The 144,179-nt window shown below is 35.9% G+C and overlaps 2 protein-coding genes, 1 long non-coding RNA gene and 1 pseudogene across 23 annotated transcripts; 2 read left to right on the forward strand and 2 right to left on the reverse strand.

Annotated features, from left to right (window-relative positions):
• The first annotated feature begins 19,301 nt into the window (after positions 1–19,301).
• Positions 19,302–28,536, forward strand: LOC114274605 (UDP-N-acetylmuramoyl-L-alanyl-D-glutamate-2, 6-diaminopimelate ligase). 2 transcript variants are annotated; one of them, XM_028216565.2, is made up of 5 exons: positions 19,302–19,573; positions 22,771–22,823; positions 27,701–27,877; positions 27,966–28,055; positions 28,154–28,536. In XM_028216565.2, the coding sequence occupies exons 1-5, from the start codon at positions 19,514–19,516 to the stop codon at positions 28,320–28,322; spliced, it is 549 nt and encodes a 182-aa protein (XP_028072366.2). In that variant the 5' UTR covers positions 19,302–19,513; the 3' UTR covers positions 28,323–28,536. The 2 variants fall into 2 exon arrangements, with proteins under 2 accessions (XP_028072366.2, XP_082723347.1); XM_082867221.1 differs by lacking the exon at positions 19,302–19,573 and adding an exon at positions 22,413–22,650.
• Positions 28,537–45,893: 17,357 nt separating this feature from the next.
• LOC114274607 (vacuolar protein sorting-associated protein, putative (DUF1162)) lies at positions 45,894–117,060 on the reverse strand. 19 transcript variants are annotated; one of them, XR_014328143.1, is made up of 36 exons: positions 116,509–117,060; positions 116,342–116,438; positions 111,320–113,556; positions 94,092–94,206; positions 88,773–89,642; positions 88,311–88,581; positions 87,760–88,238; positions 87,345–87,471; positions 87,121–87,245; positions 82,039–82,676; positions 81,780–81,897; positions 81,571–81,687; positions 78,218–78,312; positions 74,619–74,770; positions 69,059–69,114; positions 68,745–68,955; positions 56,702–57,097; positions 56,346–56,623; positions 56,085–56,170; positions 55,909–55,995; positions 55,537–55,798; positions 55,023–55,445; positions 54,796–54,892; positions 51,923–52,245; positions 51,095–51,211; positions 50,783–50,950; positions 50,522–50,644; positions 50,338–50,427; positions 50,049–50,155; positions 49,818–49,966; positions 48,767–48,849; positions 48,598–48,693; positions 48,356–48,478; positions 47,687–47,818; positions 47,083–47,223; positions 45,894–46,374 (listed from the first exon to the last, which is right to left on the reverse strand). XR_014328143.1 is itself a non-coding variant. In XM_028216570.2 (36 exons), exons 1-36 carry the CDS (start codon positions 116,790–116,792, stop codon positions 46,033–46,035), a joined length of 9,567 nt encoding a protein of 3,188 aa, XP_028072371.2. In that variant the 5' UTR covers positions 116,793–117,060; the 3' UTR covers positions 45,894–46,032. The 19 variants fall into 19 exon arrangements, 3 of the variants coding, with proteins under 3 accessions (XP_028072371.2, XP_028072369.2, XP_082723348.1); XR_014328142.1 differs by having other exon boundaries at positions 47,687–47,821; XR_014328147.1 differs by having other exon boundaries at positions 47,687–47,770; positions 48,598–48,709.
• Positions 70,666–72,355, forward strand: LOC145789799 (vesicle-associated membrane protein 721 pseudogene; annotated as a pseudogene). Its single transcript, XR_014328156.1, has one exon. The product of XR_014328156.1 is annotated as a vesicle-associated membrane protein 721 pseudogene (transcript).
• A 22,698-nt stretch (positions 117,061–139,758) lies between the features above and the next one.
• Positions 139,759–140,954, reverse strand: LOC145823522 (uncharacterized). The gene is made up of 2 exons (XR_014365803.1): positions 140,494–140,954; positions 139,759–140,073 (listed from the first exon to the last, which is right to left on the reverse strand). It is a non-coding gene; the product is annotated as an uncharacterized LOC145823522 (long non-coding RNA).
• Between the last annotated feature and the right edge of the window lie 3,225 nt (positions 140,955–144,179).

Raw genomic sequence — 144,179 nt, forward strand, 5'->3', positions numbered from 1 at the left:
TTGGCAGTTTCAAGACCTTGAGCCTATCTTTAATTTCAGCATTCAATCCTGATTTGAATTTTCTTTCTTTTTCGAGTTTCGGTGGGGATGACGTATGTTGTAAACCAAGTGAGTTGTGTGAACTTACTCTCGTATTCAGCCACCGTCATGGTTCTGTAGCGGCCCTAATTTTCTTTAGTCATTATTTATTACTATTATGGTTATTATTATCTTATTTTATTTTTGACTTTATTTATTGTGTGGTCACATGAGAGTTAATGTGATATTTAATGGATTTAATGTTGTAATTATTAATTGGGTGGTTACATGAGATTTAATGTGATATTTAATGGATTTAATGTTGTAATTATTAATTGGGTGGTTACATAAGGTTTAATGTGATATCTAAGGCATTTAATGTTGTAATTAATAAATTTACTGCATATTATAGTTTATTAAGCTATTATATATTGAGATTTAGGTTTATAGTATAATATTATTAGGTTATACTAGCTCTTAGGTTATTACATATATAATAACATAGAAGTATTTCAACTAGGTTTAGGTGATCAAAAGGAAAAGAGAGAGACCAAGTTGTAAGAGAGAGAGAGAGAGAGAGAGAGAGAGAGAAATCAAAGAAGACAAAGAAAGGGGCGGCAGCAAGGAAAAAAGAGGAGATGGAAGAAAAGGAAAGATTAGGGTTTTGTTTTGGTGACTCTAGTAGTTTTTTTTAAATATTCTTGATCTTCAATAAAGTATTGTGAGTACAAAACCCACTTCCCTTGATTTATGTTAAATTCTTGTTTTTATCTATTTGTTTGATATTAGTTCGATTTTGTGTTTTCATAAAGATGAGAGATTAATTTTAATTATTTTGATTAGTTGTTATGTCAGATTTAGGGTTTTTATATGGATTTATTTTATGGTTGTAATCACTTTCATGGTTATATGAAACTAAAATTAATATGGTTATATGAAATTAAAATTAATTAAGAACCTATAAATAAATTCCTTATATTCCACCATGACTTCATGGATTGTTGTTTTATTTGAGCGATGGTGAGAAAGAGTGTATAAAAAAAGTGAGGATTATGAGATTTATTTGAATGCCTTAGGCTCGGCATTGTTATGTTTATTCTCATGTGTGAGATGTTGTGTATATATATATTGTTGCCTCGTTCTCATGAATAGACGAGTGCTTTGATTTGCGCGCGTACGTATATGCTAACCATCCGGGGAGTGTGAGTCAAACTCGGGACGATATCCCCGTGCAAGTTTGGCTTCGGAGCGGTGTTAGGTATACGGGAGGCACATGAGATATATGTGTAGGCCGGAAGGGGAGGGCCGAAGTGGTGGAGTTAAGGTACAAAAATTTAATTATGAGTTTATTGATTTGTACATCTTGAAAAATAGTAATCGACCTCAATAAATTATGAAATTTGAGCAAGGGTATGTATACGAGATTTTGGACAACTTTTGTGTTGTAGCTTTTTATTAAAAAGATCGATTAGAACTTATAATCGGATGACTTTGGTTATTGTCGGTTTGATTCATTTTGGTAATGCAGATTTTATAGACTGTTTTAACCCACGAAACGAGCTCATTTTTATTGGTGTCCCGTAAACTAAAGTAAAACATTATTCTGCACACCTTTCATGTTTTGAACTTTTTCGAAAAAAATCATCTTAAGACAGGTTTTGTTCGTTTTCAGCTTCAGATTTTTCGATTGAATTCCGTCTAGATTTTTAGATCAAGTTTTTCTCTTAACTTGTTCAGTTTCTGTTAAATTCGTTCACGTTGTCTTTTAGGAAATTTGATTCTGTACAACTTTCGTTCTTTGAGTTTTGATCAATTCGAATTATTTAAGTATGAAACGGTGTAATTTTATATTTTTTTCAACAAGTTACTTATGATTAAAATATACTAACGTTATTTGTTTTGCAGGATGGTGGGTCGTACTAACTTTTTATGCAGGGCTGACCCACCATATTTTTATTTCTATTTTGTCTATTTTATAATCAATTTATATTGCATTGTGTATGGACAAGAAACTAAATGCCGCCGTATCTCGGGAAACTACCCATTCGTCTCAGTGCGGTTGGAACTACTTGTCTTGTGCCGTAGTAAGAATTTAATGTATTTTGGTTTGCGTCTGGTAGACACATGGGTGTTACATCTTGTACTCATACCAGTATACCTGTATACTGACCCGTTTTGTCTCTTGGCAACTCGGGTGCGTTCTGTTTGAGCGCAGCTGAGCTTCCTTTGCAGGATTAGTTGGGGCTACGATGGTGACGTGGATTTACGATAGTGTTGGACCTATCGTTTGGACTTCTTTTGTTTTATTGAGCTTAGGATTGATATTAGTCTATGTATTTATTATTCTCTTTATGACTTTAGTATTGGAATAATTTAGAATGGTTTGTAACCGTACTTTATTTAAGTTGTTTTGACTAGTTGTTGACACTTAATGTTGAGGTATTTGTTAGTAATGAGATTATGGTGAATGGTTTAGTTGGCGTTTTAGTTTTTTTGTTTCACCCCTAGGATTTGGATAATGGAATATTGATTGGGGTTTAGTCCTAATTTACTATTTAATTGTCCAAATTTTGGGGCGTGACAGGTTCCTTGCTTTAGATGTATGAATTCTGATGCCTTCTGTTTCCGCAATGAATCTGGGAAGTATTTTTCGTAAAATACTTCCAAGAATCTTGCCCAAGTCACAATTTCTTCTTTCTCCAAAGTGAGAAGCCATCATTCTTGTGCATTGTCTTTGAAAGTGAAAGTGGCAAAAATTACCTTCTGTCTTTTGGTGCAGTATAGGGCGCAAAAAATATTTCCATGTCTTTAACCCAAGCGTCTGCTATCATTGGGTTTGGGCCGCCGGTAAATGTGGTAGGTTTCAGATCCTGGAACTATTTTATGATAACCGGCTCTTCTCGTCGTTCTGGCATCCCATTGTTGATGTTAGTCTGCAAGGCTTGCAAAAAGCTAGTAACTGCTCTTTCCATCATTCTTTCCATTGATTCTGCGCCACTGACTGATGACTCACTTTCGTTACCATTATTGGCCATTCTACAAAGTAATAAACGAGGTATTACATCCGTAACGTAGCATATATAAGCATATGTAGCGCAATCTATATCTATATAAAATGCCAACTTTACATTTTTTTACAATTAACATTACATCTTTGTTTCAGAAGTCAGAATATGTTAGTGTCTCATCCCTGTGGTAAACAAAAACAAAAATACAACAAAAAGGGATCAGAACACATCATGGTCAGCATACAAAAAGGTTTTCTTCTACCAAATCTAGAGTGGTGGGTCAAATGGGCCAAACAAGCAAACAAGCATAGGAAATAGTGTTGCATAAAAAGCTCAAATTCCCATCCTAACTGGACTACACCAAAACACATCCACGCTGCTTGGACTATGAAAATGGGCATGGACTGTATGTATCCCAAAAATGCTCGATCGACAATCCAGCCGGGTGTCTCGACATATGATAAGTCATTATTAAAGTCAACATTTTGAATATTAATTATCTCTAGCGGGTTAGGGGCAGTGGTGAAAATATAATCCTTAGGGTACATGCTCCCCCTTCTGGCCACAAAATCTGGGGGTAGAGGGCCTATGATATAGTGCGGACGGCCATGTCCCGGGGTAACGCCAAGAACACGAGTGGGTCCAAGAAAACGTCCGTGTATATAGGCATGGCTTTGCCTCCATAGTAAATATGGGACATCGGTAGGATCAGCCTGTATATAGATTGGCCGACCCATCAATTGGGCAAGGCCTGGATACAGTCCTCTGATTATGTCCTCTGAATCTCCCCAACCCTCAGGTGAGGTGGGGGCGGGGTGGTCGGCTAAAATCTCATCTAAATTAATGTCCCCGAGCTCATCCCAAAACGCATCATCAAAGTTAATCTCTGACATTCCTACATCACCAGGATAAACATGAGATTTTACACAAAAGGACTAACGTTGTAGGTAAATATTTACTTTTATTATTAGTTTTTATTTTTTATTTTATTTTATTATGTTTATTTAGCTATATAGTTTTATTTATAGATTTATTTATAACTTTTTGAACTTCTTAATCAATTAAAATATCATTTTTTTGAACCATTGCTCTGATACCACCTTTGTCACGACCCAACCTCAGGGGCTCAGGGTTGGAATCGCAACTTACTAATTTATTCTATTCGTAGGAAATTAAACTGTGCAAGCAGAAATAAAAATAATGAAACAGGAAATTACTCCATTTTATTATTTTAATAATAGAAAATACATCAATAGGGCTTTTATTATTTTATTATTCAATGACTGGCCCCGAGTAGAAACAACAGGGAGTAGAAATATAAAAAATTAAAAAAAAAAAGAAAAAAAAAAAGAGAGAAAGACAAAATAGTGGTTCAACACCAATCTTCGTGCGGGTTCCATTACGTGATATTATAGGTTTCCCCTACATCTTGTCACCTGAAAGGGTAACAGCTATAAGCACAAAGTAGAGTGAGAATTATTATGCCAAGAGTATAGGGAATATAAAATAACCATGGATAGTTAGTTAGGCCAAAATATTTACATAACTCAATTTGGTAAATAAATCAATTAAGTGGCAGAAACTGAAATACATAAATTATGTAAATAAATAACCATAACCATGGTACAGAACAGAACAGAGCAGAATAGAGGTCACAAAAGTGACAATCAGAATAGAGGTCACAGAAGTGACAATCAGAACAGAGGTCAATGGATCTATGACCAACAAAGGACCACAAAGTGGCTAAACAGAGGTCAATGGTTATTTAAGTCCCCCAAGGCATGGGATTCCCGTGGTGGTACTTACAAAACATAATTATTTATAAGATCATAGTCAAATATTCTTTAAAATTTAACCAAACACATCCATGAATTTCATTTTAAACAAATAGACTTCAGAAATTAATCCACGTAATTGAAATATTTTATAAAACATAACTTGTATTAATATAATAAAATATAACTTGTATAAAATAAATTATGATAAGTCAAAACTTACGTAAAATATATTATGGTAACTCAAGGTATAATATAATTCACCTTAATATTGACCCTTAGCCTTACTCCACTATCACAATCTTCCTACTATAAGTTCCTACATCCTACAACTTACATGCCTCTTCCTCTCTCTCTTTTTTTTTTTTTTTTTTTTACTTCTTTGTTTTTCCGTTCACTTTACAGCACCCCTTCTCCCTATTTATACACGTAACTTTAGGTGGCGACTCAGCTTATGTGATGATAAAGTAGCCTGATGACTCATCTCCCCCTACCCGTTAGACAGTACACATGGCTTATTTACCACACTGTTAGAAAATCTACAAATCTTCCTCCTTAATTGCTATTATTGGTTGTGGTATTAATTAAATATTTAGGGTGTCACACGTACCTGGAAAATAAATGAATTTAAGGACACTGTGAAAGATGACTGTGTTGTAGAAGTATCCAAAATGAAATGTTACAGAGCTAGGAAATAAGCATTTGTGCAACTTGAGGAAACAAATGCTGAACAATATACAAAACTATGGGATTATGCTATTGAGTTGATAAGGACCAATCTAGGTTCAAGAGTTGACATCAATGTATGGAGGCCTCAACTTCAAATTAAGCCTAGGTTCCAGAGAATGTTTGTGTGCCTTGATGGAATCAGAAGAGAGTTTTTATTTGGTGTGAGGCCATTGATTGGCTTAGATGCTTGTCATTTGAAAGGACCTTGTCAAGGACAATTGTTTGCTACTGTGGGATGAGATGGAAACAACATGATGTATCTAATTGCTTATGCAGTGGCTGAAAGTGAGAATAAAGAAAGTTGGACTTGGTTTGTAGAGAATTTGTTTAAACGTATTGGCACAAGTGCAGAGCATAGATAGACCATCATCACTGATCAACAAAAGGTTTATTTATGTTTAATGGTTTTTTCATTATTCTGTTATGTTCCTTAATGTTTTTCATTATTCATGATTTTAACATTTATGTTTTGCAGGGACTAGTTCCAACTCTTGAAGATTGGGCCCTGAAAGCCATTATAGGCTTTGTGTCAGACATCTTTATGCAAATTTCAAAAAGGAGTTTAGAGGGAAGGAGCTAAGAGTTGTGTATGGAAAGCTGCAAAGGCATATGCAAGGGTTGATTGGGAGAAGCATATGACTAAGTTGCATAGTATAGACAGTAGAGATATGATTAGATGATGAGACTTAATCCAACTCAGTGGTGTAGGCATGCATTCAATCCCAGAACAAAGTGTAATAGGTTGTTGAACAATATTTCAGAGTCTTTTAACAATTAAGTCTTACCAACTAGAAATAGATCCATCATTACCATGTTAGAGTGGATCGGGACGGCTTTGATGGTGAGACTACATGAATGTAGGGACAAAATGATGAAGTACCAAGCGCCAATATGTACAAATATAAAACTAAGATTGAGAGGTCAAAGATAAAATCTAGAGTATAGATACCTACTTGGTCAGAGGATGCTCTATTTGAAGTTAGATATGGAGTAAGCGGTTATGTTGTCAACTTAGAGAATAGGACATGCACTTGTTTCAAGTGGGATCTAACTAGAATCTCTTGTCCTCATGTTGTGACTGCTATTTTCTTTCAAAAAGAAAGAGTTGAGGATTATGTGCATTTGGCTTTCAAAAAAGAGACCTACTTGAAAACTTATGAGGCACTGATAAATCCACTTAATGCCCAAGATTAGTGGCCTAAGACAGGTTGTGAGCCTTTACTTCCTCCTAAGTTGAAAAGGCCAACTGGTAGGCCTCAAAAACAAAGAATTAGAGACCCAGATGAGCCTCAGAACCTATTCAAGTTGCAGAAGAAGTGTACCAGCGAGAAATGCTCCAAGTGTGGTGTATATGGTAATAATCAAAGAACATGCAAGGGGCCTGTTAAGGGTAAAAAGGATGGAGCTGCAAGTTCATCAAAGAATGTAAGTAATGTATTGCTATGCTCTCCTTGTAATTGATCTCCATATATGCTCAAACTGTGGTTTAATAATTTTTTGTTAACAGGTGAGGACTCGACAAAATTTCATGGGATTCAGATCAGATGCAATATCTGGGGAAGCATCAACTGGTGGACAACATGGACAACAACAGCAGCCACCACAAAGGGCATTAACAATGAAGACATCACCACCAGCAGCAACCATGAGAAAGGATGAAGTTGAACAGGTCTTAGGTAGTCTGGCTAGTGTGAATAGAGACATAGTGAATTGAATGTTGTAATTATGAATTGGTTTTTTTTTTTTTTTTTGTAATGGTCATGTGACCTGAAGACAGATTATGGATAGTGAACTGTTTCTTTTTGTAATGATGAAAGATGTATATTGGTTTGGAGCAATATATGGATGGTTATTATACATGCTTATTATACATGGTTGACATCAATGATGTACCCAATTGGATGGTTATTATATATGATTGGAATGTGCTGTATATTGGTTTGGAGCAAGTTGAACAATGCTTACTATTCTGTTTTTGACATGCTTGGTTTTTTACATGCTTGGAACAATGTTGTCTATTGGTTTGAAACAAGTTCAACAATGGCTTTTAATCTGTTTTTACAAGGTTGTAATATGTTTTCCCTTCACTTGGACATTTTGTCCAACACATTCAGAGCATCATTTATCAAACAAACATTACCACAATCAAACAAACATTACAAACAAAACAAGGATTTATCATTTCATTCCAAATTATACATTAAGTTCACATTGGCAAGTGCATAGTTGCATTACATTTCCTAAACCAGAAATGCTAACTACTTAGCTAACTAACTAACCTATATTCCCTAATTGCTCACTGTTAACATTCCAATTACAAATCATTGCAACAATCAATCCACCTACAGTCCATTTCTGTCTACGATGATAAGTTTGAACATCCTCCTTCAATCTTGCAATCTTAGTTACCATTTCCTCTAAGCTTGCAACCTTGTCTACCAACTTCGGCAACACTTGTCTACCATGAGAACAATTGGGTGGATCATACCAATAGAAAAAGCCAAAAGCCCCGTTTTTCTAGAAAAAAAAAATTAAATTAAATTAAATAAATAAAGTACGTAAATTAAAATTTTCATATTATTCACGGGACTAGGAAAACTTACTCCATAATTTGGGCAACCAAGAAACCTCCTAGCTGGATTCGCATGGGTCCATGAAGTTCAAATTCTTGCTCTTATTCCACAATTGCAACGAGTTGATTCACCCCAATTGTTTCCACTCCAGCTGTTTCCTTCACTCATATTTCGTAATGGCTGAAATGGAGATTCGTTCAGCAGTGGATTCGTCATTCGTATTGCCCTAAATCGATGAAATCAAAAAATTTGGGACAAATTATAACCCTAATTGGTGAACTTCAGGATTTGGGGGTTTTTATATGGGTCAAATAAGGAACGACGTCGTTTTGGGTTGGTTTAGGTGCCAAAAATGGCTTTCTCTGTTACTTCATAAAACAGAGATGGAAAAGAGGCTTACATTGTGACACGAAATGAATTACGAGGTTCATTCAAAATTAAAAACTTGGGGTTTAATTTGAAAAACACGCTAAACCTTAGGGTTTTATTTGTAATTTGCCCTTAACTGATTTTAAACTCATTTTAAAGGAGTGCATGTCATTTATTTCACTTTCTATTTTATTTTCTATCTCATATTTTTTATATATTGTCATACCATCAAAATCAATAATTAAAAAAATATAAAGCAAATACTGATGCAAAAAGTTAACTAGATAATCTCACCTTGTTTTAAATGGTGGTCGATATTAAGCCATCCATTCTTAGTCTTCATTTTGGATGTGGGTTAGCTTTTTAGCTTTTTGAATTTTTGGCTATTTTAATTTTGGGCTAAAAAGTCTCATTTGGATTGAGCTTTTTTGACTTTTGTAAGAAAAACAAACCAAATGATTATGGTTTGAATGTGATATGTCATCCTGTTAGTTTTTTAGCTTATTTGATCTTTTTGTGACGAAAATAGCCTAAAAAACTCATACCAAACACAGCCTTAAGACTCACAAAGAAAATATAAGAGCCTTATAATACAAGAATCAACTCCGAAGTTTGTAATATAAAAGCCTTATTTTGATAACTAGCCAAAAATCAACTCTGAAAGTCTAGAAGAATCTGTGCAGAGTGACTTTTCTAGTGGGATTGTATCAAATCTAAATTTTATTTCTTCAAATTTCATGGGTTGGGCTTTTCTTAACCAAACCAAATCTCAAGTCTCAGCAAATAGAATCAGTTACATGAATTTTTTTTCTCCACGCAACTCGATCAAAGGCTATTTAATTAGTCAAATTAAGGATATTTATTTCTCTATTTACTACACTAGCTCACGTCAATCTAGGTATGCATCTTCCTCTAACACTTCCATCTACTATCATTATATCACATTTCTTCACTACTGCCTTTGTTAGTCTTCATTGTATATAACCAAGCTATCTCAATTTATTTTCTCTCAACTTATCTTCTATCAGTGCTACTCTTACTCATTTACGATATACTAATTCCTAATTCTGTCATTTCTAGTCTTGTCTCACATGCACTTAGTATTTTCATCTCAGTAACACTTATCTCATCTTATATATATATATATATATATATATATATGGGTTGGGTTTTTCTTACTTGATTAAGACTATTTAGATTCTTTTAGGCCTTCAAAGTTGAGTTGGAACTTGGTTTCAGGTTTCAAATATGAAATTAAGTCCAATTTCTACTCATAAACTTGAGTGATATGCACATACACAAACATATTAAAATCATCAAGTAATAATGACTTTTCAAGGTAGGGGAGGTGCTATAAAGGATTGACCAAGGTAGGAAAAGTGCTACAAGGATGAGAAAAACTGGCGTGAGAATGGTAGATGTACTATACAATAGTGAATTAGGGGTAGAGGTATGTGAAGGGGTTGTTGGGTCACAATGTTGGAGGCATGTTGGGTTGGTGGCGACATCGATGACCAGGGTTTGTAGGCATGTTGGGGTGGTGGCGACATCCATGACCAGGGTTTGTAGTGCCAAAAACTAATAGTGGTGTGGTTTGAAGAGGTGTATGGTTATCGTCAATGGTAATTTGTTTGAGGAACATTAATGGGAATTATATTGTAGTGGAGGCAATAAAAAATAATTAAAAATTCTTATAAAAGTTTATAATTATAATTATTAATATTTATAATATTTTTAAAATTTTTAATTTTTTTTTTAATCCCACTGTCAGATAATTTTCCCAACATTAATCATAATTAAAAAAAAATTAGATAGTGTAAATTGCGTTAATGTAGGATTAGTATCTCAGAAAAGTAATAACTTGTTTAGTTTTGAAATTTATAAATTATTTTGGAATTTTTTATATTGTATTTTAATTATTTTTTAGATGCATATAATTTAATTACATTTGAAAAATAAAATATTTATAAAAAAAAATCTAAGTAGGGATATTATAAAAAACAAAAATATCTGACTTTCAAAACTAACCTAAGACTAAATAAGAAACAAAAACAAAAGCTAATTAAATAACTTGACCTACAAGACGACCCATGGGCACAACCCAAATTTGAAAATTCTACAAATTACCAAAATACCCTTAACCTTAAAAATCCTAGGAAGCTTAAAACTAATAATAAAGTTAGACTCTAATAATACTAAAAATATGATTATATGTGGTTATTATCGATTTCTCTTTATAATCATGTCAAGTTTCAAATAATACTGCTACTTTGAATTTATTCTTTCTTGAGCTTCTTATACTCTGCATCAATTTCTTTCTCACTTTCTTTTCCCCTGTTTTTTCCATTATGACCAAACAAAAAGTGGGATTGCATTTCATTTTCCCTTTCTATTTCTCACATCAAATCCTCAAACCAAACCTAACCTAAAGGTTTACAACTTATATCCATATTATGAGAATTCAATAGAACAGAAACTTAATTGCCTTGGCTAAAACATTGATCATGGATACCCAGTAGCGTCAAAAGCTAGAATATAAGCGGGATGTAAACAAGATTACCATACGAAAAAAAACCAAAAAAAAAAAAAGTAGGAAAGGGATTTAATTGGGGTTAAGAAAAAAAAAATTAATGTCAGTTGAAAACTTGTATTCATTAAAGAAATAGAATAGGATAAATTACATTGACCACCTGAGGTTTAGGAAAATATACAATAAACCCCATAAGTTAAAACAAAAAACAAAAAACAAAAAAAACAAAAAAACAAAAAAACAAACAACAAACAACAAGAAGCAGGGTGATGCAAGGCCGGTGCGGCCAAGAAGAACGTCAATGGAGCTAGTTCAACAACTTTTTATAAATTTTTGGCAAATGATTTTTACGTGTTGCAATCTCTTTGATCGAAGCTCAAAACGCCCAAAAAATTGATCGATTAAAGAATGTCTGACTAAATTATATATTGACTTTAATTGCGGAGCTTTTGCTTACACTATAAACATGAAGGTTATGTAGGGGGGATTGGATTGACAATTTTTTGTGTTAAAATGTTGTAGGATTATTAGTCTAATTGGATTATCTATCGCCCTCAAGGGTAGGATTAGCATATCCATTGGAGAGTTTGAATTGTTAATTCAATCCCTTTGGATTGAAAATAAAAGACAATTTTTAATATTATTATGTTTTAAATAATTTATTGATGAAAGAAATATTTTTTTAATAAATACTAAAAAATATGAATTTGTTTTATATTTAGTGAATTTTTAAGCAAAATTTATATTTTTTAGAACAAAAAAATAATTATTATAATATTAAAAATGTCAAAAATTAAAAAATACTAACTTTATATATTAATACTATTTATAGCATTATTAATCTCGTAATATACAAACAAATACTATTTATCATATTTTTCTAATCTAATACTACCATACTAATAATCTCATTTCTTAATCTCACTACACTCTTATTCTCCTCACATTCTTAATCTCCTCTATCCTATGGAACCAAACAAATATGACTGTAGAGACAACTGGTTTATGGCTTGTGTAGGATTCTTTGATTTGCTAATTGAAAATAAAATTAAATTAATTATATACATTATTTATTTATTTATTTTCAACGAGTAAGTAAATTAAAAATGAATTTTTGACAAAAATATAGTATCCATTGTCTATACAACAAAAACTATCTAGGGTATGAGGCAAATAGATTTACGTTATATTTAGATTATGAATTTAGATAAAAATAAAATAAAATAAAAAATTAAAATATTTACATTTATATTTCATTTATATACTTTTTTATTTTATTTTTTAAACACAACTTTAAAAACAAATATTTGAACCATTGTCGAACATCATGATCTCTTTAACTCCTAGCTTGTTGAGGCCACTGCTATATTCCTACTTTATAAAATAGTAATGTTATACGTATCAATTGATATATTAATTAATATATTAACATTTATTATGATATCATCACTTTAAAATTATGGACTTCACTTATTATACAAATTATAAAGATCAAAAACTTTTAAAATAATGCCACATCATTAGATTGGTACGTATATCTTTATCAATCCCGTTAGGTAGCTCGAATAACTTGTGGCTTGAATGGCTCAAGGTGCCAAAACGACGTCAGTTTGGTATCATTTTTTTTTTCTTTTCTTCTTACTTCATGGCTTTTCTATTTGTCTTCTCTTTGAAACAGAAAGAAAAAGGAGAGAAAGAAGAAGAGAGAAGGATAAAAGAGGGAGAAAGAGAGAAGAAAGAAGGAACACAGAAAGAGAAGAGGGAGGAACAAAGAGAGAGAGGGGCGAAACTCCCATCTACCAGTGCCGCTATCACCGTCGCAAACCCTCCACCCACTGTCGCCCATTACCATCACCGTTGCCCATTGCCATCATCGTTGCAAACACCTCCATCCACTAGCGCCCATCGCCTCTATGTGTATACACAGATTTGTGTAAACACACATAGATCTGTATATATCTTTCTCTCTCTGTTCCCCCTCTCTTCCTCCCTTTTCTCTCTGTTCCCCCTCTCTTTCTTCTCTTGGCTCTTTGTTTCAAAGAGAAAAGAGAAGGGAAAGAAAAATTGGCCAAAACAACCTCGTTTTGGCATTCGAGCCACTTGAGCCTCCAAAATTTCAAGCTACAAAGCAATTTTCTATCTTTATTCATAAAATAATCTCAATTTTTTTAAGTGACTTATCACTTGTTTGGCATAAGGCTATGGGGCTAAAATAATCACAAAATAGATTAAAAAGCCAGTAAGATAAAATATTATATCCAAACTATACTCATTTTATTTTTTATTTTACAAAAGTTAAAAAAGTCAAAAAAATCCATCTCAAACGAATTTTTTAGCCCCAAGCTAAAATAGTCAAAAAAATCAAAAAGTCAACTCACATCCCAAATGAACTCTTAATGGTTTGCCATTGGAGTTGCTATAGTTATAATTTAGTAGCTAAGAAGAAAAGTGGTGCTCCAATGGTCACATATAGCAGCTGCCAAAACCAACCTCTCTTGCTCCCTCTTTTAGCAAAATAGATAATTTTTTTCAAAATCGTCATTTTTGCATAACCAAACACAAGTTTTTGCAAATTTTTGTGTTTGATTCTGTCAAAATAGGGTTTCACTATTAGAACAACATTGTTATAATTCTACCATTTTATATTATGTATTGTCAAATTATAACAATGATAATACTATTTATAGTATTTACGATTAGAGGTGCTCTTACCAAACTCAAAAAACAATTTTTTTTATTTTTTATTTATTTGTTGTCTCAGTTTGGTCTATGGCGTACATAAAACTTGGAATTTCTCTCAAACAGCTCCATTCAATTTCCTTGCAAATTTTGTTGACTTGCTTACACCAAAAACTTGGTATTTTTATGTTGTGTTTAGATTATAAATTTAAGTAAAAATTTATTTTATAGAGAGTAATGACAATAGAATATAAGTTTTTTTTTTTCTTTTCTAATTTTTTATTTGAATTCATAATGTAAATATAATTTTAAGATAAAGGCAAATCTTTTCCAAAACGATGATATGACATGTCTCTCATGCTTCTGTTTTTTCCGAAATATTTTGCATGATTGTTGTAACAAACTAGGAAAATTTTGAACAAGAATACTTTATAGTTGACCATTCCAAGAGAGAAAGTAAGGGATTAATAGAAGTAGCCCACAAATGTTGTGGTGTGGAGTTAAAAAGAAAAGTGCTTAAAATTTGATGGGTAAATTGTACTTTTAATTTCTATAGTTTAATTCTAGTTACAATTTAAATTTTTCATTCTACGGTTTTGGTTTACTTATTAGTCTCTTGAGGTATGCACGTTAAAAAAACAACAAAAATATTAAATTAAAATTAAATTTAAAGTGTAAAGACTATATTGTTGAAATTGAAATAATATGGATTAAAGTGTAATTTAAGTCAAACTATACAAGAAAAAAATATAATTTATAGATATAAATTTTGTATTTTTGTGAGTCACATGGAGAATAAACTTATTTCAAAACTCTAAACATCTTTTTATGTTTTTGTTTTTAAAATTTAAAATCGACAATCTCTAAATAAACTTTTTTTTTTGGTTAAAAAAGCATAAAGTAAAAAACTATTTGGTTTGGCTTAAAAAAACAAGGGTAAATTATACTGACACTTCTGATGTTTTTGTTTAATATAGATTTTGCTATCACGTTCGAAAAATTACATTTACTCATCTATTAGATTAAAATGACATATTTGCCCTAATCTTTATACATATAAATAATAAAATAATGTTGATATTTTATTCATGTTATTTCAAGAGAAATAGCAACCATCTTCTTTGATTTAACTCACACAAAAAATTAAATTTTTTTATTTTTCGTGTTTTTTTTTATTTTTACTGATTTCAAAATATTTTCAGCAATTTTTTATTTTATTTTTTAGATACACCTAATCTAGATATATTTAAGAAATATAATATTTTGTAATTTTTTTTAAATTCACCAAATACAAAAAATAAAAAAATCAATAATACTGTAATAAATGTAAATGACGATTTTTTTGGTAATACTATAATAAATGTAGGTGAATAGACGAGAAAGAAAAATGGTGGTGGAAATAAAAATGAAAAATTCTATTTACATATAAAAATTTCATGAAAATATTGTGACAATGATATTGTTGTAAATATAAATCATGTTTATGAGTGTTTTGTTTTAAAGTGAAAAGTCATCATTAAGTTATATCATTGTGTTTGAAAATTTTGTATAAAATTTAAGGTGAATTTCACTAACAGTCCCTATAGTTTGGAACTCGTGTCACTTTGGTCTCTAACTTTTCAATTGTGACATATTTGGCCTTGAATTTTGAATCTTGTTCCAAATAAAAAAAATTGAAGATATCTTTACTCAAATTTAAGGGCAAAGTCCTCAATTAGATAAAATATAAACTAATTTGACAAAAATAAATATCAAAAAAATATTTTTGAATTTTTAAAAATTATTTCTACTCACTAAAGACAAAATTATGTAAAATTGATAAATCTTTTAGATACTTATTTATTTTACTAAATTAATTTTTATTATATGTTTGGATGATGATCATGCAATGGGTGCACCGTAATTGGACCGTGAAAAAGCCTTATAACCATCCATTACATGATCATTATCCAAACATATAATAAAAATTAATTTGGTAAAATAAATAAATAAATGTCCAAAAGATTTATCAATTTTACATAATTTTATTTTTGGTGGGTAAAAATTTGAAAATAACTTTTTAACATTTATTTTTGTCAAATTAGTTTATATTATATCAAATTGACGATTTTGCCCTTGAAATTGAGCAATGGTATCTTCAATTGTCCTTATTTGAAACAAGATTTAAAACTCATGGTCAAATGTATCATAATTGAAAAGCCAGGGACCAAAAACTATAAAGACAATAAGTGTAATTCGCCCTAAAATTTATTTTTGTATATCATCACTCAATAAGAATATGTTCAGGTAGATTTTAATGATGAAAAGTTATAGAATATAGCCATGATAATAGGAAGAAAAAATGGAAGGAAAAAGGACAAAATAGTCATTTAAAAAATTTTCCCGTATGACATCAGCAATCCAAAGGACAATTATGTTAATATGCCTTCGTTTGGGATGTGGGTTTACTTTTTGGCTTTTTGATTTTTTAGCTATTTTAGTCTGGGACTAAAAATCCACATTTGAGATAGGCTTTTTAGTTTTTTTGACTTTTGTGAGAAAAGAAATAAAATGATTATAGATTAAATGTGACATTTTATTCTAGGGGTATTTTTTTGAAGGTCCCTGATATTATGATTTTATAGTAGAAAGGACATCAAATATTTTCATGATGTCTAAGGTCCCTCAACATCAATCCAGAAAAAATTGGTCCAGAAAAAATTCAAGTCAAAGAAATTTTAACTTCCTTAAACTTCCCACTGTAAATTTCTCTGCCCCTTTTTTTTTTTGAACATAAGAATTCCCCTACCTCAACTCACTTCCTTGCTTCTCAAAGGTGAGGAAGAAAGGCAACATTACAATATTATATACATACTTTCCATTATCAGAAGAATTCCCATTGAAGATGGAACTTCATCACTGTGAACAGCTGAATCTAGACCAGGTATCTCACTTCCTAGATTCCCAACATCGGGGACTTCAGGTGGAAGAGCTGAAAAACCATCCTCCATTGAAGATGGAACTTCATCAGGAGAAGAAACTGGTAGAGATACCAATCCTTGTTCAAGCTGGTACATGCATATGTATATATTTTTCAAATCCGACACTGCAGAGAGAGAGAGAGTTGATCAGAAGCTTGCTGCCATGGTTGCGTGTGGTGTTGAGGTTGGTGTTGAACTGAATTTTCTCTGGGTTGAAACTAGAGAAATTCTCTGGATCAACCCAGAGAAATTCCTGGGGGGACTCTTTTCTTGAATCACCGACCAACAACATAACTAGACCAGTACCATGGACGGTGAGATCGCCGAGATGGAACAAAAGAACCAGTAACACCGGAACACACAGTACAACACCAACTACATGCCGGAGAGCAGAGAGGGAGAGACCGGTTTGAAATTTCTCTGGCTAGAAATTTCTCTGGTTTGAAATTTCTTTGGATTCCCAAAATTTCTCTGGAGGAAGAAGATTCAGCAAACAAAAATTGATATGCTTTATGTATTTTTTGAACTGATATGCATTACAGACGAAAGAATTAGCTCAACAAATGAAACAAGGAGTGTATTTTTTGCTTGTATAGATGAAAGTACAGTTTGCTGCCTAGCAAATCTTGGCCAGGGTTGTTAGGACATAGAACATGTGCGCAAAGGGTTTTGTTGTATGTATTCATACTTTTTATTAACTTTGTTGGTAGGAATGCAAGAAAGATGATGAAAATAAAAGAAAAGAAAATGTTTATGGAAGGTTCTATTTAGCAGTGGTAACTGTCTGAAAAAGTGTGGGGATTGTTGTTGTTTGAAGAAATTTCTCTATCATTAGAGTTCGCATCTTCTCTCTTCTTCACAACAAAATTCAAACACACCATCATCAGAAACAAAGACCGCCAAGCTCGAATGCCTCGCCGAAGTCTCAGCGAGTGTTTCTAGGGTTCCGGTGTACCTCCTGTTGGCAGCAGCGGCAGAGTTGATAATCAGCTCCTTTGCTTGAAACAAGCAATTGCATGGCTTCGAAAGAGCGAGAATTGCGAACGAAGCATGTGGCTCGTAAACCCTAGACGAAAGACAACAATGCAGGTGGGTGGGTTTATAGATCCATGAAATCAGGTTGAGAGATCTAGAAAGTACAGAGAAAAAACAAAAAACAAAAAAAGGAAGAGAAAGAGATTGGGAGGTTCTGCTAGAGAGAGAAGAATCGGGCAATGAGGTTTTGAGGAAGAGGATCAAACCCAGTCAAATTTCTCTGATATATGTTTAGGGACCTTAGACATCAAAAAATAATTTTGTGGATCTCTTCCATTACGAAAAGTGGGAGAGGGACCTTAGACCAATTTTTCCTTCATTCTATTTGACTAAAATAATCTATTTTATCCTATATGACTATTTTACCCCAAAGTTACTTTCCAACCATAGAGTTTTATGAGAAACTTTTGGAATTATTTAAAATCTTGAAAGGCGAAAGTAATTTACCAAAAAATAATAAAAATTAAAATGATAAATTAAACTAACCTCCAAATTTAAAAAATATATACACATTAAATAATTCTCACAATTTAATATAATTACAAATTCTCTTAAAATTATAATTTACACAATAGTTTTCATCAATAATTCTTTAGTTATATGTATGAAAAAAAATGATATTTTATATCTTTTATACTTAAATATATGGAAAATTTTAATATACACGCGCACACCCTTAAGGGTGTACCATATGCAGCATTAGTTATGTAATTTTTTTCTTTATAATTATGACCAATTTTCTTTTTTAATTATGACATTATTTTAGTTATGACTCATGAATTTTTTAGTTATGTCTCATATTGTGTTTTGTTACGACATTTTTTTTAGTAATGACTCAAAAAGTATGAAATTATGAATTTTTTTTGTTATAATTATAAAGTGTATATAGAGTGTGTGCCATAATGTTTTTCCTAAATATATATCAGTATGTTTGGTTTTAGTTTTCTGAATTCAGTTTTCTGAAAATTGAGTTTTTTATTTTTCGTATTTTTTTGTTTTTAGTAAGTATTTTTAAAATTTTAAGTAATTTTTTTTAAATGCACCTTAGTTAAATGTATCTAAATAGTAAAATATTTGTGAAAAAATAATAAATGCAAAAAAAATATAAAAAATGTACTGAATTTTTATTTTTTTAATTTTTTTTGGTATTTAGTGTATTTTTTAAAAATTTATTTTACAAATATTATATTTTTTAAGTATATTTATGTTAGGTGTGTCTAAAAATTAAAAAACAATTGCTTAAAATATTAAAAAAATTCATTGAAAACATTAAAATACGACAAAATAAATAAGTAGAATTTTCTAAAAATCAGAACCAAACAAAGTGTATACTTTTATATTTATCTCATGCATTTATACTATTTGTATTAGTTTCAATTCATTTAACCTTATTAAAAGAAATGTTAGTATAATTATGTTAAAACTATAAGAAACACTATGGTATACACCTTACAATTAAAAAAAATGACATAATTTTAATTTTTTGAGTAATAACTAAAATAAAAAAAGAAAACATGTCATAACTAAACACAACATGAGACATAATTAAGAAACTCAAAAGCCATAACTAAAATATTATCATAATTAAAGAAAATATTGATCAAAACTAAAGAACAAAATAATATAATTATGATGTATATAATACACTATTTTCAAAGGGTACTAGAATTTTCCTAAAAACTATAGACTACTTGTATTTTTTTTAGATATCAGGACGTGAGCACAAGTTTGCTTGGAGCTTCCCATTGTATTCTCGCTGCGAAACCCTAACCCTAAACCCCTGAAAAGTGTGATTTTTTTTTTTCCCCCAGTTCCCAGAGGGAGATTGAAATCAAAGATGTCGGAAAGAGAAGAAGATATTGAATCGGACGCTCCCGAGGAATTCACGTCTGAACAGGTTTTTTTTCACTCTCTACTGCCCCAATTTTTTCTATATTACATTTCCCCCCCTTTTTCATCCAATTATGATCAATTCAAACATCCAAAAACAATTTTTTAGCAATTTTTTATTTTATTTTTTAGATACACCTAATCTAGATATATTTAAGAAATATAATATTTTGTAATTTTTTTTAAATTCACCAAATACAAAAAATAAAAAAAATAAAAAAATCAATAATACTGTAATAAATGTAAATGACGATTTTTTTGGTAATACTATAATAAATGTAGGTGAATAGACGAGAAAGAAAAATGGTGGTGGAAATAAAAATGAAAAATTCTATTTACATATAAAAATTTCATGAAAATATTGTGACAATGATATTGTTGTAAATATAAATCATGTTTATGAGTGTTTTGTTTTAAAGTGAAAAGTCATCATTAAGTTATATCATTGTGTTTGAAAATTTTGTATAAAATTTAAGGTGAATTTCACTAACAGTCCCTATAGTTTGGAACTCGTGTCACTTTGGTCTCTAACTTTTCAATTGTGACATATTTGGCCTTGAATTTTGAATCTTGTTCCAAATAAAAAAAATTGAAGATATCTTTACTCAAATTTAAGGGCAAAGTCCTCAATTAGATAAAATATAAACTAATTTGACAAAAATAAATATCAAAAAAATATTTTTGAATTTTTAAAAATTATTTCTACTCACTAAAGATAAAATTATGTAAAATTGATAAATCTTTTAGATATTTATTTATTTTACTAAATTAATTTTTATTATATGTTTGGATGATGATCATGCAATGGGTGCACCGTAATTGGACCGTGAAAAAGCCTTATAACCATCCATTACATGATCATTATCCAAACATATAATAAAAATTAATTTGGTAAAATAAATAAATAAATGTCTAAAAGATTTATCAATTTTACATAATTTTATTTTTGGTGGGTAAAAATTCGAAAATAACTTTTTAACATATATTTTTGTCAAATTAGTTTATATTATATCAACTTGACGATTTTGCCCTTGAAATTGAGTAATGGTATCTTTAATTGTCCTTATTTGAAACAAGATTTAAAACTCATGGTCAAATATATCATAATTGAAAAGCCATGGACCAAAAACTATAAAGACAATAAGTGTAATTCGCCCTAAAATTTATTTTTGTATATCATCACTCAATAAGAATATGTTCAGGTAAAATTTAATGATGAAAAGTTATAGAATATAGCCATGATAATAGGAAGAAAAAATGGAAGGAAAAAGGACAAAATAGTCATTTAAAAAAAATTTCCGTATGACATCAGCAATCCAAAGGACAATTATGTTAATATGCCTTTGTTTGGGGTGTGGGTTTACCTTTTGGCTTTTTGATTTTTTAGTTATTTTAGTCTGGGACTAAAAATCCACATTTGAGATAGGTTTTTTAGTTTTTTTGACTTTTGTGAGAAAAAAAAAAATTATAGATTAAATGTGACATTTTATTCTATTTGACTAAAATAATTTATTTTATCCTATATGACTATTTTACCCCAAAGTTACTTTCCAACCATAGAGTTTTATAAGAAACTTCTGGAATTATTTAAAATCTTGAAAGGCGAAAGTAATTTACCAAAAAATAATAAAAATTAAAATGATAAATTAAACTAACCTCCAAATTTAAAAAATATATACACATTAAATAATTACACAATTTAATATAATTATAAATTCTCTTAAAATTATAATTTACACAATAATTTTCATCAATAATTCTTTAGTTATATGTATGAAAAAAAATGATATTTTATATATTTTATACTTAAATATATGGAAACTTCTAATATACACATGCACACCCTTTAGGGTGTACCATATGCAGCATTAGTTATGTAATTTTCTTCTTTATAATTATGACTAATTTTCTTTTTTAATTATGACATTATTTTAGTTATGACTCATGAATTTTTTAGTTATGTCTCATATTGTGTTTTGTTACGACATTTTTTTTAGTAATGACTCAAAAAGTATGAAATTATGAATTTTTTTTATTATAATTATAAGGTGTATATAGAGTGTGTGCCATAATGTTTTTCCTAAATATATATTAGTATGTTTGGTTTTAGTTTTCTGAATTCAGTTTTTTGAAAATTGAGTTTTTTATTTTTCGTATTTTTTTGTTTTTAGTAAGTATTTTTAAAATTTTAAGTAATTTTTTTTAAATGCACCTTACTTAGATGTATCTAAATAGTAAAATATTTGTGAAAAAATAAAAAATGCAAAAAAAATATGAAAAATGTACTGAATTTTTATTTTTTTTGGTATTTAGTGTATTTTTTAAAAATTTATTTTACAAATATTATATTTTTTAAGTATATTTATGTTAGGTGTGTCTAAAAATTAAAAAACAATTGCTTAAAATATTAAAAAAATTCATTGAAAACATTAAAATACGACAAAATAAATAAGTAAAATTTTCTAAAAATCATAACCAAACAAAGTGTATACTTTTATATTTATCTCATGCATTTATACTATTTGTATTAGTTTCAGTTCATTTAACCTTATTAAAAGAAATATTAGTATAATTATGTTAAAACTATAAGAAACACTATGGTATACACCTTACAATTAAAAAAAATGACATAATTTTAATTTTTTGAGTAATAACTAAAATAAAAAAAGAAAAAATGTCATAACTAAACACAACATGAGACATAACTAAGAAACTCAAAAGTCATAACTAAAATAATATCATAATTAAAAAAAATATTGAGCAAAACTAAAGAACAAAATAATATAATTATGATGTATATAATACACTATTTTCAAAGGGTACTAGAATTTTCCTAAAAACTATAGACTATCACACTATTTTCAAAGGGTACTAGAATTTTCCTAAAAACTATAGACTATCAGGACGTGAGCACAAGTTTGCTTGGAGCTTCCCAGTGTATTCTCGCTGCGAAACCCTAACCCTAAACCCCTGAAAAGTGTGATTTTTTTTTTCCCAGTTCCCAGAGGGAGATTGAAATCAAAGATGTCGGAAAGAGAAGAAGATATTGAATCGGACGCTCCCGAGGAATTCACGTCTGAACAGGTTTTTTTTCACTCTCTACTGCCCCAATTTTTTCTATATTACATTTCCCCCCCTTTTTCATCCAATTATGATCAATTCAAACATCCAAAAACAAAAAAATTTAATTGTTTTTTGTTGCAGGGATTACATCAAGACGTGGAGATAAGAAAAGTTCAGAGTGAAAGCAAGGCTAGGTATGCTTTCCATCTCTTTGTGTTTGCATTCAATTGATGTATGTACTGCTGATTTGATTCCAAATAAAAATGGTGAAAGAAATCATCTCAACCCCCCATTCGAATCTAATGCCCAAGAATTCTATTTGGTAGTTCAATTCTTTATCCTTTTCTTGCTTTCATTTTTGGGAGATATCACATCTTTTGTATTCCAAATTATCTTAGGAGGACTAAGAAAATGATATTGCTTGAGATTTCCAATCCTAGAACTTTTGTTGAGTTGACTATTTTTTCCTTTTTTTTTTGGTGGGTTTCATACTATTTACAACTTGCCTCTGCTGGGGCTTGAACCCTGCACCTGATCTTTTATGGGTGGAAGGAGATGCCACTTAAAGCTAAAAGCTGGTGGTTACATTGAGTAGTTTGCGGTGCAGTTGTAATTATCATGATCATTGAGAGGACCAAGTCAGAAGATTCAATAGAATTATATAGCAGATTGGGATTCAATTAAAAAATTTAGGTAGCAGGATTGTATAACAGATTAGGATTCTCTCGCGCTGTCTCTCTCTCTGTGGTAGCTAGCTACTAATATCTTGTTATGTCACATAGACAAGGTTTGTCACGCCCCAATTTTTATTTACTTGGAAACATTCCCAAAGCTTGTAATTTAGGTCTATTTTTTTTTTTTTTATTAACAAACATCCATTACTCTTGAGTAATAGAAATATAATGATACATGTTCTCTCTCTCTCTCGATGAATACAATAATAACAATAATAAATGCCGAGCTTTCACTACGGAGCTACAAATAAATAATTACAAACATCCATGTACAATATTTATTTATTTCACATCTACAATGAAATTACATATAAAAGACACATGGATTTCTTAACTTTTCAATCAAAAAATCCAAACTTTCTTCCTGCAAGAGGATAAAACAACAAGGGGTGAGCACTAATGCCCAGTAAGAATCTCATAGTTCTCAATCAATAACTAGCACACAGATAGAAATGATCATGCATGCAGAGTGATACCATATAATAGGATGACATTTTGTAATATCAAAATATCATAAATAAAGTACTTTTTTCTCAAAAACTATTTAAACACTTTTAATTTACCTTTATTGCCGCAACTACTTCATTAAGTTTACCATCACCGATCCATAGTCCCCTTACCCATTTTCCTCTTTAAACCAAATTACACATCAATATGCAATTTTACAAATTCATCACAAGTCACAAATAACATCATCAACTCAACACACTTTTCAACACACATCTCGACACAATCCACCTTTTGCCGACTTACCACGGCGGGATAGCGGGCATCCGATTTATAACACTTTCCACCTTTCGCCAGTTACTATATGGTAGGAAGTAAACTCCCAAAAAATCATTTTCTCAAAAGTCATTTTTTTCCAAAACCCATATTTCTCTAAAAATCATTTTTCAACTTTTTAAAAACTATCCCCCACATTTGCCTGCTACTATACGGCAGGATGTAGGATGTGGGCACCCAAAACATTTTCGAAAACCATCCGTTTTTTCACTTTTGCTAGCTACAATATGACAGGACTGTGTGGACACCCAAAAATTATTTTTCCACTTTCGCCGGCTACTATACGGCAGGACTGTGTGGACACCCAAAAACATTTTCCCACATTCATCCAACGATAAGCCTAGACAGGGCAATTGGGCACCTTTAATTCAAACTACCCCCACATTTGCCGGCTACTATACGGCGGGACGTGGGCCCCCAAAAACTTTTTTTTTCAATTTTTAAAACCATCCCCCACATTTACCAGTTATTATACGGACGGTCGTGGGTACCGAAAAATCATTTTTCAACTCCCCGCGCGGGTACCAACACAATACCACCCAACACAACTCAACACAACCCAACACAACTCAACCCAAACTCAACATAACCCAACCCAACTCAACCCAAACTCAACACACCCAACACAACTCAACTCAACTCAACTCAAACTCAACATACCCAACACAACTCAACTCAACACAATTCAACATGATTCAACACAATTCATCATAGTTCAACATTATGCAACACAACTTAATTCAACATAAGTCAACACAACTTAATTCAACAACACTATTTGCAATTCAACATAGTTCAAGATAAATTCTTGAATCCCATTTCAACATTCCATAACCAAGTTTATGTCATCCATATCATTAACATATTTTTTCTCCCAAATTTCATTTCATATTATAGCATTATTTACAATGCCCATAACAAAGGTTCAATCGCTAATTTTTAACATAATTTTCAAACACTTCCAAAATCTAATTAAATTTGTATATATATAATTCAACCTCTCAATTTCATGATTGTACTTTCAATTTGAGCAAAATCATTATTTATCATCATGAATCAGCATAGGATTTTCAAGAAAAAATCAAGACTTTCAAGAAAAATTAAAACTTTTCATACCACTACTTCTTATTCCCATTTTTCCATTGATTATACACCCAAGGTTCACAATCCATAATCTTAACCCAACAATTGAACCCCAACACTTTAAACCCTAAACCCCCAAATTCCATGATATAACACTACATGCTCAAAAATATAGATTTTGCATTTATATAATCAAAATACCACAAATCTATCTATTAATGCAAATATTAAAGAAGAACTAAGATCCCTACCTCAAGAATCAAGCAAAAGAGCAAGCTTTGATGAGATTCCTTCACAAATCTGAATTCCAATCGGTAGAAAATGTTGAATTTCAAGCCTTCTTCACTTTCTTGTAAGGGATCTTGGCCAAATCTTTGAGGAATGGAAGATATTTGGGTCAAAAGTCTAGGGTTTTCGGACTAAGGGTAAGAGAGATGAAGAGAGAAGATGAAAGTGTGAAGAATGATCTAGAAAAGTGCCTTTAAACTTGCTGAATTTGCGCAGTCCGCTCGAGCGTCGCTTTCCACGCTCGAGTGTATCTGCTTCCAGCACAGATATAAAAACATCAAACGGGTCGGACTCCGTTCTAGGTTGTTCTTGTGTCCAAATCGAAGCTAGAAAATAAGCTTTCCAATGGTTCTAGCCTCACACCCAAATTCAAAGTGTGGAAAAAGAAAAGGGCAAAAGAGTGACGGCTGTTCGTAGGAAAAATTATCCGAATTAAATTCTTGGTTTACTCTTACTTTACCATTATGTTGCCACTTCAATCAATATCCCAAAATAAAATAAGAGGTTCCAAATATACTAATAAAAATGTTAAGGGCAATCTCACTTTCCACGCTCGAGCGTCGCTTTGCGTGCACAGACCAACAAAGCCGTCCGCTCGAGCGACCACTCCTACACTCGAGCGGGAATTCACAACTCTCAGAATTTCAGACAAACTGCAAAAATGCTGGGAGCCTCTCAAGTCCGCTCGAGCGTCAACTTCCCCGCTCAAGCGAAGGGAAAAATTCCGGATCGTTACAAGGTTTAAAATAAATCCCAGAACACATAAATCGGTCATGAACCTGGGCACATAATGTTTATGGATGGATAAATTTTTTCAAAAGTAAGCCCCACCAACTAACAAACTTTATAAAATCTTGTCCATTTGTATGCATGTTGAGTTTGATTTTGTGATCTGTTTGTGTGTTTGTAGCAGAACTGCCAAGTTTAGTGGCAATAATTGTCTGTCAACTAGAGTGAACAAAGGATGTTTTTTTTTTTTTTTTGGATAAATAGAGTGAACAAAGGATGTTATGTAACAATAATGTATAGGCCAGGCCAGTATGAGTGACTGGATTTCCTTTGTTGTTCCTTCAAATTACATTTTATAGATTTATTCCACATTTTTTTTGGGTGCACAAACACATGGGTATCATAATGCTTGATTGCAGGTCATGTATACATTTGCTTATTTGTTTCTTTTGAATTGTAATAACATATTAAAGTAAGATGTTATTAGAAACATCTCTGTTGTGATTGAATCAAGATTGTTCAGAATGTGATTGAATGTTAATTATCAACGTGAGCTCATGAGCTAGTTTTGGTTGTTTATACAGTTGAGAAAAAGAAAAAATAATAATAATAATAATAGAAAAGAAATATGAATTGAATTTGAGATTTCAAGGGTTTCAATTTTTAGAATTGGAGTAGTTTGTCATTTTATATGATTAAAATGAATCAGTTGGTTGTATGTGTGATGAGGGTACAGAGTTGGTCAATCATCTCCTAATGCGTTGTAAGATGTTCTTTGATACGTGGGCTCTTCTTTCGACTCCCAAGGGGGGTGACAGATCTTATACACTGTTGGAATGGCGCCAGAGTTAACAGAAATAGAAGGAAATCTTGGGAAGTTGCCCCGCTGTGTTTGATGTGGACCATTTGGGGTGAAAAGAATCAAAGATGTATTGAAGGATTGGAGAAACCCCTTTTAGTATTGAAATCTTTTTTTATGAGTTTTTTGTATAAGTGAATTTCCGGTGTCAGACACTTCAGTTGAGCGCTTTTGGATTTTATAGAAATGTAGAATGCTTGTTGCTTGAATAGCCTTTCTTTTTCTTGACTTTTTATTATTTAGTTTTTGTATGTGAGTTGCATACCCTTGATGTTTTTTAACGGTTATGTATGTGCTATGATTGTCAAGCTGTGATGCTAACCTCTTATAGTCCTATAACTAACATGGAAATCAACCTTGGCAACATAGACAGTGGATTCATTTAAACCACAATAATTGAACATATAATATGCATGAAACACAAAGGTTGTATAATTGTATTAGAACGTTTGTGATAATGTTCAACTATTAAATCTTGTATTATGCTTTTGACAGGTTCATTTGTTTTTATGCCTTTAAAGTCCCACTTTATGTGTTATTCTTGGTAAATATTGTTGTTTACAGATGACATGAAATATCTTCGTCCTCTTTGTAGGGTTGTTCGTGAAGGAAAAGAACGTCGTAGGCAATGGGCTCAAAAGAAAACACCAAGACGACCACGAACTAAAGAAAGCATCCAAGATGTTGTAGAAACTGAGACGATTGAGGATTCCCATGATAATAAAGGAATGCTACCAACTGACATAGTCCAACTGCTTGCAGCTCGGGAAAAGTATGTTATACATCTCTCTCTCACTCTCTCTGTCCCCATATATTTATATATGCAAAATCCTAATTAAGAAAACATATTGAATCTGCAGGCAAGTTTTTGTATCAGACTCCGAGGAAGAGAAGGAAGAGAAAACCATGAAAAAATCGACCTCAAAAAAGAAAAGGTCCAAAAGCACTGGGTGAGGGACTTCTTCCTTTCATGGTGACGAGAGAATAAAATGTCTTGCATAAATAGCTTCTCAATTAAACTCTCTCTCTCTTAATTATGCTTTCACAGGCTCGAACCTGTTATTTTGAAGGACATTCCACCTGCTCAATGCTTTCAGAACTCCTTGGAGTTTTTGAAGAAAAGGAAAATGCAGGTTTCAAGGTCATCTTCTGTTTTGAACAACTCCAATAAAGCTCTACGCATGCTCTCTACCTCTGGTTTGTTAAGTATGAAATGATGAATGACCAAATATGTCGACTCATTCTGGATCTGTCATTGATGTCTTGTTTTTCTTTTTCTTTTTCTTTTTCTTTTCGTTTCTCTTTCTTTTTGCTGTTATTAGTGGTGCACATTAGCATAAGTTTGTGCATGATCGACATGGAAAAGCCAGTATGTGCTAATTGTTAAATCATATGAATTAACTATTTGGGTCAATCTTCCCATTTCTACTATATCTTCTTTTGAGATTCTTTATTAGCCTGGAATGCTTTTTTGAGTCCTTAAATATGTCACTTGTTATACATTCATGGATGATACGATCATGATCTGTACCAGGTTTCACCAATAATTGGCTGATTGTGCAGTTTCTCTTCAGCCTAAGGCTGTTCAATCATTTGCGGTTGGGGTATACTATATTAACTTTAATTAATCTGTTTAGTTAATTATTAGCTGATCTCTCTCCACTCATCCACCATCTTGTTCTCAATTTTGCTTTAAGCTTTTCACAGTAGTTCCACCAAACAAAGGATAAATATTATATACAATGGGGATTCAATTGACACAAGCCTTGATGGTCATGGTGTTTTGAGAAGTTCATCCCTTGTGGGTTTTGCTTTATCATTGATTTCTAAAGATGGACCAAGTCAGTCACTATAAATAAATGGAGGGACTATATAATTGATATAAACATGAAGGCTGTTAGTCTGTGCTTGTATGACTGACCAAAGCCATGCCATTGCTTTTATGGCATTTTTACTTTAATTTTGTATGCTTCTATTTGGTAGGTAGGTTTTTTTTTTTTTTTTTTTTTTTTCTTTTTCACAGGGAGGAGTACGAAAAACCAACATGAAACCTGTGGAACAATTGATGTTGATGCTAACTTGGAAAGATTTTAGCCATCAAGATAGGATATGCTATTGAAAGCAGAAACAAGCCAAATAGAAGAGAATAATCAGTGTATATCCATCTCATAATTCATACATAGCATCAGACCCTGCTGGCTGGTGGTAAAGTCTCATGTTCATCACCAGCAGAGCAGCCAGTTCAACATTTTTTTACTTTTATTTATTTACAATCGGTAGGAGAGAAATAGGAAAATGGGAAACTACATAACGCAGCGGTAATGCTCCAACCCAGAAATCATGCTTGGTAGTGGAGTAACTCATCCACGAGACCAACCCTTGATCTTAGCCAATTACAGCAGTACTTTTAAGTTAAGGAGCAGAGAAAGCATCATCCTGTTCCAGCCACCTCTGCTGGTGGGCTGCAACCATATCAGCCTGTCCGGAGCAGGAAAAAGAGCTGCTGAGGAGAGCTTGGAAAGGGCTTCGGATCTTGTTTAAGCACTTGTGGTGTCGAATTCGCCGGAGGACTACATCTTTGTCCAGAGGCTCTGAGGTACTATGAGCTGATGATGATTTCAAGTAGAGGTAGCTTGTAACAGAGTTTGTGTCTCTACCATCTGAGACTGATGAGAGGTTCTTCACTTCCTGGCTCTTATTAGATGATATCACGAAAGCCATTTCTTGATCTTGGATGTGGAATTTTAGTAGTATATATGGAAGGAAATGGGAGAGATTGCGAGTGTTATATATAATGCAATTTGGGGCTCTGCATATAATATGTATACACACATGTTATGATATGTAGTTTATAAATGAGTTTTTCCTGTGGGTTGGTTTGGTCACTGGTTTTGTCTGTTACTTCATATGGGATGTTTTTTTATTTTGGGTTTCTTCCTCATGTTGCATGTCTCTAGTGTGGTGGGCTATGGGTCTGAGTGCACTGCCTAGATGAGTGTATGACAACAGGTGGTTTCACCCAAGTTGAATCACCATCCTTGTATGGTGGATAAGGCTTGTGTAATGTTAGAAACACACAAAATTTTCATTAAGTATGATATAGAAGTGAGACGAAAAAAAAATGTAAGAATTAAATAGAATCATGACACTACGGCTATGTTTGTTTGGGCGAATTGGATTAGCATTCCCATGACTAATAGTCTTAGGACTACGAATCCGTTGGATCATTGCCCCGTTTGGTGTAGCTGTTAAAATAACTTATAGATTATAGCTTAACAGATTATAGATTATGACTTTAATCAGAAGTTATTAATCTGTTTGGTGTAGCTGTTGGATTATAGATTTAAGTTGCTGAGTAGTGTTTGTTAAATAAGCTGTGAAATAGCTTTTTCAATTAATTTTTATTTTTTGTTTGTCTACATTTCTCATAAAAAATAATAATAATAATTTATAGTCCATTTGAGTCTTTTTCTATTTTTAAAAAAATAAAAAATAAAAAAATTTAAGAGTATAACCATAAATTAACATGTCCACAGCAGAAGCTGATAATCAGAAGTAAGGGGTGAGCAGCTTCTCAGAATCAGTTTTTTTGAGTTAAAATAAGCTGTTAGAATCAGAAGCTGTTTGAAATAAGTTTAACCAAACAGTCCAAAATAACTTTTTCAAAATTAAAAGCCATAAGTTAGCTTTGAAAAGCTGAAACAAACACCCCCCATGTATCCTATCTTAACTAATAGTCAAGTTTAAAATAATTAGTCCGTACTTTAATTGTTTAACCAAATATCGGATTAATAATTTTATTGGACTATTAGTCCAATCCCAAGCTCATGTCCACCCAAACAAACATGGCCTACAAGACAATAAATGTAGGAATAAATTATTACAATTTAAAAATAAAGAAGAAAAAAAAGAAGAAGAAATTTAAGACAAAATGAGGGTGCAAAAATATATACAAATCAATTGCTTAATACGTTCGTTAGTCAGCTAACAAACTAATTCATAAATTCCATTTCTCTTAAAAGATGAAATGGTAAAAGAAAAAAAGGAAAAAAAATGCAAGTATGAGACATGGAAAAGGTTTATGCCTTTTGTTTGCCTAACAATTAATTTGTTTCTCTGTGTCTAAAATAAATAAATAAATAAATAAGAAAAAAAGAAAAAGAAAGAGGATGTATGGGGGGCAGTAATATTAGCTTGATAGCAAAAACAGATGAACAGTTTCCAGAGAGTAAAAAAACAAGGGGAAATATCACATCAGGTTATTTGAAAAAGTATTTATAAATCAGTGGAAAATTATATAAATATTAGTAATTAAATTTATAATATTTGGGAGAATTACATGCAGGTGGGAGATGGGAAAATTTTTTGCCAACAAGTGACATTTGCATTGCATCTCATAGCCTTTTATTTGTACCCATCACAGATACACTTGTAGTTGTATTCCATGTGTTTATAAAAAAAAATTTCCTTTTTTCTCACCGGCACATAATTTCCCTAATATTTTTCATGAATTTGAAGGAAAAAAAAAATCGGAAAATGAGTGAGAGCACTAATTAGCCTCTGTTTGGCAAGATGGTTTTCAGGCTTTTTTGGCTATTTTAGCCACAAAAAACAAAATAGGCTATTTTAGCCATAACAAACAAAACATCACATCCAACCTATAATCATTACATTCTTCTCTCACAAAAAAAGTCAAAAAAGCCAAAAAGCCAAAAAGCCCTTCCCAAACCAAGCTTTTTAGCCCAGGCTAAAATAGCCAAAAAAGCCAAAAAGCCAAAAAGCCAACCTACTTCCCAAACTAAGCCTTAGTGCTATCACTAATGATGTGGCAGTGGGCCCCACCAGAAATGATTTGATATTTTGGCGTTGGTGTTGTATTTTTTTTCTTTTTTTATTAAGTGCCATATTATTAGTGGTCTTTTTAGAACTCCAAAATTAGTGGTCTCTATCATTGTTGAAAAAAATCTGCCTCCCAAGTGTGATTACCCCAAAAAACAATGGGCATCATCCGTTGGTTTTGGGTCAAAACAGAGTGCTGCTTATTTTATTTTTTTTTGTAAACTCTGTTTCACTTCCCATGTCATATACATGCATATACACACAAACAGAGAGAGAGAGAGAGAAGTGATATTGAAGCCAACCTTGATCTGCTCTGATTGATTAATGTTGGGGGGGGGGGGGGGGGGGGGCTCATGGTTTGTATTCTCATCTTGTCCCAAACGATCATTAGACAGTTTGATTAATGGGGGGGCTCGTGGTTTGTACTCTCATCATGTCCCAAAAGATCATTAGACAGAGAGGGTGGTGGTTTTGTTATTTTGTCAAATCGGTGTATGCTTTACACGTGACCATGTCTTTTGATTTTTTCTTTTTTTTTTTTTGGGGAGATTTGATCAAAAGGAACGGATTGGAGGGTGCTGTTGAGTTTGTAGGAGTCCATCATGAGTTTTCTTTTGATAATCTGAATCGTTAAATATGTAGAATTTGTCGAGTATTATATGTCTGAAAAAAATTACGTTGATCGGATATCAATAGCTATTTCATCAGATCAAATTTATGGCAACCGTTTATTTTTTCACCATCTATTTTTTTATATAAAACTGACTTGATCACATAGCTATCAATATTCAATCAATGTGATTTTTAACATGTATATAGTACTCGACGATTTTTACACATTCAACGATTCAGATTATCGAAACGAAACACATGATGGACCTCCACGGACCCAACAATACAGTGCCAAACCCTTGATCAAAACCTTCTCATAATAAAACTTTAATACATTAAGGAGAAGTACAAAAAAATTTCTTTAAAAAATTCAACATGTACTATTTTTATAAAAAAATATTAAATTTTAAAATAATATAATTTTTAATATGATGTCGATTTTAAAAAAAATTAATGTTTTTAAAATTTTGTCATCAAGATCTATCAAACAAGATCCATGTTGACTTTAAAATTCTTAAAAAAAAATTATGATCATCGAAATTGATGTAAACAGTAGCATGTTACTTTGACAATATTATTCAAGAAAGAAAAAAAAAAGATATTTTATTTTATCGTTACTCAATTATGTGTTTTGTTCTTAGGGAGTTTATGGAGTAAAATAAATTGCTCTGTTATTTTCACTAAGCAATGAGATTTTAACTAAATTTTCTTTTGTTTTTTTGTACTTCAAAAAATGAAAGTTTATTGTACTGCTACTACTACATTAAAATATCGGCGGAACTGGTAAATTCATCCAAACTAATCCAAGCACGTAGTTTGGATAAATTTTTTTTAATGCCAAAATATTAATTGTATTTTTTGAGTGTCAGAGAGAGATAGTTAATGAAACCCTAACATTAGGAGCTTTTTTTCATATTAAGCCTCTTTTGCATCTTATTTCTCAAACTAGGCCTAACTTGGATGGATTGCCCAAACTAGGCTAAAGCGCTATTACAAATCGCGCTTTCACTGTTTGGAGTCTAAAATTTGATGAATAGTGAAAACGCTATTTAAAAATGCGCTTTTGATTAAGAAAGCGCTGTTACAAATCACGCCTTCAACATAAAAAAAATTTCTGAAGAAAACGCTATTTGAAATAGCGCTTTCACTGTGCATATGACGAAATCGCGGTTTCAAACCACGCTTTCACTGTGCGTATCTGTTTTCTTAAAAAAATGTTTATAATATATTAAAATGTGATCAATATAAAACATAAGTGCTTTGTAGCACAAATGGTAGTGCACTTGTTTTGCCAAAACTGTGGTGTGGGTTCAATCCGCGGGAGTTGCTATCTTTTAATTAAGTTCAATTCTTTTTTTCTTTTTCTGTCCTTCCACTCACTCTATACTTTATATATTTATTATATAATTTTTTTATCAAAAAAAAGTAAAATATTTGTTTGGTTAACTAAAAATCAACTCTATAAAATACAATTTTTTTCAAAATGTCAACATAATTGTTTAAAAAGCATTCAGTGTATTTGGTTTGAATTTTTTCGATTTAGTTATTTGAAAATTGAGTTTTTTTATTTTCTTATTTTTTTGTTTTTAGTGAATATTTTTAAAATTTTAAACATTTTTTTTTTTACTTTTTTAGATGCACCTTAGTTAGATGTATCTAAAAAGTAAAAAAATTGTGAAAAAATATTTTAAAAAATTAATAAATACATAAAAATACAAAAAATGTACTGAAAAATATTTTTGTATTTTTAGTATCTTTTCAGCAAATTATCATTTTTTTTCAGCAAAATGTACTCAAAAAAATATGCACAGTGAAAGCGTACTCAAAAAATATTTTTTCAGCAAAATGTACGCTTTTAAAATGTACTAAAACCAATATTCTGAAAACAAAATCCAAGAGCTCTGAGTGAAACAAAAGGCGGAAGCAGCACATACGAATAAAGGAGATGGATTACGAAATCAAAAGGATAATTATTTGAACAAATCTGGAATAAATATTTCATTAAAACAAAAGAAAGAAAACATTTAATTAAAACTTTTAACTAACTTACAATTACAATAGCAGCAACTGCAAGGATCCTAAGTAGGTTACAGCACACAGTGTTGGTTTTCACTCAGAGCTCTTGGATTTTGTTTTCAGAATATTGGTTCCCAAAAATTTCCAAGTCTGCCGAATGAGTTTAACTTGATTACATTATATACAAAAACAAAGAAAAGAAAAGCAACATTTGACTGATGAAAGCAGCTTGCAGCGCATGGGGTAAAGTAGATGCTGTCGATTGCTTTTGGCTGATTGATTGAAAAGTTGAGCATCTTTAAACAAAAGTTGACTAGGTGAATAGTGACGGTGAACAGTAAAAGTGAACAGTAATTTTTACTATTCATTACTTTCGGTGGAACATGTGAATAATGGAATCAATATAAATACAAATTGGCAGCTTTTCTCAAAAGAGTATTGACTGAAGCTAATTTGTATCTATATGGAATCCAATGCTGATTATGCAAACGGATCCTGGGCATCTTGAAACTCGGGTCCTGAATATTGATTAGTTGATTCTTCAGAGGAGTGGGCATGTTCTGAACCTTCTTCTGAACTGTCTGAATCGGTGGATTGGGTTTTAGCTTGATTCAATAGTTGGTGAGCTAACTGGATCATATTTTCTTTGGATGACTTGGATTTAGTCTTGGACTTGACTTTGGGCTGAGCAGGAGGTGAAATGGGCTCTGCCTTTACTTTGGACTCTGATTTGGGCTTTGATTGGGCTGGCTGGGCAGCAACAGCTTTAGACTTTGATTTGAATGATTTGGGCTTGGAACCACTGGATGAGGGGCTTCCAAGGTTGACTGGAGGAAGACTGGGTTGACTTCCTTGAGTAATTGCAGCAGTTGGGTTCTGCTGGGCTTTAGCAAGAGCAGGAGTTAGAGCACACTGATTAGGCGGGAATTCTTCCTGAACAATTTCAAGAATTCTGGGCACATTGAACTTGACCCATCATTTGACTGTGTGTTGGCGAATGATGATGTTATCATCAAGCCCATATTGCCATTTAAATATCCATGAAATTTTGTATTTGGATATAAAAATTAGCAATAATGGAAATTGTCTTTGGTGAGTAGTAAATGGATAAACAGAGGCAAAATAATTAACTATTCCATGGAGATCATCAGGGAGGATATCTGAAATGGCGCCATAGTGAGTCCACCATCTCAGAAACCAGGTAGGTATTTCAGATTTGAATTTTTGATCAAATGATATGAACCAAGAATGACTGAAAGTTTCATTTTGGTACAAGAAAATCTTGAACCAAGTATCAACGTAATCATGGTAATTATATTGAATGGGATAACCAAGTAAATCATGAGGCTGGTTAGGATTACCCCATTCAGCCATGGAAACAATATTGTGAATATAAATTGAATGATATAGGATCTTGTAAGCATAGGTTCGATCCTGGATTGGTTTGATCAAAATTGAATGGTGATGGAGTAGAATGTCTTTGTAATAGGAAAGGGTTTTCTCTGGATGTGAAAGGATGAAATGGCATCCAGAGCCAAAATGGAATTTAGCAATTTCATTGATGGTTTGATTTTTTGGGTGACTGGGTTCTTTGTAGAACAGGTTAGTAACATGTGAATTGGTGTACTTAGATCGGGATGGTTTAAAGGGGTTAACTGGGAATGGAGTAACTGAAACTGAGTGGCTAGATGCAAAAGGATCTGAAGCCAACGCAGATGAGTAATCAGGACGATAGGTGTTACCAAGAGTTTGGTAACGGTTGACCATTTCAAGTGAATGAGATTGGGTGACTGACTCCAAAGGAGGAGGGACAATAAGTTGATTAGGTTTACTGGAAGATGGGACCAAAGCCTTGGAAGGAGGCCTTGGGCGAGATATCTGTTTAAACAAGAAACAATGATTAGCAACCAGAAAGGAGATCTAAATAATCTTGATGACGATGTAAACAGTTGTAGTTGTGAGCAAGTAAATTGCGACGGGCTTGAATTTGATGGTAATTGATATATTGGGCTCTTTTGGTGGTTGGTCGGGCTAATTTGAGGCGGTGAATACGATGGGTAAGTTGTTTAATTTGGGTTTTGAAATAGGTAATGCAGGTTTTATGGTAAGAAATAAATGGTGCAATCATCCCTTAACCCCCTGTAAAAATTCCCGGGTAAGAAAATCAGGCAGGGAATTTTGACTACCAGGTATATAGGCAATATCAAAATCAAAAATGCTTAAAATAGATTGCCAACGGGCAAAAATTTGTTTACTAGTAAGGTTTTGAACATCTTTTTCCAAAACATATTTAGCAGATTTGCAATCAACACGAAGTAAAAATTTTTGATTTAAAATGTCATCTTGAAATTTTTGAATACATAAGACAGTAGATAAAATTTCTTTTTTAATAGTACTATAATTTAATTGTGCTTTATTTCAGACACCAGAATGATAACGAACAATTTGTTCAGATGATTGAGGAGTAACTTTCTGAAGAAGAATGCCACCATAACCAATGTCGGAGGCATCAGTTTGAATGATTTTGAATGAATTTTCAGTAGGAATACCAAGACAAGGGAGAGACTTAACATATTGTTTGACTTGTTGAACAATGGAAGTATGAACAGAAGACCAAGGTGGAGGATTATCCTTTAATCTATCAAACAGAGGTTGACAAGTTTTTCTAAGATCTTTGTAAAATTCAGCAATGTAGTTGAGGGAACCTAAAAACCTTTGTAATTGGGTTTTATCTAGGATTTCATCAGGGAATTTGGACGCAAATTCAATGGATCTACTAATGGGTAAAATAGTATTGTGATGAATATCATAGCCTAAGAATCTAACTTTAGTTTGAAATAATTTAATTTTAGGAGCAGATATGACAAGACCATGACTTTTAATTGTGTAAAAGAAAGCAGTTAAATGTTTCCAATGTTCACTAATTGATTTTGAAAAAATTAATATGTCATCAATGTAAACAATTGAAAAATGACTAAATGGGTTGAATATGTCATTCATGATATGTTGAAATTCACTAGGAGCATTTTTTAATCCAAATGGCATGACATTTCATTGATATTGGCCAAAAGGCGTGTTAAATGCAGTTTTATATCTATCTTTCGGATGAATTTAAATTTTCCAAAAACCACTTTTCAAATCAAATTTACTAAAAATAACAGCTTGACTAAGTCGTTTGATTAAATCTTTTTTATTAGGTATAGGATACCTAATCCATTCTAGGATAGCATTTAAGGGTTTATAATTAATAACTAAGCGAGGGACATCTCTTTCTAATTCAGCATTTTTGTTAATATAAAAAGCAGGGTAAGACCATGGTGACTTACTGGGACTAATGATACAATTGTTTAATAATTCATTAATTTCTTTTTTACACATTTCAAGTAACTCATGATTCATTTGAATTGGTCTGGATTTAGTAGGAATTTGTCGTTCGTCAAAATTCTTAATATAAGGTAAAGTAACTACATGCTTTTTCCTATGCCAAAATGCAGTAGGTAAGGTAGAACAAACAGTGGATTCAAGTTTTAATTTGAAATCATTGATTTGAGAAATAATAACTGGATCAGTTAATTGTTGGTCAATGCGTTTATAATTAATTTCTTCTTTAAGAAAATTTATATGCCGAGTTAAGCGACTAATTGTATGAGAGATAGAACAATCTTTTAATTGATTTAGAGCTAACATTTCAGGAGGAGATAAAAATTTAAATGTAACAGGTTGACCTAAAACATGGATAGTTATTCCTGTACTAGATGTAGTAAATGGATATAATAAATATATAAATGGGGATCCTAAAATAATTTTATCAGTCATATTTGTAACTAAAACAAAGGCGGTTTTAAAACATACATTATCTTGGCAAACATGAACTTTAGGTAATTTATATTTGATATGCATTTTACTACCATTAGCAGAAGTTAATTTCTCTTGACATTTTTCATAATATGTAGTAGGAAGTAAACCTTCTTGGATACAATTTAAATCAGCACCAGTATCAATTGAAACAATTAATTCTAATTCAAAATCATTGATAATTATTTTGATTTTAGAATACCATTTTTGAATATAAAGTTTATTAATTAGACTTAACCTTTTTTCTTCAGGATTGTTGGATTGAGATTGGTGTGATCGGTTATCAAATATCAATTTATCAGGATTAGTGGGATCAGAATCATGTTCAGATTCATTGGGAGATTCTTGATCATTATTTTGGAAATTATCTAGACTTTTATTAAGTTTTAAAGTAATAATTTCGTCTTCTAATTTTTTATCTTTATTTTGTAATTCTTTAATTGTTTGTTTAATGTGATTGATTTCTTGTTGTAAATCTTGTAGGGTAATTTCTTTTTGTTTATTTTTAAATCTATCTAAGGTTTTGGATAGACTAATTATTGGTTTATCAAACTTTGGTTTAGCATCGGAATGAATTAATAAAGATTTTAGTTTATCAATATATTTTTGTTTTAATTTTGGATCATCTAGTTTACTAATTAGGTCAATAAGAGCAGATTCTTCTTGAGTGTTTTTGGTAAGAACAGTAATTTGTTTAACTGGTTTACAACAAACATCATTGCATCCTATATTAATATTGTTACCAGAATCATCACTAGGTGATTGGTAATCGGATGAAGTATTGGGATGATCAGAAGAAGAGGAACTACTAGTAGATTGATTTAATTGAAAAATTTCATATAATTGATTTTTGGAATTGTCATCAATTTGAAGTTGATTAACTCGATCTTTTAATTTTGTTTTTCTTTACATTTATTTGAATAATGACCTTTTTGACCACAGTTATAATAGGTAACATCTTTGATATTTTTAGATTTTGGATGTGTTTTGGACTTATAATATTTCTTTTTTGGTTTAGTATAGAATTTATCATTTGATTTAGAAGGTGAATAATTCTTTTTATATTTATTAGAATATTTGTATGATGATTTATTTTTATGTTTGGAATATTTGTGTGATTTCCTACGAGAGGGTGCAACAGGAGGTAAACCATATTGTTCACAGAAATTGCCTAATTCATATTTAGTTTTGTGTTTATCTTTATTAGCTTTTTGAGTAAGTTTAAGATCAATACACATTTTTAAACCTTCTTTTTGAATAACACTAATTATATCACCATATGTTAAATTATCATATTCAATAATACCAGTAGGTTGACTAAGAACATCTCGAATTTTGTGAGCAAATAAGCTTGGTAATCCATTAATAAATTTTTCTTTCCAAAATGATTTAGTACAGTCTTCTCTTAACATAACTCGAGAGGTAAATACGTCCTTATACCATCTAAAATCACTTAAGATTGGACAGGTAAGATTACTAAGTTGATCATGTATGCGAGAATATATATTTGTAGGGGTACCAATAAAATGTCGGACTATTGTATAGATTAATTGATTGATTCCGTCAGGGTGACAACATCCAATAGTTTCATAAAAAATAGGTAGACCATTTTCATCAGTTTGATTAGCATAAATGATTGAGTCACGTTGTTCTTCATTAAGGTATTTTTCCCACCAAGATTTGAGCGTACCAGTAAAACCAGAGGTAATTAAGGAAACAATTTCGGGTTGAGAATATTGGGGATAATTACTGAGATAACTATTTGCAACCATAGATAAATGATTTAATTTTTGAAGGATTTGATCTTCACTGAGACCATCAATATTCCATTCGTATTATTTTTTAGCAGAAACAGAAAATTGATTATTAAGGTTAGTTTCTTCAAATTGGAGGTCAGGTGGAGTAGGTTGAGAATACCAGTTTTTGGTAGTTTGTGGATTAACTTTGGGATAATGAATTTTATTAAGATTAGAAGATTGAAATTGTTGGGCTAAATGATCTATGTCATTATCAGTAGTTTCGGTTTCAGATTGAAAAATAGTGTCGGTAATAGATTGTTGATTTAAAACAGTAAGTCCTTTATCTTTGGATATAGAAGTATCATTAGGAGTTAATTTAGCAAACAAATGTTCAATAGCCTTGACAGTAGATTGATCATTAGTAATTAGGCTAGTTCGTTTAGAACGATGACTAGGGAGATTAAGTAAAGGGTGATCTAAGGGTTTAGTAGTTTTTGCAGATTGGTCTTCTAAATTAGTTTCTAGTTTATCTAATTGTTTACCAATGGTTTTTAGAAATTGATTAGTATAATTATTTTGTTCAATAACTTTTTTAATTTCAGGGTCAGTGCCAGGCAATTTAAAAGGAGAGGCTGGAACTTCAGAACCTTGATGATCAATAATTATATTTTCTAATGGATGATGATTAGAGCTAACAGAAGTATTAGGAGAAGTTTTCCATTTATGTTTGGTGATTGTGTTGATCTTTTTGTAATAGTGATCCATATAGTCAAAGAACGATAATTCAAAACCATATTGAACCATAAAATCATACCATTTTCTAGTTATTCTGGATTGTTGAGCAGAATCATATTTAGCACGATAAGCATGTCTTTTAGTCCTATTGTCTTTGGATCTAAAGTCAATAAGTAATTTATCTAAATCAGGAGTAAAATCTTTTTTGATTGTCATTAGTTGGGGATTCACTAGTGGTATAAATTTTTCGAAATCAGTTTGAGTTGGAGAAGTATTAGAAGCAATGTCTTCTTCTGGTAAATGTGTGGGAGTAGTATAAACAGGTTTACTAATCTGGGAAGTGGTAGAATTATCAATGCCTTTTAATTTATTTTTGGAAGTTTGGTTAGTTTGACCAAGATGTATTTGACTATTTTTGCGAAATAAAGGAGTATTAAATATTTCATCTTCAGTTGTAATTTCAGTAGGGACACTAGAAGTACTATGCCTAGAGGATTGACTTCTATTAAATTTAATTCGGACAGAACCATCATTGTATTGTTGAATATCTTGAATTGAGGATTGTTGTTGATTGTGTTTGTAATTTTCATTAACAGTAACCCATTGATCAGGTAAATCTATATTCTTCCATTCAATCATTTGAGGAACATTAATATTGGATTCATTACTACTACTGCTTTGAATCAATAAAGTTTTATCTTTGGGGCTTTTGTGTAAAGCGTGAACATTTAAATTAGTTTGCATGCATTTATAATGAACACGGTAAATTAAAGCAATATTATGAACTTTTTCCAACATTTCAGTGAATGAACCATGTAATTGGATGTTTAATGTTAATGCTTCGAGAATATGTGGATCGCGTAAACTAAGTGTAAAATGAGGAAAACAATTAAAATGTACTGGACCTTTATGAAGACCAGTTTCCATCATACCCATTAAACTATCGTTGTAATTAAGAAAGCGAGCATCTCTTAAACATAATAAAACAGAAGTGTTTTTGCCTACCATTGTTAATGGATTTATACCAACTTGAATTAAGCCAATATGCATAAAATTATAACCATTATTTAAATGTCTTTTGATTAATTTTTTATCAAATAATTGGCAGGTTTCCCTAGGTTTTTCTAAAGCATAAACTTGTTCAATAGTTTTAACATGGAGAGCAACTTTAAAAACATTCTGTAAAAACGTAGTTTTATAAATTTCTTTAATTGGCAGTTTGGGTATATTCCATCCAGCATCGAATTTATCATTTTGTATTTCAACATCTTCTTCATTAATTACTAATCCTTGATTAGGTATTGAGGGCAAAGTGGTTGACCTAGAACTCACTGATGAGTTACTTCTAAATAATCGACTCATTGTTCTGTTTAGTTAATCAGTTTTACAGATATCTTAATACATACCCTATTCTTGTCAGTTTTATCACATACCTAGTATACCCTATTCGGAAGACCCCGAAGTCCAACACAGCCTAACACTAAGGACTTACTTAGGACAGGGACGAAAGTGAGTGACTTAAGCTAGGTGGATAGAACAGACGGATCGTGTGGGTGATTAAGATGAACTGAAAACAAGATTAATCAAATAAACAATAAAGAAGATTGAGTAGAAGTAGCAAAACAGTTAGAAACAGGATACAACATCACTTGGTTCTGATACCAAAAGGCGGAAGCAGCACATACGAATGAAGGAGATGGATTACGAAATCAAAAGGATAATTATTTGAACAAATCTGGAATAAACATTTCATTCAAAACAAAAGAAAGAAAACATTTAATTAAAACTTTTAACTAACTTACAATTACTATTTTAAAAGCGTACATTTTTTTTATTTTTTCATAAATATATAAAGTATAGAGTGAGTGAAAAAATACAAAAATACAAAAAATATACTGAAAAAATTAATACAAAATATTAATTTTAAATATTAATACATTTTTTAGTACATTTTGTTGAAAAAATTAATATTTTGTATTAATTTTTTCAGTATATTTTTTGTATTTTTGTATTTTTTCACTCACTCTATACTTTATATATTTATGAAAAAATAAAAAAATGTACGCTTTTAAAATATTTTAGTACATTTTAAAAGCGTACATTTTGCTGAAAAAATATTTTTTGAGTACGCTTTCACCGTGCATATTTTTTTGAGTACATTTTGCTGAAAAAAATGATAATTTGCTGAAAAGATACTAAAAATACAAAAATATTTTTTCAGTACATTGTTTGTATTTTTATGTATTTATTAATTTTTTAAAATATTTTTTCACAATTTTTTTACTTTTTAGATACATCTAACTAAAGTGCATCTAAAAAAGTAAAAAAAAAATGTTTAAAATTTTAAAAATATTCACTAAAAACAAAAAAAAATACGAAAATAAAAAAACTCAATTTTCAAATAACTAGATCGAAAAAATTCAAACCAAATACACTGAATACTTTTTAAACAATCATGTTGACATTTTTAAAAAAATTGTATTTTATAGAGTTGATTTTTAGTTAATCAAACAAACACTTTACTTTTTTTTGATAAAAAAATTACATAATAAATATATAAAGTATAGAGTGAGTGGAAGGAAAAAAAAAAAAAAGAGTTGAACTTAATTGAAAGATAGCAACTCCCGCACCCGCAGATTGAACCCACACCACTGTGGTGGCAAAACAAGTGCACTACCATTTGTGCTACAAAACACTTATGTTTTATGTTGATCACATTTTAATATATTATAAACATTTTCTTAAGAAAACAGATACGCACAGTGAAAGCGTGGTTTGGAACCGCAATTTCGTCATATGCACAGTGAAAGCGCTATTTCAAATAGCATTTTCTTCAGAAAATTTTTTCATGGTAAAAACGTGATTTGGAATAGCGCTTTCTTAATCAAAAGTGCGTTTTTAAATAGTGTTTTCACTATTCATCAAATTTTGGGCTCCAAACAGTGAAAGCGCGATTTGTAATAACGCTTTAGTCTAGTTTGGGAAATCCATCCAAACCAGGCCTAGTTTGGAAAATAAGATGCAAAAGAGGCTTAATATGGGAAAAGCCCCCTAACATTATGTTTGGGAAGTTAAGGGAGGAAAAAAAATATTACATAAGTTATAAGAGAAAAGAAAATGGAAAAAAAAAACATGTGATTTCTCTCATTGTTTGGATAAATGAAATAACAATAATAATAATAATAATAATAATAATAATGAAGATATTTTTCTATCTTGTCTAATTCAATTATATAAAATGATGAATAAATAAATTGTTTCATGTTATATTGTCAAAATATTATTTTATAGGTGTTATTTATTTACTTCATATCTAGAAGGGAAGTTTTAGTGTTATAAAATAAAAATAAAAAATTATTATTTTATTTAAGCGTTGTTGATAATATTCCATTTTTTTTTTTTTTGAATCTTCCATTTCTTTGGCCCCTACCCACCTAAATGGTTCCCCACTTCTTTTTCTTTTGACCTCAACCTTAATTCCAAATATGCCCTTCTTCTTTAGACTCCCCACCCCTGGTAACTCTTCTTTTAGTAGCTCATCAATCGCTAGTAGCCTCCCATCGCCGACAACCTTACCATCTTTGATGCTAACCATCTTCCTCCTTCCCTGCCTCTCACCTTCTCCAACGCCACCTTTCTACCTTTCAACTCACCTTCTTGGTATAAATTTATTGTTGGATTTAAGTATGGTTATTTTGAATTTTCTTCATTAATCTCGACCTCATGAACCTTTGTGCCGAACTTTTGATCTATGATCGGAACTATTTGGTTGAATAAACCTATTTGGTTAGACCATGCTGAATTGTTGCCTCTAATTCGATTGGAGTTTGCCACTTTTTGGATATATGTTCGAGAGTTCAATATTGAACAAATGTTGAATCTTTTTTTTTTTTTTTGTGTGTGCAAGAACTTACCACTACGAGATGAATCTCCTCCAAGCTGTGAACCTTCTCTAAGCTAACATTGTCATGCTCCATTTGTCTCACTATATTGGGATTGCTAGATTTAGATCTAGACCTAGATCTAGTCAGAAAAAACTTCACTTATGCAAATTGAGTTTAGTTGAAAAGGGAGTAAGGGTGTCGAGAGAGAAGGAGATGAGGGGTAGAGTGAAGTGTGAGAACTGGGATGGGGTTGTCTAGGTGGTGGCGGGGACGGTGCTGGAGTTGAGGGTTGTTGGTGGCCAGAGCTGGGACTTGTTAATGGAGAGGATTAGGATTAAGAGTTTTGAGAGGAAAGGGATGAGGACAAAATTAAAATTGTATGTTAAGATAAAATTGTAATATAAAAAATATTAAAATGCAAAGGAAAAAAATGGGATGCTATTAATATCCCCTTACTTTATTTATTTTCTCTACAAATTGTTCGACTTTTAAACAAATTCAAAATGAAATTACTTTCTTTCTCATTTCTCTCTATTTCTTTCCTCTTCACTTATCTAAACAAGCAAATGTAGACTAAGAAAAGTGCATTTCTTTTCTTTCTCCAAATTACCTAATCCAAACGAGTTATAAGAGTTGGCTTAGTGGTCAGTAACTTGACCCTCGATGTCTCCTGACGCATTAAGTGAAAAGTTTGACTCCCATTGAGTGCCATTAATCCCCTTTGAGCCACGCTCAACAGCATAGCCCAAGATTTACCAGTCTCATGTGAAGAGAGCCCTTTGCATTGGGTATTGGGTTTAGTCGGGGTTTACCCCATTATAGGGCAAAAAGAAAAAGAAAAAATAAAATATAGAGTTAATGCAAAAGCAATTCAGCACAAAGCCATTATATTTCTGTGGCTCCTCCGACAACAAAGCTTTGCCCACAACTTAGAAAGTCAGAAATCGAACTCTAATCCAGTTGAATGGTGATAAAATAGCATAACATGTTTCTTATTCTATATTTTTTCATCCTCTTCTTGTGTGTGTGTGTGTGTGTGTGTGTGTGAGAGAGAGAGAGAGAGAGAGAGAGAGAGAGAGAGAGAGAGAATTTCCACTTGAGCCTTCACTGCTGCAATTCACATTTTGTGAAAGCATAATGCTATACAAATAAAATTTATTTACAAAAATTCCATACTAATACATCTTAATACGACTGTGTCATACTTACAGTCCTAGAATCAGAGACCCAAAAACCTTAGTATACGTTCATTTATCGTCATTTTTATTTTCGTCAAGAAAACTTAACAAAAAACCACTCACAATCCTTCTTGCTACAGGATGAGGAATATTGCGGCATAATCGTCCATCAATGTAAGCAAGTATACCAGAAAACACAAACTTGCCAATTCCCCACTTCCAGGAAAGCTTCATCTTCTGTCCTAGTGATGTGGATGCCGGTACAATGGCTTTCTTATCATCGCCCACAACTTTTTTCTTCAACTTCATTCCTGCAATAAACTTACCCACTTGCTTTCTCAGTATTCGGATAGCAAAACTCACAAAGAGGTGTTCACACAAAGTCAGCACTGTCGGCCCAACTTTCCACTCCTGTAAGAAAATTATGCATATATTAGAAATACGTTCGGTTTATGGTTATAGGGTCAAATGGTATCTTAAGTATTTCCAATAAGGTGAGTAAATGTGTTAGAGAAAACACTCATACCTAGCAATTTACATATTGGTATGCACGTTCCAAAACACGTTATACTAACATTCTAAAACGGTGAATTTAGCAATCTAAAATGATTCCCATACTTCGTTACTATTTTTTTCCATAAAGTTTCCTAAGAACGAAAAAATCAACTGTAATAAACTAAAATAGACAATATTTTTATTGAATTTCTAATTGTTCAAAAAATTGGTCTAGAATATTAGTCCAACCGTCGTATCACATTTTAAAGCATGTGACATACTACATTCCCATTCCTGCTCCACATGGTGGAACAATCCTGGTTCTAGGTAACATAGAAACCTTAGTTCGGAATAAGTTTTTATTCAACTTTACTAACTAAGCAAGTTAGGAATAAGTTTCTATTCAACTTTACCAACCAAGCAAGTTGGTACCAAACTAACACGCATGAGAACAGAAAGCAAGATGATGCAACTACTACACTACATGTTATATATTCTATGTCAAAACTTTCAAATGTGATGAGAAACCACCACTGAGGCGGTGATCAAACTTGTACGGTAATCCTGCGAAGCAGATCTTTCTAAGTAAAGAAGAACTGCAAATGAAACAAAGCAATCACATACACTATCTCCACGACGGTGGCGTAAAGGCTGAGAAGTTGAAGAATCTCCTTTCAACAATGCCTTGCTTACAAGGAAGCGCTTCACACGGTCCATGATCTCCTCTATAAGGGAACTGTTTGGGGGCAGGCTTTTGAGCAAAACCTGTGGAGAATGGTTATGCATGAACACTCATAACTCGAACAACAAATTTAGCAAGGGTCTAACAAACGAGCATATATTAAATGAGTCTTTTTTCAAACTGATGATTGCCATCATCAAAGATTTCTGCTACTCCAAAAAAGATGATTTGCAAGTGAATTTCACATCAACCATAATACAAATATTTATTCGAATTTTGAGCGCAGAAACTTATTCTAGTGTCATAGTGGCAAACCTAGACACAACACAAACTGTGTCATACTTCAAGTCTTATGTGGCAAGATGGTGAATGTATCAAATAATTGATAGCTTTCACCGCACCCCCCAAAAAAAGAATTTAAACAAATATCAAACTTGCAAAATTATCTTCTATATGCGGTGTTGATTTTACTCGTGCTTTGTTTTCTCATAATAAAATGGTTGAGATAATACAATAACTGATCATTAAAGACAAAAAAGAAGTCACCTGGTTGTCAACAACTCTGACTCTCAGATATTCTTGTTTATATATTGTATCTAACATAGCTTGCAGGTACCCTTCAATATATAGCTGCATTTTCCCAATTAGAAAATTACTGCCTGATTTTATATTTTACACCTGCTATATAGAAAAATGTCACGGTAACATTACAACTAGCAAAAATAAAAGACGCAAATAAATGAACGTACATATAAACTGTGAACTTTTTTGGGCCAGTAACCTTTTTATTACCAAAAACGAAAGTTACACAACAATGCTCAAGACACATCAAAAGAGGCTAAGAAAGACTAGCTCCAAGTAGCTCCCAGGCCCTGGACATGTGACCAGCCTTTCAGCTCATAATATTTTGCAATTCTACCCCCAACATCAACATCACTCCAATCAACTCGATTAACAAATTAGTGCCCTTTTATCGTATATGACAACAGCCTTGTGAATTTATTAGCAATTTCAGAAGAAGAGGATCAACTGGACGACAAAAACAGTTTTTTGCTATACTTTACATTTGCAAGAAACTGAAGTATGCAGAAGAATAGAATGATTGAGGTGAGAACATTACAAGACATACACAAGAGAAAGGAAACAAATTACAAACTCAACTCACAAGAAAGACTAGACCCAAAAGTAAGTACATATATATGGGTATATATATACCTCATCAATCCCAGGACTTTGATCGAGTAAAATTTTTCGATCTGGGCCACCTTCCATAAAAGCAGCACCCAGTACTGATGGTTCCATAGCCAACTTCAATATTCCTTGGTGGAAACCAGTCACCTGAAGAAAATCATGGACATCCATTTTAAAATTGTCAAGCTGAAATTTTTTAAGTTGTTAAAATGTTTCCTTCACATTTATTAATTAGACTGTGGTATTCATATGATGGTGAATTTTACCATTCCATTAAAACCACTTGCTTCTGCACCCTTCAGCACCGAGTCTGATACTTCAGTGACTGCAGCAAACAGCATATTTGACCCAGCTGTTTTCATCTGCACAACCAGCAGGCTACAAAATTTATGGCAACTGTAGCAGACTTAAAATTGAAAAGTGTACAAAACTTACAGTTCTTCCCAAATCACCAAGATAGCGTTTTGTCCCAGAAAATCCTTTACCATCAATACATTTGCTGATGAGTTTGAATGTACCTATCCATGACAGTTCAGGCATCGGCAATGGATTACAATGCGAGGGCATTAGTAGTTTGCAACTAAAGCATCACAGGAAACAGGCATCAATGGAGTTTCACATCTGACATGAATACCTAAAGTGCTAGACATACTGATAAAGCAAAGAAGACTACATAACTGTCTTGTTATCATTTTTAGTATAATTAGCTATCTTAATTCATTTTAGCAGAAGACAATATACTTGCACATTCCCCAAGGAAAAAAAAGAAGAAGAAGAAGAAAAGAATATATTCTTGACTACTTTGATAAAGCTTTCCTTGTCTGCTACATCTGAAATTTCATGCATAGTTACTTTCACATGGACCAGTGCAAAAGGTTTTCTCACTATCATAAGAAAATAATGAAGGCAACATTTTTTACTTAAACTTGAGACGTCTGTAGAAGTTAGGCATCTACATTCTTTAATGCAGCATTGCAGCAGAACCATACCCAATTATCGAATGATATAGAATCCATAGCCGTCTAGGACGGGAATTATGTCCTCATGATATGACAAGGAAATCCATTACCACATTCTGAAAACATACTATAAAGCAAAAAAACTTCAGTATCAAATACAAATGGAAATATAAGTTGCCACAAGAAGCATTTATGATGATATCCATATTGCTAGTTACGAATGAAACAGCACCATGCTAAATCCAGCATTTAGCACCGCCAAAGCTACAACTGGCCTAGTCTATTACCTTTTCAGGCACCCTTTCAAGCCATGTCAAAGTGATATGGCTTTGCCAACCAATTTGCCATCATTATCAAGGCAAATGAATAAATAATATTAAGAATAGCACCAGTGAGAAGAATAGAATCAATGTCACGAAAATAGATATGACTAAAGAGCTTGTATAATTCTTTCATGCTAAATCCAAATCACCCCAAGAATAGAAACTTCAAAATGTTAGAGAGAGAGAGAGAGAGTGAGTAAATACCTATAGTGAGCCCTGGAATATTGATCAGGCCACTGGAAGGATCAAAAAAGACATCGAGAGAGGATGACGCCATGTCATCAAAAATAGAAGCAAAAGCTGGCGGAAGCAATGGGCTTCCTTTTGCAATATAGATGGCCCTCATGGCATACCTAGAAACCCAAACCACTTTTTATACATGAAAAAATTACATATGTACAGAAGTTAAAAAATAAAAATATAATTAACTCTTACCACGAATAATGTTGTGCACATTTGATAAACAATTCCCGTGTGGTAATCAAAGCATGAGTAACCAAGACCCCATTGAGCTCTACAGTCGTACTTTTTATGGCAGGGATCTAAAGAAGATGAAGTGAGATGGTTGGCACAAAAAAAATTTAAAAAGAAAGGAACAAAAGAAAATAAGGGGAAGAATGAATCAGGTAATGCCGGCGAGATATAATAACAACAAACACAAATTCCATGTGAGGGCATAGAGCTATGAAGCATTAAAATAAATTTCAAGTCCTGTTTGTCAGACCTTTATCACACTATGCAGCAAAGACCTCAATGTTTCCTGCGTTGAACTATAACTGGAATACGAATCCCCTGGAAGAAAGCTTGCTATGATCTTCAAACACACAGAAATACATGTAAGCCAACTACTGTGATGGAGGACACAATCATTAAGATATTAAAGACATTGACACAATTAAGGCGTAAACCTTTATTGGGTGAATCTCAAAATGATCAAAATAGTACTGTTGACTATTTGAATCACTGAGGGATGTTCTCCAAAATGGAACAAGCTTCATTAGCGTCTCCTCATCAAGATTCAAATCAAGTGGCTGTGGATGTGGTTGACAACTATCAGTAAATCATATCATCATGAAGTTTCTTAAACGCAGAAATTTGAGAATCAAACGCGGAAGAAAACAACAGCTCAGGAGAGCATATCGAAAAAGATACAGTTCTACTTCTCTTACCTGAAGAACAATTGAGGAGTATTTAATTTGTTTGACATTGGAACTGGATGAAAGTAGAACAACAACTACATGGAGTATATTATCAGTTGCATTGCTATAGTCTGGTTGATGTCTACGAAGCATTGCTGCGAAAGGAGCTCCAACCCACTTCTCATCCACACTGAGTGACTACATTTGGCAAATATGAAGGAAATCTGGTGAAAGAGACCCAACTCAAGAACATCCAGATTCTTTTATGCAAAGAAAATTGAAAGTCCGTACAAGAGATCCACAATTATTATAAAATGTACCAGCACATGAAAAAAAAATTACCTGCACCCTGATCTCGTTGTAATTCTGTTTATCAGTAAGCATACAATCTAGATTGATGTTTTGAAGCCTGGCAACTATGATTGGTGTGTAAACTGATGCCTCACTCATATCCACATCCTTCGGCAAATAATAAAATCACACAAACTGTTAGTTGAAAGAACTTGTTTTATCAAAAGGTACAACTCTGGAATTTCAATTTGCCAGTGGTAAAATTAGTTTAGAAAGCAAGATAACTAGCTATCCTGGCCTCCATTGTATGAATTCAAACAAAATGACAGTTGAACACTATAACATAAATTGGAAGAGATGGTACTTATCCATTACGCCTATTAATTTTCTTCATCAAACAAAAAACAAAGTCACAATTCAGGAACTACCTTTTAATTCATCAAGTTTTATCAATTTGTACGAGCAACTGCAAGTTTTAGAAGTTTTTTTTTTTCTTTTTCTTTTTCTTTTTTTTTGGATAAATAACTGCAAGTTTTAGAAGTTAAAAAATATTGGAACCGGGAAAGCAGAATACAGAATTGGGCAAGCAAAGACATTACATACATTATTGCCACCAGCTTCAATCATATGAAAATAGGTATACAAGTCACAGTTCATGATCAAACATTAACAAATATTATAATTCTAAGGCCATAATAGACAATTGATGGTTTAACAATTGGATAAACAAAGAGTGACTAATATATGTTTAATCAGTATGATGCCCAAAATCCTTTTTGTTGTATGGAGTAGAGAAGAAACTTAAAAGATACCAAACATAAGAAATGAAATGGCATGAAGTGGTCACAACAACATAAGCATTGACAAATTGAGACTGACCTGCTTGGCATGTTCAAGTAAGTTGAGTGCAAAAGAGGAGATTTTCAATCGTATCTTTTTACTTGAATGGAACAGTGTATCTTGTTTGTGACTATCACAAAACTCACAAAACCGCAACACTCGTGTGGGGCCATCTGCACAAACTTCATATCCCACATTCACCAACTGCAAGCCAATTGATTCACCAAAACTACTTTTTTTCTGGTCTCCTGGGTTTTTATCCGAAGGCAAACGAAACCCCAAACCCCTGTGTTGGCTGACTCTATAAAATGGTTTCCATGCTCGCACTTTATCCATGTTAATTTCACGTAACAGATTTATACCTACAAGAGGAAAGCTAGATGTAGTCATAAAAAATAGTTTTAATTTACCTCTAGAAAATATTTCACTGAACCATCAGCCGACTATTGGAATTAGAGCGCAACATAAACCAGAACATGACACAAATACATCAAACACAAAAGTAGGCAGTATAGTTAATAAATTGTTTTTAACCAAATGCATATAATTATAAATTTTCCATGAAAATTACACAACAGAAAAGTGCACAAAAATAAATAGAAATATTTGATGCCTCAATACCCAAAAAAAATGAAGTACAGCTCTTGGAATGGATTAAATAAGTAAATAAAATGGAAACATGCACATGAACGAACTCACCCATAACACGCACACATGTAATGCAAAACCTTAGGCATAAACTGCAAAGACATTGTTACAATCCATAGAACGGTAGCCCTTTTTTTTTTTTAGGGGGGATAAATATCCATAGAATGGTAGCTTTTGCTAAGGCATGTTCATTTAGGACAACTTCACAGAAATTGGACTAAAATAGAGAAGAAACCAGTCTCAAGATGTGACTTTAGTTGGTGAAAAAATAATGACTCTTAACTGGTTAGCACAAAATAAAAAAGAATCTTGTATACGTACAATGTAGAAATAAATAAACAATAAGCATATCTCTCTCCTCTAATACTAACTTATCTCCTGAAAGGATTGGTCTCTAAACAATGATGATTGTTTCCAGGCATAATTACCATGAAACACCAATACCAAAGTGATTTAACATTTTGGAACGCATTGATACATGATATAGAGTGCTGGAAATTTCTGTAATAAAATGTGTGCTAGGGTGTCTAGATTGAAGATTGACAGTATTGTACTCTTCCAATTGGTTGGATTGTAGGTGCAATGCTTTACTTCCCGAGCGAGGTCTCTGGTTCAAGTACAGGATGGCCTAGCTGCGAGCAATCGAGTGCCAAAGATTGAAGAAGTTCAGAGACTCTGATTATGGCTTTGATCTTATATCGGGGTATATTTGCATGAGCATATTGCATTAGACTAGGAAACTTATTTTTAATGTCATTTTTACCAACCTATAGGTAGTCCTGTGAGCTTTTGGTTTACAACTATTCAAAGCAAGATTGTTTGGCAAATCTTGAGAGCCTTGCTTGAAGGGAGCTTGATGGTTGTTGAGTGGGTTGTCCTTTACCAGAAGTCCTACAAAACACGCTCAATAATCGTTTGAATGGCACTTGAATGGGTGTTGTAGCTTTCTGCAGAATAGAGATCCAGAGAGGGCTGCTCTATACCTGCCCAAGCGGAGCTCGAGTAGCACATTATTACTTTTTTTTAATTGTGTGAAACATTTTTCCTAATGAAATCATAAATAGGCCATGTCTTTTTGTTTTTCAGACTTGGTTTTGCAAACCCTAACCTCTTTGGATCCCTTCCTAATATAATACCCTAGTCTTTTATGACTCAGGAGTTAGATTAATTTGTTGATGATTGTTGAGTAAAACTACTTTGAGTTCTTTCCTGAAAAATACACATTACTCTAGTTTGACCATGTTCATTGTGCATTGATTTTTTATTTATTTTTATCAGCAACAAAAGACAATTATTAATAATGGAGAAAGGAAAATTACGTAAGAAAATGGAAGACAAGAAGACCATCAAGAAAAACAAAAATTACGCGTCCCATACTGCCCATCAATCTCTACTAATGAAATCCATACTGCCAGACCAATGGGCTATGACTGGTCAACTGGTCAGGCTTGGGCTACAATACCTTTGTAGAGAGAGATATTGGTGAAGCAAGAAGAAAGCAGAGGTGGCTAGATCCAGTGCAAAGGAAGAGTACACGACATTGACTCATGGTACTTGTGAGCTTATGTGCCTTCAGATTTTATTGGGAGATCTGGGAGTATATGGTGGTGAATGAGTAGTATTGTGCCAATAAGGTTGCCATTAATACTGTTCATAACCTGGTTCAGCATAATAGAACCCAGCCTATCAAGATTGACAGACACTTCATCACGGAGAAGTTGAATATGGATTTGATTCATGTCTTTTGTGAGATCAAAAGACAACTATACTAATGTATTCACTAAAAGCTTAGTACTAAGGTTTTCCACCACACTGATTGCAAGTTAGACATAAGAGACATCCTTACACAAACTTGAGGGGGAATGTTATATCTTATGCTTTTACACGTTAGTAGCCTGGGGGGTATTTTCATACTTTGAACCTTACTGATATAAAAACTTGTGTCTAAGGGAGAGAGGACCCCAATTTTTGGTCTCTCTCATTAGCCGTTCAATATATTTTTTCTCTCCCCTCTCTTTCTTCTTGTCTTTTCCTTATGCTGGATATTTAATTACATATTTTCCGTTGACTTTGTATCAGATTTAAATGACCAGATAAACAAGATTATAATAGCATTGCAATGTCATTTCAAAAGACAACTTTGAGATTTTTTCCTTTTAAGGTTGTTTGACCAACATGAAAATCACAAACGAACAGCATTCAAACATATTGGGAACTTAAATTATCGTAAACAATACAACAAAAATTCAAAAGGAAGTAACTACCATTAATTTGGACAACCAGTCTACGAGGAAGAGTCAAGTCATCCCAGACATAATCAACACTACTCCCAGAACCTAGATTTTCATGCTCCACTGAACCCTGGAAATTCACCCAATAACAATTTAGAAGGAAATTATGAGTGTGTATATACAATACATATATCACAATTTAAATTATGCATCTATTATTATTATCCTCTAGATAAGAAGGGGAAGGCCAAAATCACAACCTTTTGATAGTAGATGATGAATGTTTGGTGCAAGCTATTCTCAATCCGGTATGGCAGATTGACATTTGGTGGCTTGTGGAAATGCATAACAAGAGTAGAACTTTCTTCCACCACATGAACAGATGCAAATTCCGTTGGATTGTTGCCATGTGCAGTTACTTGATTAGATTGTTGTGCAGAAAAATCTGAGGATCTTCTGAATTTCAGAAAAAAACGCCCAAGTGAAGCCACACATACTGGCCCCGACCAGCCCATTCCAACCTTATTTGGTTGAAACTGAATGAATGCCAATGAATCATCATGAACATTCCTGTGCTTTTGGACAAATTTCTCAAAAACACTAATTTCCCCCCTATTAGTTCCTCTCCGCAACTTTAATGCTATTTTCTGTTTACTGTTGATAGCAATCCCTTCCATGTCATCCTTTTTAAAGTGAAATGACAAGAATACATTTCAGAATATTATAACACATCCAGAGAAAAAGGACATTCAGAATGGATAAATAAGAACAAACCTCCAAATAACATTGTCGGACAACAATAGCTTCCTCTGATTCATTGAATACAACGTATCGTGGGACCATAGATATTATTTGTGATGATACATTTACTTCACTCAAAACTGGTCCCAAAGATACCCCCAACTTTGCAACGTGTTTGAATCCAGATTGTTCCTCTACTTCCAGGCCTATCTCCGCAAGTCCTGAAAAGGCATCCAAGTCCAACAGCACCTCAGATGCTTTCTCTTCCAACAACTTCAGGCGCACCTTGTTGTATCTGCAAACAGAAGGTATACAAGTTAGCCACTATTAGATAGGGACCTATCAAGCATTGCATTGGCATATGATAGGGAAATGTGAAACTGTCAGCTAAGGCACTTATGTTACTTCATGAACCACGATTTAGTTGACTTTGGAGGCAAAAATGATCCGAGCTCTGGAGGAATTTTGAAACCAAGCTTTTCGGCCTCATCCCTGAATATACTAAGTTATAAGTATGGCAAGAAACAAGTAAGATAATGAGCTGCACAAATCAATCCAACATAGTCAGATCAAATGATTACCTCGAAAGAGGCTTCTGATTGGGTGGAAAGCATAACAAAGGAAAATCGGTGTCATTTTTCAGAGTGTATGACGTAAAGATAGCCACCTGCAAATAATACAGAATTTAGCTTTTCCAACTGATGTTAAACAAGCACAACTATGGTAGCTGACATACTTCTTGTTATGAGTGCAGAACTCAGAGAGCAATCTTGCAAATGGCTAAAAACCTATCTTGTAGTTTATATTTATGTGACAAAAAACATAAGTTGTAAGAATGTTACCTCCAGTATGCCCCTATGCCCACGAGACAATCTCAAGGAAGCAAAATATTTTCCACCACCAAAATCCAAATCAATATCCAAATAATGAACATCATTTTTTTGCTTCTGTAACTTCTTAACCCAATCACCACTATTCACTGGCTTACAGCTTGAATTAAATGCAGTTATAGTAACAATGAAGTTTATTGTGGCAGGGTTAGCATATAAATCAACAGTTGACCCACAAGGAATAGTTGCCTGGTTTCCAATGTTTTCACAACCAATAGCAGCAGATGGATCTGCAGCAAGGTAATTGTTAGAAGTGAAAACAGTCTGCATAAATTAAAAATATTATTCTAGACCATTTCTGCTATTACCCATATCAGTTAAAAGCACATGAATATCTGCCTGCAACAAATTGAAGACCCTAACAGTAGGAAGAAGAAAGATTTCCCTCTGCTCCTGTAACGCAACAGGTGAATCCTTATCTGGTTTTATAACAGGTACATCTCTTACAATGCTATGAATTAGGAAATGTAAATCAGCAACTCGTCCATCTTCATATTTGAGGGAACAATGTGTGGTACTGAATGAATATTTCACTGGTTCAACAGAAAAAGCTTTCCGAACTTTGTAACTTAATTTATCAAATACTCCAGCGATACGAACAGCCTTTACACCTTTAAGATCATCTGACCACTCCACTAAAAGTGATTTCTTAGGATTCATCATGTCATCTGTAATTTCGGGTCTAAAAGACAATGAGAAGTTCCCTGCAAATCCGTTTCCATAAAATTTAGTACATTCCCATAATTGTGCTGCCCGAAGCAAAAACTGCATGACTAATTAGTCAATAGTGAAAAGAGAATTTTTTTTTTTTATAAAAAAAGAAGTAGAATATGTAACTTAATCTATGAAATATCAGGGACAGTTACTGCATAAAATATATCAAACGTAGAGCATGTAAGAACTTTGAATGGAGAGAAAATAAAGGTCTTACATTAATGGAATAAATCCAATGTAATGATTTTTGCTTTAGCTGATGATATCAGATAGCGTAATCACAAACTATGTCAAGATTTTAATCACAAATTTGAAGCTTTTCCACTTAATCTGACCTTAAATATTTGCTACTTTGTACAAAATCTTAAGTCTTCTATGTGAAATCCAAAAAACATATCTCCTTAGATTTTAGTTTCCCTCCTAGGAATCTAAGCTCAAGCAGCAGGTAGATTTCTTAATAAAAAAATTTCCTTACAATCCCCTCTATCCAACTAAGAATTCTAAGCATATGAGCAGTGGCAGCATCCAACAAATTGATTAGAGGAAGTGTTTTCTCAAAGTATAGTGAACCCTGAAAAAATAAATGCAATATGGCATTGTTTTGAGTGCTTACTGACATTATTGAATTAGGTAGGACACTCGTACAAAGTATTTCTTTTATGGAATTTATCCAGTTCACTTATTGATTCAGTTTGGTCTTGGATTGGTAAAGAAAATCCCGCTTCACACCTTTACAACAGACATGCGATCAAAGCATTGTCCAAAGGAGCTACTGCTCCATAATCAAGATTGCAGAAATTTAGCATTGTCTCAAGTTTATAAGAGGATAAACGTTATCCCCTCCAATTTATATTTGATGCATGTGTCTAGATCACAAGTATTTACAACTGGGAATTTTTATCATCTATTACAATTTGAGTGTATTTGCTATCAGCAATTAAAATCATAACTCCATTGCCTAAATCTCCACAGGAGTAATACTAAATTTGCAGCGTACACACTCTGGCTGACTCCCAACAGCAAGTATACAACTCAGAGCTTATATGACTAACAAACAGCTCATTCAGTTAGCAAGATAATCATCTTATTCTTCGAGAGCCACTAACTCTCATTGAAGTCTACCAGCTCCCTATCAGTATTCTCAATTCTACCCAAATCTGGTTCTTGATGAGAGATTGGATAATATCTTAGGATATGAAGATTTCATATTGGATAGATGCCCCAACCCTTCTATAAATTGTTTGAAAATAGGCTTATGAAATTATGATGCAAATGGCATTTAGTAGAATAGAACTTTATGGCAGAGCAGCTAGTGGACAAACCATAGTAGACTGCATAATAAAGCAGTATGATGTAGAGCAAGCCCAGTAGAGAAGGAGCAAATTTGGAACTTTTTTAAAATGGAGCACACCTTGGGCATTGTGTAATTAAGTTTAAGCGAATTTTGAGTCTTAATACAGTGAAAATTATAAGCTAGTGTGCTGGGATTTGGATTTGGATTTGGATTTGCAATCCTATTACAATTAAGAGAAATGTAATTATGTTTGAAGTTAATTTATGGCAGCCGTTAGGCCAACTGTTGGGCTAGGCTATAAAAGACAATACTTCCAGATGGGGGCTGGGTCACACGTCTCACAAGGTATCAGAGCCAGGGTCGTGCCTGCATTGAGGTGGAGATGTTATGTTAGAATAATGTATAGAGAGGTAGAATAGATTGATTTATTCATATGGTTAGGGGCTCCTTATATAGGAGACGATTTACAAATTGTAATGATGAAAATCTAAAGCACTAACATTGCACTATACATAAAGTCTAAACCACTAGCATAAAGCTAAAGCACTAACATTGCACTATACATAAAGTCTAAACCACTAACATAAAGCTAACACACTAACAGCCCCCCTCAAACTCAAGGAGGATTGGAACTAACCAACTTGAGTTTGGAGAGAGTAATAAAACAGGAAAATAAGCGGACAAATAAAATTAAAAATGGGATAGGAGACACTGTATGATCGTGTCAGACCGTTGTAGAAGACAGTTTATGGGGTCATGTTGGACCGGTGTAGAAGACAGTTTACGGGGTCATGTCGGACCGTTGTAGCAGACACTGTGTGGTCGTGTCAGACCGATGTAGAAGACAGTTTATGGGGTCATGTCGGACCGGTGTAGCAGACAGTTTACGAGGTCATGTCGGACCGGTGTAGAAGACAGTTTACGGGGTCATGTCGGACCGTTGTAGCAGACAGTTTACGGGGTCATGTCGAACCGGTGTAGAAGATACTGTATGAGTGTGTATATAGGCTGCCCAAAAGATATACATGGATATAGATATCGAGCCCTCAAAAGTCGTGCCCTCAAAAGGTGTGCCCAATCTTTCAAAAGGCGTGCCATCAAAAGGCGTGCCCAATTCATCAAAAGGCGTGCCATCAAAAGGTGTGCCCAGGTTGGCGTCGAGCGCCGAGCGGCGCATGATGCGCGTGGCTGCCTTGGCTATTTAACCAAGGTTGATGCTGAGGCTGAGGCAGACAAAAAACTTCTGAAAATTCCCTGAAAAACTCTTCCTTTGCTGAGAGAGAGACTCTGTAACACTCTGTTGCCCAGAAAATGGCTTCGTCTTCCCGTGGTCTGCTCACTCTCTTTCCCGACCTCAACGAGTCAACAAGAGAGATAACTGGTGCGGTGACCAGTGAACCTCAACCAAACACCTCGGGTTTTGCTCCGTTGAACTTTCCGATGCGGTCTATGGAGCAAAAAATGGCGGTGCAAACGGATATTGAAGCAAATCAGTATACATTGAAGTCATGTGTGGAGACCATGACTGCGGTCACAAACCTGTCGCACCGACTGCAGAGTAGGACAAATGAGGTGCAGCAGTTAAACGCCCAACTGGCTCTGCTCCAGCGCATGTATAAGGATGCGCGAGCAGAGATAAGTGTGCTAAAGGCGGAAAATAAGGAGCTGAAGCGGAAGGCCACCGTGATGTTCCGATTTGGAGGTCCGCCATATGCTGTAATGGAGGAGCAGGGGGGAGTGATCGTGCCCAGTGGAGTGGGAAACACGGAGGCAACACCGGCAAGGGCCGCCTAGGACGGAGGCAAGAAGAAGAGACCGGCGGCAGAGTAGAGAAGGGATGCCGGGGTGTGGTCGTCTGCAGAAAAGAAAACAAAGCCGTTGTGGTTTTTTTTTTTTTTGGTGTAAAATGGTGATCGGGGTGAGCCCCGACATGAATAAAATGAGTTTGTGTAACGATGAATGCTGTTGTTTTGTGTGTAAAATTGTGATCGGGGTTGATCCGGTCATGAATAAAACGAATTTGTTTATTTTGTTTTTGTTTTGTGTGTGTTTTTTTTTTTTTTTATAACAAAACCGTGGGAAAAGGAAGACAACAAAAACCCACGTGAATCACTTCTGCAGAAACAACATCAACATCGAGCTAATCGGTCCCACATGAGAACTTAGAAACCAATGCTTACTTTGGCGCTTACAAAACCAGCTGGATAGGTTAGGGCCAATATAAGATAGCATACTATAATACTCTTCTTCTTCTGCTCTTTTTCTTTTTTTCTTTTTTTTTTTTTTTTTTTTTTTTTTTTTTTTGGAAAAGTGAAAGAGAAGTGTGTGGGGGAATATAGTATAATAAAAAGAGAGATAATAGATAGATATAAAAGAAAGAAAGTGGGGGAGGGTGGGAAGCAGAAAGTGAAAGGGAGTAAATAAATAAATAAAGTGTGTGAGAGAGAATCAAGAAAGCAGAATGGGGTCTGGACTAGGTGCGCAGAGAGAGAGAGAAGAAGTGGGGTGGGTGTGTGTGGGGTTAAATAAATAAAAGAAAAATGGGTGTGAAGTGTAAGGCTCTCTCTTTCTCTAAACCGTGTGTGTGAATCTGGAGGGTTCCGCCGACGGACATGGCGATGGCGGGGACAGTGCCGGTGCTGGTGGCAGAGATGATGGAAGGCTCTGCTGATGATGATGAAACGGCGATGGAGGTGTTCCAGCTGGATAATACCTTCGGCCTAAGAAGAACATGAAAGCTGTAATGGTGGCTCGGTTGTGGAGTAGAGAGAGATCAGGGAACATGTGTATCAAATATCGACCTTGTCCGATTTTCAATATATTGATTCTGGTGGGAGGGACCAGGGAAGCAACGTCAGAAAGAAATCTCAGAGTCTTGTGGTTCTAGTGAATGATAAAGAAAGAATACAAGAAGTGAGACAGAAGGCTGCTGCTAACAGGGACAAGTTTCGCAGCACATCAATGGGTGGTATGTACAAGCCAAGTTCATATTCAGGTTCAGGAGGATATGGTGACCGATATGATGATGATCGTAATGAAGGCCGTTATGGAAGTAGAGATGATGATCGGAATGGTTATGGGAGAGAAAGAGAAGGGAGCTATAGGGATGATGACCGCTATGGTAGGTATGGGGACTCGTATGGTCGTGATGGAGATCGCTATGGTAGAGATTCCGATGAACGTTATAGCAGAGATGGTTACAGGGATGATGATCACCAGGGAAGAAGTCGAAGCATTGATGACTACCAGTATAGCTCGAGAGGTAGGAGCTCCGACAGAGAAAGGGACCGTGCTTATGATGATGATGGTCAATATTCATCTAAAGGAAGTGGTGCTAGAGCTGATGACCATTCCCAAGATGAAAATTATGTGCTTTGGAGGTTTGTATCAGAGTGGCGCAGCATAAGCATGGTTGGGTTCCGGCGGGCGGTGAAGGCAAGGTTGCCGCCCGCCGGAAGGTGAAGATCACCAAGAGCTAACCTATAGCTCTGATACCATGTTAGAATAATGTATAGAGAGGTAGAATAGATTGATTTATTCATATGGTTAGGGGCTCCTTATATAGGAGACGATTTACAAATTGTAATGATGAAAATCTAAAGCACTAACATTGCACTATACATAAAGTCTAAACCACTAACATAAAGCTAAAGCACTAACATTGCACTATACATAAAGTCTAAACCACTAACATAAAGCTAACACACTAACATGTTAGCATCCCACATTGGATGCGAACAATGTCTAAGGATGGACTTATAAGACACTTCTATTTAGGAATCATCCATTGCACTTGGAGCCCAAAGGGACAAACCAGTGAGGCAAACTATTGGGCTAGACATAATGAACAAAACTTCCAAGTGGGGGCTGGGCCACATGCCTTACAGACCTGTTTACATATTTGGGTCTGATAGAGGGCTATGTCTAGCCTAGCTCAGTTCATTAATTTTGTAGATTCTCTTCATTCGTAAGGAGTTATAGGACTTTTTGTTTTTTTGAGCGTATAGAACTTTTGGCTTTGGTGCGATACGGGTTATCATGGTCCAACCTTCTGTACATGGGCAGCTTCCCCTTTTGATGCTTTTTTAATAAAACAAACTAATCAAAAAATTACTATAAGTAATGAACTTCCTATTTAAAATAATTATGGTACTAAAGATATTCAAATAAACTCTTTCAAGGGTTAAACATTTCCACAACACCATGTCATGCAACAATGATGCCCATCTATTCATCTGCACGACTATAGTAGCAAGAAAATGACTTCAATTGAACAATCCAAATTAATCTTTTTATTTCAGTAACTACTGGACGAAATAAATCAGACCATAAATGAAACAATACAAACCTGAAATCAGTAGTATATTTTGTTTTGCAGTAATTATTTGATACATATTCAGTGTAGATCTTAGCATAAAAATAGGTATTTTAGCTTTCTTGTGACTAAAATAGGCTTTTTCTCAATTTCTCCCTCAATTGCTGTTCTTTTTATATGTTAGCTATGGACTGCACTCTTCCTTTATAACTAACATAGAACTTCTTATATCGATCAAGTCTTTCATAATGTATTTGTCAACAACAAAAAAGTCTTTCATAATGTATCCATGTCAAATCAAGGCAACTGCATCCATGTACACGTTGACTAAAAATTTCATTCTGTAACTCACCACAAAATAACAGAAATACTGAATTATGATGACGATGGTGATGATAATTAGTGATTGTAATCACAATAAAAAAACAAGGAAGGGAATACATGTGTTGAAGTTGAATATAGGAATCAAAATATTAAGTTGGAATATGGAAATTAGATAGGACTTAGAATAGGAATTATTTTGATTGTAGAAATCTTACCTTGTGTATAGTTTCTTAAATTGTATAATGAATATATTATATATACATGGCCTCTACCTCATTGATTGGTAAACTAAATAATTCTTTCCATTCTTTTTGGTATTAGAGCCTCCCTAGCCGTCTCTCAATCTACCACCCATCACCATCGACTGCCTTCTTTCTTCTCAATCTACCACCCATCACCATCAACCCAGCCTCCGCAGCCCCTCTCCTTCTTTGTCTTCACCTCGGTAGGCCTTTTTTGTCCCTGCCGAGGCTCTAGTTGCTATCAACTAGACTTGGTTCTGGTCTTACGTGCTTCGGCTACCTCTTTAGGTGGTTCGTGGCTATTTTTTTTCCCTTTCTTGGGGCGACTGGACTGATGTATTAAGTCCCTTTATCTGTCCTTTTATTCTTTTGGGCTACCGGGTTTATTCGGTAGCATCTATTTGGATAAACCGTTGAGTTTTTTCTAGCTTCTTATTTTTTATTGAACTGTGTTGCTATCTTTGTGTGTTTTTTAGCCCCTCCTCTCCCACCATGACTGATCCATCCTTTACTGATATACCCACCAAGCTTGTCCCTATTAGTTTTGATTTTCTCTCTCTCATCGCACTCTTGTTCATCGTATTAGGAGTGTGGTGTTGAATGGAAAAAATTTTGTTGCCTGGAGCCGCTCCCTTAAACTCTATTTAAGGTCATTCGCTTTTATCTTCCACTACCTAGCCTGTTGCAATAGATCCTACCCATGCACGGTGGGATATTGATAACTGTACTATTTTGGGATGGATGTTCAACTCCATGGAAGATCGTATTTACCACATGTTTCTCTATTGTGACAGAGTTCCCGGTCTATGGCATGCCTTGTCACAAATGTATGCTCATGCTCGAAACGATGCTCGCATCTTTGAGCTCTATCGGGATGTTGCTCGTGCTTCCCAATCTGCCTTGGGTCTTTTTGTGTCAGAAATCTTTGGATACCTTCAGGCCCGTTGGGAAGAATTGGCTTAATAGTTATCAGTAGATGCTGCCTCTCTTGTGTCCAAATGCCTTGCTCGCCAACATACTTGTCAGTTTCTGATGGGTTTACACTCTGAGTTTAAATCCCTTCGAGCTCAGATTTTAAATACATCACCTATGCCCTCTCCCTATGAGGCCTTTGCCACCATTGATAATGATGAGTGTTGTAGGCGTCTGGTTCAACCGAATCCTTCTCCCCTATCTCCAGTTTCATTTGATGAAATGGCTCTTGTTGCAAAGTCTGGTTCTCGGGGTTCTACTGGTCCAGTTACTTGTCATCATTATAGCGTTTCTGGTCATGTTAATGCTCGTTACTTTAAACTTCATCCTGAGTTGAGGCAATGTTCCTTTCACCCTCGTGGTGCTGGCACCCCTCGCACTGCGGCTCTAGTGGATTCCGCTACCTGCTCCTGAATCTCCTCATCTCCCTAATTTACAGGAGTTACAGACTTAGATTGGTCAGCTTCAGACTCAACTTGGATCTCTTACTGTCAGTTCTCATGGCCCATCATCTACCACTGCTGCCACCTTTGTAACAGGTACTTCTACTACTTTTCATGTTCGGTCTACTAGTCCCTCATGGGTTCTGAATTCTGGGGCTAATGATCTCATATGACGGGTGAGTTTTTCTTTCTTTCTTCACCAATCCTTATTACTATTGTCCAATCTGTGTGTCTTGCTCATGATTTGTTATCCTCTATTCGTCATAAGGGTGTAGTGTCTTTATCCCTTACCATTACTTCATCATCTGTTTTACTGTTTCAAATTTTGCATATAATCTCTTATCCTTTAGTCGTCTTGCTAAACAATTTAATTGTCTTGTCATCTTTTTACCCTCTTCTTGCCTTTTACAGGACTTGAGTTTGAAGAGGGTTTTTAACAAGGGCTATGGGCATGATGGGCTGTACTACTTTAAGGATCCACCAGACGAGCCTTCCTCTTCTTTCTTAGCTAGTTTTCAGGTCTCTGTTTTGCCTGCTTCCATGTCTTGTATTTTTAATATTCAGACTTTAGAATTATGGCACGCTCGTATGGGTCAAGTTAATTTTCAATATTTATGTCAACTTTTTCCTTCATTTAATAAAGCTTGAAAAGAATCTAAGTTTCATTGTGTGGTTTGTGAGTTGTCTAAGCATACCCGTACTAGCTATATCCCTCATGACTCATGCTCCTAGTGCTTTTGATCTTATACATTCTGATGCCTGGGGCCTTTCCCCTGTCATAACTTTTTCTGGTCACAGCTATTATGTGACTTTTATTGATGATCACACTAGGTGCACTTGGGTTTATCTACTTCGTCGTAAGCCTGAGGTCTTTTTAATTTTTGTTCAATTTTTACAGATGGTTTAAACTCAATTTCATACAGTTGTTAAGACTATCCATTCTAAATAATGGTGAGAAATATATTTCTAATGCATTTCGTTCCCATCTTAATGAAACCAATATTCTTCAACAACTTACTTGTCCTCGGACCCCTAAACAAAATGATGTTGCTGAATGCAAAAATCGTCATATTATGTTTGTTGTCCAATGTCTTCTTCGGGATATAGGTGTTCCCAAGTCTTATTGGCATATGGTTGTCCTTACTGTGCTCATTCCATTTCATACCCTTATGCCCACCATCACTTTGTTTCCACTCTTACCTCGTGTCTTTAGGTGTACCTATTTTGTTCAAATCGGAGCCCCACTTGCACAAAGTTAGATGACAAATCTATTTGTTGTACCTTTTTAGGATACTCTTCCATGTCCAAAGGGTATAGGTGTTATGATCCCATGTCTCATCACTTTTACCACACTTTGGATGTTACATTTTGTGAGAATCTTCCTTTCTTCGGTACTAACCCTTCTTTGCAGGCTTCTCCTCCTATTACTTCCACTATTCGCCCGATGACCATTTTGGATGAGGTTAAGAATAAGGCTGTCCCCCTTCCTCCATCTCAACCTTTACCTCCTCCCCCATTGCAAGTATACTCCCGTTGGCCACGCACTTAGTCTTCTCTGGCGCCTCTCCGATCTATGGGTCAAGTAACTCTTCTTCTTTAGGTCCTCCTCCACCTCCTTGTCGTAACTCACATCAGGATCAACATCCTCCAAATCGTTTGAGTTATTTGAGAAATACTAATCATCCTATTTCCCAGTATCTTTCCTATGATAGGGTTTTCCCTTCTTATCCTTTTTTTCTTGGCAAGCTTGAGTCGGAGTCCATTCCTCGTTCTGTGTCTGAGGCCTTTCAAAATCCCAAGTGGGTAATGGCTATGCAGACTGAAATGGCGGCCTTAAAACAAAATCACACTTGGGATCTTTTACATTTACCTCTTGGGAAAAGCATAGTTGGTTGCAAATGGGTGTTCACCATAAAGTACTTCGCTGATAGCTCAGTTGACCGTTACAAAGCCCACTTGGTGGCCAAAGATTTCACATAGATTCCTGACAAGGATTTTGGTGCCACTTTGCCCCCGTCACCAAGCTTACTTCTGTATGTCTCCTTATCTCCCTTGCAGCATCTCATTCTTGGCCTCTTCATCAACTTGATGTCAAGCATGCATTTCTCCATGGAGATCTTCTTGAGACGATTTACATGGCTCCTCCACCTAATTTTTGGGCTGAGGGGGAGTATTTAGAGAAAGTGTACCAGTTACGCAAATCCTTATATGGTTTGAAATAATCTCCACAAGCATGGTTTGGTTGTTTCAGTTTTATTATTATATCTATGGGCTTTGTTTAGTGTCATTCCGATCACACTTGTTTCATTTGCCGGAATTCTGCAGGTCAGTGTATGGTCTTGTTAGTTTATATGGATGATATTATTCTCACAGGTAATGACTCTGTTGGCATTGGTCAAGTAAAAAAGGACTTGGGCCAAACTTTTGATATTAAGGATCTGGGATGTCTCAAATATTTTCTGGGAATTGAGATGGCTCACTCAAGGGAGGGGATCTCCTTGTCTTAAAGAAAGTACACCATTGACTTGCTTCAAGATACTGGTATGTTAGGGTGTAAACCTGCTTCTACTCCTATGGATCCTAATGTCAAACTCACATCAGAGTCTGGTGATTTGCTAGATGACCCAGGCATGTATCAGCATCTTGTTGGACACCTCATTTATTTGACCAACACTAGATCTGACTTGACATTTGCAGTTAGTGTTGTGAGTCAGTTCATACATGCATCTTGTAAAGAGCACCTTGATGCGGTTCATCATATTTTGACGTATTTGAAGACTTCTCCTGGCTTGGAATTGTTCTTTACCGTGGGTCTCCAATCTGGGCTCTCCTGTTTCACTGATGCAGAGTATGCAGGATCTAGGACTGATCGACATTTCACTTATGGCTTCTGTACTTTCTATGGTGATCATCTTAGCTCACGTAAAACTAAGAAACAGGCAGTGGTTTCTAGGTCTTCTGTAGAGGTTGAGTACCGGGCTATGGCACATGAAACATGTGAGATTCTTTGGATTCGCTCTATTCTGGCAGAGTTGGGTTTTGAGGAAACTGTTCCTTCCTCTTTATTTTGTGATAACAGATATGCCATTATGTTATCCTTTGATTCTATGCTTCATAAGCGTACTAAGCATATCGAGGTTGACGTATATTTCATTCGAGAAAAGATTTGGACTGACATTGTAGGTCCATCTTTTGTCTCTTCTTCTCAGCAGTTGGCAAATATGTTCACAAAATCTATAGAACCAACTTTGCTCCAGTCTTCCATTGACAAATTGCGTTTGTTGCATAATTTCAAGTCAGCTTGAGGGGGAGTGTTGAATATAGGAATCAAAATATTATGTTTGAATATGAAAATTAGAATAGGAATTAGAATTGAAATTATTTTGATTGTAGGAATCTTACCTTGTGTATATTATTTCCTAAATTGTATCATGAATATATTATATATACATGGCATCTACCTCATTGATTGGTAAGCCAACTAATTCTTTCCATTCTTTTGAAGTCAATTTAAAAAAATTATAATAAAAATAAATAAATAAAAAAGAAGAAGAAAAGAAGAGAGTTGCAAGTGAATGCGTCCATTAAAAATGCACTACAAGCACTAGCCTCAATTTTTATCATTACATGCACTTTTATGATTAAAAAGAAATATTTTCCTCTAGATACAAAAGCTTTTTGATGATATTGACCAACAAAATACTTACAGGTTACATATAGAACATTACAGAGGTCTTGTTTATTTGTTATCAAAACCCTTTCAACCCATGCAATTAAACCATGACTTTTATTTTACACATCCAACTTCTAGGAGCCATACATTGATCACACTAAATGACTTTCAGGTCCAAATTCGTTGCCATGCAATACAAACAGAGCCCAAACTTTAATTCTATGTTTTGTTGACCAATTTTGCCTATTTAATTTGATATCTCAAGTTTCAATATTCTAATAAATTGATAATCTCAATTAAAGGTCAATGACAAGACACTACTAGGAGGTTCTAGAAAAAGAATGTATGCACAATCATACAATGAATGCACATACCAACACTCAAAGACATCAATGCCTTCTTTATTCCACCAGACAAATTTATAGCGTCAAAAGCTGCCACAGAATCATCAATTGTATCCCCTGTCTTGAGCACCACAGATGCAGAGTCTGCATCTTGTTGAGGCCGTCGAATACACACCTCCATAGAAAATTTAGTTTCATTGTGTATTCTCAATAAAGGAGAAACCACAATTGAAAAACCATCCTACAACATATTACAGAAAAGAAACAGGGTTAATTAAATTACAGCAGTTCCTCATACGCTTCAAGAAATTGCAAAAGCTGTAATCTGTAATTTGAGAGAATACCTCACTTTTTCCTGAGATGTCAACCACAAGAAATGGCCCAGGATAGGTTTTTGAATCTGTTCGAGGATGAAAAGGGAAAGGTCAAGCACAGGTAGAATTCAGAATTTTTTTTTTAATGTAAATAAGCACGCGTAGAATTCAGATTACATCATATTCGAAGTGGGAAACCAGAAAAAAAGAGTCAGAATTTATTTATTTTTTATTTTATTTTATTCTGATTAGCAGAAAATAAGAATCAGATGACGGAAGGATTAAGCAGCTAAAAAATTCTATTACCAACTGGTGCATCAGTCTGGGTTGCTGGGATAGCTAGACTAAGTTAAGGCCTAACCTCAGCTTTATTTGCATGTAACTTCTCTAGACTCAACCGGGCTTTCTTTTTTTTTTTCTTTTTCTTTTTCTTTTTCAGAATTTGGTGCAGAAAACCAAATTCAAAAACAGGGAAAGTCCCCGGATGAAAGGATTGTGCCCAAGCTTGATATATGCTTCTTGACTGATTTAAGCCCAACCAATTGCAGGCCAAGTTGCACTTAGCAGCCACAACTTGATTGATTCCACCTTTATCTTAACATAGAAGCTATCTATTTTGATGTTCAAATATTGGTTGAACTCACATACCAATGTTCTGTTTTAGGATATACAATATATTTTACTCACCCCAGATTACAACAAAAATTTATTTTCATGGTCAAGATAACCACCTCGGAATTTTTCCATTCTCTTTCCATAAATTGTTGAGCCAAGATACTGACAGATATCTATCACAGGTATGAGTTGCCGAGCAATCATACTCTCTTCAGACCAGATGTTATTAATGTTGGATTCCTTGTGTTAAAACCAGGTCTGCCAGTATAAAACCCTTGTTCCATTTGATCTATCCACAATTTTAACTTCTATCTTCCTCCTTTACAATTTTGTCATCCCACACTGCTTATTCAACAACTATCATGTCCCAATCATCCGAAGTAAGCCAAGGACCAGTTCACTTAGAATTTGTCCCCTCAAGTATTACCAAACTATCATTCTACAAACTCCAACATATGCTTCATCTAGGGCCATCAAAAACCTTATAGATCTTCTTATTTGTTTTAATTTAAGTAGTAAATCTTGACAACCAGTAATGATATTTCTTTCTCACTGATTTGTTTTAATTTAGTAAATCTTCAAGCTTCTTTTGGTTTTCACTACACAATGAAGATAGGTTATCCTTAATCCTTTCAACTCCATCTTTTGATGGAGTTGACATAACTACCATTTCAATAGCAACATTACCTATCTTTTCATCAACAACATTCACATTCTCACACTGAGTAACACTGAGAGATAACAGTTTCCTCCATTCTTCCATCACAATCTTGATAAGATGTACTGCAAGGCACACCCTTTATAACCCATCTTTCATGGTACATTCATCTAGTATAGCAAAATAGTTGCAGGGCAGGATGCTAGTTTAAGAGTTCAAATGTTAGCTGCACATTATTTACAGTCAATAACAGAAAAGATAACAAGGTTTAGATCCAAAAATACTTTTGACTACAAATGTAATATTAACAAGGGTTGTTAGAATAGATGTAGTTTATTTTATTGTTACTAGTGAGGGTATGTTAGAATTTACCATCACCTACCACCAATTTACCATCACCTACCACCACCTACACCTCACCTACTCCACTAAACCTAACCCACTACACCACTATCACCTCCACTTCACCTACTCCACTAAACCTAACCCACTACACCACTACCACCTCACCTACTCCACTAAACCTAACCCACTACACCACTACCACCTCCACTTCACCTACTCCACCTACCACCTACTACCACCTACTCTTCTATATATAGGAATCATTGTAACATATCAAGATATCAATCAATAATACAATCAATTTATTCTCTCTCTCTTTTCCTATACATTAATTCTAATATTTGTTTCTCTCTCTCTTTTCCTATATATTAATTTTAACATGGTATCAGAGCAAGGTTAAAGATCTTGGTGTTCTTCGCCTTCCGGCGGGCGGCAACCTTGCCTTGACCGCCCGCCGGAGCTCAACCAATTCAAACCTCCCTCTCCCTCTCGGCACATCACTTTCTCTCTCTACAAATTTCTCCGTCCGTTTATCTCTCTACCCCTTTGTCTCTCTAAGTTTTAGGGTTTTGAGTGTGAGAGAGATGGGGCAACAGTCTTTGATCTACAGCTTCGTGGCTAGAGGAACAGTGGTTCTCGCCGAATTCACCGAATTCACTGGAAATTTCACGAGCATCGCTTCTCAGTGCCTCCAGAAACTCCCTTCCTCCAACAACAAGTTCACCTACAACTGCGATGGCCACACCTTCAACTATCTCGTCGAAGACGGCTTCACTTATTATGTCGTCGCTGTGGAATCTGCTGGCAGACAGATTCCAATGGCATTTCTTGAACGAGTTAAGGAGGATTTCACCAAGAGATATGGTGGTGGAAAAGCTGCAACTGCTGCTGCTAATAGCCTGAATAGGGAGTTTGGACCCAAACTTAAGGAGCAGATACAGTACTGTGTGGATCATCCAGAGGAGATCAGCAAGCTTTCCAAAGTAAAGGCTCAGGTTTCAGAAGTCAAAGGAGTGATGATGGAAAATATTGAGAAGGTTTTGGATCGTGGAGAGAAGATTGAGCTTCTAGTGGATAAAACAGAGAACCTTCGCTCTCAGGCACAAGACTTCAGGACCCAGGGTACCCAAATGAGGAGGAAAATGTGGTTACAGAATATGAAGATAAAGCTTATAGTTCTTGGTATCCTCATTGCCTTAATTTTGATCATAGTTTAATTGTGCGTGGGCCAACCTTCTCCACTCATTTATTTTATTATTATTTTTTACAAATCCATACCCACTCTAATTCATACCTCCTCACTTTTTAAAACGCATGCTGATTCACGCTACCCCTACTTTACCCCACTTTACCTTTATTTATTTTATTTTATCAAAAAAAAAAATAAAAAAAAAATACCAAACCCATTGCAGGTTTTCACCAAAACCGTGGGCCAAGAAACTCACGTGAACCAATTTTTTTTTTCCCTCACTCTCTCGTTTTGATTTCACATATCTTCTTATTATTTCTTTCTTTTTTTCTTTTTCTTTCACTTTATTTTTTCATCTTTTTTTCCCTTTTTTTTTTTTTTGCACCAAAAAAAAAAAAAAAAGTGAAGAAGACGAACTGCACACCAAACTCATTTTATTCATGTCGGGGCTCACCCCGATCACCATTTTACACCAAAAAAAAAAAAAAAAAAAAACAAAACAAAACAAAACCAACACAAATCGGAACAGTGGCATTTTTCTTCTCTACTCTGCCGCTGGTCTCTTCTTCTTGCCTCCGTCTTGGCCGGCCCTTGACGGTATTGCCTCCGTGCTTCCTAGACCACCAAGCAAGTTGCCTCCTCCCTGCTCCTCCACTACAGCATATGGTGGACCTCCAAATCGGAACATCACGGTGGCCTTCCGCTTCAGCTCCTTGTTTTCTGCCTTTAGCACACTTATCTCTACTCGCGCATCATTATACATGCGTTGGAGCAGAGCCAGCTGGGAGTTTAACTGTTGCACCTCATTTGTCCTGCTCTGCAGCCGGTGCGACAAGTTTGTGACCGCAGTCATGGTTTCCACACATGACTTCAGAGTATACTGATTGGCCTCAATATCAGTTTGCACCGCCATTTTTTGCTCCACCGACCGCATCGGAAAGTTCAACGGAGCAAACACAGAGGTGTTTGGTTGAGGTTCACTGGCCACCGCACCAGTTCTCTCTCTTGTTGACTCATTGAGGTCGGGAAAGAGAGTGAGTAGACCTCGGGATGAAGAGGCCATATTCTGGGTAGCTGAACGGGAAGAAGAGGCCATGTTTTTTGGGTTGCTGAGTGTTTCCGAGAAGGGTTGGATACAGAGTATTTACAGATTGTTTCAGAATAACAAGTTCAGAGGTTTCAGTCTGGTTTGGTTTCCTCCGCCTCCGCATTGGTTTATATTGACACAGACGACGCGGCCGACACGCCGCTCTGTCGCTCACGTGCCTCGCCGCGTCTCTGGCTCACCTTTTGATGGCTCGACGCTTTCTGTCGGGCACGACTTTTGATGAAGTGGGCGCGCCTTTTGAGGGCGCAACTTTTGATGGCACGCCTTTTTATAGATTGGGCACGCATTTTGATGGCACGTCTTTTTATGGATTGGACACGCCTTTTGATGGCACGCCTTTTGAAAGATTGGGCACACCTTTTGAGGGTGCGACTTTTTAAGGGTCCGACAAGACTCTGTAAACTGTCCCGACATTGATTCCGGTTAGCTCCTTTATGGGTCCGACAAGACTCTGTAAACTGTCCCGACATTGATTCCGGTTAGCTCCTTCATGGGTCCGACAAGACTCTGTAAACTGTCCCGACATTGATTCCGGTTAGTTTCTACAAGGGTCCAGCAAGACTCTGTAAACTGTCACAACAACTGTCACAACATTGTCTGCTACAACGGTCCGACATGACCCCATAAACTGTCTTCTACATCGGTCTGACACCGTCATCCAGTGTCCTCTACACCGTTATGACACCACCATACAGTGTCCTCTACAACGTTATGACACCCCCATACAGTGTCCTCTACACCGTTATGATACCACCATACAGTGTCCTCTACAACGTTATGACACCCCCATACAGTGTCCTCTACAACGTTATGACACCACCATTCAGTGTCTTCACCAATGGTCTGACACGACCATACAGTGTCTCCTATCCTTTTTTATTTTTATGTATTTTCTTGTTTTGTTCCTCTCTTCAAACTCAAGTTGGTTAGTTTCTATCCTCCTTGAGTTTGCGGGGGGCTGTTAGAATTTACCATCACCTACCACCAATTTACCATCACCTACCACCACCTACACCTCACCTACTCCACTAAACCTAACCCACTACACCACTATCACCTCCACTTCACCTACTCCACTAAACCTAACCCACTACACCACTACCACCTCACCTACTCCACTAAACCTAACCCACTACACCACTATCACCTCCACTTCACCTACTCCACCTACCACCTACTACCACCTACTCTTCTATATATAGGAATCATTGTAACATATCAAGATATCAATCAATAATACAATCAATTTATTCTCTCTCTCTTTTCCTATACATTAATTCTAATATTTGTTTCTCTCTCTCTTTTCCTATATATTAATTTTAACAGGGTACTATTGTTCTTGTATTTTATCATTATATATAAATATGGGCGGAGGTGAAGGGTATGATACACAACCCTAATACCTATTCGTATTTTACCATAATCTAGCACTTGAAATTTTGACTTAATTCACTAGTTTCTAGATTTCATATGCATGTTGATTAGGATTAAACTGACACCATAGTTAATATTCTTGAATAGCAGTAGTAATATGTAAGCCATGCCCAGGTGTGAAGACTGGATGCAATGATCCCAATGGCCATCCTTGTATCTTACACAATCAAAAGCATCCTTGAAATTTATATCTACACCACATTTTTTGTCATTTCATAGGGAGGAAAGAGGCTGAACAAACCTCGTACTGACACTACACGTGTTCTCCAAGCAAGTGATCTAGCTTCTAAGAGAGTAAGATGGATGGGAGAAGTCAAATAAGCTGCTCCTCGCTCAGCAAGTTGGATTGAAACATATGATGCTTCTGGAGGTTGATTCACAAGACCTAAGTGCCTTCAAAACATGTAATAATCAAGATCAATAGAAGTTCAAAATCAAATGCGCACACTCTTTCAAAGACACAGAGATGCACCACAAGCAAGGCAAAGATCAATATTAGAAAATCATAATGCAAACACACTATCATTTACGTTAAATTAGACCATGGATGTCTACTTATGATAGGAGCTTAATAATTGTGTCAGCATATAGACAAGGAAAGAATTTAGAACGTGTAGCAAGAAAGTTCAAGCTTAACAAAGCGTTATCCTAATTATATGGGTCAGCTAACAAATTCTTTGTCATATCCCAGCTGTGTCTGGAGACATCATGTCTTCTTTTAAAGCCTCAATCAAGTGTTCCATCTGGCGGTACATATCAAGAAAAAAAAAAATGATGCAATAAAGAGAGTAGCATGATGAAAATAAAACAAATTATTCAATATTCATTGGATCCTAACAATGAAGCATGGAAATGGATACAAGATACAAATGCAATACGGATACGGATACGGATACGGCAATATGACAAAATCAAAAAAAAAAATTGGATACAAATATGGTCAAAATACATTGAAGAAAAAATTATGATTTTTAATATTATAATACACATGAGCTCAAACAATAGTAAGAAACCATTTTTTAGGAATTATATATTAATTTAAGAGCCAATAGTCTACTTCCTTCTCAGTTTATATGTTAATTTGATTAAATCTGAAAAAGTAGGGTCTACTTTAAATTCATTATTTTTTTCTTCAATAAGAAATAAACAATTATATGAAAAGCTGTTCTTGCATTTATTTTAACAATTATACCTTAATATTATGCAAAAAATTATTGCAATCTCAGTTTCTAACAGTTTGGATACATGACATTGACATACAATGTCCAATCAACCACAAACCATTGGACCCTTTAATCAACCGAAAGCTTTCTATGATCCATATGGTTACAACCAATTACCCGCATGTTACATAGCAACGAACTAGGGTTCATTAACCAAAGAGTCACCAATTGGTTTTAGGTTCCAAGAAACTGTGCCTAACCCTAGCATATTAAATCACAAGCAATTTCTAACCACCAACATTCAAATATAGAAGGAAAAGGAGAGCGCACCTCAGCGAAATATAGCAACCTCTAGCAATAGACTCTTGCAAATATTTATAGCAACAAAATATGATATCGAATGGAAATTTTCAGAAAAATAACTCAAAACAAACATGCTAACATAAAAGAAAAGTGAGCAAACAAAACCCTAATCACGACAAATTTGCAACGTACTTCTAATCATAAAAACTTGGCAAGGCAAAAATTGGCATTTAAACCAAAAAATTCAGCAAACTTACAGTGCCTCAATTATGTGAAAATTGATGGCAAAGATCACGATGAAGCCTAGTTATGCAATCAAAACAATTTCCATGTATGCAATCATGATGTGAAAGTGGAAAAGGTGCAATAGGCTTAAAACAAAAAGAACTCATGTTTCTATCATGTATAACCTCCAAAACATGCGTCACAATATAAGATTTCATGAAATAACCTCTAAAACATGTGTCACAATATAAGATTTCATGAATCATAAAACCTCGAGTTATCAATAAAAAAAATCCCTAGATTGAACAATTGCACAAAACTCATGTTTCTATCATGTATAACCTCTGAAACATGTGTCACAATATAAGATTTCATGAAATAACCTCTAAAACATGTGTCACAATATAAGATTTCATGAAACATAAAACCTCGAGTTATCAATAAAAAAAATCCCTAGATTGAACAATTGCACAAAACTATCCTAAACATGGCTCAAATGATGATTTTAGGAATATATTTTACATCATCATATTTCACGAAAGAATCAAAGATGTGCTGATGAGATCGTCAAATCATGAATAGATTCCTATGTAAACTCTGGGAGCTTCTATTTCCAGACACCAATTCCCCTCTAGTACACACTTAATGAATTTGGTTCAGTGGTTGATATCTGAATGGCGGCGATTCTGTTGATGTTGATAGTTCAAATGGTGAGAAATATAGTCGTCTTCCTAAACCTATGGTTTCAAGGTGCCTACGAGGGGTAAGGGAAGGTTGCGTGAGCGTGGGGAAGAGAGTTGGGTCATTGTAATGGACGCTGGGAAAGGGGGATAACATGAGAGGAAAGGATTGCGACAGGAGGGTACTAGAGAGGGAGCAGCAATGGGATGAGGAGGGGCTGCTTGTTTAGGATTAGGGTTTTAGAGGTGGTAGCGAGTGGTGACAAGTGGCGGCTAGGGTTAGGTTAGGTTTGAAGATTGAAGAAATTAAAGGTTTTTTTACATGAAAGGATGTGTACTGAACAAAACATTGAGAACAGATGTGCATGAATGTAGGTTGAGAAAAGAAAAGAAATGATCTTGTTTTTACACTATTATGTCTAAATGAGTAAGAAAGCAAAGCATGTGAGAGAGGGATACGAATGAGATTTCTTTTCCTTCTTGTATATTTTAAGAGGCAAACTTGCTATATTTTACAACCAATCAACTCATTTCTCACCAAATCTCACCACTTTTGGTAAGAAATGAAATAGGCTTAGTAAGAGAGTTCTCTTTCTCACAATTTCTCACTCAACTTATAAACCAAACATGAGAAAAGAGTACCTTGTCTCATCATTTCTTATCGTTTCTCACCTAATCAACCAATCCAAACGGAGTGGGACGTTAAATAATGCATAAACTCTAAGTTGAACCTCATTCCATTGCATGCTAAAGACATGCAACAAGTGAAAATCATGCTTTCCTAGTGATATAAATGCAGAGGGGTACCAAGTGGCAAAACACGTCAGAAGCACCGAAGACAAAGGGGATGACTAGGAGAAAGTAGTCATCTAGCCAAGAGAGAGAGAAGCAGAGAAATCAAGGTACTCAGCTTGACCTGGATGATGTATTCTAACTGTCTTGTAATGATAAGTACCACATTCTATGTATAGGAATAGCTGAAATAGAACAGGAATTTTCAAACTTTAAAGGATCACATACAGTTTCCTTTTGGACTAAATGTGAATTCAGTATCACATAGGGGCATACATTTTCCCCTTGCACGTTCAACACCTGCCACTAAATTTAAATCTAATTTTCCTTCAACTTGCAAGTCGAAAATAAACTAAGCACAAAATAATTTCCAATTCCAACCAACCTACATTGTCACAAATGGTCAAATTCCAGATTAACGAGGAAGCCAATAGTCACCTTCTGCACTAATGTTAACTTGAATTAAACCTTCCTTCAGCAACCACAACTACAAAAAAAATTGTGATTGCAACCCCATTTCCCATAGAAGGGATGAAAGGAAGGATAAGGAAAAATGCTTTATAATAGAATCCTCCTTTTAATCTCAATAAGAAACAACATTTTAGAACTAGTAAGTAGTAACTAGTAGGAAATTCTTTACATAAACTTTAAGGATCAAAGTAGTTGGAGGGTAGTACCTTAACACAATGGTACTGGACTGTCTGCTGGCTATTGATGCATCTTGATTATCATAAAAGTGACAAAGAAGATTCAAGCCAGACTGGTTTTCCACCTGTATTTTAGAACTATCAACGATACATCTCAATAATGTGAAGTTCATACTTTAATATTGAAAATTCAGAAAATAGTCATGGAGATAATTTAATGAGACAGCAGAAATTTCCCACCCATAGGACTCTCAGCAGCTTACATATATAAATTATTGAGCAGAAACAACTACTACATAACATGAAGCTGCCTTGACATTCTATCAATCCACAAATTATCCAAATCCAATATCATACACAAATAGAATGATCAAATTCATGTCTTGCACTTAAAGCACTATCAACGCAGAGCAGAAATTAAAGGAAAAAGGTAATATTGAAATTCTAAATGCAGCCTCTTTAGGACCTTATACAGTCAGGGGTAGGTTGGTTGGAGTCTTCATATTTTATAGATTTTTACAAGTTGGTATGCCATTGAACAGATTTATTTATGTCTTATTATCTTTTAGTGCTAAGGAGCATGCAAATTTCTAACATTACCAAACGTGACTTTTATGAGTCCCTGGATGTTATTTCGGGTCAACTAATATCGTTAAAAAAAACATTGTGATTTTTGTTAGGCCTAGAAAAGTCTCTGTCATCAAAGAATCAAAATTTCCTGTTGTACGTTGCAGTTCTGCTTAAGGAGAAGGCCAGCATCCTGTAAATATCTTATGAAAAGTTTCTATACTCCATAAGAGATGAATTCAAGGTGAACCCTTCCTCCTTCCTCTTTATCTTCTTCTCTTTACGGAGCAGTGAAATTAACATACCCTCAATACTATATTATCCACAACCTCTAAAAACAATCCCAACTTTAATGCAAAACCATAACCAATCAAGCTTAAATCAATCCCAACCCATTCCCTTAATTTAGACAGCAATTCCATACCAAAAACCATAAATCAGTAGCTGTCCGACTATGAAGAGGGGACACTTCACGAATACACATATCCTATGTTTGGACATGCTTCAGGACTCCTTTGTGAGTTTTTGATTTGGTATGATTTTAAAATGATGATTTAGGTTCAAGTAAAATTTATGAAAACATGAGGGAGGAAAATAAAGAAAATAAAAATACACCCACACACTTTCTTTTTTTTTTGATAAATAAAGTACAAATTTTATTAGAGAAAAAGCATCAAGATGATGCTAAAGAAAAGTAATCGCAGAACTACATATGAGCATGTAAAAACTCAATAAAATACACCCACATACATTGATTTCTCTTATATCTCTATGCCAAATTTAAAATCATATACATAGCGAATAAAAATTTTAAAAAATAAATTGTCATAGCCCTGCCGTGACCGTATCCTAATTTTTTCAAAATTTCCATGTACAGTGTTCGTACCCATGTCGGTGCTTGTCCTCTGAGCAGGATGACAACATCCAGTTGTTTTATGCATTTCAAACTTTAAAGTATCATAACTTTTTTTTTTATAGAAAAGGAGCATCAAAAAGATGCTAATGAATACAAGCAAGGCCAAAAGAACTACATCTAGACAAATAAAGGATCAACAAAATCTAAAAAAGAAAATAAACCCGGCTCCACTCTTCCCAACACCCAACTCAATAAAACCAACAGAAACTTAATCTTCAAATAAAGTATCATAACTTTCATTGTATACATCCAATTTTTTATAAAATTTACATTTTTGAAACATCTTTGTTGAGATCTATAAGACAAGATACATACATAAAATTATATCCAAAAAAAAAGGAACTAATAAATTTCTCAATTTTTAAAATTGAGAAGTTTGCCAATTCCGAGAAATTAGTCATTTTCTTGCAACTATGAAATATCTCAATTTTCAAAACCTCAAAAGTTGATCCCAATGACTAGAAACTGAGAATATTCTCGAAACTCTAAAATTCTCAACTTCAAAACTGTGAAAATTGTCAATAAACTCAAAACTAATAAATGTGAAATTTAAATTTAAAAAACTATATCTATATACATAAACTATGAAATTTATGGCACTACCCTTTTCAGGCACTACTCTTTTAACATATTTTATTTAAAATCAAACTATAACTATAAAATTTCTTAATTTCAACAAAATATAATAGTTGACTGATGAGAAATTATTGTATATTTTCTTTTTACATCCAACTTCGAAGTATTCAGGTTCTCCCAATATTTGATCCCAAAAAAGAAAAAAGTTTACCCATTACCAGAAAAGGTTTTTAAAAAAAAAAATAAAAAAAGGTGAAAATAAAAATCCATCTATTCACCTAGCTAATACAGTGAATCCGACAACTATGACTGTATACAGACAAATTTTGGCATAACTTCAATTCAAATGGCTGTCAAAGCACAGGTGTGTGTGATAAACACAGACCATGTGACATCAGTGGCTAGTAATCGCCGATGTAGCCCTGGACGACAATGCCAACAATCTTGGTAAGTGGCAGTGGGGTATTCAGATCCACTATGAAGAGCTTCAAGCGCATACAATTTAGAAAGAGAACAATGGATCTATATATATGTATATATAGAGAGACAGAGGAGGGGGAAGCAAAGGAAAGAGGGAGGAATTGGAAAATTTTATCATTAGCGCATTATTAGAGTGGGGTGATTTGGTCATTTGATGGGTAGTGTTTAGTGGTTATAAGAAAATGGATGGCACTTAATGTTGTATAAGTTCCATAGACCTCCAGTTAAAAACCAAAATAAATAAATAAAACTTGACAATATCAATCCACTTAAATCCCTTACAAGGTCTATCGCGGGAAAAAAAAATTCCTACAAAAAGGGACCACCACTTGTCCTGGTAAATTGGATATCCTTTCAACATTTTTTTCGTCAGTGGTTCTCTCTGCTGAATGAAAGACTGTAAATTAAGCTATGATTTCAAATAGAACAGAGTAACACTGAAAAAGTTAATTGTACGAATCAACTAAAAAGATATTCTTTCCATATGCTGCTGGCTAGGGCCATGTTTGCTGTAATATCATAGTTCATTATGTACATTTTAGAATATATCTAACTTCAGTCTATACCATTCCAGTTTTTGTTTGGCCAATTGCAAAATTCTACATCCACAGGGACAATAAGAACGTGAAGCTTGCAAAATCATAATATTAGAAAATTAGAACATAATTGTTTGCTCCTATAATAGAAACAGAGAATATGGATAATATTGTTCAAGATATGCATACACAAATAGATAAAAGTACAAACACACAGACACATGACAAACACACAAGTTCACGAACACAAGAAATGACAAACAAAACAAGTGCTTCATATGAACCAATTACATCACAAAGTACAGAACCTTGCAGCAGTTTGCCAAAATCGAGGAGGTTTTTATTGCATAGGGACCTGCCAAATTCAACTTTCCAATCACAAAGAGAAGTATGTCCAACGAAAGCTCAGTTACTGATATCCCGAACTGCAATTTGCCAAGATATGAGTTCATAAAAAACATAGTAAGCAATAATAAAATATAGAAATGACAATAAAGTGATTTATCATGATCCTGACCTCTTTCAATCTAGCATAAAAATGAACAGACACCCTAGGCAAAACAATTTCTGAACTTTTAATTTGGAACCGAGAGCGATAGTAAACACATATTTCAATTGGGTGAATGAATTCTCCCCTGCAATATTACAAATACAAGGAGAATGAACGAAAACATATTCATGTAAGAAAAGTAATTATATTGGAGCTAAAATTTACAGAGTAGACAAGGGAACAATTAAAAGTGGAATTTTGCGATTTACACAACATGACCACTTACCATAAGTTACTTCGGGCATCAAAGTAGCATATCACAAAACTTAATGTGCTTATAACTCTGACTTTAGCAAATAGAATTTGCACGATGAATTCAACGGTACTGATGCATGCCTGGAGCAGTGGGAATGTTTCCTCTGCATCTGGAAGTTCATCAACAATGGTCAAAATGACCTTGTCAACTCTAATATCTATACAGGGAAGATTTCCCTGTGAATTATGCTGCAGACTGGTTCTAGAAGCCTGCCCTGAGTACCTATCTAGCAACAAAACATCACGAGCTAGAGAAAAATCATGGAAGATTTTCCACTTGAAAGGATTTCCAGGCTTGCTGACAAACTCCGGAACCCCGTCAATAAAAGCAACGGCATGGTCATTCTTCTTGTTCACAAGGTAAAATGTATTCCTAGCCAAAAAATTGTACGAGTCTGACTCAATATCACCATCATGACTGTAAGATTTACAAGAAGATAATCTCCAAAGTGCCTGCCCACCATCATTAGTGCTGGATATATCAACAAAACCAGATCCTAGGCGACAATTCAATCGCAATGGTTCCCCTGAAGCACTCTTTGCATACAATGAAACTAAGGAAAACCACAAAACTGATGACTTCCATCTCTTTTGATTCTGATACTTCACCTAAGCATAAGTTCAATCAGAGATTAGGGATCTAATAATAATGGCCTCAGGCCAAGAAGAGTGATAAATAAATGCAAAAGTGAAAGAAAAAGATGGTAAAATAATTTGCTAATACATTCTTGTGAAAAAAAATCAATAAAGAATACATCCTACAATATCGAAAGTTCCATAAAGATGCTGCGTAGAAAGTAATGGAAATGCAAATTCTCCACATAAAATTCCATTTCCTTGCTTGCAAAGAGGGGCTCAGGAAGGTCAATTGCAAATAAGTTGCAAAGATTGCCACACGGACCATTTTTAATGAGATTCAGATGCGGATACTAACGAAGATCCTAGAAAATTCACAGGAACTTCTCAATGGGGATCAGGAACTACAGTTACAGCCCAAGAGTTCATCCAAGGGTTCCCCATTCTTCAAGCTTCAAATGACTGACTGTTAGCCTTCTTGATAGACAAGAAAAGGGTGCCAATCTTTCGCTAACCCTAGTTTTATTTTCATTTCTTTATCCCCTTGTGAATCCCACCCCCTCCCCATTTTGAGAAAAAAAGAGAGCATAGCACAAATGCAAGCACAAAAGGAGTTAAAAAACAGACCAAAAACCTCAAACTCAGTACGGAAGGATTGACAAAACAATATCATGAGTGTAAAAACTGAAAGAGTAAACCAAGCTTCAAACATCTCTCAAAACAAATAAGATCAATTGTTGAAGTTTGCCTTGTCATGGATCATATATTATCAATAAACCAAACCAAACAAAACTATGCATTGTGTCCCAGTGGAGTAGGGTTGGCCACATGAATCCTTTTTCTCCATTCAGCTCAATGCGTGTTTAGTTAAATTAAATAAATTTACATATTTTTTTACTATTGATTCCCATGTCAACTTAGGTCTTTCCCTCCCCCTAGCATCTCCATTTATGGTTCCTTACCATTGTATCTATAGGCCTTCATTGTACATGACCAAACCATCTTAATCAATTATCTCTCAACTTATCTTCAATAGGTGCTACTCTAACCATTTCATACATATAGCCATTTCTAATTATATATTTTCTAGTCTTATCACACATCTATCTAAGCATTCTCATATCAGCTACACTCACTTTATGCACATATTGTTTATTAGTTGCCCAATACTTTGTCCCATAAAGTATTGTTGGCCTCATAACGGTTCTATAAAAATTTCCTTTGAGTTTTGTTGATATTTGTAATATGCTAGACGTACTCCTCCACTTACTGCTTTTCAATCTTCACTTCATCCTTTTCACTTCTATTGTTGCTAAAGTTACTCTCCATATATTCAGTTTTATTTTTGACTCGCTTGCTCCTCTCTAAATTTTGAATTTATTGTTAATTCCTTTCTTAGTTTTATCTATTAGGACAATATCATCAGTGAATGACATACACCATGGGACACATACACCATGGGACATCATTCACAATGTGTTTAGTTAATTCATCCATAACCAAGGCAAATAGGTAAGGGCCTAAAGTAGACCCTTGATACAACCCTATAGTGATTGGGAACTCACTAGTTTCTCCCGCAAGTGATCTAATTGTAGTCACAGCTCGATTATACATGTCTTTTATCACATCAATATATCCTTTGGTTACATCTTTTTTCTCCAACACCCACCACATTATATCTCTAGGAACCCTAGCATAAGCTTTTTCTAGATATATAAAAACCATACGTAGATCCCTCCTTTTCTCTATGTATTTTTCTATTAATCTTCTTAGTAAATAAATTGCTTCCATAGTTGATCTACCAGGAATAAATCTAAATTGGTTCTCTAACACGGTTGTTGTTACCCTTAGGCGATGTTCAATCACTCTCTCTCACAATTTCATTGTATGGCTCATTAACATAATGTCTCTATAGTTGTTGCAATTTTGAATATCTCCTTCATTTTATAAACAGGTACTACAATACCTTTTCTCCACTCATCAAGCATTTTCCTAGTCATTAGAATTTTGTTAACCAAGACACACCCTCCTTACCTAATTTCATCTTCTTCAATGCCACTTCTACCTCAAACTCCCTTACTTATTCTCCAATTCTATCAACCCTTCTCTTAAATTTTCTAAATGTTTTTCATTTAAAAAAATCTCAAAGTAACTCTTCCACCTTTTTCTAATGTCCTCGTCTTTCACTAACACCCTAAAATCATCACTGATTATGTTCTTTTATTTTCCTTTCTCTTAATTTAGCAAGTTTGTAAATATTCTTTTCTCCATCTTTAGTATCTAATCTAGTATAAAGATTGTCATAGGTTGTTAACTTAGCATATCTAATTGTCCTTTTAACCTCCTTTTTAGCCGATTTTTATCGCTTAAAAGTTTTCCTCATTCTTATCCTTTTGCAAGTGTTTAAAACATTCCTTTTTTGTTTTAACTACGGCTTGTATCTCACTATTCCACCACCAATTTTCTTTAACCATTTCCCTTTGACTCTCCAAAGACTTCTTTTGATATTATTCTACAGCATTCTGCCATTGTATTCCATTTCCACATGTTATTAGCATTACCTTCCAAACTCCACATTGCTTCCCTAAGCATTTTATCCTTAAATATTTCTAACTTCTCACCATTTAGATTCTACCATCTAGTCGTGGGTTTTTAGTATCCTTTCTGATTTGATTTTGCCTTTTAATGTATATATCTAGTATTGTTAGCCTATGTTGTGATGTTATACTCTCTCCAGGATAACCTTGCAATCTTTACATATTAAGCAATTCGTTTTTCTTACAATGATATAATCTATTTGACCTACTTTTAAAAGTTATTAAGTGTTCTTTTCTCTTCTTTAAAGAAAGCATCAGTTACAAAATGCTACTGCGAAATCTAAGATGCTCTCTCTAGCCTCATTCGGTCACGAAAATCATATCCGCCATGTACCCTCTCGTACCCTTGCTTATCCTTTCCTACATGTCTGTTGAAATTTCCACCTATAATTATCTTCTCTCCTACAGGTATTTGTTGCATTAACTCATCTAGTTGCTCCCAAAATTGTCTTTTAATATGTTCTTCTATTCCTAATTAGGGTGTATAGGCGCTAATCACACTAATTATGCTCTCTCCAAATATAAGCGTAATTAGCATTATTCTATCTCCTATTCTTGTGACTGTTACTACCTTACATTTAAGATGTTTAGCTACAATTATTCGTACATCATTTCTACGTCTATCTTTACCAATATAGTAAATTTTATACAGTGTTTCTGTACCCTTTGCTTTATTACCTACCCACTTTGTTTCTTGTAAACATGCTATACTAATCTTCCTTCTAATCATAGTATCTACTAATTCCATAGTTTTACCTGTCAGTATTCCTATATTCCAAGTGGCACTGCTCCATTTCAGTGCCTTCCTCTAACACTACAACTACTCAACAAGAAAATTCATTGTTTTCTGCATAAATGTCAGAACCATATCAATCAGCGCTTGTTGATTCAAATCCAAGGAAAGCACAATTAAAAAGCATAAGGGATGGGGAATGGGGGATAACATTTAAAAAGTGTAACATATGTCTAGCAACAATCCAGGACTAAAGGAATTACAAACCGGCAGTGTGAAAACAACAAAAGGGTAAATATTTTCTTGTGCCACAGACTTCTTTTTAGGAAGTACGAGCGTGATCCATACGAAACTAAAATATGAGCTCATGAGATGGCAGAATAAGACAGTGGAGGAGCAATGAAATGTCTTAAAGCACCATAGAGCTACTGAACAGGAGCAGTATCTTGATCAACCATTTTTACCAAAATGACTTATATGTCATGAATTCAAACAAAGGAAGAGAAATTTAAAGTTCAACAATATTGATAAAACTTGACATTAACTTTGGCTCTAATCTAAGACAATTGAAGTATTTGAATTCAAAATTTTCACTACTTTTTCAAAAAACTTAGGCTTATCACCCATTTTGAAGAAACTTCTGTCTCATTTCAATGACAGTGGAAGCAAACAGATGCTGCAACCAAGATAAAAATCTGGAGGCAATTCCAGTAACATTTACAACCCATAAGGCACTTCGGAACAAAAAATAAAGTAGATTAATGACTCATGAGAGTAGGGGGAAGGGCCTTGATATGTCTGCCACAATTAATTGAGATCACTTTTTGGAAGGAGTAACCCATAATTAATTTGGTTTCAACTTAACCTATTACAACCAGAAAATCGCCATAACAAGGGGGTGTAGTTCAATAAAGGGATTTGTACGTGTTAGCATGCACATTTCAGCAACTGCCACATGCCTTGTTAACTACAATGAAAGAATTCCAGAACTCCAACTGACCTAGCAGCCACAATTTTGAGTAGATATTTGTAGAGCTCCTATTTGGTGTTCAAACACATGCTATGGATGAACTAGCCTTCAATAAGGAAACTAGTATTTACCAAGCTTATATGTTGGATGGAACTTGAAGTTCCAGAAATTCCATACCCTGAAAAGAGCCCTTTCTCCCACAAGAGAATAATGAATTGTGCCAACCAAATTGTACTTGCTTTCTACACCTTCAACTGACATATACATGTGCTGATGGACATCTTGGATTGCAACAAGAGCTCCTAAACCAGTCATGAAGTTCTGTTAAGTTAAATTTCCCTCATATTTCTCTGGAAAGAAATCTATACTACAACAAAAAGCTTACAGAAAAATAAAAATACCATCAGGAACTGTTTCATCCAAACTTCTATCAGATTCTTGGTTACTGGACCATTGCCTTTGTTCAACATTGCCAGATGTCTCCTTGCTGAAAACCCCGGACAAAGATTCAACAGTTGACAAAAGCATCTGATGCAATAAAATCAAGTTAAGCCAAGTGACTTGTGCCTATTGCCTGAAGTAACATTAGGAAAAGGTAAAACAAGTTAACCATCCACATCTTCTCAGAACAGTACACAAAGCGTCTGTGACATCAGACAACTTGCATTAATTTATGCTTCAATTACTTATAAAGTCTCCTTTGATATGCTTCTAACAATGACTTATAAAGCATTAGTAGCATCAGGCCCATTGTGTTGGGGCCTTGAAAACCTCCAAGGAATAGTATTAGTAACACACAATAAAAATATAGCTCACCTGTATTTCAGGAAGAGAGATTGTCATATCAAAACCTGTAATAGAACCACTACCAAGCCAAATCTGATTTAAAAGCTGAGGTCCGACCCCCTCTCCCAGTGCAGGCTTCTCAACAGCAATGGATGCACTTAACTGTTTCAAGATATAGTTTTGGCGACTTAAATGCAGGACTCCAGACACTGAATCATCCACAGGAGACTCCTTTCGGGTGCCACGAGGGCTTGAGCAATTTGCATCATCAAGAACTGAATGAATCCCATCTGTATGTTGAAAAGCTACTGTAGGACCTCCATGTACAGAGTGAGAAGATGAAGAAAAATGAGGAATCTGAATTTGGTTGGTTTGCTGCCCCTCAATTTCATGAAGGATTTGTGAAAGAATGGACAAGCGGGAAAGATCAAATGAAAATCTTTTATTCGTATTTGCCAATTCAAGGTTCAAATGAAAATCAGCCTCAAAGTGAAGTTCTTTAAGTGCACCTGCATAAGAGTAGAACATTCAACAAACTCTGCATATTTTATAACATACAATAGGAATGGAGATAAATATACCAGATTCATCTGTGGCCACAAGAAAAAGAGAAAATTGAGAAAGATCTAAGGTAAGCGCTTCCAACTCCTCCCATATCATTTGTTGAATGGTATTTTGTTTCCCTTGGCTGGGATAACCATCCTGTACAGCCATATCTTCACTAGTTACAGTAGCCATGTGCTCTTTAGACGATTGTACAACATGTACAAGATTTACGATGCAACGAAGGTACGAAGAATAACATTCAACAAACATCGCCAATGCTGTTGTTTCAACAAATATAGAACCACCCTGTTCCAAAAAACATTTTCACACACATCATACAATTTGACTTGGGCTATTAATAAGAAAATACAATATTCTCCAACAATATAGTCAATCTAAGTTCTATAATAATAGATAAGTAGAAAATCATATGACTAAGCATAAAACTGCAGCAACATGGACTTCAGCAACATCTATCTAATGCACAAAATTAGCACCTGCGATCGGCAAGCAATCATCTGAAATTCTCTCCCGATAGAAAGTGAGAACACAAGCTTAATTGATTTTTGAGCTCCAATCAAAATCTTCTTTACTGACAATCCTGCCATATAAATCTCACTGATTGTAATGCTCATAATTAACCAATGACCAGAGGTGGCTGCCACCCCACTTGGAGGAAAACCCAATTTCTGACCGAGATGAATATTTGATCTTTCTGTGTCAATTGCTGAAGGGGAATCCTCCGCTACATGCGAAATCTTAGCCACAGAAGTAGAACCTTCAACTGCATCACTCACACTTCCTGAAGGTAAAACTTTCTGAAGGAAAGCTAACTGTAAAGAAAATGCACAATGGGGAAGAGATACTTCATACAGGCAACTCAGAGAATGCAGCAGATTCGTACATTGAAACTGATCAGAGGTTTTCCAAATCTCACTCTGCTCCCCGAAAATAACAGACCTAATTTCACAGATATCAGCAACAACTTCCACTTTCCCTTCTTCACAAGAAAACTCCAAAGATGTTTGTTGAACAGAAAGCAAAATTCCATAGTCTGGCAGACCATGCATGGCCAACTTTTTGCTACTTACAGTGTCAAAGGTTGTGACTTGATTCTCCATATTATAGCTTTTCCTGGAGTTCTGGATGACTATATCTATTGACCTGAGCTCAAACATGCCATTAACAACAAAAAGAGCTTTCGTCAAGATCAAGGATGTCCCTTTTGTCGTTGTCAGCAGTGGAGCCTCTTTCTCAGAATCAGCACATGTCATCTCTTGCCTCATTAACTCTTGAAAGCTTACAACACCATGTGAATCAAAACCAGAAATAGTACATGACACTGCAGAAAATAAGCTAACAAGCACCTGCAAAAAAGGAAACTCTTCAATCATTCAAAGAGAACAAATAATTATTAAATTTAGTGTGAAAACAAAACAAGACAAAACAAAAAAAGAAGCATCCATTCACTGATATCATAAAGATATGAAAGGATTAGGTGGTGTAAGATGAAAAACTCTTCAAGCTTGACACACCTCCAAAAAGTGCAGCTCAACTGGCGTAAGAATCATAATCCTGACCCAATTGCACAAACATATGGCAAGGGAATGTGTTGCAAGACTATCATTCCACTTGAGTTTCATAACTTCACTTCAGATAGAGTATACTTCAGTGATTAAGATCTTTGTTGAGTTATCTATCAAACTGTTAGTGGAGGAATTAAAAATCAGTATCATTGTTTGGTATTATGTAAGTGAAAGTCGCTGTTAGACGATTGTGTACATTTGTTGTTGTAAAGTCTGGTAGGATAATTGGAGTTAAGCTAAGAAGTGTCTTACCCTGTCTCAGTACTTCGTTTAATTCTGACAGAATTTCTTGATATATGTTAGAAATCAAAGTAATAAAGTTTTTTTTCCCCTGAAAGGTCCAAAGTTGTTTTAATAGTAGAGTAGTTTTCTTTTTTTTCTTTTTTTTCCCCCTTTTATACAACAGATAGGTGTTTCATGAGAAGTGAGCTACATCAGTTCTTACTGTCATTCAAAAGTTCAGAAATCTTTTGTTCCATTACTGACCAATGTAAGGGACCAATAAATGTCAACTAGTGAATGAAAGAACACTATAAAGTTAGTAACCTCAAATTACTGAATTAAGAGATAGATAACACAATATCTATAAGTTATGAAACTGAGAGACATTTCATATGAGCAAAATGTATGCAAGTGGGAAAAGGTTATTGACAAGCTTGAGCACTGATAAAAGTTTGTGCACTATCACCAGTTTTAGCCTCCCACCAAAAGTAGTTGAAGCCTGACAACTGTTCTTATCTTAGTTCACAGTACTCAACTAGAATTCATCAATATTGACAAGAGCAAAGTTTTAGTTGGGAGTAGCCATCTATCCACAAACACTATGTAGTATCAGGATTTCAGTCTTATGTACGAAGGCTGTCCATAATGTAGTGTATATTGTAGCTGAGATGGCAGAATGCTAAAATGAGGTTTGAGATGCAACCAAGGATGACTATGTAACCATGCGAAAAGTGATCCTGGTCATAAACTATAACACATTAAATTACCAAAGCAAACAAAACAGATCCCCTATAGATCAGCACCCAAAAGCAACAGTCCTACATTCTATAGAACTAAAGAAAAATGATTTTACATCACACTGCTTTAGTGACCAGTGAGAAATGCAAAACAAGCACCAAAGTTATCAAAAATCAAAAATTTATGTAGGCCATTCTTCTACAATGACGTTAAATGCCTGACACTATTCACCTAACAAGCACAGACACTTTTAAGAAAGTGGCATAATTGTGTCATGTTTGTGTCCAATATGTGTCAGACATCAACTCTCATTGGACACTTCCAACACACATATCCATCACTTAGACACACAAAAAACTAACTATAATTTTGAACAAAATAGCATAGAATAAAATGATAAAAGAAATAAATGTAGATTTATAGGAATTAATATTAGGTTATATTTTTTTATTATCTTTGCATTATATATTCATACATATAACATAATATATAACTATATATTTTTCATTTTTCTCCTACATGTTGTGTTCTACATTTTTTGAAAATTACCATATCTACATGTCCGTGTCGTGTTTGTGTATGTGTCGTGTCACATGTCCATATATGCTTCTTAGTTTGTACTAGAGTTTTAAAAGGCTTTCTTGAGGCTCGCCTCACCTTGAGGCTAAGGTAAAACGCATCAACGATTTGATTTTTAGGCATTACTCCCCAAAGGTTTGCGCATCATAGTTTGAGACATGCACCTTAGGTGCGCTTTGTATTCTTTTTGCGCATAAACATGTAAGGAGTATGCACATGCAGAGGACGCCTTTTTTTTTTTTTGAGCATCAACAAAATTTTATTAAAACAGAAAAAAGAAAGGGGACAAGAAGTCCTCATACAAAGAAAGAGAAAGAGCAAAACAAAATCGCAAAGGTTGCCTTGGGCTTTTGTTAAACCTAGTCTATTGAATTGTTTAAACATAAAAAAATAAAAAGAATTCATTTTTGCAACTATATTCTACAAGAAAAATTAAGTAAATGATCGATCAAGAAAAAACATAGTTAATGGTCTCGTGAGAAGCTCAATCACTGAATTTAAGAATATCAATTTCACTTTCAGTGAAGGAAAACTTCCTTCTATGCAATAAAATGTTCAGCACATCAAAGCGAAAAGTATTTACACCTTTATATTTAATTTTGTTTTTATTTTTTTTACTATTTTAAAATATTTAATTTATTCACTAAATATTAAAATTTGAAATTTGAAATGCTTACGCCTCAATGCCTTGAGGCTTAAGCCTCGCCTCATGAGGGGTAAAATGCCTCGAGGTACGCATTCGCCTTTAAAAACTTGATTTGTACCAATTAATACCTCTTTTAAATTTTAAGAATTAGAGTGGTATTGCATTTTTTTTATTATCATTGAATGAATACCCATATATATGACATATAATAAATAAACTATACATTCTACGCATGTCCCCACGTTTCGTGTCCTGCAATTTTTTAAAATTTCCTAGAACGTGGATCGTTCCTGTACATGGAACAGGAATGGGGATACGATAGACCACATGCTCTAAATTGTGCCTAGGTGCCAATCAAAAAAATATATTTTGTGGTACGATAGGGGTAGACTTGTGTAGTTTACACTATAAGAATTTAAGGTACTTCTAGTCTAGAGAATTTTTTTTAACAAATAGACATCCAATAAAATGTATGATTTTTTTCAAATTACTCATATGGCTAGACATTCTATAAGCAATATGACCTATTTTTTATGTTTGTCATATTAAAATTTCACTCAGCTTACTCCTAAGGAAACCTTAAGGAAATATATTGGAAAAAAATTTTGTCCTCTTTTTATTCGTTGCATCGCCTTGATGCTTTTCTAATAAAGTTTGCTTATTTATCAAAAAATATACATATATATATATTGGGGGAAAAAAATTGGGATCACTTTGGATCGCCATATTTACCATTATAGAAAGAAAGTGTATCATGTTTCGGAACGTGTGTTCCGAAACATAATTTGCAAAGGTACCAGAAGTTCCGAAACATAATTTGCAAAGATATCAACGTTTTCTGGTAACACTATGTCAACGTGTCCACATCTGTGTCACACATCTATATCCTTGTCCATGCTTCTTAGCTTTTCATTGATTTTAGATCAAGAGAAGTCAAATTCAATTTTAAATTTGAAACCTTATAAAAATATAGTTCTTGTTCTAATTCTAACCTCCCACAAATTAGTAATTCCACTTACGTTGTGTTTGGTTGGAGGATTTGAGGAGGGATTTGAAAAGAAAAAGAAAAAAATTAGGTGAAATGTGAATAAAATATACATACATTTCACCTAATTTCACACGCATTTTCCCTTTCCCTTTCCAAATTCCTCCCCAAATCTCCCAACCAAACACAACATTAAGAGAGCTACAACTTCACCATTCACTGGAGGGGGTCACTAATCATAAATTTTCAATCTGGCAATTTATGTAGGTGTGTCAGATCCAATAGCATTCACCTATGTTTCAATTAGTAAAGATATTATTATTAAGGCACCAAAAGGGGGTGAAACGAAAAAAAAAAAAAAAAAATCTATACTAGACTATCCATTGTATCTAGAAAACCAATAAAAAAAAGTTCTCTCAATAGATGGACTAATCCTGCCCTAAAACCAACCACGCAAGAGACTTCACAAATTACTTTTTTGAGCTTTATACAGGATCTTCTGTACTTTCAAAGGTTTTCTACTTCTCTTCCTACAAAGGCACCAGAAAGGGGAAGAGGGCCAAAACAATCCAACATGACTAAACCTCCAAAGACATCCTACAAATAATGAGAAAAAGCTCCACAGTTTCTGCCACCCCCTTGCACACAACATCAATTGGATTCGTTGGAGCACACAGTACCTTCAAGTTAGTAGAATACGTTTTCCAATAAAAACTAACATACTGTGAGCAACTATTTTCTCTGATTTTAGCTATTTAAATATATTGAACAAAAATGCATAGAATTCAATAAATTCAGCCACAGTATATGATACCCAAAGTAGAAACAGGGTTTAATGGTTTAAGATTTTGTCAGCAACTAGATATAACCAAGTATATATTGAGATGGGGTCAAAACTGTAAAAGGCATTATAAATAGCGTTGAGAAAGATATTCTCATTCATGGCAAAAGGCCACCAGGCATCCACAAAATGCTCAAAGAAGCAGAGTGAAAATAATACAAAAGAAAGAATTAAACACTGAATGCTGAAATTGAACAGCGACAAAAACAACAGAATCACCTTTAGCAAAACAAACAAGTCACCCAAACATAATAAGACAGTGAGTCCTCTTGCCATCCCATGCAAAGCTGCTGAGAATGCAACAATTGCTGTGCTGAATGAATGAACATCCTCCCTGCCATAGATATGAATAATTCCATAAATTGTGCACCACTAACAAAGGGTTCAAAAATCACAAACAACAGTCTTCATTCTAACAATAAAAAAGTTGAAAAACCGGCCTGCACTTCACTGAGATGATCTTCAAGCTAAACAATAAGTGAAAGCAACATTAAGTATGAAAGTTGAAAGGACAATGATTCACCCTTTTGTTGCCTTGCTACATCAAGAAGGCATATTGTTTGCATGCTTAGCAAGACTTAGGAATTGGGTTTTTTTTTTTTTTTGAGCATCAACAAAATTTCATTAAAAAAAGAAAATAGAAAGAGGACAAGAAGTCCTCATACAAAGAAAGAGAAAGAGAAAGAGTAAAACAAAAGCACAAAACTCCTAGCCTTAGGGATGGCAAACAGCAGCCCAATCCCTAGACATCAAGAGCAAAGGGACTCCTTTAAAAGGAGGGGATACAAATGCCCAAAATGAAGCCAAAAATTCTGCCCTATCCCCCAAAGCCTCTACACTTGCTTCCTTGCCATCAAAGATTCTAACATTTCTCTCCAACCATATAGCCCAAAAAATAGCAAAAACAATGCTTGTCCACATTGTTTTGGCTCTCTTGGTTCTCCCAAACCCTTTAAACCTAATAAGAAGCAGTTGAACGATGTCCCGCGGAGCAATCCACTGTTCATCACATAAGCCGAAAAGACGCTCCCATAATACACAAGCCACCGAGCAATGAAGGAGTAGATGATCTGCTACCTCCAAGTTTCTCTTGCACATCACACACCATTGAGGACAAAGAGAGTGATTAAGCCTTCTCCTTTGAAAAACATCATTAATTGTGACACCCTTTTGAGCCAAAGACCACATAAAAAACTTCACTTTATGAGGGACAACCGTTTTTCAAATTTTCTTATGAGAAGAAAACAAGAGAACAGAGGGATTATCAATGAGCTTATCAAAAAAGGATTTACATGAAAAGACCCTTGAGGAAACAAGATTCCACACCCTGATATCACAAGATGAAGAAAGAGAGACCCCCTCGAGCACAACCAACAAAGATGCCAACTCCACCGCCTCCCTATCATTCAAGTTTCTAATAAGATCAAAATTCCAAGAGATGAGTGCCATAGAAGAGCATGCCACCGACACTATTGAAACATTTCGAGAACGAACCAACCGGTAAAGAAGAGGAAAATATCTATCAAACGAGATATCCCCTAACCAAACATCCTCCCAAAAACGGATGGTCACCCCATTCCCCACTCTCAATGAAAAAAAGTTAGACACAAGTGGATATAAGCGAGAAATGGATTTCTACAGTGAATGACAATTACCTCTATTAACCACATTAGAATATCTACCGTTGGCTTGAACTTCATACTTGCTTTTAACAAATGAACACCATAGCAATTCCCTTTCTATAGAAAATCTCCACAACCACTTGCCCAAGAGAGCAATATTCCTAGCAACGATGTTCCCGATAGCCAAGCCCCCTTTTTCCCTAAGAAGAGAAACCGTCTCCCACGTACTAGGAATTAGGTCATCAAACACCATGTCTCACTTTTGTAAATATGATGGTCCTACATCTGCACAAGAATTTTGGGGCAAACTACTAATAGGTCTTAATAATTGGACTTAATTCCCATCAAATCCTATTGAAAATAAGTCCTAATAAAATCATCGCTAAAAATAATTTTTGTGATGATTTTTTGCAAATGTCATTAAAAATTGACAATTAGTGACTTTTTTTGTCACGATTTTTATAAATTGTCACTAAAACTTACAATAAGTGACGTTTTTCTGTGACGTATTTTTCAAACTGTCGCTAAAAGTTGAAATTAGTGCTTTCTGTGACGATTTTTTTAAAATGTCGCTAAAACTTATAATTAGTGACAATTTTCAAACTGTCGCTGAAAATTAACAATTAGTAACGTTTTTTAATAGTATTTAATGAAAAATGTCATTAATTCTCACAGGATCTATTGCATGATAAGTCCATCTATTAGGACCTACAAGTAAGTCCCTCTGAATTTTGTTACATGAATACACATAGGAGGTAAAATAAAATGGTAAAATAATTCTTATGACAAATAGCATTTCCTAGTTTCTTTTGTTTATGACTTGAAAATTTTAAATTAATTTATTAATTTATCAGAAATAGATGATGGATATTGTGGGGCCGAATATTGAGAGTCGTAGTGATTCCGGATAGTCGAATCTGGGAGTCGGGATTCAAAGCATTCGGCGATCGGCTCGAAAACTCAAATCCAACCCTACTCGGCCAAATAGCCGATTAAGCAAGGGGCGAGTGAAGATCGGTCAAATATAAAATATGCCGAATAGGAGGTTGGAAATGGATCTAATCCCGAGGCCCAAAGAGGAAATGATATAAATAGAGAAGACATCAGCCAGAAAGAGGTATGTAAAAAAAGAGTGGTGCTTAACTTAGGATACAAGCAATATTGAGTGTGAAACTGACTTGCCCGTCGGAGTGCTAATTCCGGCACCCCCGACCGGAGTGTTCATTCTTTTTCAGGTGACTAGAAGAGGATCAAGAGCGTCTCCCAAGATCAGAAGAGTATTTCCAAAACCACTTCTCCACAACTGGCGCCGTCTGTGGGAATACTCAAGCACATCCATGGCGGGCGTGACAAAGGACCCTCCAATAGTCACTGATGATACCACGCAAAGATACGACCTCACTCTAACAAACATGCATGGCCCAGAGATCATCCTTGTCAGACGCGCTTTGCACTGCGCCTCACCTTCAACTCCGGAGCATAAGGCAACGCAAGCGATCGTGGAAAAAGCAAAGCAAAACGAACAGAGATTGGCGAACATGATCCCTGAAAATGAACGTCTCCGTCAAGATTTGGCCTCGGAGGTGGAAAAGTCCAAACGAGCTGTACACCAAGCCCCGGAACAACTTGTGAAGGCAAATGGTCGACGATCTCGAGCCCAACGACACGACGCTGATAGCAACTCCAACTTATTATCCCCGATCCCCAAGAAAAAAGGACGATCTGAAGTTTCCAGTTTCTCCGAAGAGAGTCCGCATGTAAGGTGGGCCCCCTCATTTTTCAAATGGCCGTCAAAAATGGTGGGACCTCCCGACACGAGAAAGGATAGGTTGTGTGCATATCGCAAACACCACGGTCGTGACTTTGACAGTAGCTATACTTTGAAAGATCACCTTGTGGAGTCGTTCCAAGATAGTCAGCCCCAGCAACACGTCCAAAAAAGCACAACCAAAACAAATGTACTTCGGCAGGATTCACCTCCGCTTGGTGTCGTTCATATGATATACAGCTTGCCAACGCCCCCCAGCCGTGCATACAATTCAATTACACCCAGCATCCCAGAAGCAACTCACGCCTGCAAAACAACCACGTGAAGTTCCGAGTATCAGCTTCGACGATTCCGATCTTATCGGCATAACAGTCCCCCACACTGATCCACTGGTCATTGAACTACGCGTAAACCGATTTTCCATCAAGCGCGTTCTCATAGACCAGGGAAGTACTTCGGAGGTTATGTATTACAAGACCTTCATCAAACTTGGCTTCAACGAATCAGACCTGTTTCCAGGTCCTTATCCACTATTCGGCTTCAACGCAAATCCGGAGTATCCGTTGGGGAAAATCATACTACCCGTCCGAGCAGGCTCCCGAACAGTGGATGTGGAATTCCTAGTCGTCAAGCTTCCTTCGCCGTACAATCTCATCATGGGGCGAACTTGGTTGCATACTATGCGGGCCGTCCCAAGCACCTATCATTAGCTTCTATGCTTCCCGACGAAACACGGCATTGAGCAGATCTGTGGTTCCCAGCAACCCGCACAAGCATGTTATCTCCTCTCCGGAAAGACGCCAAAGGAGTTACACGTCAATTCCATTGAGGTGCCGGATCGAGATAGCCTCGACGATGTCAGGCGGCTCCCAAATGAGAAAGCCACAGAAGATCTAGACCGAGATGGGTTTGACGGCAATCTAGAGAGGTTCTTCATGGTTGGCGCCTCCCTAAGTCAAGCCGACAGACAGCAGCTAGTGTCCTTCCTGCTCGACAATCTTGATGTATTTGTGTGGACCCCATATGAAATGCCGGGCGTAGACCCATCTGTTTCAGAGCACCGTTTGAATGTTGACCCTAAGTGCAAACCGGTCGTGCAGAAAAGTCGGCGATCAGCCGCAGAGCACACTGCCGCCGTCGTTGAAAAAGTTGACCGGCTGCTTGATGCAGGGGCAATCAGGGAAGTGACCTACCCCACATGGCTCTCTAATACTGTGGTTGTGAAGAAGAAGAGTGGGTCCTGGCGAGTCTACGTTGATTTCATAGCCCTAAACAAAGCCTACCCCAAAAACTGTTTTCCTTTCCCAAGGATAGACCAACTGGTAGATGCAACAGCATGTCATCAGTGCATGAATTTCCTCGATGCCTATAGAGACTACCATCAAATTACCATGCATCCGGAGGACCAGGACAAAACTGCATTCCTCACCCCAAGAGGAACCTATTGCTACAAGGTTATGCCTTTTGGGCTGAAGAATGCAGGGGCAACCTATCCGAGACTGGTCACCAGCATGTTCAAAAAGCAACTCGGCCGCACAATGGAAGTGTACATTGACAATATGATGGTCAAGTCCAAGGTAAAGCAGAATCATATAGCCGATCTTGAAGAAACATTCGGCATCTTACGCGAATATGGAATGAAGCTTAATGCTTCCAAATGTGCTTTTGGAATCGGCTATGGCAAATTCTTGGGATATATTGTCAACCACTGAGGAATCGAAGCTAACCCAAGGCAAATCACAGCAATCCTGGAGCTTAGCTCCCCTCGATCAGTGAAAGAGGTTCAAAAGTTAATGGGGATGGCCGCCGCGCTCAACAGGTTCATCAACCAGTCCACAGATCGCTGCCGACAATTTTTTCACACACTATGGCAGGGCAAGGCTTGGCTTTTCAATGGTCCGCCGAATACAAAGCTGCTTTCAACGGCCTTAAGACTTACCTCCGCTCAGTACCACTCTTGGCAACCCCCTCTCTCGGTGACCCGCTCATTTTGTATCTGGCAGTTTCCAACCAGGCTGTCAGCGCCGTACTGATAAAGGAAGAGCTAGGAGAGCAACGGCCAGTGTATTACGTGAGCAAGGCAATGGTTGATGCCGAAACACGCTACCTTCCGCTGGAAAAGCTCATCCTAGCCCTAGTCATGGCGGCAAGGAAGCTGATGCATTACTTCCAAGGGCATAACATTGGGGTGCTAACAGACTATCCCCTCCAGTCAGTACTACGCAATGCGGAAGCTTCCGGACGTGTATCAAAGTGGGCTCTGGAACTTGGCCAGTACGATATTCAGTTTCTACCCAAAACCTCAATCAAAGGGCAGGTGTTTGCCGACTTTGTCGCCGAATTTACTGGGGGCCTGGCCGATTTCAAGACTGATGGAATTCGACCGAAGCCGAACTGAAGGATTTATGTTAGGGATATTTGGCAATTGTATTGCGATGGATCGTCCAATCAGCGAGGCAGTGGAGCCGGAGTTGTGATCATGTCTCCTGACAGCGCAATAATCGAGCAGGCCGTCAAGCTCGGCTTCGAAGCATCAAATAACGAAGCCGAATACGAAGCCCTTGTAGTCGGTTTGCAAAACGCGCACGTTCTTGGTGCTCGGTGCTTGCTTGTGTTTTGTGATTCAAAACTGGTGATCAATCAGCTAATGGGGGAATACGCGGCAAGGAACGACCGCATAGCGGCCTACATGAAAACGGCTAATTCCTTGTTGGCAAAATTTGACCATCATGAGCTGAACCAGATAACACGTGATCAGAACACCCATGCAGATGCCTTGGCTTGCCTAGCCTCCACCATCAACTCAGAGATTAAACGGACCATCAAAGTAGGTTTCATCCCGGAGCCAAGCATTGGCCCTTCGGAGGAAGTCCAGATCAACGTTATAGAATCTGCCCCGAGTTGGATGGATCCCATTGCTGCATTCCTGTCTTCCGAGCAACTCCCAGAATACAAGAAAGAAGCGCACAAGCTGCAAAACAAAGCCATGCGATACTACTTGGATCCGCAAGGAAGGCTCTACAAAAAATCCCTCTCTGGTCCATATTTGGAATGCGTGCACCCGGACAAAGTCGAGGAGCTCCTGACTGAGATACACGAAGGCAATTGTGGTGCCCATTCTGGCAGGCGCTCTTTAGCCCATCGAGCTATAACGCAGGGGTATTATTGGCCGACAATGAGAGCGAACACCGAATGTTATGCGAAAACGTGTGAACAGTGTCAGAAGTTCTCCCCATTAACCCATTTGCCTGCAGAAGAGTTGAACTCCATCACCAGTCCCTGGCCGTTCGCCCAGTGGGGGCTCGATATCGTAGAACCACTGTCGAGGGCCCTAGGGAACAAGCGATACTTGATCGTCGCAACAGATTACTTCACAAAATGGGTCGAAGCGGAGGCATTAACACACATTCGAGATGTTGATGTTAAGCGCTTTGTGTGAAGGAACATCATAACACGATTCGGCATTCCAAGAGCCCTTATCTCAGACAACGGCACCCAGTTTGATTGTGGTGTTTACCGAGAACTGTGCGACAAGTATGGTATCCGGCCGTATTTTTCCACGCCGGCTTATCCCCAAAGTAATGGTCAAGCCGAAGCCTCGAACAAATCCATCTTGGACGGCATCAAGAAGAGACTGGAGAAAGCCAAAGGCAAATGGGTCGAGGAATTGCCGAGTGTATTGTGGGCTCATCGGATAACGCCAAGGAGATCAACTAGAGAAACGCCGTTTGCCTTATGCATTGGAAACCAGGCGATCTTACCCCTGGAGATCGACCACCCGACCCTCAAGTCGCAAGTTTTTGATACAGGCCGAAACGACATGATGCTGGCTTTGGATTTGATTCTAATCGAGGAACGAAGAGACCATGCCCTTGCGTCCATGGCACGGTACCAGCAACAACTGGCAAAGTCGTATAATCAACGAGTTCAGCTCCGCCGCTACACACCGGGAGAATTGGTCCTCAAAAAGGTGCTGCCAGCTGATAGAAAGTCGGCTGATGGAAAACTTGGTCCAAACTGGGATGGCCCCTATCAAATAGATTCTATCGCAGGAGCAGGGGCATATCGGCTGAAAGATATGTCAGGAAGGAGCCTTCTACGGCCTTGGAACTCGACGCATTTGCGAAAGTTTTATCATTAAACCCGACCTGTGGGGAATGATTTCAGTTTTAAAACGATTCGCCATGTACAAACTCCACTTTTGTAATACGAGGATTCTTGTTGAAAAGTGTTCCGATATAAAGCCTCCGGATTTGGAGCCCCTTCAGCGCATGACGTTGTTGGGCCGATAAAGCCTCCGGATTCAGAGCGCCCTTCGTGGATATCACGATTGGCCAATCAGTCTCCGGATTCAGAGCCCCCTCGGCGCATGACGTCGCTGGGCCAATAAAGCCTCCAGATTCAGAGCACCCTTCGTGGATATCACGATTGGCCAATCAAAGTCTCCGGATTCGGAGCCCCTTCGGCGCATGACGTCGCTGGGCCGATAAAGCCTCCGGATTCGGAGTGCCCTTCGTGGATATCACGATTGGCCAATCAGTCTCTGGATTCGGAGCCCCTTCGGCGCATGACGTCGCTAGGCCGATAAGGCCTCCGGATTCGGAGCGCCCTTCGTGGATATCACGATTGGCCAATCAAAGTCTCCGGATTCGGAGCCCCTTCGGCGCATGACGTCGCTGGGCCGATAAAGCCTCTAGATTCGAAACGCCCTTCGTGGATATCACGATTGGCCAATCAGTCTCTGAATTCGGAGCCCCTTCGGCACATGACGTCGCTGGGCTGATAAAGCCTCTGGATTCGGAACGCCCTTCGTGAATATCACGATTGGCCAATCAAAGTCTCCGGATTCGGAGCCCCTTCGGCGTATGACGTCGCTAGGCTGATAAAGCCTTCGGATTCGGAGCACCCTTCATGGATATCACGATTAGCCAATCAGTCTCCGGATTCGGAACCCCTTCGGCGCATGACGTCGCTAGGCCGATAAAGTCTCCGGATTCGGAGCGCCCTTCGTGGATATCACGATTGGCCAATCAAAGTCTCCGGATTCGGAGCCCCTTCGGCGCATGACGTCGATGGGCCGATAAAGCTTCCAGATTCGGAGCCCCCTCGGTGCATGACGTCGTTGGGCCGATAAAGCCTCCGAGTTCGGAGCCTTATCAACACCGTCTTTGGGCAGTGTAACATGCATACTGAATAAATATTTGGTGAAGTGCTCCATGATGACAAGCCGGCAAAAAACCATTTATTCGAACAATGTTTCTCCAATAAAGCACAAAACATGCAAATATAAGTACGCCAACGCAAAAACTATAATGTTTCTCCAACAGGAATATTAAAAACGGATCATTTCATTCATTCGACAAGTAATTACATAATTTTCAACGCAATCCGCGCTTTAACATTACAATGAATATTTTTATGCGGTGTCTCCCTCATCGTCGCTCTTTTTGACTTCAAAGGCAGAAAAGGGCAAATGATTACGTCGGTACCGCGGGAACGCCGAATCGACACCCTTTGCTCGAAAGGCCTCTACGGCCCAAAGTGCCGCGATCCAACCGTGTTTAAATCCCCGATTCTCACAGCGGCAGACCTCCTCTACAAGTTTCTCTTTCGTTTTGTCGATCCCAACCTTCCGGCCGCATAAAAGCCTTGCTCATAACCCTTGGACCTCGCATTTTCTACGACAAACATGCTTGCCGTATCTCGATCGGCGATGGCATGACTCAATAGCCGTTGGGTCACCCTCTCCTCCACGATCGGGTTAGATTGCCCCGCCGCATAAAGCTCGGCAGACTTGGCCGTTCTAAGCTCCCTAAGCTCACGTTCGATTTTCTCCACCCGAGCCTCCGAACTGCAGATCCGTTGGTCCATCCTCTCTATCTCCCGCCGCGCGGCGCGCAGACGCATGCTGATTTTGTAGGCGGTGTACAGCCCCTTCACCGCCCCATGGATGCCCTCTCGAAATACGTTGAAATCCTGTCGTCCAACCATCGACTGCTGGACCTCCGATGGAAAAATCTATCGAGCAAACTCAACCGCCACCCCTGGGTCCTTGATAATGGAGTCCGCCTCCATCATCGGTTTATTCCCCACGAAAACTGCAAAACTCAACGGTCGCGGAGAGCTTCCCCGTTGTTGTTTCTCCTTTTGGGGTGATCTGCTTCGACGACTTGAAGGTTGACGTTTTTCCCGTTCTTTGGACGCCCCACTTCCCGCATGGATAGTTTCTCTGCCGCGATTCATCGCAGTATCAAGCTCAGCCAAAGTTTGACCTTCGCCTCTGCTGTTGAAGAAAACTCTATTCGACATTCGCGACAAGTTGTCTTGAATTACGTCTGAACACAAAAAGCAAAGTTACTGGCGCGAACAGCCCATTTATTTCCAATGCCCGCAACGACCCCGAGGCAATCTCATTAACACTACTCTCCAAACAATGGATACTGATTTTGGCTTTTAAAACGGCCTAGTTATCTAAACGGCAATTTTAGATGAATGCCTTGGAGTTCATGCACTGGCTGAGGCAAGGGTAGATTTATTAATCTATCCGGCCGAACACCTTGGCCTCATGCCAATTGATATGTGCCACAGCCACTTCATGCACTGATTTTGGCTTTTTGTTAGAATTTCTCATCTTTACCTTCACCTACTCCACTACATCAATCAATCAATATCAATAATACATATATTTTTTACATGGTATCAGAGCAGGTTTAGAACCTAGTATTTTCGCTTCCCCGGCGGGCGGCAACCTCACCTTAGCCGCCCGCCGGACCTCAACCTAGTCCGCTAAAATTCTCTACACATACCGTCACTCTTCTTCACCAATGTCTGCAAACAATCAGATCTCTCTGAGACATTTCATCGAACACCATGTCTGCAACAATGATGGGCAAAACACACACACACCATGCAGGGGGGACACCCTTCATTACCAAACAGAAGGCCATCTCTTCTCCAACCAATTTTTTTCTCTCTCTAGACTTCACCACCAGCCCCCCGTATGATCTGATTGTTTCTGCACAGCTGCCTTATCCAAGAAACTAAAATCTTTGGTGTGATCAATCTTGCAGCTTCCTTTGATAGCAGATTCTGTATCAGCAATCTCATACAAAAGAGTCTTATCTGCTGGAACTCTAACCCTATATTTCTTCACAGAAGCTACTAGCACCTGACAGATTCTTGTCAGAGGGCTACCTCCGGGCTTCTGGTTCCGATACAGGCGAGTACCAGAAAAGAAACTTGCTACTGCCATTGTCATGGCCACAGCTGGGATTCCACGAGGCTTACGGTGGTTCTTGATTTAGATGAGACTCTAGTGTGTGCTTATGAAACATCTAATAGACTGTATCGGCCTTCTACCATTAGCACGGAATATCGTGAGCATGTGAAGGATCTGTCTTGCCTCTCACAGGATCTCTGCCGAACAGTTATTGTTAATAACAACCCATTCAGTTTCTTATTGCCACCAGTGACTGGAATTCCATGCATCCCCTTTTCTGCAAGACAACCACATGATGATCAGCTTCTGGAGGTCCTTCTTCCACTCCCCAGACACCTCTCTCAAATCCGGGAAACACATTTTCTCTCTCACTTTACTTTTTCCACCACCCACCAAACATCATCATCGCCATGACTGGGTCTGCCCCCTGTGCTTCTTTTTCTTTTATTCTTTAACAACACTTAGTTGGTGAGCCCCTTTCACACATGTTTTCCACTAAACCACATACCCATCACATTTTTTTAATATTTCTACTTTTTCGTTTTTGTTGTTTTTTTATTTTTTTTATTCATCACCCCACCTGGGCATGTCTCATCCGGGTGCTTATTTTTCTTATCTCTATTTTTTTTATTCTCTTTGTTCCCACCATGTTTCATCCCACTAGAGTATATAAAATATATTTCTATTTTAAAAACAATTTAACATATATATATATATTGTTTTATCTATTTTTATTTTATTTTATTTTATTTTTATTATTCCACAAAAAAAAAAAAAAAAAAAAAAAAAACAAACAAACAAACAAACAAACAAAAACAAATCCACAATCCATTCACCACCTCGGTTTTCAACCCGATCACAATTTTACACTAGGATCAACCCCGATCCCCATTTTACAGCAAAAAAAAAAAAAAAAAAAAAAAAAAAAAAAAAAAAAAAAACAACAAACACACAAAACATCCACCCACACAGTGGGTTTTTTTTCTTTTCCCTTCTCTACTCTACTGCAGGTCTCTTCTTCTTACTTTTATCTTGGGTGTCCCGTGCCAGTCCGGTCTCCGTGTTTCCTTGTCCACCGAGCACGTTCACTCCCCCATACTCCTCCACTGCAGCATATGGCGGACCTCCAAAACGGAACATCACGGTGGCCTTCCGCTTCAGTTCCTTATTTTCCGCCTTTAGCACACTTATCTCTGCTCGCGCATCCTTATACATGCGTTGGAGCAGAGCCAGCTGGGAGTTTAAATGCTGCACCTCATTTGTCCTACTCTGCAGCCGGTTCGACAAATTTGTGACTCCGGGAAGACGAGGCCATTTTCTGGGCAACAAAGTGTTACAGACTATTTTCTGGGCAACAGAGTATTACAGACTATCTCTCTCCGCAAACGGAACTATCTTTCTCAGCAACACGAAGGATTTTTCAGAGGTTTCTCTCAGTTTTTTCTCTGCCTCAGCCTCTGCCTTCGTCTTGGTTAAATAGCCGAGGCTGCCACGCGCATCGCGCGCCTCTTGACGCCCGACAAACTGGCACGCCTTTTCATGGCACATCTTTTGATAAAGTGGACACACCTTTTGATGGCACGTCTTTTGATGGCACGCTTTTTAATGGCCCGCCTTTTTATGAATTGGGCACACCTTTTGAGGGTACAACTTTTTAAGGGTCCGACAAGACTCTGTAAACTGTCCCGACATTGATTCCGGTTAGCTCCTTTATGGGTCCGACAAGACTCTGTAAACTGTCCCGACATTGATTCCGGTTAGCTCCTTTATGGGTCCGACAAGACTCTGTAAACTGTCCCGACATAGATTCCGGTTAGTTTCTACAAGGGTCCGACAAGACTCTGTAAACTGTCCCGACATAGATTCCGGTTAGTTTCTACAAGGGTCCAGCAAGACTCCGTAAACTGTCCCAACAACTGTCACCACATTGTCTGCTATAACGGTCCGACATGACCCCGTAAACTGTCCTACTACATCGGTCCGACATGACCCCGTAAACTGTCTTCTACAACGGTCCGACATGACCCCATAAACTGTCTTCTACATGGTTATGACACCCCCATACAGTGTCCTCTACACCGTTATGACACCACCTTTCAATGTCTTCACCAACGGTCTGACACGACCATTCAGTGTCTCCTATCCTTTTTTATTTTTATGTATTTTCTTGTTTTGTTACTCTCTCCAAACTCAAGTTGGTTAGTTTCTCTCCTCCTTGAGTTTGTGGGGGGCTGTTAGAATTTCCCATCTTTACCTTCACCTACTCCACTACACACTCCACTTCACCTACCTCCACTTCACCACACACTCCACTTCACCTAACCCACTATCACCTCCACTACACCTACTACCACATTTTCTTCTATATATAGATTGTATAGGAATTGTAATTAATCAATCTTGTAATTACATCAATCAATCAATATCAATAATACATATATTTTTTACACTTTTAAAATGGCCTAGTTATCTAAACTACAATTTTAGATGAATGCCTTGGAGTTCATGCACTGGCTGGGGTAAGGGCAGATTTATTAATCTATTCGGCCGAACACCTTGGCCTCACGCCGATTGATATGTGCCACAGCCACTTCATGCACCGATTTTGGCTTTTAAAATGGCCTAATTATCTAAACGGCAATTTTAGACGAATGCCTTGGAGTTCATGCACTGGCTGGGGCAAGGACAGATTTATTAATCTATCCGGCCGAACACCTTGGCCTCATGCCGATTGATATGTGCCACAGCCACTCCATGCACTGATTTTGGCTTTTAAAACGGCCTAATCATCTAGTCGGCAAGTATACAAAACGTTTTTATTCACAACAGCAATCGAACAATTCCATTCATTCACAACAGCAATCGAACAATTCCATTCATTCACAACAGCAAAGTACAAAATGAATTTTCATTAAGTAAATTGGGCACAAATCGTAACCATTTTACATATGAAAATTACTAAACAAAAAGCTATAAAAAGCTGAAAATTACACGCAAATCCTAAAACAAAAACAAGAGTCGCCCAAATTAACCATCGGAGTCAAACTCCAGCGGCTCAACATCCATTTGCTCGTATGGAATTGGCGTAGCCAATGTCACATCAGCAGCAGCAAGGGCTTTGAGCCAGCCGTGTTTAAATCCCCGATTCTCAAATTTGGGGACTTCGTTTACATATTCATCATAAGCAGATTTTTTACCAGCATCGAATGCGTTGGAAACCTTCAGGTCGGCTGTTTCCTTCGCCGCCTTCATCCTTTCCAACTCAGCCTCTAATTTAGAGATCGCCTCCTGGGCCAATTTAAGCGCGTCGTCGCTAGCATCTGCCCTCCTCTCGGCGACCGACCTCAATTCTTCAGCATTACGGGCTCTCTACATCTCGACCTCAGCACGGGCGCCCTCCGTCTGCGCCCTACTCCTTTGGCCCTCAACCTCCGCTTGTAAACGGCCAATTAGCTCAACAGCTTCGTGATAGCGACGGCCCATGTCGACTATCCTCCCGACGGCCTGTAAGACAGGAAGTTAAGAACAAAATAATATCCACATAAAGAAAAAAGACAAAATCCAGATATATACCAAAAAAGCCGATTACGCGGCCAACGCAATGGCAACCAGATCAGGCTCTGCCCGAAAAGCCGCCTTGTCAGCTGGCAGTGAAATGGACGTCGCCAAGCTGAGTGCAACCGCTAGATCTCTGATCACCGAAGCGTCGGAGGAGATCGGCGTATTTTTTATCTTGGGCTGAACAACAAAGGGTACAATCACATCCGACTCCTCCAAGTGAGGTCATTTGTCAGCACGGTCTTCCTCTGAGCCGACCTCGACATCGGCAGGGCGCTTCTCCACCCTTGGCTCAGCTTCTACACTTGCCTGTGCAACAGGTTCCACCTCTATACTTCCGTCTTTTGCCGCCCCCTCCTCAATAACAGGCAAGGACTGGGACTAAGATTTGGCAACCCGAATCTCCTCCACCCTTCGCCGCGCAGCCATCATTTCCGCGTTCGCCTTCTTGGCAAGTTTAGTGAGGCTCAACCCAGCCATATCTTCTGGGTACGCGCCGGGAAGATCCTCCAGACCGTGAAAAATATTGTCAAGTGAACAGTCCTCTCGACCCGAAGTGGACGGAGGATCAGCCAAACTAAGGCCAGCTTCTTCAAATGCTAATTTCAAAGCCTCGTCAACCTCACTTTCGGATTCTTCTCATTCGTCGGCCTCAACTACTTCCGATCGCTCCGAATCTGATCCCTCGCAACCGACTTGTCTCAAATTTCTGAAATCAGTCAAGATAAGAGCAATAAGAAACTCCTTACCCTTCGGAATCAGTATATTTTCCGCCGCCGAAAAGGTCGTATAAGTCGGCTCGAAGCGGAGCAGGACGTGGGCCGCCCTCCCCTGCTTCTAAAGACTCCGTCGACCGAAATACTTGAGCGCAGTCTTGATTTCCGAAAGGACGACGTCGTCAGTCAAGGTCAAGATTTTCTTCAAATCTTTTCCTGCAAAAGCAAAACCATGAGGTCCCGAAAATGAAGTTATATAAATATAACAAATAAATAAAGGCAGATATTCAGCCACCTGGTTCTCCCCTCCGTCTAGGAATAAGATCAAGGCGCTCCTCGCCTTCGCCGAATTCCCAGTTTCCTTGGACAACGACCATAACATCATCAACTCGCTTCCCAGAGCTGGAAAGCATAGTCACTAGTTGATGGTCAGTGTCTTTGGCCCTAAGGAAATAACGCCCGTGCCGACCAGAAGACTTGGCCAAGGCGTAGCAATGCCGAATAGCGGGAATGCCAAGGTTAAGCCCAAGGCGGCGGCTTAGAGCGACAATCCCCATCACGATTCTAAAGAAGTTGACGTTGGATTGGGAAGGGATTAACCCCCAATGGCAAAGCACGGCCCTAAGGAGTGGGTGAAAAGGGAACGGATCCCACCCTCTGCGATTGATAGAAAAGGGAAGACGATCGTGGTTTCATCAACCCTCTCCATATCGAGGGTGCCGTCTGCCACAAATGACAGACGAACGTCGTCAGGAATGGAAAAATGGCATCGAAAGCCAGAAATTCGATTCGGTGAGAGGAGATCTTTTAAATGTTTCGCCATTCTCCCCAGTCAATAGGGTTATGCTAAGCCAAAAAATAAAGCAAGGAAAGAGATTCAAATTAAAGAAGGAGAGAACTTACAAGAGGCGAAGGAGATGAAGAACAGTAGGAAGTTACAGAGGTAGCTCGGAAGGCAGTCTAACGACGGGCGTCTAAATACGTGTATGCATTTGAAAAGACGTTGAAATTTTAAATCACAATAAATAGAAGTGTACGAAGAGGCGGGAAGTTGAAATGATAACCAAGAAGCATGTGCACAGACATTTGCATTGGAATGCGGTCAGCCGCCAAATTTCAGCTCTGGCTCTTCGAAGTTCTAAGCCAAACACTCTAGCCAACTGTCGTTAGTGGAGCGTTTAGGGGGCACTTGTGGGGGCCGAATATTGGGAGTCGTAATGATTCCGAATAGTCGAATCTGAGAGTCGGGATTCAAAACATTCGGCGATCGACTCGAAAACTCAAATCTAACCCTACTCGGCCAAATAGCCGATTAAGCAAGGGGCGAGTGAAGATCAGTCAAATATAAAATATGCCGAATAGGAGGTTGAAAATGGATCTAATCCCAAGGTCCAAAGAGGAAAGGATATAAATAGAGAAGACATCAGCCAGAAAGAGGTATGTAAAAAAAGAGTGGTGCTTAACTTAGGATACAAGCAATATTGAGTGTGAAACTGACTTGCCCGTCGGAGTGCTAATTCCGGCACCCCCGACCGGAGTGTTCATTCTTTTTTAGGTGACTAGAAGAGGATCAAGAGCGTCCCCCAGGATCAGAAAAGTATTTCCAAAACCACTTCTCCACAGATATGATATAGGATTTATGAAAGGGTGGCCCTATTCATACTCCCATTTTTACTAGATGCACTCTACTTTTTTATTTTTAGTACGAAAAATTATAACAAAGCCCTTCCAACTTTTATTCATTACCTTTATTGCCCCTCTTAAACTTTCATACTTCTGTCTTTTCTACTAAGAAGAACAATTCTGATATTTGTGCAAAAGTTGCATAATAAGGACAAAATATATAGTGTTTTTGGTAAAAGGAGGATTGTTAATAGTGTCACTCTTCGCGAAATTTAACTTCTTAATTGACACAACTAACAAAAATTTTTGGAGTCGCCACTACACATCCCCTTTGTACTCGGGCAATGTGGGACTTCACTTCACACACTCGCTCAAGCCCAGTGTACAAGACCCGGGACACATACCTTACCCAACAATATCATGTCAAATCACCATTTGTCCCAAAAGCTTAAACTATTAGGAAATGGGACCATCAAGCTATGACAAGGATGGCTAAAAATGTAATTCATTTGCATGGCTTCATAGTATTTGAAGCTTGATGGTAAGTTCAATAATTCCATGTCATAATTAACATGGTATTTTTTATCTTATTCCAAGAAGTGAAAAAGAATAAAATCACTAAGAAGGAATTCACAAAAGCCTTGAAGAATCATAACTTACGGATCATTTGCATCCTCAGCAAACTATATATGAATTCCAGGAAATAAATTGACCAAAAGGCTTTGGCAATAATAACTATACAACATCAGAATGTAATATTCAGACCACGTAATAGTGCCAGTTTTGATAAAGAGCAAGGTGGACAAAAGGCTTGAACCAGTAAAGCTGTCAAATAATTTAACTCACTAAAATAAGCAATGGCAAGGTCAATAAATATCATGCATTTAGCTGTACAAAAGTTTCTAGATCAAGAAGTGAAAACAAAAGGCTAAAAGCCATACCTCATGGATGACAACTTCATAGTTGTTGGATTTAGCACAATAATGTGGTACTGTTGATTTGCTGATGAGTCATCAAGGTAAGCTTTTAAACCATTAACCTTTAGGTAAGTACCGAGTGAAATTTTCCCTTGACATGTATAAATTTCATTATCAGACTTAGGAATGTTAATAATTCGAGGTTCCTTCAACCTGAGGCATTCTAGTTCTGCATCATCCAATTCTTGCCAATCACTAGACAAAACAAGGTCAGATCTCAAAGTTGGCCAAACAGCAAGTTCGATGTTGTGGACATCAAGTGCAAGGTGAAGATCTTCCTGCCTAGCAATGTGACTTTCATTTGTATACTCACCATGGAACCCCTCCTTCCTCAGTGATATTCGGATGAGAGGACCAGCAACGAATACTGCAATTTGAATATGTTTCTCTGGAAGCATGTTAAGCATTGTCTTCTCCATTTCACCAACATATGACTTGCATCTACCATCCCAACTGATCTTTGGTGGGATCTCACATGTTAGTGGAGTAGGTAAAAGAACCTTTGATCTCCCAGTGCTGTGAGTCCAGCCAAGAGCATATTGAAACTGTCTAAGAACTAAAGCAGTTGATAGTATTGATGGATAATCCAAAACAAAGTTCAATTTTCCCACCATCAAACTGCATTTCCAAAACCCAGAATTCAAATTCTTGAGGCTTTGATCCGTTACAAAACTTTTAATCTCACAAATAATCCATGGATTTTCCAAATACTGAATCCCACCTTCTTCAAATTTTGTGCAATATTTTTTCCAATTTAACCTCATCTCAGCTAAAAAATTCCATAAAAATGAGACAGATGTCCCGTCAGTTTCATTACTAGTAGCAGTTGTACTATTTTCTGGACAATAAAGCATTTGTGCAGGCTCAGCCAAAAGAATGGTCTTTGAATCATCAGCTGTCTTTTTCAAGTGTCCTTTCAGATAACTATTGTTATTCTTTGAGCCATCTTCAGTAGGAGACGAGGACGTAACCTTCAAAGGCCCACATGAAATGGAAAAACACTGTTCAAAAATGTTTTCTGTGTACATTAAGACGAACCCATCAATTGAAACACAAAATGAAAATAAATCCGAGGATGAGCTCCCAACATCTGAGATTGGATCCCCACCAACAAGAGACTGAACCTTATTCACTGGGGAGATAAAAATTGAAATTATTCCCATGCTTACACTGAAGCAACTTTGTGCACAAAAATCTTCAGAAACAACTCCAAACTGTTCATCAATCTGTGGATGATCATCAAAAAATATATGCAGAAGCAAGCTTATTAATGAGTTGAATGTTCTGCATATAACACTCCAAATAAGTTTTAGGAGTATAAGGACCCTACTGAAGAATTTGAAGCGACTGGTGACTAGCAATTTATTAGAACAATTCTTCGTCTGTTGAATACTTAATACTGCTCTGTAACGAGCTATTCGCCGTGCCCGTGCAATAGCCTCAGCAGGCAGCTTCTTTTCAATTTCAGAAACACTCCTCCATTGTTTTTTAACAGCTATTGAAAATATGTCATCCTCAGACATCTTAACAGAAGATCTTTTCATAATGTCGTCCACAGGATATCCAACTAATAAAAGTAGATTCTCATAAGCATTGACATACTGTAACCACAAACACACAATACCAACCAATTTATACAATGACCATCTACGAGTAGAAATCAGAGAACTGATTCTGCTTGCAGCTATGTTCCATAGGTGACTACCATTTCTAACAGAATTGGATTCATAGGATGAGAGTGTATAAAACACTAAAATAATAGGAAGCTCTACCGGAGAAATTGAAAAACTTAATTCTGGAACATTAAGATTGAAGTCCATAAGCTGAAGATCTTTCAATTTGAGGCGAGTGAACAGATCCAATAAAAGTATAGGACAGCTGATGTGATCTCTTCTCTTCAGCCCAATCTGAAAACCTTTCAGATCAAGACTGAAAGAGCTCTCTTTCGAAGGAGCAAAAAGTGAACTGATAAGCCCTCCCAGAAAACACCGACCCTCAGCATACAGAGATTTTGCATTAAGCTCCTTAGTCTCACACAAACATCCAAAGGAATCATTTGAGACAGGAAACTGAACTAGCAGATGAATGTCATGCATCTGCAACTGACAACGTTTAAGTATAACATTAAGGAGAGAAGCCTTCTGATTTCTTGAGGGATTGATGTCTGATAACTTTTGCATAACTTCATGCAAAGAAACACCCTGAAACCCAATAAAGACTCTGTGACTACTACTGCATTTTGTGGCCAAAAAAAAAAAAAAAAAACAAGCATGTTAAACAAGCCTAAGCATTGAAAATAAGAAACCTAGTGTTGATTGTACTCAAACATGTATAAAGGTCTCATAGTCAATATTAGTTCAGTATTGAAGAATATTTAGACTTCGATTTGCATGCATTAATGCTCCAGCTAATTGAATGGAAGTCGATTATAGGCTAGAGAGCAGTATATCTTTTCTTCTTTTTTCTAAAAAAATCCACATCCTGTTTTAACATATAAAGGCAATTACATTTTATGACACCAGTGGTGGTTGTTTCCTCCTCCAATTTTCTTCCAGCATTGAATCACAAAGGTTCGATACGAACTGATATCACCATATTAACTGATTGGCACAATAGGATGTCAATTCCATTGTAGTCTGGCCATTTTTTTTAAAGAGCTTTATAAGCATAAATGCTACCTATACCGTATGATTAACTTCACAAGACAGCCTATATAAATGCATCTTACTTTTTTAATTAATCTCTTTGTTACCAAAAAAAAAAGGATAGAGAATTATCTACTTTGTGGTCCATTATTTGTTAATTGTTTAAATGTTTATAACTTTCTCACATGATACAAGTAGCTCTCACATAATACATTTGTACCTTAAAGCTTATCTTTATTCCTTATCCATGAGAAGTTGCTTGTTCTCAGCTCAACTTCAAATCTTGGGGATCGTTACATCATTCAAAATTGAAGATATTTGCAAGATTGCGACAATGAAACGTCTATTTTCTGCCAGAAAATTGTCAAAACTTAACTGTGCAAAACAATGGATGATGATTTCTAAGAAGTTACTTGGCCATGTGCATGGAAAAAGACATTGCTTGAGGTTTTGATGTTGATTCTATCATATATGCGTTTCAGGTTACGAATGAGCATCGAATCGAACACGTTGCTTGATTCATTTTGTTTTAACTCTACTTCTTTCTATTATGACAACAGAACATATATTTTCAGCCAGAAAATTGTCAAAACTTAACTGCGCTGCATGATGGAGGATGATTTTCTAACAAGTTACTTGGCCGCATGCGTTGAGAAATACATTGTTAAGGTTTGATATTGATTCTCATTCTATCATATGTGCATTTTATGTTATGAAAGAGCACTGAACACAATTCTAGATGCCTAGATAAAGCAATAATTGATACATATATATATATATATATATTAATATGCTAATCATCAAGGATGCATGAGAATGAAGTCAATTGTATTTTGATCATATTTTCTGCAATGAAGAAAGATGGCATAGTTATTGTAGTTGACACCTCAAATGAGCCAACCGATGGGTAAGTGACATGTGGCAATTGAAAACCCAATTGAGGTCATTTAATAAATAATTAAAACCCATCAAACATATTAGTTTCATTTATGCTTGAAACGAATAGCCAATGATTGGCTAACAACAAACACACGTGAGACAAGGCTGTATCTAAGAGAATTTGGATAAGAAAAATTACATAAAATAGGTCCAAAACTTCGTAGAAATTAGAAGCAATTAAGAATCATGGGCAGTTAAGAGGAGTTAAGAAGACTTGCAGATATGACATTTGTGAAAGTACAAAGAATAAGCTCTTCGTCGATTCAAATTTAAACATTTTAGGAGGGAAGAAGTAAGACATGTCAGAACCAGAAGACCAAGTAAGAGAGAATACTTGTTCAGAGCAGTTATCAGCAGTTGAAGACTGCGCCTATAAACACAAAGGCCAATCAAAGAAGAAGGCCCTTCTAGACTCAGAAGAAACTAGACTCAATACTAGGAGCAGTTATCAGTAAATAAGAGTATATTCCAGTATTTGTAATCATAGAAATAGCTTCGAAGACAGGAATAGCAAAGATAATGTAAACATCCATGTAATTGTATTGTTCATTTAATCAGTTGCAATATTTCTTTTGATGATTGTATTGTTCAGTCAATCAATTACTTCTTCTCTCTTTCTCTTTCTCTTTCTACTTATCCTTAATTGGAACCGTTAACTCATTCAGCTGGTACGTTGTCTTTAGTTTTAATCAGAAAAGGTTATTCAACCTTTCTCACATGGCTAAATTACATTTCTACCATTCCAAGGAAAATATATCAAAAGTCAATTTTTTTTTTTTCCCGGTTTTCAATTTTTTTCCATATTTTGTGTTGGTAGAAATTACTATTGTATTTCACATGAATGTTGCAGGCGTTTTTGGCTGCATATACATTTGCCCCTGCTACTAAGCATATGGTAGGATTAACTTAACAATGCAATGCCTACTAGGGCTGCAAACGGGTGGAGCCGTGCCGAACTTTTGAATGTTCAAGTTTGTTTACTAAGATTTAGTCAAGCTCGAGCTCAGCTCATCAACTATTTGAGAAACTCGAGCTTAGCTACAGCCAACTCAATTACATAAATGAGCCCAGTTCGAGCTCAAGCTCAAGTTTGAAAAAAATTATACCAAAATTAATTTACTTATTAAGATTAAAAAATAGAAAATATTAATAACAAATTTCAAGGATCAAATATGTAAATTTACACAAATACCAAATATAAATAGAAAAAAAAAATTAATTAATAAAAAAAAATTAATATATCATTAGAAATAACTATTAATTTATTTTCTTTAATTCACAAATCGAGCATTAATAAATGAGCCTAAAAATTAAGCTCAGAATTCGTTCATTTAGTAAACAAACTAGTGCCTGGATATATGACCAAAAAAAACCCATTTTCCTTTGAGTGCAAGACAAATACCTCGGGATCAATTACAGCTAGAACCTTCTTCCTATCCTCCAAAGCCGTATCAGTTGATTTCCGCCTCGCTTTCGAACCTCTCTCCTCCTTCAATTTCCTTCAAAAACAAAAAACACGAATTGTAACTGTATGAATACCAGAGAGAGAGAGAGAGAACGTTGACTTACCCTAGTGATAGAGTGACATGAACACCGCGAACTTCGAGAATGAAAGAGGGGACAGACCAGTACGCCACTCGAAGGCTCAACTGTTGGACTGTAACGTCTTTGAAAGACCAGCGAGCGGACTCGTCGAATAGCTTCTGATTGAGAACCGAAGCGTCGAAGCTGAGGTTCTTGGCGACTCCGTGAGAGCGAAGAAACCCTAGTTTGAGTTCCAATTCCGGGTCTCCTCGCAGCCATGGAAGCAACAGAGAGGCTAGCTTCCGCTGAATCCAATCGTTTAAGAACATGATCGGCCTGGTCTAGGAAATGGGTTGTGATTGTGGGTTCGATTGCGATTTCGCCATTGAACGATTGATGCGAAGAGAGAGTAGAGATTGATACGAAGAGAGTAGAGAAAGGATTGAATGTGGGGGTGAATTGGGTTTTGGGGAGTGAAGCTTGTCGGCTGGAAGGTTCGGGGGCTTGGAAGTGGAATAGTATGATGATGGATAATAACGGAAATTGATTTGTCAAGGCAAGCACAAACTTTACAACTGTCTACTGTGTGATCGCAGTGAGTCCGGATCCTCTGCCGTAGTCCCCTGCGGCGCTCCTTGTCATGGTTCAAAACGACGTCGTTTTGAAGGTTTTTTTTTTTTTTTCTTTTTCCGTTCCTCATTTTCGTTGAGAGCTAGAGACCTAACCCATACACCATGGCGACAGTGATGAGGCGAGGCGACGGAGACCGTGGCAAAGCAAAGCTAAGCGACGGCGGCAGCAAGGCCAAGCGACAGCGATGGAAGACGATCTGAACTCATATATCTTATCCTCTCCTCACCACACCACATAAACACACTCCTAAACCCTCTCATCTTCTCCTGTTTTTCCTCTTCATTTTCTTTGTCAAAAAGGTGTGGTTACAAAATCTGCAATTTCACATCAGATGGTGTCAAATTTTGCAAGGAGTATATGTGGTGGTGAGTAGAGCTTTCCTGATTTTGCTGTTTCAGATTTACCCATTTCAGATTGATTCATAGATGGTTGTTATCTTGGTGTTATATATATATATATATATATATATTATATGTATAGATTTGTTTCAGATTTTAACCCATTTCAGATTGATTCGTAGATGGCTGTTATTGATTCACAGATTAAAATCTTAATCTGTTGGGGATTGAGTTTCTGATCAAAAGAAGCAGTTACCTCAGATTTCTCTTCTTCTTTGCCATTTTCATGATCTGGGTTGTCAAGATTTGAGTCTGTAGATTGAGACCCATATGGGAATTCTGAAATGGGTGGTGATGAAACTTTTGATTCAGTCTGTTTTTGATCATTTTTGAGGTTGAGTGTGTCTGGATTTGAATTCGATGTCGATGTCGATGTCGATGTCGATGTCATTCCTACATAGGAAATGTGGTTGAAGTCTGTGAACATGAAGCTAAAACAGAGGAGTCCACCAGGGTTCTTTTTCAGTTCTGAAGCAACATATAAGAAACGAGAGTTAAAAAAAAAAAAAAAAAAATTTGGTCAAAAACGACGTCGTTTTTTACTACCGCAGGGACCACGGCAGGTAAGTATGGCAGAAGATCCGGACTCGATCGCAGTAATATGGCTTCAACGCAATTACATGTTATAATTAAGGGCAATGATTGGCGGCTCAAATTTGTCGAATTTGTATGGTCTGAATGATTTAAATGTGTTAAAATAATATTATTTTATATTTAAAAAGATGTTATTTTGATATTTCGAGCTAAGAAAATTTTGACTACTTAGTATTATTGTATAATTAATTATAAATTTCATATATTTATAAATATTTTATATATATCTCTATTAGTTAATCGAGATTGGTCTTTTTTCTTAATTTTGTCATTTTATTTTGAATAATTCATTAACAGTATTCTATGTATTGAGTGAAAATTTTTTTCGTAATTATGCAAGTATTCTTAGTTAATTATGAAATATAAATTTTTTATTTTTTAACATATTACAAATACACCCATAAAATTTGTTTAAAATATAAATCGGTCTTATAATACTAGAAATTACAACTATCATTTGTTATAAATTTTAATTTAACACAATAATTATAAAAAATAAAAAACTATTCTCCCATGTAATAAATTATCAAAAATTTTATTGAAAAATATTTCTCACATCATTAAAAACTGTTAATTTTTTTAATATTTTATTTATTAACAAAGTGGTTAACTAGAAAATATTTTTCGTATCATTAAAAATTGTTAATTTACTTAATGATTTACTTATTAATAAAATTAGTCATTTGTTATGCGAATATGATTTATGTATTAATAAAATTAGTTTTTTTAATATTCTATTTATTAACAAAATGGTTAATTGAAAAATATTTTCCGTATCATTAAAATTGTTAATTTACTTAATGATTTACTTAATAAAATTAGTCATTTGTTATGTAAGTATGATTTATGAATTAATAAAATTAGTTATTTGTATATATTTATTTTCTTCTACTTCTTTATTAGTTTAGTGAATTATCTCAGCAGGTTTTTTTAGATAGAAAATTATCTTAGTATTTGTTTTATATTTATGTGTTGAGAAAAGCTACACTACACACCATAATTTTTTTTGAGTGATTCTACTTGCACAACTACTTTACCTTTTTACACCCTCCATATGAGTTTTTTTTTCTTCTTCCAATTTTATCCATGTGTGAAATTACTTTTAAGGACAAAATACTAAAATTAAATATATTTGATTATCTCCTTACACCCCTTGGTCTTCAATCCCTACTCTTTTTTCCTTTCTCAAGTTTTCTTTTCTCTTACACATCTTTTTTGAAAAAGTGAAAATCATAATGTTTTGATCATCAAATGAAGCAATAGATGAAGAATTGGTGGTGAGGAACTATAAAAAAGTAAAATTGTGAGTTTTTTTTATTTGTTTGATAGGTTTTTGTTTCAATTTTCTAGGCTAGTCTTCAACTTTTGTTCGGTATTTTGAAATCGAACAAAATAACATAGTCCGGTATCAAACTACCGAACAAAAAATATAAGTCTGGTATCCAACTGCCGAATAAAATATACATTTCTGGTAATATAAAGCCAGACTGTTTAAATTTGTTCGGCTACTCATTGCCATGTATGTTCAGTTTCATTGTTTTTTTTTTTTGCTTTGAAGGATTATACTTATACTCATTGCAACAACGCATGTATTGCATTATTAGTGGACTCCAATCATGAATTTATTACAGACGAGATTTGTTAAGTTTTTTTATAAATACAATTTTTTCTTATTTTTTATTTGTATTGAATTTTATTAATAATTTAACGTATAAATGTATTTATTATGTTTAGATTTTTAGTAGTCGTCAAGCATTAATTAAACAGGCTTTTGACGTTAAGAGAAAGACTGGATTTGCCATTGTTGTAAATACATCAGATACGAGAGGTAATGGCAAAAAACTAAGACCTTACCCTTACTTATGAAAGAAGTGGTTACTATAGAGATAATGAGAAGATCAAGGGGAAACGATTGAGCTTGACAGTTTCTAAAAAGTGTGGATGCCCATTTCTATTATAAGTGAGGAAAAATTACCTACACATGATGAGTGGATGTTGCATGTCTTATGCGAAGTGCACAATCATTCGTTTGTTGAAAATCTTGAAGGGCACTCATTTGGTGGCAAATTATCTAAGGAAGAAACATCTTTATTAGTTTACAAATCAAAAAGTATAGTGTGACCAAAAGAGATATTAGTTACATTGAAACAAAATGATGCCTTTAGTGTAATAACAATGAAGACAATCTACAACGCACGTCATCGACATCAAGTAGGATAGAGGACGAGAAGATCACAAATGCAACAATTATTGGGGCAATTGTCGATTCAAAATTATGTTAAGTGGCATCGATGCGATGATAGAGAGATGGTGACTTTCATGACCCACTCCCCGTACCCAAGGGTTAAGTATCGTGATGGCTAATAACTGAAGTTACCTCCAGCCAATTCTTAAACAAATTAATAAACGCGAGTGGAAATAATATTTAAGTGAGGCTACCAAAATAATCATTAAAGCTTCTATTTAATTAAATTGTTAGAGCTGAACTATGTCTACAAAGTACTTTGTGCCTACCCTACGGGCTGGCCCTGGCATGTCACTTGAAAGTGGTAAACAACTATAAGCACATGGTAGAGTGAGAAATATTATACTAAGAGCATAAAAGCATAAAATTCACCATGGATAATTATTGGCTAAACAATGCTTGATATTAAAATACAGAATATATAACACGGAAATCATTTGACATATAATACAAAAATTACGTAAATAACTATAACCACGGTACAAAACATAACGTAACAGAACAGGGGTCACCGGAGTGACAATCAGAACATAGGTCAATGGATCCATGACAAACAGAGGACCGCAAAGTAGCCAAACAGGGGCCGATGGTTATTTAAGTCTCCAAAGGCATGGGACCTCCGTAGTGATACTTATAAAATAATTACTCAAAACACATTTTAATAAATAGTTATATCCAATGATTTTCCTTATTATATAAAATAAGGCTCATAAAATAAATAACATAATTACATAAAATAAATTATGATAACTCAAAACATACGTAAAATATATTATGGTGACTTAAGGTATAATATAATCTACCTTAAGATTAATTCCAACTCTTTCTTCTTTACTTCCGACTCTTTTTCCATTTCCTTGTTTTGTTTATTCTTCATGAATCAACACCACACCTATATATATATAGGTGGGTAACTTACGCATGAGAGATGTCTCCTCCAAATTAGAGGTGGCAATTCCACTTCCCATAATTACACTTTGACCCCTAAATTTCTTGATAATAACGTTACTTTACACAATTACACATAATAATATAAAATAAATCGCATATTTTCCCAACTGTGATTAAATAATATTAATATAAATTTTAAAGAATAATTAAAAATCTGAGTTGTTACAGTGACTAACTTGTTCTAGGCACACCCGATTAGTTTGGAGTTGTTACGTGCATTTCCACATGTGTTGATTATGGATTGCATATGCAAGACTAATAGGTATCAACTCCCTCTCTTAGAGATTATTAGGGTAACATTAACGGAGTTGACATTTTCAGTTTATTTTGCTTATCTTGGTCATGAATGGGAGGACAACTATACATGGGCATTAGGCGTATTGCATACTATTATGAGAATACTGCTTTTCCAAAAGTCATTATTATAGATAGAGAGTTGGCTTTGATGAAAGGCATATCAAAAGTTCTACCTATGGCCACTAATCTTTTATGTAGATGGCATTTTAGCAAAAACGTTCTGATGAAGTACAAGAAGGTTTTTGAGATGAAAGATAAATGGGATAAGTTCATATATAGTTGGAGTGCTTTGGTATTGGCTAGAATAGAAACAGAATTCAATGAACAATTTTCCAATCTGAAGACCAAATCTAATACGTATCCTCAAGCTATTAAGTATGTTACTACCAATTGGTTAGAGCCATACAAGGAAAAATTTATTGTAGCTTGGACAAACAATAGTATACATTTCAGAAATATTACTACAAATAGGTAAATTATGGTCATTACATTTATGAATTGCTATAATTTTTTTATTTTTATATTAAATACCAAAATATACATACTTGTAGGGCGAAGAGTTCTCATGCTAAATTGAAGAGACAACTTGGATCAAGTCAAGGCAGTTTTGAGACATCTTAGACCAAAATACACAATTTGTTGGAGTTGCAGCATGCAGACATTAAAGCCTCATTTTAGCAGAGTTTGATTGTAGTCCAACACAACTACACACCTACTGAGTTCATTGAATTACGTGGTTTTATTTCAATTTGTAGTTTGGACAAAATATTGATAGAGTCAAAGAGAGATCAAATAGTGTGAGAATAGATGTTGCTACATATGGCTGCATTTTGCGATGTACACATGGATCGCCATGTGCACATGAAATAGCTGAGTATTTTCATCAAGGTCGACTGATTCCCTTCTCATGCATAAATCCTCATTAGAGGAAGGTAGATATGTTGCCAGTTTCATAAAGTGTTTTTGTGGAGTTAGATTGCAAAACAAATACTGGTTTTTTTATTGGGAAATTCCAAACAATTGACGAGACGCACCAAGTGATCCTTCTGAAGAAGTTAAGGGAGTTAATTAGTCCAAACAGTACATTTTTTATGAAACCTGAACTCAAGATTGACACGCGAGGTAGGGGCCGAGGTTGCGGCCATGGTATTCAAAATCGATACATCTACTAAATGTGAGCTATCTGCGTTTGAGTTTGTACTATCTAGGGAATATAGTTATTCACAGGGTGTTACCATCTCAACTGCACCAGTTCGTAAGCAACTGTAACGGAAGAAGGCAAAAAACGATAATATATGTAATTACATAAAACTTGTAACTATGTATAAAATTTATTTAATAGTTGTTTAGCTTCATTTTATTTATTTCATATATCCATTGTTGTATATTTGTGATGTAGGCCTGTATGACGTAATCAACAAATCGTATCTCTTATTTCAAACAATTTTCAGAGAAGTTAAGACCGTATATCCGTTACATAAAAGATGTATAAGCAGATGGTAATTATGGTTTCAGGGCAATAACTGGATTGATTGGTTTAGGTGAAGATGATTGGCAACAAGTTAGGCACAACTTGTTGACTGAGCTACATTCGAATGTTGTGCACTACGTACAACTATTTGGTTATGACCTTAACTCTATCTTATCCTACTTCGAACCTAGCCTTGGATTTAATCATTGGATTACTATGCCCGACTTGGGCCATTTGATAGGATCATACTATCAAGTCGTTCTTTATCATTTATCCATGCAACAATGCTTGACGAATCTACTACTTAGATCAGTACTGATCGCAACACCTGATCGAAGAGATATCTGCATGTAAATGGAAAACATTTTGTGTAGGTAACTACCGAGCCTACTTAGATCATTACCATGTCTTATTTTGTAATTCTACTTATTGATTTCTTTGTTATAGGTTTATCTACAACCTAGTCATCCAGTACCTCCGATAACAAATAATTGGATTCATTTTCACCACTTGTGTGCTAGCAGATGGAAGAAAGCATATACTATCCGTATGAATCAATTCTGTACTCTTATTAGCTCTAACATAGTAACTACTGAAACAATCGATATAAACGAATTGTAATAACATGCTTGATTGATAAATGCAAATAATGACAGATTTTATGGATGCTTTTATGGATATTCGTACACTTGATTTTTTTATGAAAAATTTTATGAATAGTTTTTATGTATGATTTTATAGATGCATGTTTGATTTATAGATATTTTTTTTTATCGAATTGGATTAATTCAAATTTGTTAACATTGTATTACCAAACAGTCCCAAATTATCGTTTGAAACAAAATGACTCTATAAATGTATAATAACAAAGCGCTGGACAAATCTATTTTTTCCAGCAATATAACACCAAAAAAATGTAATGTCTAGTACTGTGTGACCGAATAGACACTTCACAATGGGCTCCACTGATTTTGTTGTGAAGCAAATTGAAATTATCCAATTGTACGGCAACATAATGTTGGGAAAAAAATAATTTTTCTGTTAACACGACACTGGAGTAATTGAAATTCATTAGCATTTCATTACCAAACAAGCCCGACACAAATTATTATCGCATTATTTGGAAGTGGCTCTGTAAATGTATAAGAACAAAAGGCTAGACAAACCAATTCATTCAGGCGTTATAACACTGAAGTTTTGTAAATTGTTTCGCATTGTATGACCGAACAAGCACTTCAATATGGGTTTCACTGGCTTTGTTGTGAAGCAAACTGAAATTATCTAATTATACGGTAACATAATGTTGAGAAAAAAAATTATATCAGGTAACATGGCACTGGAGTAATTCAAATTGATTAGTATTGTATTACTGAACAGGCCCAACACTAATTAAACAAACATTGTTTAAGAGAAAGTGGCTCTGTAAATATATAGCAACAAAATGCTGGAGGAATCTATTGTTTTCGACAATTAAACATGGAAAAGTATGGGTGTAAAGAGATGGGTTTTGAAGATTTTTTTACCTTAGGGTTTGTTTTGGTAATATATTGGGTGTAATGAGAATCTAATATTTTTTTTAGTGATGTAATGAAATGGAAGGTGTAAAGAAGCAAAAGAGCGGTGTAAGTAGAATCACCCTTTCTTTTTTTTATATAAATTCAGAAGAAACAAAATGACCAAAATATCCTTCTTTATATATATATCATATATGGTCCAAACCTTACCGTCCCCTTTCTTTCTCTCTCTCTCTCTCTCTCTCAAAAACACGCGCGCGCGCGTGTCTATCGCTCTTTCTTCTCTCTCATCTCTATCCCTCATCCGCATTCGAAGTCATCGCATCCTCCGACACCACTGCCACCTTGCTGCCCCTCACCGCAATGAGATATTGCCGGAAAGCTTCCAACAAGTTCTTTCTTTCTCTACTTTCATCGACAAGGTGGTCGCCGGCAATTCCGGACATAAATGAGAGGGAGATCAATGGGAAGGACCGCCACCACATGTATCTAAGAAAGAAAGTTAAAGATCTAAGCGATTCATTTGGTGATATCTCGCTGAAAGCTTCAGAAAACGGCAAGATCAGCCCTACCGTCATCTTTTATCCCCCCTTCTCTCTCTCTATGTATGTATATATATATATATATATATCACTTACTTATCAGATTTGAAAGTGAGTGATATAGTATAATGGTGATCTCAAACACACACACTCTCTTGTTGTTATTATTGTTGAATCTACGTCTTCAGATTTGAATATGCTATTGCTATTGTTAAATATGTTATTTCTTAGATTTGCAGATCTATCTCATTGGAAGTATTATATCAAATTTGAGGATTTCACACAAATTCAACAAATTTGTTTATTTTATTTATTTATTATTTTTATGTCGTTGATGATGATGAATAAATAGGATTTTGTGATGAGTTCAACAAATCTACTTTTTTTATTTTTTTTTATTTTTTGATGTTGTTAATGATGATAATGATGATGACAAGATTGGGTTTTGTGACCCAACTTCTCGAGATGATGAACAACTAGGATTTGTACAGATTGCAAATCTTCACTGCATGTGAACGAATTGATGCTATTGACCAAATAAATTTTAAATAGGTAGAAAATTGGATAGATAAAATTTTGACAAATAGGAAATTTACACACAAAAATTTTGAACAAATGGATAATAAATTTGAACAGATAGAATAAAATTTGAACATATAGATATAAATTTGAACAAATAGTCAACGAAAAGTCAAACAGATAAAAAAGTCAAAGGGTAAAATTAGAAACAAAATATTTTAGGATTTCGCACCAAACTATTTCAAAAAGTATGGATCTCGTACCAATAAAAAATATCTCTTGAACGGAATGCCTTGTACACTCTTTAGATTGTATTTATCACCAATTTTTCCTTGTATTATATATATAATGATTTATTATATTCAATTTCATAAAAAAATATTCTAATTTTTAAAAAATTATCAAAATACAAAACTTAAACATATTGACACGGAATTTTTAAAACTAATATATATATATATATGGGCATTCGGGCCAACCATTTAAATTTGAAACTTCAAGGTCAACTGCTTAAATTTTTTTAAAAAAAATATATATTTAAAACACATATTACTCTCACTTTTTTTTTTTTTTAAATCTATTTCCTCATTTTCACCTATCTATTTGGTTACGTATCCAACTATCTATTTGTTGTTGTTAGCTGCCGGCAATGACAATTTTATTGGCGACTTATGGCAAGTCGACTACAGCGGGCAACGATTAAACAGTGCCAGTTTTGAGCACAAGTGGAAGAAGTGGCTGCTTTTGGACTCAGAAATTGGTGGGTAAAAAAGCCCCCCAAAAATTTTGGAAAAATATGAAACAAGTGTTATTTTTTAATTATACTTGTTTATAAAAAAGGGCACCTAAAAAAACAAAACAAAATCAATATGGTGAATTATTTAAAATTAATTGATGGTTATTTTTCAAATATATGTATTGTATATAGAATATTATTGATTTTAGTTATTACTTACAATTGTTTATGGGAAAAAGAAACTTTTCAAAATCAAAATTGATTAAATCGCAAATTTAGTAAATTATGTCACAAAAAAGATTGAATCAGTTTGGTTGATAAATTGGCTAAAACAAGCTCGATTAGATTTTGTAGTCACAAAATACAAAAAATCAAAATTTTTAAACAAAATTTAAGTTACCAACTAGTCCGAGTTTATCAAAAATGATTCAAAAATAAGTCCATATTAGAATTTTGTTTTTGAGATTTTATATATGTGTGTGTAAGAGGCCTCATATTATAAGCTTGCTTTGAGCCTCGAAAAAGGCAGAGTCGGCCCTGCAATTAAAAGTAGTGTGAAAATAGAAAAAAAATAGAAATGCAAGGGAAATAGTAAGAGGAAAAAAATTATTTTAAAATAATGATTTGTACTTCTCATTTATTTATTTTATTAATTATATTCTTCAAAGTAAAATAGATCAATCGCTAGTAGATGTTTAGGATAACTTATAAAAACTAAATAGTCAAAAGTTATTAAAAAAGTCAAAATATTCATACTATTTGGGGAGGGCTTGTGGGGGAAGTTTAGAGGGCAAAATTATTATTTTGTCTTTTAAATTCAAATATCCGAAAGTCAAAAAGTCAACAAGCATAGAATGATCATTTTTGATTTTACTATAATATTTTATTACACATATTTTCGTAAAAAGTCAAAAATTTATTCCGAACATACATTTTTTTTCCTCTACTTTTTTATTAGTCAAAAAGTGCACTTATATAATATCATATACATTCATAAAATGAACTTCTCACTATTTTTTTTTTCTTGAGATTAATGCATATTTATTATGAGATCATTAGCATTTTTTTTGACAAATATAAAACACATTTGTTGATTTCATGAAAATTATTTGCATATTAATGAACAAAATTTCAGGCCTAATAATATAATTTTAGTTGTTATTAAAGTCTAGACTAAAATTAAAAAAATTTGGTAACAGCTTTTTTTCCATCGAAGTGGTTGAATCCGGATCCCATTTTCTAGACTTGTATGGTTTGATTTTTCTTCCAAGCTTAAGATTAGGACGGCAAAATTATATGGAGATTGACGACTTGGTTTTACAATAAGGATGATGCTTCTCCCCAATTCTTAAAGAGGATTAGATTATCTAGTTTAGACTTGTAAGATCACCATAAATTCTATTTGATTTGTTGATTTTTGAATTTTTTGTGTGTAAATCACTCAAAAAAAATTTAAATACATTTGTTAAATTCGTCTTTAAAAAGTTGATGAACTATTTTTATAATCACATTTCGTCCGATTGTTTTTTAAAACAAATGTAATAAAGTCATGTGATGTCAATTATAAAATAAATTTAATTATTTTGTAAACAATTTAGATAGATAGACTTAAAATATGAACTGATTAAGTTATCAAAGTGTGACTCGTACTATAGTTCAATCTTTTTTTTTTTTTTTTTTTAAAGGACTATTAACAAATTTAACATTGCAAAAAAATATAAAATATAAAATTTAAATTATTCAAATCAAAACTAGAGATATTAGAGTTACATTTTACTTAAATTATAAAGACAAATATCATAATTTACTCACAAAATTTATTACGACTAGAGCTGTACATACATACAAATGCAAATCTATTTCCCGATCTATATCCTTCCATTGGAACTAGAAGTTCCTATATAGCTCCAATTTAATGAAATAATGCCTTTTATTTTTTTTTATATTTTGATAGAATTTATGTTGATTTGTTAGGAGGTTCTAGTAATTGGCTGTGTCAAATCCCATCTCTTATAGAACTCTTCCAAATTCAGGAAAAAAAAAAAAAACAAGACAAAACAGTATAAAAATTGAAATGATAGTACATGTCTTAGTTGACCGACTAAAATTGCTGAAAAATTTAGAAATTTCTTAAATGTTGATTTGTGATTTATGTATCAATTTTAAACAATCTATAACAATCACAATCAAACAATCAAGATAAATCGACACAACGATTTTACGTGAAAAAATCACAATTGGACACCTCCAATTGTGATAAAAAAAATTACGAGCAAAAGCCACAAAACAATCCACTAAAAAGACATAAAGGAATTACACAGGTATACTCTCAATTACCTAGCAAATCCACGCCCGAATTGAATCAACCCCTATGTACCTCTTCTAATCCCGTCTTCACCTCGGAATTGTCTTGGCGATGAGCCACTCCAGAATCCACCAAAGCTTCAGGCTCGAATTCTTCAGAATCCACCGAAGAACAACTCTCTCTTTTGTGTAGAACAAATAAATAATCCTTTGATGTATACTCTTTAAACCATGAGTTGAATACTCAATCAAAACATCAAAGAAAACTAGCAAAATATCGCCAGATATAAACCCTCGAACCCAAGAAGAAGATCTGGAGAAGTAATCCTAAAATCTGACAGAAACACGTACTTATAGAAATCTAAATCGCGATGCTCGCTCGAGCGTGGGAATGGACGCTCGAGCGGGGACTCTATATGACGTGTTCTGCACTAGGGTGTACGCTCGAACGGGGAAATGGACGCTTGAGCGTGAAAACACGGATCACAGTATTTTTGTAGATACGCATACTTCTGGAACTCACAAATCTCCGATCAAACGGGGGAATGGGCGCTCGAGCAGGGAGGCAACTTTGAATGCATTTTTGCATTTTGCTTCGGGGGTGCTGCCCCTTGACCCTGCCGTGGCGCTGCCCCGGACCCGCCAAGAGGCGCTGCCCCCTAGACCCCCGCGAGCTGACCGGGCAGCTTGATTCCCGTCATAATCAGTGAAGTGGCAATCTTGAAAGTATTAACATCACAAACTTCTCTGCAAGGCACAACTTGGGTTGGATTCACATCTAAACACTTATAGCCTCACTGAAATAAAAAGTGCGAAAATAAATACAACTTAAAGGAGTTTTGTCAAACGGGATTGCCAAGAATAAAAACCTAACAATTGCAAATGAATCGAGTCGAGTCGAGTTTTGCTAAGCTCGAACTCGACTCATGTGATAACCCTATTCTGCTTCGTGCTAATTGGTCCTTAATATGAGCATGATTATGTGTTTAATATGATTTTGTGTGCCATTATGTGAAAATATGTGATTTTGAATTTCTATCTGTTCACCGTAGGAATACCTGTTTGATCATCTGCTTTGGAAATTAAATTAAAGGCCTTATCGGCCACAAAACCCGAAATTAATTACGCCATTGTGATTAGCGTAATTTTTAGAGCTTACGGTGAAATTTAATTGGAAATTAATTCGGATCAAAATAAGTAGATTAAATTGGTGCTTTAGTGCTCAATTATTTAATTCAAATCAATTGTGCCTATGAGAGCACATGTAAAGGGCCTATTATAATTGATTTCTCCTTTTATATCATTTGGCTGGTTTCAACTCTAAGAAGAAAAAGAGAGAACCGAACTATAGAGAGAGAGAGAGTGTAGGAGAATCAAAGTTTGATCTTGAAGGCTTAGAAATTTGAAGTCTAACTCTAGATTTGACCATAGATTGGAAGAATTGAGCCTCTAGGTAAGTGAATTCATGAGTTTAATGTTGTAAATTGTGAATTCAAGTTTGACTAATGGTCAAGAACATGAGTTAGTTTGATCATAAGGAAATTGGGTTGATTTTGTTGTATTTGAAGTCATGGAATGCTTGCATGTGCATAATAACCATGAATTTGCATAATTGAGCATGAAAAATATGATCCATGTAAAATTGTGGCTAGAATCCATGGTTGTGACCACCATTTGTACAATTTGAGTTGAAATGGAAGCCATATCTCACATGCATGTACCATTCATAAGAGGTATGAGCTTGAATATATGAAATTGTTATGTTGAAAGTGAATTTGGTGTAGATTGGGACATGCATGTGATTAATTTGTGAAATTGAGTTCCACTGTGTTGTAATTTGGTGTTTGTACCATGTTAGTACATGTATATATGAAGTTTGAGCAAAAAATTATGAGTTTGGAACCTTTAGAGGTCGAATTGAGCTCAAGAACAAATTCTAGAAAATCCAGAATTCTTGATGTCCGCTCGAGCGGGGAAACCGCCGCTCGAGCGTGAAATACGAGCTCCCAGCATATTTTGCAGACATGGCTTCCGCTCGAGTGGGGAAACCGCCGCTTGAGCGTGAAATACGAGCTCCCAGCATATTTTGCAGACATGGCTTCCGCTCGAGCGGGGAAGTTCACGCTCGAGCGGGGAAGTTCACGCTCGAGCAGGGAGCTATGTAGACAGATCTTTAGCTCGAGCCGTTGAGTTCGCGCTCGAGCGTGAAATTGATGTAACCAGTACTTTTGCAGACCTCATGGGTCTGCTCGAGCAGGGACCCTGTTTTCTGAAATTTTGAAAAGACATTCTGTGTTTCGTTTTCTGTTCTCTTTCACTTCTAAGTACTCTTAGGCATACATTAAGCATTGTAATTGAGTTAAAGAGATAAGAATGAAGTCTAAAGAGGAAAATGTGAATTTAGAACGGATTGAATTGTTTGTGACCCTTTTGTGTTTATGGAATGTGTAGGGTCGAGCTCCAGGGCAAACCAACCAATCGATCACTGTGAGCAATGTCTTAACAAGATATTTGAGATATGTTATTTTCCAGTTGTTTACTTCTATTTAAGTTTTGTAAGTTCATTAATTTGATTAGTGGACAACGATTGATATAAATGATTGGGCCGAAGGCCGATTGATATAAATGATTGGGTCGAAGGCTGATTGACATAAATGATTGGACCGAAGGCCGATTAACATAAATGATTGGGCCGATGGCCGATTGACATAAATGATTGGGCCGAAGGCCGATTGACATAAATGATTGGGCCGAAGGCCGATTGACACAAGTGATTGGGCCAAAGGCCGTCTGCTGTAACTGTTTCAAAGATTGCTTATGTATCTTCCTTATTCGATATTATTCACTGGGCTTTCGCTCACGCTCATTCATGTACATGTAGGTGAGCCAAGGGACGTCCAGAACCAGCCTCGATGAAATTGTGAGAAACAGTCAAAGTTTTGAGGAGTCAGCCCAAACGTCTCACGCATAAGACTGTCTTCGCTTTTGTCCTTTGTTCATAGTTTTGTTATGTTGGCGAAAGCATTGGACTACTTTTGTATATAAGTCTTGGGTTCGACTGACTTAAACTTGTATGATCCTGTATGTACAGTGTTCTGTGTTAGTACATATTTTGATGTGAGTTATCAACGTATAAATGTTTGGAATGTTATGGTGTGCATATAAGCACAGTTCTATGGACAAAGTTTTAAATTTCTTTCTGTTTGGCCCCTTTACTCTGATGAGTTTTGTTTTATTGGTTTGAGGCCGTAGGTAATCTCGTGATTACTACCCGGTTATGGCCTTAACCCATAGGGGCGGGTTCGGGTCGTGACAACTCGTTTACTTATTGAACTCGTTTATTAAGTTTGAACTCAGCTCAATAAGAAACTGGGCTCGAGCTCGGCTCGTTAATATTAATGAAATTGGAGGGTCAGCTCAGCTCGGCTCGATGATTTTTTTAAAAATATTATTTATATTATTTAAATAAAAATATTATTTACATTATTGAATATATAAATAATATATTTATACTATTACTTCTATATATATTTATTATATAATTTAAATAAAGATCAACGAATCGAACTTATGCGAGCTCGAACTCGGCTCGTTTACTAAACGAGCCTAATATTCGAACTCGGCTTGTTTACTAAACTTGCCTAATATTCGAGCTAGATCTCGGCTTGTGTCACGACCCAAACCCGGCCCTATGGGTTTAGCACCGTAACCGGCCAGTAATCCGAGATTACCGAAGGCCTGCTGAACAGTAATACAGTGAAACAGAGTACAGGGCCTGGCGGAAGCCAATACAGTAAATAAATAGTGTCCATTGAGCTGTGACAGTCTGTATGCAAAAAGGCTTTTCATACATTTTACAAAAACAGTACAGAACAGTATACACAATATTCACATCCACTTAACTAGGGACTCAATCCCACATAACAGTACAGAAAACATTTCGTCTGTACAACACAGTATACAAAATTGACAGTCACACAGTACAGGGACCTAATCCCTGTATAACAGTACAGTAAACAGTCAGTCTATACAAAACAGTGAAACAGTACAAAAAGGGGGAAATTCTAAAACACCCCTAAGCCTTAACAGTAGGCTCGGAACCTCGCAGTGAGGCACAAAGGCTGGCTTGACAAAACTGGAGTAACCCTGACGCCCCTAGCTGCGGTCTGGTGCCTGTACACCTACATATATATATGAGCAGTGAGCTAAAGCCCAGTGAATAACATAAAGCGTAAAGGGGTTTAGAATGAATGTCCTTACAGTAATGAAAACAGTTCATTTCAATCAGTAATTCAGTTGCTCAGTACAGTAAACAGTCATATGTGGTACATCCATTAGCATAACAGTAACAGTAGGTCTTAAAAGACCGAACAGTAATGATGGCCATCAGTCAGTAAATAGTAGTGGTTCCACAAGGAAACCGACAGAGATCTCTGTGACAGTAACAGTAACAGTAAACCGTAGATACTAAGGATGCCACAGTACAGTTCAGAAATAAAGGACATACATTCATTCAGTAAATAATACCAGTTCAGTAAACAGTTCAGTTCAGTATTCAGAAGATAATCAGTTGAACATATCTTTACACAATTGTTACTCACAGAGTTCTGGGCTACAGTATGCTAGAGCGTGTCTCCCCAGTTGCCAACCCTACACAGTTCACAGGTTGAACACACTAAGCTACATAGTTGGGAAATCTCATAACTTAATCCCTAATTTGCCTTGGTGTGTTCTACAATGATATCCTCATCAAGGTGCCTTAAACTAGGCCTAAGAATGCCTAGGACGGGATGAGGATGCAAAAATACACTTAGAAAACATTTCGCAAAGTTTGCTGAAAATAGGAGCCTCGCTCGAGCGAGACTTTCTACGCTCGAGCGTAAGTCCAAAATCAAAGGCTTCGCTCGAGCGAGGAATCCTTCGCTCGAGCGGTCTGCAAAACAGTAAAAGTACTGGATGCTGAAATTTTACGCGCGATGGTCGCTCGATGGTCGCTCGAGCGGAGCCCTGGACAAAGGTGCTCGCTCGAGCGGGGAATCCTTCGCTCGAGCGAGGAAGCCAAATCTGGAATTTCCAGATTTGCCTCCCAAGCTCAAACCAAGCATTCAACCACTCCAAACTCGACCTCTTGGGCCCAAATTCTGGAAAACATCATTAAATTCAATGTATAACAAGTTTCAAAGCTCAATTTATGAATTCAAGCCCCAAAGGTGAGTCAATTAGAACCATATTCAAACCCATTTTCAAGAATATGAAGAACATGCAAACATGCAAGGATTTAAACCAAATCAAAGCTTCAAAGCTTGTTCAAATGAGCTCATTCTTTTCAAAACAAGATGAAAACATGGTCTACTCTTACAACATGGACATGCATGTAACCATTTACCATGAATTCAACTCAAAACTCATTAATTCAACCATGCATGCAAGAAATGAGCTTCAATTCACCATTAATGACCCAAATCATGACTTAGTTCTACAATGAAGCATGAACCATGCAAGAACTAGTTCAATAGCATCAATAAGAAGATAAGATCCTTACCTAGAGCTTGAATTAGAAGACTAGGAGCTCAAATATGCAATCTATACTTCAATTCCTTCAATTCTCCAAGCAAAACCCAAGGTAGAATTCAATTCCTCTCACTCTCTCTCCTCTCTTCCCTCTAGGTCGGCAATGAGAAGGAAAATGGCTGAGGAAATGTTGTTCTTGGCTCAAGTATGTGTGTGAGATAGTGGCCCACTCAATGGCAAAACGGTAATTAAGTCCAACTCTTCAATTGGCTTATTTTAATCTAATTTAATCACACCTAATCAGTTTTCAGATACTTATACCATAAAATCACATTAAATATGAGGGTCACGTAACATCAATCGGTTTCTAGTTCGGCCGCCGATAAGGCCTTCAAATAGCAGTTTAAACATATAAACATGAACAGATAATCAGACAATCAAACAGATAGAATGCAATTAACTAACATATACTCAGTCAATTCAGTTTCAACTTCAGTCAGTCGGTTCAGTATTTCATTCAGTTCGATTATCAGTTAGTTATCAGTCATTATCAGCTTCGTTTAACAGTAATCGGTGATTAACGGTAATCAATCGGTCATAAATCAGTAAACAGTACGAGGGTTGTTACAGTCTCCCCTCCTTATAAAGAGTTTAGTCCTCTAAACTCGAGTTACCTTCATTCTGGAAGAAAACAGGATTCAGTGGAAACAGTTCAGGATATCGTTTAGCCATGTCATCTTCCCTTTCCCAAGTGGCATACACGCCACCATGGTTCTGCCAGTCAACTTTCACTAACGGGATCTCTTTGTTCCTCAGTTTCTTGATCCGTCGGTTTACAATCTGTATAGGCCGTTCCTCGTAAGTGTAGTCATCACTCAACACTACGTGGGTAGGCTCTATTACATGGAAGGGATCCCGGAGATAGTCTCTCAACATAGAAATGTGGAAGACGTTATGCATGTGTTCCATTTCAGGAGGGAGCGCAACTTGATACGCCACCGGATTAATTTTCTCAATAATCTCATAAGGTCCGACGTATCTCGGCGCTAACTTGCCTTTGACTCCAAAACGAGTCTGGCCTTTCATTGGTGTCACTTTCACAAAAACGTGATCACCCACTTCATACTCTCTGTCCCGTCTTCTGACATCTGCATAACTTTTCTGTCTACTCTGTGCAGTTTTCAATCTTTGCTGTATCAGTTTCACTTTTTCAGTTGTTTCATATACAATCTCGGGCCCAAGCAAAGGCCCATCTCCAACTTCTGCCCAGCAAATTGGAGATCTACATTTTCTGCCATACAATGCCTCAAAAGGCGCCATACCAATACTCGAATGGTAGCTGTTGTTGTAGGCGAATTCAGCTAAGGGCAAATGGCTTTCCCAGTCTCCCTGAAAATCAAGGACACACATTCTCAGTAGATCCTCCAGAGTTTGGATGGTCCTTTCAGATTGGCCATCTGTCTGAGGATGATAGGCACTACTCAGCCTCAATTCAGTACCCAATGCAGTCTGTAGGCTTTGCCAAAACCTCGATGTAAACTTCGAATCCCTGTCAGAAACAATAGACACAGGCACTCCATGCAGTCTAACGATTTCATCAATATAGATAACAGCCAATTTGTCCGCATTATAAATCGTCTTGACAGGTAAGAAGTGAGCAGATTTGGTTAGTCTATCAACAATAACCCAAATTGAATCCATACATTTTCTGGAGCGAGATAACCCAACGATAAAATCCATCGTGATGTGCTCCCATTTCCATTCCGGTATGGGTAAGGGTTGCAGTAATCCGACAGGTCGTTGATGTTCAGCTTTGACCTGTTGGCAATGAAGACATTTGGATACAAAATCAGCAATTTCTTTCTTCATTCCCGGCCACCAGAAATTCTGTTTCAGATCTTGGTACATTTTCGTATTCCCCGGATGGATAGACAATTTCGAATTGTGGCCTTCTTGCAGAACTCTTCTTTTCAGTTCAGTATCGTTCGGTACACACAGTCTTTCTTGAAATTTCAGTACATTATTCTCAAATTTGAATCCCGGTCTCGGTTTAGATTCTCTTTCCTCGATGATCTTCTTCAAGAAATCGTCCAGTTGTTGTTTCTCTTTAATTTCCTCAATCAGTGCCGGTTGAGCAGAAATAGCAGCTAAGGTTCCACCTTGTTCCTGTAAAACAATTTCAATTTCAGATTTTTCAAGGTCACAAAGCAACTCTTTCTGTCCTGTAAGCAAACATGCTAAGTTTCCAATCGATTTCCGGCTCAATGCATCGGCAACGGTATTGGCTTTTCCTGGGTGGTACAAGATCTGTAGGTCGTAATCCTTTATCAGTTCTAGCCATCTCCGCTGTCTCATATTCAGTTCTTTCTGTGTGAAGAAATACTTCAAGCTCTTGTGGTCGGTATATACTTCACATGTTACCCCGTACAGGTAGTGACGCCAAATTTTCAGTGCAAATACTACTGCAGCAAGTTCCAGATCATGGGTCGGGTAATTCTTTTCATGTGGTCTCAGTTGTCGGGAAGCATAAGCTATAACCTTCCCATTCTGCATTAAAACACATCCCAAACCCTTATGAGAAGCATCACTAAATACAGTATAACCATCCGTACCTGAGGGTAAAGTCAAAACTGGTGCAGTCACAAGTCGAGTTTTCAACTCCTGGAAAGCAGATTCTCGTTGGTCGGTCCAGTCAAATGATGTCCCCTTTTGAGTTAACTGAGTCAATGGTAGGGCAATTTTGGAGAAATCTTTGACAAATCTTCTGTAATATCCAGCCAATCCCAAAAAGCTTCGGACTTCAGTCACATTTGTTGGTCTAGGCCAGTTCACCACAGCTTCAATTTTCTGCGGATCAACAGAAATTCCATCTTTGCTAACAACATGCCCCAAAAACATAACATGGTCAAGCCAAAATTCACATTTAGACAGTTTAGCATACAGTTTCTGTTCCCTTAAGGTTTGTAGGGCAAGTCTCAGATGATGTTCATGCTGTTCTATACTTTTGGAGTAAATCAATATGTCATCGATAAATACAACAATAAAGTCATCAAGGTACGGTTTAAAAACTCTGTTCATGAGGTCCATAAAAGCAGCTGGTGCGTTCGTGACTCCAAAAGGCATAACTAGAAATTCATAATGTCCATACCTTGTTCTAAAAGCAGTTTTATCAATGTCTTCCGGTTTAACCTTCAGTTGATGATACCCCGATCTGAGATCAATCTTAGAAAACACTTGTGCACCCTGTAACTGATCAAATAAATCATCAATGCGTGGCAAAGGGTATTTGTTCTTTACAGTTACCTTATTCAGTTCACGGTAGTCAATGCACAGTCTCAGTGAGCCATCTTTCTTCTTGACAAACAAAACAGGAGCACCCCATGGCGAAGTGCTAGGTCTGATGAACTTTTTATCTAACAGTTCTTGCAATTGCACTTTCAGTTCCTTCAGTTCAGTTGGAGCCATTCTGTAAGGAGCTTTAGAAACTGGTTGTGTTCCGGGAATCACATCAACGGTAAATTCAATCTCCCTATCAGTCAAATCTCCTGGAAGATTATCTGGAAAAACATCTGGAAATTCCCTGACTATAGGAATACAATTCACATCAGTTTTAACACTATCATCAGTAGACACAGTCAGTACAGAACACAGATATCCTTTACACCCCTTTCTAATTAATTTAACAGCTTTCACTGACGAAATCAAATGCGGAGGAGGTACTACTCCACTCCCATTAAACACAAATTCAGGCAAACCAGGTGGACGGAAAACAACTTGCTTGGTCACACAGTCAATAGTGGCATGATATTTTTGTAACCAATCCATCCCCAATATTACGTCAAAATGATCAATGTTCAATGGCAGTAAATCAATAAACAGATGCATATCCCCAACAACAATTTCACATGCGGGGTACATATAAGCACATGTCATGGATCCCCCTACGGGTGATGATACGGCTAGCAGATAGTTCATGGGTTCTAAGGGTCTATCCAATTTCCGTGAAAAAGCATATGATACATAAGAATGCGTAGACCCCGAATCAATCAGTACATATGCATTTTGAGTACAGATAGAGAGAATACCTGACACAACGGTCTCGGTATTCTGCACATCTCCCGGTACTAGTGCGAACACTCGGCCTTGCCTCATAGGCTCTTTCCCGGTAGCTTTAGGGTTAGGCTTTGGTGGAGCATTTGATACTGCTGCGCTTGGTGCAGCTTTACCACTGGCTTGTGGAGCAGAGGGGCAGTCTTTAACCATGTGGCCCACCTTGCCACACCTGTAACAGGCTCCAGATATTCTGTAGCAAACCCGTTTGTGCTTCTTGCCACATTCAGAACAGGGTGGTATGAAACCACTCCCTTGGCTGGGGCTAGTTGTCAACCCCGTATTCTGTTTCTTGTTGGCTGGGTTGTGCTTGCCTTTCTTAAATTTGAAACTCTGCCTTTTTCCATGCCATTCAGTCGTTGGTGTTTCAGATTGTTTCACTGCTGCAATGTTCGACTCGGCCATCAATGCCCGGTCGAGAACACCCACAAAAGTCGGTAATTTCAAAACATTTATCCGGTCAAGTATTGCCACATTAAGGCCACCTTCAAATTTTCTGGCCTTCTTATATTCAGTATCCACCATGTGCGGTGCATAACGGGCAAGTTCAGTAAATTTGGTTTCATATTCTGCAACGGACATTGTGCCCTGCTTCAGCTGTTCAAATTCGGTCACTTTTCTATCCCTGACACACTGAGGGAAGTACTTTTCAAAGAAGGACTCCTTGAACTGAGCCCAAGTCATAACAGTGTTTGTTTCACGGATTAACATCCACCACCTTCTAGCTTCTTCTTGTAAGGTGAAGGTAGCTAACAGTACTTTATTCGCTTCAGAGCACGGGAACACCTCAAATAATTTCTCTGTCTCAAGCACCCACGCTTCAGCTTTTAACGGTTCAAGGCCTCCCTGGAAGGATGGCGGTTTCATCTTACTGAATTTATGGGTGAGAGCAATAATATCCCCATCATCCGCATTCGCATTAGGTTCCGGCTGTACCGGAGGAGGAGGAGGTGGGGGCTGTTGGTTCTGTTGTTGTTCCAGTCTAGCAGTTATCAGTTCTATCATTCTTTCCATTCTTTCCATTCTTGCCTCAGTAGATGAGGGCTCAGGTTCATTTGCATTGTCCATTTCACTATAAGCAGTTATAACGGTTTTAAACATAAGCAGTCATTTGCTTACCAGTTTAACACATTAGCAGATATTCAGTCATAACGTAATCACACACTTAACATGCTCATGAGATGCCCTAATCACTTTTCTAGGACACCCTATAGCTCATTTGGACACGTGTGTGCGGTATAACTCGTGGTAAGTATCGCTCTGATACCACTCTGTCACGACCCAAACCCGGCCCTATGGGTTTAGCACCGTAACCGGCCAGTAATCCGAGATTACCGAAGGCCTGCTGAACAGTAATACAGTGAAACAGAGTACAGGGCCTGGCGGAAGCCAATACAGTAAATAAATAGTGTCCATTGAGCTGTGACAGTCTGTATGCAAAAAGGCTTTTCATACATTTTACAAAAACAGTACAGAACAGTATACACAATATTCACATCCACTTAACTAGGGACTCAATCCCACATAACAGTACAGAAAACATTCCGTCTGTACAACACAGTATACAAAATTGACAGTCACACAGTACAGGGACCTAATCCCTGTATAACAGTACAGTAAACAGTCAGTCTATACAAAACAGTGAAACAGTACAAAAAGGGGGAAATTCTAAAACACCCCTAAGCCTTAACAGTAGGCTCGGAACCTCGCAGTGAGGCACAAAGGCTGGCTTGACAAAACTGGAGTAACCCTGACGCCCCTAGCTGCGGTCTGGTGCCTGTACACCTACATATATATATGAGCAGTGAGCTAAAGCCCAGTGAATAACATAAAGCGTAAAGGGGTTTAGAATGAATGTCCTTACAGTAATGAAAACAGTTCATTTCAATCAGTAATTCAGTTGCTCAGTACAGTAAACAGTCATATGTGGTACATCCATTAGCATAACAGTAACAGTAGGTCTTAAAAGACCGAACAGTAATGATGGCCATCAGTCAGTAAATAGTAGTGGTTCCACAAGGAAACCGACAGAGATCTCTGTGACAGTAACAGTAACAGTAAACCGTAGATACTAAGGATGCCACAGTACAGTTCAGAAATAAAGGACATACATTCATTCAGTAAATAATACCAGTTCAGTAAACAGTTCAGTTCAGTATTCAGAAGATAATCAGTTGAACATATCTTTACACAATTGTTACTCACAGAGTTCTGGGCTACAGTATGCTAGAGCGTGTCTCCCCAGTTGCCAACCCTACACAGTTCACAGGTTGAACACACTAAGCTACACAGTTGGGAAATCTCATAACTTAATCCCTAATTTGCCTTGGTGTGTTCTACAATGATATCCTCATCAAGGTGCCTTAAACTAGGCCTAAGAATGCCTAGGACGGGATGAGGATGCAAAAATACACTTAGAAAACATTTCGCAAAGTTTGCTGAAAATAGGAGCCTCGCTCGAGCGAGACTTTCTACGCTCGAGCGTAAGTCCAAAATCAAAGGCTTCGCTCGAGCGAGGAATCCTTCGCTCGAGCGGTCTGCAAAACAGTAAAAGTACTGGATGCTGAAATTTTACGCGCGATGGTCGCTCGATGGTCGCTCGAGCGGAGCCCTGGACAAAGGTGCTCGCTCGAGCGGGGAATCCTTCGCTCGAGCGAGGAAGCCAAATCTGGAATTTCCAGATTTGCCTCCCAAGCTCAAACCAAGCATTCAACCACTCCAAACTCGACCTCTTGGGCCCAAATTCTGGAAAACATCATTAAATTCAATGTATAACAAGTTTCAAAGCTCAATTTATGAATTCAAGCCCCAAAGGTGAGTCAATTAGAACCATATTCAAACCCATTTTCAAGAATATGAAGAACATGCAAACATGCAAGGATTTAAACCAAATCAAAGCTTCAAAGCTTGTTCAAATGAGCTCATTCTTTTCAAAACAAGATGAAAACATGGTCTACTCTTACAACATGGACATGCATGTAACCATTTACCATGAATTCAACTCAAAACTCATTAATTCAACCATGCATGCAAGAAATGAGCTTCAATTCACCATTAATGACCCAAATCATGACTTAGTTCTACAATGAAGCATGAACCATGCAAGAACTAGTTCAATAGCATCAATAAGAAGATAAGATCCTTACCTAGAGCTTGAATTAGAAGACTAGGAGCTCAAATATGCAATCTATACTTCAATTCCTTCAATTCTCCAAGCAAAACCCAAGGTAGAATTCAATTCCTCTCACTCTCTCTCCTCTCTTCCCTCTAGGTCGGCAATGAGAAGGAAAATGGCTGAGGAAATGTTGTTCTTGGCTCAAGTATGTGTGTGAGATAGTGGCCCACTCAATGGCAAAACGGTAATTAAGTCCAACTCTTCAATTGGCTTATTTTAATCTAATTTAATCACACCTAATCAGTTTTCAGATACTTATACCATAAAATCACATTAAATATGAGGGTCACGTAACATCAATCGGTTTCTAGTTCGGCCGCCGATAAGGCCTTCAAATAGCAGTTTAAACATATAAACATGAACAGATAATCAGACAATCAAACAGATAGAATGCAATTAACTAACATATACTCAGTCAATTCAGTTTCAACTTCAGTCAGTCGGTTCAGTATTTCATTCAGTTCGATTATCAGTTAGTTATCAGTCATTATCAGCTTCGTTTAACAGTAATCGGTGATTAACGGTAATCAATCGGTCATAAATCAGTAAACAGTACGAGGGTTGTTACAGCTTGTTTACTAAGTGAACCGAGCCGAGCCGAGTCGAGTCCTTAACGAGCTGAATAGAGCTTGTTCATGAACAGTTCGGTTCATTTGCAGCCTATGACCGACTAACCTTTTTGGGAAAGGATCTAGCTCTCTCCAGTTTGTTATCATATTGGTTTTGGTTGATTTCGGTGATTTAAACTATTCAATATACAAAATTTATTGAGTATATAATTATTATAAAATATTATATTGATTGGATATCAATAAATATTTTATTATATCACAATTTTTTGATATCCTATTATCGTAATTTTTTGAATAGATAATATACTTGATGGGATCTGTACATTTAACTGTTTAGATTATTAAGATGGGCCCAAAACAGTCCAACGGAATGCTCTAATCCAATGACGGACTGGAGAGGAGCCAAATCATTTGAAAAAATATGCTTATAATTATTGGAACAATTTACTTAATAAGATTTTATTTTGATAATAATAATAAGGATAAATCACATTGACCTTCCCTAAGTTTTAAAAAATACAATAAGCCTTACAATTTTAACATAATTATATTAGGTTCTCTTAAAATTTTAATTCATATGACAGTTATTTCTAATTTTATCATTAATTCATCAATCATATCGATAAAAAAATTATATTCACTCTGTTTGGTTTTGATTTCCAAAATTCACTTTTAGAAAATTCTATTTTTTTGTTTTTCATATTTTTTTTAATTTTTACTAAATTTTTTTAATATTTTAAGATTTTTTTTAAAAAAAATTTAGACACACCTAACATAAATATACTTAAAAAGTATAATATTTGTGAAAAAAATCCTTAAAAAATTCACTAAATATCAAAAAATACAAAAAAATCAGTATATTTTTTTGTATTTTTGTGCATTTATTAATTTTTAAAAATATTTTTTCTCAAATATTATACTTTCGGAAATGATACAGACCCCATTTTTTTTGATCCGCACAACCCCCACAGATATATCTCAACCAAAGATAGGAGGGAAAAAAAGAAGAAGTTAGTCAATCACAATGCATTGGGGGTGGTGGGGGTTCACCAAAAAGGGGGTTCCAATCTTTTTCCTTATACTTTTTAGATACTTCTAAATAAGGTGCATCTAAAAAAGTATTAAAAAAAATGTTTAAAATTTTAAAAATATTCACTAAAAATAGAAAACTGAAAGACAAATAAATGAATTTCTAAAAAATTGAATTCAAAAAATTAAAACTAAACACATTGATTGTTATTTATTTTGTATTAAAACATATACATTTTATTTTATGTGAGGGTCATTTATAAATAAATTGGGCCGAGCTGGGTAATGGGCCGTTCTATGGGCCACAATAAGAAGGGTTGAGTAAATGGGCCTTGTAGGTTAGCTCGGTCCAAAAGATCCTTGTAGTTAACTCGGTCACCGCGGTCAGAGTGATAGCAGTTAGCTCAGTCATACCCTTCTGAGCCAAGCTATTTTGAGCTTTACTCAGGACCTTGCTACGGTTTAGCTCAGTCTAAGCTCGTTATGGTTAGCACGGTCTCAGCAGGAGAAACCGAGGTACACGCAATAAGGGGAAGAACCGAGCTAGTTAAAGCTGGGTCATTTCAGCCAATTTAGCATGGCTATGATAGCTCAGTCGTTTTGTCATACTACCGAGGTAAAACCATCTCACTTGGTTTAAGCAGTGAGGGGGGTGTTGAAGGATAAGCATTATCTTTCAGGAGTGTGATTCCTAGGAGGACTCTACATGGAGGAATAAGAGTCCTACTAGGATTGTGCCACGCGAAACCTATAAAAGCTCACAACATCACTTATGGAGAGGTAACATAACTTTGATTCTTGAATTCACAGAGCTTTTGTGTCTATTGTCTATTGTGCTGACTTAGGCATCGGAAGGGTTTCCGGAATACACCCGCCGGTTAGCTCATGTTTGTGTTTTCAGGTGGCAAAGCGACGACGTTTGGAGGAGTGCAAGCTTGATCAACAGGATCATATGAGAAGAATTATTTCATGTTCGTACAATTGGCGTCATCTGTGGGAAGTCCACAAAGAACAAAACCTCTTGATCAAGCTTTCTTCTCTAGTTGAGATCAATGACGCACAATGAAAACTTACCGCAGTCCGTTATCGACGGACAAACCCCAGAGGGGGGTGGG

The sequence above is a fragment of the Camellia sinensis genome, chromosome 4 (assembly GCF_055761805.1).
Source record: "Camellia sinensis isolate YWXY chromosome 4, ASM5576180v1, whole genome shotgun sequence".
Taxonomy (NCBI): Eukaryota; Viridiplantae; Streptophyta; class Magnoliopsida; order Ericales; family Theaceae; genus Camellia; species Camellia sinensis.

What these genes read in the sequence shown, in the direction of transcription:
- LOC114274605 (XM_028216565.2), top strand. Translation starts at nt 19,514, where the DNA reads ATGTCGGAAAGAGAAGAAGATATTGAATCGGACGCTCCCGAGGAATTC. An exon ending in CAGAGTGAAAGCAAGGCTAG is followed by an intron (nt 22,824 to 27,700) that starts GTATGCTTTCCA and finishes TCCTCTTTGTAG; the next exon opens with GGTTGTTCGTGAAGGAAAAG. An exon ending in CTGCTTGCAGCTCGGGAAAA is followed by an intron (nt 27,878 to 27,965) that starts GTATGTTATACA and finishes TTGAATCTGCAG; the next exon opens with GCAAGTTTTTGTATCAGACT.
- LOC114274607 (XM_028216568.2), bottom strand. Translation starts at nt 116,792, where the DNA reads ATGTTCTTAAACGATTGGATTCAGCGGAAGCTAGCCTCTCTGTTGCTT. An exon ending in ACAACGAGATCAGGGTGCAG is followed by an intron (nt 50,951 to 51,094) that starts GTAATTTTTTTT and finishes TGCCAAATGTAG; the next exon opens with TCACTCAGTGTGGATGAGAA. An exon ending in TTGGTGATTTGGGAAGAACT is followed by an intron (nt 48,694 to 48,766) that starts GTAAGTTTTGTA and finishes CTGGTTGTGCAG; the next exon opens with ATGAAAACAGCTGGGTCAAA.